Source organism: Polyodon spathula, chromosome 20 (genome assembly GCF_017654505.1).
Source record: "Polyodon spathula isolate WHYD16114869_AA chromosome 20, ASM1765450v1, whole genome shotgun sequence".
Lineage (NCBI taxonomy): Eukaryota > Metazoa > Chordata > Actinopteri > Acipenseriformes > Polyodontidae > Polyodon > Polyodon spathula.
In genome coordinates this window covers 30,956,223-31,100,401 of record NC_054553.1, presented here as the reverse complement: position 1 = coordinate 31,100,401, position 144,179 = coordinate 30,956,223, and the positions used below count along the sequence as shown (strand labels likewise).

At 42.7% G+C, this 144,179-nt stretch overlaps 4 protein-coding genes, 1 long non-coding RNA gene and 1 other non-coding gene across 6 annotated transcripts in view; 5 read left to right on the top strand and 1 right to left on the bottom strand.

Annotated features, from left to right (window-relative positions):
- LOC121295473 (trinucleotide repeat-containing gene 6C protein-like) overlaps positions 1-5,740 on the top strand; it is a 21,852-nt gene extending 16,112 nt beyond the window's left edge. Inside the window, exon 19 of the mRNA XM_041220108.1 lies at positions 1-5,740. This exon is cut by the window's left edge and continues 233 nt beyond it. Coding sequence (XP_041076042.1) covers positions 1-92 — 92 coding nt within the window. The 3' untranslated portion in view covers positions 93-5,740.
- A 3,680-nt stretch (positions 5,741-9,420) lies between these two features.
- On the bottom strand, positions 9,421-14,079 carry LOC121295792. Its single transcript, XM_041220841.1, has 4 exons — positions 13,925-14,079; positions 11,491-11,847; positions 10,262-10,398; positions 9,421-9,754 (listed from the first exon to the last, which is right to left on the bottom strand). Exons 1-4 carry the CDS (start codon positions 13,998-14,000, stop codon positions 9,578-9,580), a joined length of 747 nt encoding a protein of 248 aa, XP_041076775.1. The 5' UTR covers positions 14,001-14,079; the 3' UTR covers positions 9,421-9,577.
- Positions 14,080-39,092: 25,013 nt separating this feature from the next.
- Positions 39,093-86,355, top strand: LOC121295472 (alpha-1,6-mannosylglycoprotein 6-beta-N-acetylglucosaminyltransferase B-like). The gene is made up of 18 exons (XM_041220107.1): positions 39,093-39,590; positions 42,627-42,739; positions 49,682-49,826; positions 54,654-54,763; positions 55,502-55,575; positions 55,898-56,065; positions 56,762-56,926; positions 74,624-74,646; positions 75,108-75,239; positions 77,341-77,474; positions 77,948-78,078; positions 79,095-79,100; positions 80,942-81,097; positions 81,378-81,524; positions 81,732-81,848; positions 83,669-83,743; positions 84,800-85,065; positions 85,413-86,355. The coding sequence occupies exons 1-18, from the start codon at positions 39,466-39,468 to the stop codon at positions 85,609-85,611; spliced, it is 2,286 nt and encodes a 761-aa protein (XP_041076041.1). The 5' UTR covers positions 39,093-39,465; the 3' UTR covers positions 85,612-86,355.
- A 29,481-nt stretch (positions 86,356-115,836) lies between these two features.
- On the top strand, positions 115,837-117,620 carry LOC121295777. The gene is made up of 2 exons (XR_005946972.1): positions 115,837-115,985; positions 117,303-117,620. It is a non-coding gene; the product is annotated as an uncharacterized LOC121295777 (long non-coding RNA).
- Positions 117,065-117,235, top strand: LOC121295941. Its single transcript, XR_005946992.1, has one exon.
- Positions 117,621-119,483: 1,863 nt separating the features above from the next.
- Positions 119,484-140,892, top strand: LOC121295544 (SEC14-like protein 1). The gene is made up of 16 exons (XM_041220294.1): positions 119,484-119,920; positions 121,049-121,130; positions 132,346-132,495; positions 132,821-132,952; positions 133,470-133,598; positions 134,019-134,238; positions 134,642-134,751; positions 135,232-135,421; positions 136,122-136,210; positions 136,316-136,386; positions 136,786-136,957; positions 137,463-137,597; positions 138,002-138,136; positions 138,412-138,663; positions 138,763-138,941; positions 140,167-140,892. Exons 2-16 carry the CDS (start codon positions 121,068-121,070, stop codon positions 140,270-140,272), a joined length of 2,133 nt encoding a protein of 710 aa, XP_041076228.1. The 5' UTR covers positions 119,484-119,920; positions 121,049-121,067; the 3' UTR covers positions 140,273-140,892.
- Positions 140,893-144,179: the final 3,287 nt, after the last annotated feature.

Here is a 144,179-nt window from a genome sequence, read left to right as displayed (position 1 = left end):
CCCCTGGAGGGGAGGACTCCAGGGGGATCGGGAGCCCCACCCCCATCAACACACTGCTTCCGGGAGACTTGCTGAGTGGAGAGTCCATGTAGGGATGGAAAGCTAGCCAAGCAGATCACACGGAGATAATCAGTAAATGAGAAAGGAACCACTGCTCCGACTCGCCTATGGAAACAGAAACGGAATGTGGCGGGCTGGGGCAAAACTAATATGGAGGCTGCTGACTTTATTTTTTTATTTTATAAGTATTCAAAACTATTTTGAAGAAGAGTGGAAAAAACTACTTAAAAAAAGGAAAGAAAACATTTTAATGACTTATTTCTACTAGTTCTGACATTCAGTATGAATTGTGTTTTCAGGAGAACTGATAAAACAAGCTGCCATTTTGACCTTTCCCTCTAGCCCTGCCCGATCATGACCCCACCCCTTCAAGCCCCTCCCCTCAATACTACATCATTCCGAGCATGCCCAGTAGGAATGGTTCAAGTACTCTCTTCAGCACTAATATTAGCCTTAACTGCTGTCCAGCCCAGTTCCTTGTTTGTTTTTTAATTTTGAAGAAAATCGGGTTTACACCGCTGTTTAATACTTCATGACATCTATATATCTATCGCAAAATAAGCTGAAAGAAATGTAATCAAAAACAGTGTCTTATGTGTATGAATGTGATGTGTGTGGATCCATGTGAACTACTGTCTACCCATTTATGAGAAACACCTTTGAAAGCTCTGCATTGACGTGTCGGCCATGTTCTCTCAACGCTATCACGTGATCTACATCTTCAGGGGACATGCAGCAGCTTCATTTCCAGACTCTTCTGTCCGCAGATTTCCTGGGCAGTCGCTGCTTTCTGTGCTGCCACTCCAGTGGACTGCGAGGCAGGAGTTTAGGCCTGGTCACATGAGCAGCACCAGCTGCTCTTCCTCTCCACCTCACTGACTGCAGTCCTGGTGACATGAGCACCAGTTGCTCTTCTTCTATCCCTCCCTGTCCTTCTCTATGGAGTGGCTGCTCAGCAGCTTTGTGTACAGCGGATAGGGGAGGTGTGGGAACAGCAACCCATCATCCAACCAAATCGGGGGTGTTTTTTATAAAGGTGTAGTCAAGAGTGTGTATATATTGCTCATGTACAAATGTGTAAATTGAGACTTTTTTCAACCTTTTCGGTTGATTTATAGCACTTACAAGAGCAAGACACTCCTACTCTATGATGCCAATGAATTTGAAAACAAGCAGCGCTGTAAATCCTGAAGGAGAAGAACGACTCCAGCGGATCAAGCTGCTGAACAGAACGACTCCAGCGGATCAAGCTGCTGAACAGAACGACTCCAGCGGATCAAGCTGCTGGACAGAACGACTCCAGCGGATCAAGCTGCTGGACAGAACGACTCCAGCGGATCAAGCTGCTGGACAGAACGACTCCAGCGGATCAAGCTGCTGGTTCCACTGTGTTTTCTGTGCACTATTGGTTTGAAACTACTTGTAGACAATTACTGAAGAATATGTTTTTAAAATATCAAAGTAAATACCACTGTTACATCAAAGATTTGGACTCCTACGAGACGCTACACTTGTAATGTTACACAAAAGATCTGTGGCTCTGTACCTTGTACTATAACAACTGGTCATTGGGTGCCTGTCTGCTGTGAAGCCTCTCTGAAAATTCACTTTGATCAGCAGCACTCCCTCTCAAAGCACATGTGCATTTGGCTGCCATTCTGTGTAGTGAGGCTGGTCTGGGTTCAGCAAGGCTGACAGTCCCAGCTCAAGATCAGTATAGTTTCCATTGTTCACTTTAACGATCAGTTATAACAGGCTCCAGTGTTGTATAGATGAGTTCAGTGTATTCAATGTTAGTGTATTGGCTCCTCACAACAGTACTGTCTTTGAGTTTTCCTAATCAGGGTGTTTAGCAGTGTGCAATCTCATGGGACTATAGTGTTAAACATGACCTAGTGTTGGAGTGAGATCTTAGAGAAACTCCTGGTTCCAGTGATGCGGGGGATTCAGGAATCCCAGGGCTCTGATTGATGGGCCAAACTGCCTTACAGAACTACACCTCCAGTGAAGATTACTAGGCTCGATATCCAGACCAGCAAAGTCGTCTTCACTGGTTACCAGCACTGCAGCCTCCTGGACCGTGGGTGGCTAAAGCAGGGCCAGTCCTCCTTCAGAAAAGAAACAGAGGCTGACCTCTATATATCTAGCTGGTGCCTTTACAACCTTTTGAAAACATTAAGAGTTTGGCCCAAGACAGACTTTCTCAGTTAAACCGACACAAGCCTCTGTTTCTATGCATTGGAGCCAGTGTGATCCCCCTTGTGATCATGTGCCAGTACTAGCTGGTTGTTACTGCTGCTTTGAGGAGACACTGTTACTCGTGGGCGCTGGACAGTGTCCTGGCCAGGGTTTAACAATCCTCCCCAAAGCACTGCATATTCAGCTCTTATGTGAAAGAGGTAAAGCTGGGGTAGAAAATTAAAAAATAAGCTGCTGTTAACTAATGTGGTATTAGATAGGTGGGATCCACACCATCATTTACTAAAGAAAGAGATCCCAGGGGACGGGTTCAAAGTCCATTTCCAAGTGCTTGACAAGCAGTGGTAAATACAGCTTCCTGTTCTCAAGCTCCTCTAGTTAAAGGATCTTTGCATGAATACACGCTGCAGGCAAGTGGAGGCAGGAAGGGGCATCCATTCGATTCCAGTGCTGGGAGGCAGTGAGGCCCATTGATTAGAGTCAAGCAGGCAGGATGTTTCACTGCTTAATGACAAGGTCGTTAAAACAAAGCTAGGCTGATAGCTTGGAACTATTCATTGCAAGGGGAAGGAGTGAGAGTTGTGAAGATAGCTTTGATAACCTTCTCATTCTCTATAGTAAGAAGAATGCACTGTTGTTGGCAGGCTAGCCAAGTACATATTCTTTTATACCAAAAAGATTGTTGTCCTTTTGAAGTTTGGTGTTTGGGGTCTGCCTTTGCTGGAAGGGGGTCCTAAACCTCTCCTTCCCTAAGCAGTGCGCCCGCATGAGCCAACATGCAGAGTCTGAGATGCCCTTAGGAACTATATTAACTATATTAGTCTGTCCCTACTCAGTTTATTAGGGTAACGCAGTGTTCTGCAAGTTGCTTTTAGACATATCTGTTTTAAAGACGCTGTACTCCCTGCCCTGCCCAGGACTTCTCCAGACGTCAGGCTTTTGAAGCTTTCCTTGATGTAATGGCTGCACCAGCAATGATAATCTGTTACGGTCGCACATCCCATCCATTAAGGATTATAGTTCTGAAAGAACAGGTTTGTGGTAATGCAGCAGGAGTTATATATGTTGAGTGCATTACTCCCAGACTCAGTGGGGTTCTTCACCAGCAGGAGTTTTATATGTTGAGTGCATTACCCCCAGACGTTAAGAACCTCATTATTTTTAAGGGCCTGGGTTGAATATGCATGTGCTGATTATTATTGTTATCAGTAGTGGTAGTAGTATTGTCATCATACAACTCCCCCTTTCATTCCCTGAAAAAACAAAAAAATCATAAACATATCAAAACAAAACTAAAATACACATACTTGAATCAAGTGAAATGCCAATAATGTAATGTGAACACTGTTTTTGTAATGATTTTATCACTCATACACTTCCAAGTTTTTGACACCAGTTCAAAGTGAAAAAAAGGCAAAAAGATTAAACTGTTATAGTGAGAATTTGCACAGAAGCGTGTGTGAGCGAGCGAGCAAGAGAGAGAGCCTGTGGTAAGAAACCAGTGTAAGTGTGCCAGGGCGGGTGAATGTGTTTGTGTGTGTTTGCACAGAAGGGTGTGAGTGTGAAAGAGTGAGAGAGAGTCTGGGGTTAGAAACCAGGGTGGGTGAATGTGTTTGTGTTCTTATTCAGTATATGCTTTTATTTGCTTGTCAGTAAAGAAACGTAGTGATGGATATTGTTGTTCTTGTCATTAGCATGGAGTGTCTGCTGCCCCTCACTCAGCGATTGTTAAGTACAGAGGGGACTTGATGACACTTTGTGTGGAAATGTTTACTCAAGGACTTAACGAAAAAATAACATGTAACATGTTTATCTACCTTATAGTGGCTTTTATTGTGGATTAATCCAGAAATGGATTAGAATTTGAGTATTGCACCATTTTATTTCTTTTTTCTGATTATGAAAAAAGACAAAAAAAATTACAAAAAAGACAAAAAACAATGATTTTTGAAGAACTGAGGCCATAGCATGCCCTTAGAGAAGGAGGGAGGCTTGCTGTGTTGGACAGCAGAGTAAGATGGGAGGCAGGACTCAGGTTCCAGAATGAGACTCATTTCAGAGGTGCCTACTTTTTTTTTTTTTTTTTTTTTTTTTTTTTTTTTGTAAGGCCACCTACCGTTTACAAACATTAACTTTTTCTGAACTTCACGGAAAAGGAATTTATTACAGGAGCGTTTGGAAAACGAAAAGGACAAATACTCTTCCAATAAAATGAAAAAATAACTTGTTTTCAGAATGAAGATTCTGCTACTTTCATAACTCTGGGATTGAACGGTGTTGTTATGTTCTAGTTCACTTTGATTTGATCGTGTTTGTTGATGTTATTGATGTTATTGATTTACGGACTGTCAAGCCTGTGTTTTAATTGTTGTTATTTTCCTTTGTAATAGAAAACGTAACGCTCATTATCTTGCACACAAATAAAACGTGGACGATGTCTCAGGAAGGCTAGGGTTCCAGAGTTCCAACTCCACGCCATTTTAATGTACATTTTAATGAAAAAAAGAAGAACAATAATAATTAAAAACCCAACTCCAAGCACTGAAGGTTATGGATTTTAAAAGAAGAAAATACCTTTGTTTCTGAATCCGCAGCAGTTACATATTTACCAAATAATGGACTTGAAATGAACTTTAAAAAAAAAATAATAATAATTGAGGAGTGCTTTATATAAATCTATATATTAAAATAATTGCTTTACATTTTAAACAAAATTATCAATGCTGTTTGATTGTTTTAAAGGACAGTGAACTAGCATACCATTGCTGTATGTTTTAGACTGTTGTATTTTCTTACACAGAGGTCCCTTGCCTGCTTGATCAGGAACATTGTGCTTTACTTTCTGTTCTCTCTGTCTCGTAGTTTGCCAGGTAATAAAGAACACTTTATGAAAAGCTGTGTTTCTGCAACACGTTTGACAAAACTGGTTTTAAATGGATCCTAAACTATACACGAACTGGGGATGAATGCCTGCGCTGTTCCTTATGTATCTCTTTTCATTTAGGGTTGTGTTCTAGACTGTATTGTTTCTGCTTAGAAGCTGTTTCATTCTCTTCTCCCCTCCCCCTTTTCCTCTCTGCTTAGAAGCTGTTTCAGTCTCGTTTACCCTCCCCCTTTTCCTCTGCTCAGAAGCTGTTTCATTCTCGTTTACCCTCCCCCTTTTCCTCTCTGCCCAGAAGCTGTTACATTCTGTTCTCCCCTCCCCCTTTTCCTCTCTGCTCAGAAGGAGGGGGGGTTAAGGACAGCCAGCAGTTTGGAGGGGCTGTGTGTTATTTATCAGTTTGGGTGTGTTTTTTTTTTTTTGCCTTTTATTTTAAAATGTACAAATGTCTCCTTTGAGATTTTAAAAAAAAAGTTGGTGGCTTTTAATGTGTTTTTTTCTCTTCTAGAATGTGATTGTCAAAGATGCATACTGAAAACTTGTTTTCATGAACTATGAAGCTTATTTCAAAGTATTAATAAACTGCAGCTTTTTCTTGAATGTTGAAAAATAATGCAATCAGTTCTTTCAAGTTTTACAAGTAATTCAAATGGCATGCAGGCTGCTTGTTACTGTATTTTTAAGCATGTCACAAAATATGTGTTCTATATTTTGCTTGAAAGTTATTTTATCCATTTATATAAGTTTTACCATCTTAACCATCTTGTACTGTCTTCACTGACAGTATAGGATGGGCGCTGTTGCTTCTTGGCTGGAAATGAGTTTTACCAAGCGGTAAGTCGATGCTCACAGATACACAAACCCAGAAGAGACACTGCTGTTGGTTCTGTGAAAGATGGACAAAACCACAAGCAACTTATTTCCTGTGCTCCATCTGACCACAGGCAAAGCAAAAAAGACATTTCTGAAGACATTTCCAGAAACTTCTTGCAGCCTTTTTGTTAAAATTACGCAACTATTCATTTAGTGTTGTAAAAATGTACTGAGCATTGACTTGGAGGCACAGCAAACAAAACCAAGCATTCAGTTTGAGGATGCTTTAACATACAGCTCTACACGTTGAGGGGAAGATGTGCTAAGATGGGCCAGTCGCAGCGCAAGGAAAGTACAATTTGCAGTTCTGTTGCAACTATACACAAAGTATACATTTTGTTGTATATACCAAAAGAACAACATATCTTAATAAAGACAGCTGCAGTATACTATTTGAAATAATTATATATAAATATTCTAATTTTAAGGGAACAACAACAAATGCTGCATTATACCACTAATTTGCATTACCATGAGTTTTTTAGTTTTTTGTTTTTATTTAAGTTAGTCAGTGGTGCAGTGTTAAATTGTGCAAAATTATAAACCACCTGCACATCAATAGAGTAGGTGTGTTTCCTATTCCTATACAGATGTTCAGAATGAGCTTGATGGGTTAGCGGCAACATGTTGGTGAGTCTCGTTCATGTAAACTAGTAAATGTGGCTTTTAATGCAACTATTACTGCTCATTAACAAACCGTTAGTAGTTAGAAAACAGTCCAGATGACGCCTGCCAGATCAGTTTAATAATACCTTCAACTCCAGACCTGTTTATATGGGACTGTTCCACTATGCTCTGTAATGAACGTTACCTTTTGCGCTCCACTATACTCTAATGAATGCTACTGTTTGCACTCCACTATACTCCCAAACAAATATTCATAATATTCTGTTTGCTATACTTGCCAACCTTGCACTGAGCAAACTTGCACCAAAAACAGAAAGTTATAGACTAAAAACGTGTAACTGATTCAAATTATTATTATGATTTGGAAAGGAACTGAGGTTTCACCGAGACCACAAGCCACATGCACAGCACATCCTTTTCACCTCCTGTGCTGTCAGGACTACAGATGTTCGTTAGGGGCGTTCTCTAGATTTATTAGGGTTATATATATATTTTAAGAATAGGCTTGAAACTACCTACAAAATCAAAAAATATACCTGAATAACATCCTGAATCATATACATAAAGAGCTCAGTGCAGTGCATTGAATCATTGTAAACACTGAGATGTACCAGTTTTGTATGTCTGGAACCCTGGTAAATGTGCAGGCAGGCTGGTGCAGTGAAGCCCTATGAAAATGTTACCAAGAGGCTGGTGTCGGGAGAGGGAACAGTCGAGGCAGGAATAGGGCTGCAATCCCATTTTTATTGAAGCTGAAATTTGTAAAGCATAAACATGTATGTCCAGCACGTCAATGCTGAAGCAGGGTATTTCAAGTATTATTCCCCTAAGCAAAGGACATGTCTCCCCAAATCTGCTCTCCTCGAAATGGCTCTAAGAGCTCTATAAGAACACATCTGAACCTGGCTAACAACTTCTCCCCTGCAACAAACCTTCAAATAAGAACTATGTACATTCCCACTAAATATGTCCATCAATATTAAAACAAACAATTACTTTTCCCTTTTAAAAAACTATTATTGTACAGCTGTATGCTTCCATAGTAATGGTCACACACCGCACATTCACTTTCTCTTTTTTTGCAGGAATCATTCAGAGCGGTGAGACATTGCATTAAACAGACAAGCATTCATTTTCTCCATTTCTATTTGAAGCAATAATTAAAACGTAATGCTCAGTCTTGTTCAGTGAGTTATCCATCAGGGCAACTTAATCATAAGAAAGTTTACAAATGAGAGGAAGCCATTTGGCCCATCTTGCTTGTTTGGTTGTTAATAGTTTATTGATCCCAGGATCTCATCAAGCAGCTTCTTGAAGGATCCCAGGGGGTCGGCTTCAACAACATTACTGGGGAGCTGGTATACTCTGTGTAAAAAAGTGCCTCCTATTTTCTGTTCTGAATACCCCTTTATCTAATCTTCATTTGTGACCCCCAATCCTTGTTTCTTTTTTCAGGCTGAAAAAGTCCCCTGGGTCGACACTGTCAATACCTTTTAGGATTTTGAATGCTTGAATCAGGTCGCCGCGTAGTCTTCTTTGTTCAAGACTGAATAGATTCAATTATTTAAGCCTGTCCGCTTATGACATGCCTTTTAAACCCAGAATAATTCTGGTTGCTGCTCTTTGCACTTTTTCTAGAGCAGGACTATCCTTTTTGTAGCGAGGTGACCAGAACTGCACACAGTATTCTAAATGAGGTCTTATTAATGCACTGTAAAGTTTTAACATCACTTCCCTTGATTTACTTTCAACTCTTTTCACAATGTAGCCGAGCATCTTGTTGGCCTTTTTTTCAGAGCTTCCCCACATTGTCTAGATGAAGACATTTCTGAGTCAACATGAACTCCTAGGTCTTCGAAACATTCCTTCTTCAATTTCATGATTTCCCATATGACATTTATAATGCAAATTTTTATTCCCTGCATGCAGTACCTTACACTTTTCTCTATTCAATGTCAATTTGCCATGCGTCTGCCCAGTTCTGAATGGTGTTTAGATCATTTTGAATGACCTTTGCTGCTACAGCGGTATTTACCACTCCTCCTGTTTCTGTGTTGTCTGCAAATTTCACAAGTTTGCTTCCTATACCAGTCATTAATGTAGATTAGGAATAGCAGATGACCTAATACTGATCCCTGTGGTACTCCACTGGTTACCACACACCATTCTGAGGTTTCTCCTCTAATCAGTACTTTCTGTTTTCTACATGTTAACCACTCCCTAATCCATGTGCATGCATTTCCGTGAATCCCAACTGCGTTCAGTTTGAGAATTAATCTTTTATGCAGGTCTTTGTCAAAAGCTTTCTGGAAATCTAAATAAACCAAGTCATATGCTTTGCAATTATCCATTGTCGATGATACACAACCTCCCTTTCCTAAAACCATACTGACTGTCTCCCAGGACCCTGTTACCATATAGGTAATTTTCCATTTTGGATCTTATTATAGTTTCCATAAGTTTACATATAATAGAAGTCAGGCTTATTGGTCTGTAGTTACCTGGTTTGGTTTTGTTTCCCTTTTTGTGGATCAGTATTATGTTTGCAATTCTCCAGTCTGTCGGTACAACCCCTGTGTCAAGAGACTGTTGCGTGATCTTGGTTAGTGGTTTGTAAATAACTTCTTTAATTTCTTTGAGTACTTTTGGGAGGATCTCATCAGGCCCAGGGGATTTGTTTATTTTAAGAGCTCCTAGTCCCTTTAACACTTCTGGCTCTGTTATGCTAAAGTTATTTAAAACTGGATAGGAGCAGGTTGACATGTGAGGCATGTTGCCCGTATCGTCCTTTGTAAAAACTTGTGAAAAGTAATCATTTAATATATTTGCTATTTTTTTCTCTTCATCTATGATTTGCCATTGGTGTCTCTTAGACACAGGGAGAACAAGTCCAGCAGTCTTAATAAGCATTGGCGTGTTTCAGAACTGACTGAGTCATCAACGGGGGTTCACTTCGGAATAGAGGTTGAGGTCAGTGTGCTTTGTCACTGGGCTGGCATAGTGGGTGCTCTCAATTCCCTCGAAGTGATCCACAGTGCCCCTTTGGGGTAGCCCTGTCATTACCTCATATATCGGCATCGGGGCTGGAGGCTGGGGGCGACAGCACCGCTGAGTCTGAAATAAGAAAGAAAATCTTAGTGTTAACCAACAGGTTGCTTTGAAGCCAGCAAGCTTGTGATGCCCAATCAATACTCAGGACTGGTTATTATATTTATATTAAACACATTTCAGCTTTTTGTTCTTATGGTTTTTTCAGAACAGTCTTTTGTGTTTAAAAGATTGTGACGAGGCAGATCACAACACTTTGTGTTGCTTTGCTCGCTTGATGCAATCCTAATTCACATGTTGATAGACATCATCACCATGACAAGAGCTAGTGCAAATGAGAAGAAAAATGTGTGAGTGTGAGTGTGTGTGAGTATCAGTGTGAGTGAGCGTGGATGTGGATGAGTGTGTGGATGTTGTTGTGTGGGTGGTGTTGTGCGTGGGTGGTGTTGTAAGTGTGTGTAGGTGGTGTAGTGGGTGTCTAATTCAGACCTGGATGTATTTTCCATTACAAAGATCAGTAACATTTGTACATATTCCTTCCCTACTGTTTCTATCACAGGTGGTCATACTTACAAACTTCACACAAAGCAGGAGGGTGATGAGAATGAGGAACAGGACCACTGCTCCAGAGATGGCAAATAGCAGCGTGGAATAGTCTGAGCAGGACTGAGAGATCTCTCTACAGCGGCAATACTCTCGGGCGCCTTTATCTGCACAGGGATCACAGACACAGATAGTACATGAGGAACAGGGCCACTGCTCTGGAGATGGCAAATAGCAACGTGGGATAGACCTAGTAAGACTGAGAGATCTCTCTAGAGCTGCACAGGGATCATAGACACAGGCAGTACATGAGGAACTCGAAGCGTTGTTTTCATCTCATTTGTGTATTGCCGTTTTGTTTCTTTCAGATGCAAGAGATTGGGAGTCTTTATTTCTTTTTTAATATAATGAAAAGGTTACAGATTGACCTAACCTCTATAGTGTTACAGATTGATCTAACTTCTATAGTGTTACAGATTGATCTAACCTCTATAGTGTTACAGATTGATCTAACCTCTATAGTGTTATAGATTGATCTAACTTCTATAGTGTTATAGATTGATCTAACCTCTATAGTGTTATAAATTGATCTAACCTCTATAGTGTTATAGATTGATCTAACTTCTATAGTGTTATAGATTGATCTAACCTCTATAGTGTTATAGATTGATCTAACTTCTTTAGTGTTATAGATAGATCTAACCTCTATAGTGTTACAGATTGATCTAACTTCTCTATTGTTATAGATTGATCTAACTTCTATAGTGTTATAGATTGATCTAACCTCTATAGTGTTATAGATTGATTTAACTTCTATAGTGTTATAGATTGATCTAACCTCTATAGTGTTATAGATTGATCTAACTTCTATAGTGTTACAGATTGATCTAACCTCTATAGTGTTATATATTGATCTAACTTCTATAGTGTTATAGATTGATCTAACTTCTATAGTGTTATAGATTGATCTAACCTCTATAGTGTTATAGATTGATTTAACTTCTATAGTGTTATAGATTGATTTAACCTCTATAGTGTTATAGATTGATTTAACCTCTATAGTGTTATAGATTGATTTAACTTCTATAGTGTTATAGATTGATCTAACCTCTATAGTGTTATAGATTGATTTAACTTCTATAGTGTTACGGTATTAAATTGAGATGCAATCAACAATGCCTTGGGATCCCAGCCAGGAAATTATTAGGTAAAATAACCATCCCACCTGATTTAAAACAATGCTGGTCATTCAAACTTACCATCTACAAAGATGAAATATGCTTTTGTTTTGGTTATTTCGTATGACCCCATGTCATAGAGGAATTCACAGATGTACAAATCGGTGTCATTGTGCTGCAGGTTGAGGAGAGTTATATTTAGCCACTGTGTATTCAGGTCCCCTTGTATGTGAAATCGGTCCTTGTAGAGGCTGTTTGCTTTACTGCTGCCTTCGACGGAGTGGAAAAGGACCTCCATTGCAGCTCTCCACTTTCTTCTCAAGTAGAAGCCTTCGATGCGGTCCTCGGAGTGGTCAGTGACACAGGAGAGCACAACAGACTGGCCCTCATGTTTCTCCAGGTAGATAGGCTCTTGAGAGGCTGACACAGATCCTCTGTCTAAATAGAAAACAGAGTGCTGCTCATTGAACGGGTTGCACAGAGGAAGAGGTGATCAAATGAAACGAACCCTCTGTATATGTATCACCACTACAAACAGTATATTATTAAAATCAATATACTTTAATACTGATCTATTAGACACTATATTAGAAGCTGTTTAATAGTTAAAGTGTAAAACCACATGTTTTATTTATTCATATTTATGAGGAATTAGATATGTCCAAGTTAGTATTTTCTCTGACTCCAAATGTCTATGTATTTGTATCCTTTAAATAATGTGATTACATCTAAACATCTAGTCAAAATAATGTATACAGTTATACAAGTAGACTGTGATTCCAAACGTGCATGTATCATTCATAATTGCTTTGAAGTTTAGGTGGGTATAGCTGTCAGGAAAAAGGAAATGGTTAGTGAGACTATGCTGCTTGTTGTGCAAGATAAATGCTGTTGAAACCCTCGGGATCTTTGGGAGCCGTTGCATGTTGTTCAGTATGCTGTACTGGCTGTACTGAAAGCCAGTCTTCAGTTGTGCCTGGTCCGTGGATTGATATTGATGTTTGATCTTAATAATATATTAATCACCATCATAAAGAGGCAAAACATATGTAAATTAAAATGATGCTGTGTAACAAAATAGGGTGCTGTAAGGAACTTTGTTCTGTGTGCAGATAAAATAAAAAATAACAAAGGAACTGAAATTGTTTTATTGATGCTATTCAACTCAAACTTATTAGTAATTACTTTGAAAACCTCTTTTGTTGTGTTGTTTTACACGCAACATTCTGTTCAGTTAGACATTTTACACAAATGCATCACTCTGTTCAGACATTTTGCACAAATGCATCACTCTGTTCAGACATTTTGCACAAATGCATCAGTCTGTTCAGACATTTTGCACAAATGCATCACTCTGTTCAGACATTTTGCACAAATGCATCACTCTGTTCAGACATTTTGCACAAACGCATCAGTCTGTTCAGACATTTTGCACAAATGCATCACTCTGTTCAGACATTTTGCACAAATGCATCACTCTGTTCAGACATTTTGCACAAACGCATCAGTCTGTTCAGACATTTTGCACAAATGCATCACTCTGTTCAGACATTTTGCACAAACGCGTCAGTCTGTTCAGACATTTTGCACAAATGCATCACTCTGTTCAGACATTTTGCACAAATGCATCACTCTGTTCAGACATTTTGCACAAATGCATCACTCTGTTCAGACATTTTGCACAAATGCATCAGTCTGTTCAGACATTTTGCACAAATGCATCACTCTGTTCAGACATTTTGCACAAACGCGTCAGTCTGTTCAGACATTTTGCACAAATGCATCACTCTGTTCAGACATTTTGCACAAATGCATCACTCTGTTCAATTAGACATTTTAAGTATGATTTTCAAAAAGAAGAAATTCAGCAACAATTTGAAACTGTATCAAACTAGCTACATGGTGGTTTCTAAAATATTTACTAGAATAAATAATAATAATAATAATAATAATAATAATAATAATAATAATCATTTTATTCTTCAATCTCCGTTGGGTTCAATTTATACATGAAATATGAAAATAACTGTCTAAATACTATTAGTCATCATATGAGCCATCGTTCTTAAAAACGAACAAAATTAAATTTCAAAATGACAGCCCAATATCTTTCATGCAGTGGGACGGCAAACTACTTGCGCAAACTTGTAACAATTTGTAGGCTTAAAGTGGCTATTTAAAATCCTTATGGAAACTATTAAAATAGATTGCATACTGTACATGGTATTATTATTATTATTATTATTATTATTATTATTATTATTAGCTTAGTTTGTTTTGCCAATATCCCACAGCTTTACATATATATATACACACTAAAAGAACAAGTCATATTAGATGTTTCCCAGTGAATTTATTTTTATTGCACAGTAAAGCTAAATATTTAATGAAATATATGGAGCAAAACCCTTCTCCTACACATGATAATATAGTAATAAATATCAACATCATACATTTATTTCATGCATACAGTATACTGTAATTAAAGCCTAGAGAAACGCAATTCTGAACTTACCGAACATGGATTGAGAAGTCAGTATCAGAAAGACCCAGCAAGCTAAATGGAGAGTCTGCATGGAGAAGCTATCCATCACAAAGATTTTTGTCTTCTGGTAAAAACTGAACTAAAAACGTTTGATCTTTTTTTTAAAGATGGAACACAAGATAACAGTCTAGCGTCTTGACCACAGTTTTATCAGTGTGATAAAGAGCGAGCAAAAACAACAACATGAAACCACAATGACAAGCTGCTGCTGCATATTCAAGACACAGTGTTGTTATTGACATGGTCCTCCAAAGCCACAGACTGTCCATTCTGTAGGTTCAGAGGAGCTGCACGCTCAGGGTGTTTATACACAGGAAACGACAGTTAGACAACAAAAAAAACAGTCATTTACTGTTATGGAGGGAGGTTACCTCTTTGTGGTAAGACTTGTTATGGGGCAGGGAGGTTACCTGTGTGGTAGCTGTCAGTTAATCTAGAAGACAATCTGCAGTGCAAGTCATTTCAACAGAGAATGAATATATTATTTGAGTGGATAACGCTTTGTGTTTAATCCTTCCTCGTCTGTATCACATCATTAAACAGTTTCACCCCTTTTACTGAAAAGGGAAGGTTTCATTCGAGGGCAGTTAAACAAAACAAAAACATGTGTAAATAATCCAGATTCAGATTTCCAGTATGCGTTCATTCAAATGTACGTTGCTGTGGAATTAGGAATATGTCTCACATCGGCGAACCAGGTGCTGTTATATTTTAAAGTGTTAAAGAATATGTTCTCTCTGAATAAGAAACATTTAAAAAACAATATACAAAAATTCAAAAACTATCAAAATGAATAAATGAATGATACCTTTCTCGCAGGCTCTGATCTGATGGATAAATAGATGAATGGCTGGATAGACTTTGCTATCAACATAATTCTATCCCACTCCAAACACTGACATACAGCGTGGGGCAGAACTGAACATGAAAATTCAAACCCCAGTCGCTTCAGCACAGCTCTGGTGAGGAGTGTGGAGGACCAAACATAGAAAACACCACAACTGCACAATTAGAAACCTTAACCAGGAGCCAAGGACAAGGACTCCCTGACCTTCAGCAACATCAGACAGTGAATCCTTAAGACAGGGCCAGATCAGCTGATCAAAAAGCCTGGGAAACATTTTAATGAGAGGAACTGAGTGCAGACTGTGAATGAGATGCTAAAAAGAAATGTTATCCCAGAGCCCAACATCATGCATGTCTAGTGAGATGAAACCATCTAGATACTGGTCCACATACACATGTGAAGCCAGCTGTACAGCTTTTTATTCTTTGTTTGTGTTTGTTTGTTTCCTGGCTGAAATTGGGTAACCGTTCCAATCTGTTATCATAATAAGACAGCAGTGTTGTTATCAGTTCCAATCTAATTTTACTCTAACAATGCACGAATGCAGAGTCACCTTGAACCCGAGGATGATTCTGTCTGCAATCCACTCTGCAGCTGGTTCTGTCTGCAATCCACTCTGCAGCTGGTTCTGTCTGCAATCCACTCAACAGCTGGTTCTATCTGCAATCCACTCAACAGCTGGTTCTGTCTGCAATCCACTCAACAGCTGGTTCTGTCTGCAATCCACTCTGCAGCTGGTTCTGTCTGCAATCCATTCTGCAGCAGGATGCCACATGAAGGTCAAGGATCTTGTGTATGAACCGTGTCATTTCCATAGTAAGTAAGCTGACTCGTATATTTCTGTGATTATATGTGATGCTGATGGAAACACACGGAACTGGATTCAAGCATGGGCTGACTGACAAACACACAGACCTGGATTCAAGCATGGGCTGACTGATTAACACACAGAACTGTTCAAGCAAGGGCTGACTGACTAAATAACTTTCTACTTTTCGTTCTTATTTACTTGAATTACTTTCCAGTCTCTTCCTTTTCTCACTGCTTAGATTCCAGATTTGGGATTCCTCTGAGATTTTTAGTTTTATTTTTCTTATAAGAATTGCACAAGGTTAAAGAATCCCCCAAAACTTGAGTAATCCCGGCTGACTGAATCACTTTACATTTAAATGTCAACTCTGAAGTCGCTTCACAGCAAGTCCATGCAAGCACATGGAATTCACACTGGCATAGCAGACAGTATGCCTCTGTGCAAAACCATGCAAGCACATGGAATTCACACTGGAATCTGACACTGTACAGCCTCAGGGGAATTATTTTTTTATTTGTATAAACTTCACAGATAAAACAGACAGGTTCAATTCTTGTAGGTAGAATGTTAACTCATATTTTTTTTTGTATTATATTGTATTGTATTGTATAATGTTAGCATTACACCTTTGGCTTAAGAATAGAAGATCTATCCAGGAGCCACTAGAGGGCAGTAGAGTATAACAAATGTGAAAACTGTTGGGCATTTCCAAGCAAGACATTAAGCACAAGAGTACAATAGCAGTTTGCAGACAGCTGTTACTACAGCAGGGTGGTTGTGTGTTTTGATGTAGAATTCTAAATACAGTACTGTGCACCGGGTGGTACAAGATTAAGCAACACAGCAATTCCAAGTGGAATACAACCTCTAAAACTGACCGCTCCAGATCTTAAACTCGAGAAAGATGAAATGAATAATTCAATTCAGTTCTAAAACATAAAATGCATAGTCACACCGAGACCGTAAAGGGACAAGGAAAATATTTGTAATGAATGGATGTATTTAATTCCTGCTGATACAGTTCCCAGTGCGAGTATCAGTACAGCCCTGTTAATATTTATATACAGTATATGTGTGGGTTTGCAAAAACACCCTTTTACACGAATAACAACTGGGTAAGACATCTCTCTTTAGACTGGAAACACTATGGATTAGTACAGTCAATCTATAGGATGTCATTTATAATATAATTACTGCCATGCTGTTTGTGTTAATAAATTCAGCCCTAGTAATAATCAATTTGAAAACACTTTTATTGAGAAATGCAGAATATCATCATCACAAATATACATACTACAATTTATTTCAAGAACATACATATCAAAAGTTATTTACAGCACACAAAAGCATTCAAAGTCTAGTTCTGTGGTGTGTTTTGCCACACACAGGCCCTAAAGCTCAGCCCCTCACTTTGTGTTTATTTGTGAAGGCTGTGAAGATGAGAATCCCGCAGGGCAAGCCTCCAAATACAAGCAGGGCCGCTATTAACCCCTTCCTGGAGCACGCTCCATCGTACTCGCCTGAGTGCAGGAATTCCATCCCAGGATATAACAGAAAAAAAAAACATCTGCAGCTTCTAAGAGAGACGAGACTGCTCACAGACTGCTAGGGATCCTACATAGTTGTGTGGGCTGAAATATGGGTGTGTTGAAATTCAGGTATTGTGACCCGGGTAGGAGTGCCAGTGTTAGAGGCCTGGCAGTGCTCTGTGCTAGAGGCCTGGTATAGCTCTGTGCTAGAGGCCTGGTATAGCTCTGTGCTAGAGGCCTGGTATAGCTCTGTGTTAGAGGCCTGGTATAGCTCTGTGCTAGAGGCCTGGCAGTGCTCTGTGCTAGAGGCCTGGTATAGCTCTGTGCTAGAGGCCTGGCAGTGCTCTGTGTTAGAGGCCTGGCAGTGCTCTGTGCTAGAGGCCTGGTATAGCTCTGTGCTAGAGGCCTGGTATAGCTCTGTGCTAGAGGCCTGGTATAGCTCTGTGTTAGAGGCCTGGCAGTGCTCTGTGTTAGAGGCCTGGTATAGCTCTGTGCTAGAGGCCTGGTATAGCTCTGTGCTAGAGGCCTGGTATAGCTCTGTGCTAGAGGCCTGGTATAGCTCTGTGCTAGAGGCCTGGTATAGCTCTGTGCTAGAGGCCTGGTATAGCTCTGTGCTAGAGGCCTGGTATAGCTCTGTGTTAGAGGCCTGGCAGTGCTCTGTGCTAGAGGCCTGGTATAGCTCTGTGTTAGAGGCCTGGCAGTGCTCTGTGTTAGAGGCCTGGTATAGCTCTGTGTTAGAGGCCTGGTATAGCTCTGTGCTAGAGGCCTGGTATAGCTCTGTGTTAGAGGCCTGGTATAGCTCTGTGCTAGAGGCCTGGTATAGCTCTGTGCTAGAGGCCTGGTATAGCTCTGTGCTAGAGGCCTGGCAGTGCTCTGTGTTAGAGGCCTGGTATAGCTCTGTGCTAGAGGCCTGGTATAGCTCTGTGTTAGAGGCCTGGTATAGCTCTGTGCTAGAGGCCTGGCAGTGCTCTGTGTTAGAGGCCTGGTATAGCTCTGTGTTAGAGGCCTGGTATAGCTCTGTGCTAGAGGCCTGGCAGTGCTCTGTGTTAGAGGCCTGGTATAGCTCTGTGCTAGAGGCCTGGTATAGCTCTGTGCTAGAGGCCTGGTATAGCTCTGTGCTAGAGGCCTGGCAGTGCTCTGTGTTAGAGGCCTGGTATAGCTCTGTGCTAGAGGCCTGGTATAGCTCTGTGCTAGAGGCCTGGTATAGCTCTGTGTTAGAGGCCTGGTATAGCTCTGTGTTAGAGGCCTGGTATAGCTCTGTGTTAGAGGCCTGGTATAGCTCTGTGTTAGAGGCCTGGTATAGCTCTGTGCTAGAGGCCTGGTAGAGCTCTGTGTTAGAGGCCTGGTATAGCTCTGTGTTAGAGGCCTGGCATAGCTCTGTGTTAGAGGCCTGGTAGTGCTCTGTGCTAGAGGCCTGGTATAGCTCTGTGCTAGAGGCCTGTGTATAGCTCTGTGTTAGAGGCCTGGTATAGCTCTGTGCTAGAGGCCTGGTATAGCTCTGTGCTAGAGGCCTGGTATAGCTCTGTGTTAGAGGCCTGGTATAGCTCTGTGTTAGAGGCCTGGTATAGCTCTGTGCTAGAGGCCTGGCAGTGCTCTGTGCTAGAGGCCTGGCAGTGCTCTGTGTTAGAGGCCTGGTATAGCTCTGTGCTAGAGGCCTGGTATAGCTCTGTGTTAGAGGCCTGGTATAGCTCTGTGCTAGAGGCCTGGCAGTGCTCTGTGTTAGAGGCCTGGTATAGCTCTGTGTTACAGGCTTGGCATAGCTCTGTGTTAGAGGCCTGGTATAGCTCTGTGTTAGAGGCCTGGTATAGCTCTGTGTTAGAGGCCTGGTATAGCTCTGTGTTAGAGGCCTGGTATAGCTCTGTGTTAGAGGCCTGGTATAGCTCTGTGCTAGAGGCCTGGTATAGCTCTGTGTTAGAGGCCTGGTATAGCTCTGTGTTAGAGGCCTGGTATAGCTCTGTGTTAGAGGCCTGGTATAGCTCTGTGCTAGAGGCCTGGTATAGCTCTGTGTTAGAGGCCTGGTATAGCTCTGTGCTAGAGGCCTGGCATAGCTCTGTGTTAGAGGCCTGGTATAGCTCTGTGTTAGAGGCCTGGTATAGCTCTGTGCTAGAGGCCTGGTATAGCTCTGTGTTAGAGGCCTGGTATAGCTCTGTGTTAGAGGCCTGGTATAGCTCTGTGCTAGAGGCCTGGTATAGCTCTGTGCTAGAGGCCTGGTATAGCTCTGTGTTAGAGGCCTGGTATAGCTCTGTGCTAGAGGCCTGGCAGTGCTCTGTGTTAGAGGCCTGGTATAGCTCTGTGCTAGAGGCCTGGTATAGCTCTGTGTTAGAGGCCTGGTATAGCTCTGTGCTAGAGGCCTGGTATAGCTCTGTGCTAGAGGCCTGGCAGTGCTCTGTGTTAGAGGCCTGGTATAGCTCTGTGTTAGAGGCCTGGTATAGCTCTGTGCTAGAGGCCTGGCAGTGCTCTGTGTTGGAGGCTTGGCATAACTTTGTGTTACAGGCTTGGCATAGCTCTGTGTTAGAATATATTCCAACTATGTAGTCTCTGGCTGACTGACAGTTCTACTGGCCAATTAATTTACTGAAAGCTGAAACCTCTAGCCAATCAAAATGTCAAGTGACTAAGAAAGGGGACTGTTTAGCAGAAAAGAGAGACAAGATGGAGAATTGATTGAATGTTATTGGACGTGCGCTACTTAATAAATTACATGTTTGGTTTCTTTTTAACAAAGGAAAACCTGCTGCCGTTCCAGAGACTTCTTTAAAGTGTGCGCATTGCTATTGTTTTTGTATGCTTTGCTTTTAAGAAAAAGTTGATGAGAGTCACAAGGCCACATGGTGGGCTGACTGGAATAAAAGGACTGCAGATACTTTGAGTGAAGACGAGTTTCTCTAACCAGGACTGGGAAAGCTGAAGAGAAAGTGTAAGTCTTCCTTTCTGTCAATTTGCAGTCGAGAGCCCACAGAGGCTAATGAACTGCAACTACCCATCTGTGGCCAAAGTGACAGTCATGTTCTTCAACACCCATCGATCAATAGGGCAGCAAAGCCCCATAATCCTCCTTTAAACAAAGCCTTAGAAAGAAAACCATTCACCACAACAGTGGGTCTGAAAGGGCTCATTAAATGACTGCAGCAGGGAATACCAAATGAGAATAGAGCTGCTCAGACCACATGTACAAGGTATTCACTTCATCTTTATGAAAAGGATTGGAGACAACCCAAGCTGAGACTCACCCTCCAGCTCTGCGGTGACATTTTTAAATTTCATTCCATGCATCTCTGCATGTGTAGTTCCCTTCATCTGGTGGTTTCAGTTGGTTAATAGTAAGAGAGACCCCAAGCCCTTGCTTGACTACAGTCTTTTCTACAGTTATTCTGAGAAGTGCAATGATTCTTCCTGCCCCATGCTGAAGTTGTGCAAGGTTGTTTTCGGAGGCCATAACTACTGAAACCAGACCATGGTCATCTTTTGTCCTTTATAGAAATATTGCTTTTCAATTCATCATTTCAGTTAGTATTTGCAGTGATTCGATACACTCAATGCAGACTAGTCTACTTGAGAAAAAATTGAGTTCTAACCTTAGGTATGATGATAATGATTCCTCACAGGTATTAAACTGCTAGGAGGGTTGAGTTATTGTGGGTCAGGGTGAGAAGGTATTTTTAGACAATAAAGTACCAGGAGGGTTGTGTTATTGTGAATCACAGTGAGAAGGTATTTTAGATATTAAACTACCAGGATTGTTGAGTTCTTGTTGGTCAGGGTGAGAAGGTATTTTAATATCAAACTACCAAGAGGGTTGAGTTATTGCGGGTCAGAGTGAGAAGGTATTTTAGAGTTTGGGGATTTCATTTGCATATTATGTATTTTTTGTTGTGGTTGTTGCTTCTGATCTAACTTTCTAAAATACAAGATCATTTTGGTGAAGGTCAATATGACCAACGCATGCATAACTCTCTGGAAAGCACGCTCATGCAGGACTGTAGTTAACTGTGACTGGCTGAGAATGGAGGTTGAGGTGATTGCTCTCTCTCTGGAAAGCACGCTCATGCAGGACTGTAGTTAACTGTGACTGGCTGAGAATGGAGGTTGAGGTGATTGCTTTAGCTCAGGGTTGAGATGGGATTAGATTGATGGCTTGTATTTTAAACTCTGCACTAATCCCATCCAGAGGCAGCAGGGCTGAGGGAGCCAGGGAGAGAATGCTCAATATCAGCACAATCAGTGTCAGCCTTGATGAGCTACTGTGAGCAACCTTTGAGAAAATCTCCAATCAGCTGCCTATAAAGAGCAGAGCAACACCCTGACTGTGACTCTGCACCCAGGAGCACGCTACACCCTGACTGTGACTCTGCACCCAGGAGCACGCTACACCCTGACTGTGACTCTGCACCCAGGAGCACGCTACACCCTGACTGTGACTCTGCACCCAGGAGCACGCTACACCCTGACTGTGACTCTGCACCCAGGAGCACGCTCTGACTGTGACTCTGCACCCAGGAGCACGCTACACCCTGACTGTGACTCTGCACCCAGGAGCACGCTACACCCTGACTGTGACTCTGCACCCAGGAGCACGCTACACCCTGACTGTGACTCTGCACCCAGGAGCACGCTACACCCTGACTGTGACTCTGTACCCAGGAGCACGCTACACCCTGACTGTGACTCTGCACCCAGGAGCACGCTACACCCTGACTGTGACTCTGCACCCAGGAGCACGCTACACCATGACTGTGACTCTGCACCCAGGAGCATGCTACATCCTGACTGTGATGAGCTGGTCCCAGACAGCAGTGTATTGCCTATAGAGCACTATATGAGTGCGCTCACATTTCACACTTTAGAAGAATGAAAACAGATTGTTCTGTTATTCAGCCTAATTAAAAGTGACAGTGAATGCAAGGAGAGAAAGCACTCTGCCCCTGCTGCTCCTCTAATGACTCTTGAAGAGATCATGCATTCTGTTCCTGTTGACAGGGAATTTTAGCAGCATTAGCCTGTGATTTACTGTTTAGTGTCTGTGAACTTGGTCGCTCATAGGAGTAATGAATGGGGAGCAGATTACAGCCCTCACATGTAACTGCTTCCCAGGTCCGAGCTTGGGGGTGGGGCTGATGCTTCAGGCTTAGACAAGTCCATTCATTAACAGAGCTGCTCATTAATAGACTCTTATTGTCCTGGGCTCCCAGTGGTTCCCGTTGGTTTCATATACAGGGTACAGAATTTTTGTTCTAATACAAAGTAAGGTCCTGAGAGAAGTTTGAACCGTGAGAAGTGGTTGCCTGGGCATGTTCTTGATCTCTTGATTCAGAGATACCTGCAGTGCTGCCTGGGCATGTTCTTGCTCTGTTGATTCAGAGATACCTGCATTGATGCCTGGGTATGTTCTTGCTCTCTTGATTCAGAGATACCTGCAGTGCTGCCTGGGCATGTTCTTGATCTCTTGATTCAGAGATACCTGCAGTGATGCCTGGGCATGTTCTTGCTCTTTTGATTCAGAGATACCTGCAGTGGCACCTCGCTGTCCCTGCAAGGCAGAGGGTCTCATGCAGCTCCTGTATTCCAGCTTTACTGTGGCAATGCTCCATAACGTCAGACTCTGCCTGCGGGCTCGGAATAATAGGAAAACTTTGAAATGTCTTCTTAAATCTGTTTGAATTCTTCTGTCGAAAACTTCAAGTCATGAAAATTGATCACCAGTCTCCATTCATCACACCCCCAACTTAGCAATTCACTTCTAGACTGAAGCAGACACAGCAGCTAACTCTGCCCACAGTAGAGGAGGTGATGTGTCTATTATTATTATTATTATTATTACTGATTCACAGCCATTACTCTGCAGCCTCTGTCTGATTCCAGTAAAATTACACTTGAAACTGTTGAATTATTGGAGTCATTATTGACAACACAAAAATCCATAACATAATAAAACTAGGACTTTGTATCGATTTATATCCCTGATCTGTAATGGAGGTTTTACTTATTTAGCAACACCAGAATATAAGAAAGGTGTTCACCCCTTTGGAAGACACAAAATGAAAAAGTAGTTTCTGCCAACAACAACAAAACCAGTTAATAAAACACTATTGCCTTTTGACATCACAGGCTTAATAGAACAGATATTGACCAGAGTTTTCACATTATAGTAGAGCTATATGCAGTACTATAAAACATAGATAGAATCATGCCATTCTAAAGCTATGGAACTACATGGCTAGGTCTTACACCTATACATGTGTATCTGTGTGCCTGTGTTTAAACAAAGGCGTTTTAAACCTAGGCTTTTCTTTCTGAGCTTACCTAAGCTGGAGTGTTCATTAAGCATGTTCGCTTTCCAAGCTGCAGTAAAACAAGGATGTAAGCATTGTCTTCATAGCTGATAAAAAGTGAGGAGTTGCAGGGAGGCTGGGCTGCAGATTTATGGTCTCTGAAAAATCAACAGAGTTGGGGAGACATATCTCAATGGATTTAAAGTTACAGTATACAGATTTACGGTTCTGGGTCTTCGAATCAGAAGGAATGAATTAATAAATGTTAGAGTGCATCGTGAAGGCCTGTGAAGATCCCAAAGAATGGGTTTTCAACCTGAAAGAGCTGGCTGTTAGCCCTGCAGGAGGATCCTGAAAGATGACTGTTCAACATGAAAGAACTGGCTGTTACCCCTGCAAGAGGATCCTGAAAGATGACTGTTCAACCTGAAAGAGCTGGCTGTTAGCCCTGCAAGAGGATCCTGAAAGATGACTGTTCAACATGAAAGAGCTGGCTGTTAGCCCTGCAGGAGGATCCTGAAAGATGACTGTTCAACATGAAAGAGCTGGCTGTTACCCCTGCAAGAGGATCCTGAAAGATGACTGTTCAACATGAAAGAGCTGGCTGTTAGCCCTGCAGGAGGATCCTGAAAGATGACTGTTCAACATGAAAGAGCTGGCTGTTACCCCTGCAAGAGGATCCTGAAAGATGACTGTTCAACATGAAAGAGCTGGCTGTTACCCCTGCAAGAGAATCCTGAAAGATGACTGTTCAACATGAAAGAGCTGGCTGTTACCCCTGCAAGAGGATCCTGAAAGATGACTGTTCAACCTGAAAGAGCTGGCTGTTAGCCCTGCAGGAGGATCCTGAAAGATGACTGTTCAACATGAAAGAGCTGGCTGTTACCCCTGCAAGAGGATCCTGAAAGATGACTGTTCAACATGAAAGAGCTGGCTGTTACCCCTGCAAGAGGATCCTGAAAGATGACTGTTCAACATGAAAGAGCTGGCTGTTAGCCCTGCAGGAGGATCCTGAAAGATGACTGTTCAACATGAAAGAGCTGGCTGTTACCCCTGCAAGAGGATCCTGAAAGATGACTGTTCAACATGAAAGAGCTGGCTGTTACCCCTGCAAGAGGATCCTGAAAGATGACTGTTCAACTTGAAAGAGCTGGCTGTTACCCCTGCAGGATGTTGGTCACAAAGGAGCCGGCCCAGCACCATGTTTCCACATTCCATGAGTTTGGCTCATGTCAATTGTTCATGAAAAGCCAGGCTTGTGGTATAGACGTTCCTTTGTACTTTTACACTGTCCTTTCATGCAGACAATAGTAGCCCATGGCACCTCACCACTATTGATACTGTGGCCCCCAATCTACCACCTTTAATGATGTCCACCATAATTATTAAGAAACATTGCTTTGGAAAAGAGGTGAAGAAAATAAAGGTTGCATTTACCAAAACAATAGTCTAAATTGCTGTCATAGCAACTGTACCTGACATCATCCATCAGAGCTAGTTAGGAGAGCCTGGAAACTACAGTATCCCCTTTGAGACATTGCATGCAAACAGAGATCCCGTGGACACATTGCAATCCACAGTGTGAGCTGCTGTATTAGCCCGGTATCATAATTTTATCTCTGTGCTGTAAATTAAATGAAAACAACAGACCTGCATGATGCTCCTGCTCCTCCGACCCATTCTGATTCCACTCTGTTATCAGCCTAGCCTGGTGTGCTTTGAATGGACAGTGTGTTCAAATAGATAGCCGCTCCAAGGCTTCACACAGGCATGTCTCATTATCTTGCTGTGAAAATGTAACCCCAGTTTGACCCATGACTGTCCACCCACGTGGAGCATGCATGCATGTTGTTTTCTAACACTGAGGCTTGGTCCAGTTTGCATGTTAATATCGCTGTTGTTTCACAAATGCTTGCATGCTTGCTTTCACAGTACCATTTTATTATACCTTTTCCCAGGCTTCACCTGTGCTTACTGTGCATTAGCAGTGCTTTACTGTGGCTGTGTTCACAACCAGAGCATGTCATTGGAACATGGGTGATGTCCTTTTAGTTTTACTTTAAATGGTCAAGGATCTTTACTTTCAAATTGAGTTTGTTCTCAACATTATACAGCTCTGGCCAAAAGTTTTGCATCACCCTATAGAATTTTGCTTTATAAAATCAGATGAAATCTGCTGAATAATGTTACGTTAGCATATTGAATTATATGTCTCCAACTATAACCCTTCCACAGACAGGCAGCCAAGCCGGATTCATTTATTGATAGCGTTTCATTTCCAGCATGTTGGGAAGACTGCATTTCCTCTAATGCAGAAACAAACCCTTTGATGCATTGCCAGTGATAAACAGATCCTCTCCAGTCACTGTTCATTTTGGATGTTGGTACATTTCTGGCTGCTTCACCTGAGTCTTCATTCATTGAGAATGATTCCATTCTAGAAATGCTGGCTGAGTGAGTGCTTAGTTTGGAACCTGTTTAGAACCTGTGCGGAACATACCTCTAATATGATATTAACGTTTAATAAAGCCTTCTGTTGAAACCATTTGACCCCATATAGAAAATACCCCTCACTCAATGTAATTTAAAGGAGAACAGGCATCAGTGTTTTAAACCTGTTATCTGGTTGGGAAGAAGGCTTGAATTTAGTAGAGTTGCAGTATGAAGGGTTAAAACTGTCCCTGAAGGAGGAGGGCAAGAAAAATGAATTCATTTGTTTTTGTAAAGCCTTTGAAGGTGTATTTACTCAACTCAGTTTGCATTATGTCCCCCTTACCTTCCACACAGAATACATGTTCCGGTGCCTGAAGGACTCCTGGGCACCAAGCTGGCAATGAGAGGAAGTCTGTTAATTGTGCCCAATCCTCCCAATCCAACCCTGGCATCCACACTGAAGGTGTAATTAGCAGCTGCATGTTGATTGAATCTTCTGATGAAAAGCTCCTTTGTTGTTAAGCCTGAGTGCTGGTTTAAGCATTCTGGAACTTTTATAGTCAGTATTGATTTGAAAGTAAAGTTTAAAAAAAACACTAAAAAGTCACCTCCATCACCTCACAATATCACTTTTTTGAATTCTACAAAGAAAAGCTTTTTCTGTATACATCCTCTTGCTTTCATAACATGGGCATATAAAATAAAAATCTATATATTTTGAGTATGCCTTGCTACTGTAGTGCAGGTCATTATTGTTGAGGGAGATGTCAGAATCATGCACACACACACACACACACACACACACACTCATGTACCCACCCCCACACACACACCTGCACACGCACACACCCGCACACACACGCACACACACGCACACTCACGCACACTCACATGTACACACACACCCACACAAACACACACACACATCTCCGCTAAAAGATTTCAGAGATGCAAAGATTATGTTCAAGGTTCAGGGATTGAATCTTAATTATGCAGCTGCTATCCTTAAAGAGGCTTTAATAAGTATCAAGCAAACAATACAATATCATGTTCATTGGCTCTTTCTGCAGTTTCAGTGTCGTCTCCTCTTTGATGGTGATCCTGTTTGGGCTCCTTCTGCAGTTTCAGTGTCGTCTCCTCTTTGATGGTGATCCTGTTTGGGCTCTTTCTGCAGTTTCAGTGTCATCTCCTCTTTAATGATGATCCTGTTTGGGCTGTTTCTGCAGTTTCAGTGTCGTCTCCTCTTTAATGGTGATCCTGTTTGGGCTCTTTCTGCAGTTTCAGTGTCGTCTCCTCTTTGATGGTGATCCTGTTTGGGCTCTTTCTGCAGTTTCAGTGTCGTCTCCTCTTTGATGGTGATCCTGTTTGGGCTCTTTCTGCAGTTTCAGTGTCGTCTCCTCTTTAATGATGATCCTGTTTGGGCTCTTTCTGCAGTTTCAGTGTGTCTCGTCTTTAATGGTGATCCTGTTTGGGCTCTTTCTGCAGTTTCAGTGTCGTCTCCTCTTTGATGGTGATCCTGTTTGGGCTCTTTCTGCAGTTTCAGTGTGTCTCCTCTTTAATGATGATCCTGTTTGGGCTCTTTCTGCAGTTTCAGTGTCGTCTCGTCTTTGTGATCCTGTTTGGGCTCTTTCTGCAGTTTCAGTGTCGTCTCCTCTTTAATGGTGATCCTGTTTGGGCTCTTTCTGCAGTTTCAGTGTCGTCTCCTCTTTAATGATGATCCTGTTTGGGCTCTTTCTGCAGTTTCAGTGTCGTCTCCTCTTTAATGATGATCCTGTTTGGGCTCTTTCTGCAGTTTCAGTGTCGTCTCCTCTTCTCAGCAGTGATTCTGTTTGGGAGCTTCTTTAAATGGGCTCTATGGGCAGCGGAGGTACAATTGAAATCCCAGAATCAACAACCTTCAAAATTCATCATCAGCCCATCAGTTGTACTCAACCATTTCTGAACATGCTTTCCTTCCGTATTGTTAATTTAATGAAAGATTGATATCAGCTTAGCCGGTAATAACTAATTAATGAATCAGCACCTCAAATTAGACTAGTGACTGATTTATAATTTACTGCAGCACATTGTAGTTGTCAGACAAAGTCTTCAGGGATCCTCTGGGTTAATTGTGCTGTGAATCTGGCAGAGGCATCATGAAGCCTGTGGATTGCTACGCTGGGGCCCCTATTCAAACTAAAGATAGGGACTTCTCTGTCTTGCTCATCTAAAAAAGCATGGACACGAAGTAAGCGCATTGTAGAATGATTTGCTTTGTTTGGTGGCAGCCACACCTTCACTGATCCCCATGTGCCTCATTACCTCACATGTGATATCTAGGAGTGCTCGCTCATCCAGCTCATCAGTGAATATCTAGGAGTGCTCGCTCATCCAGCTCGTCAGTGAATATCTAGGAGTGCTCGCTCATCCAGCTCGTCAGTGAATATCTAGGAGTGCTCGCTCATCCAGCTCGTCAGTGAATATCTAGGAGTGCTCGCTCATCCAGCTCGTCAGTGAATATCTAGGAGTGCTCGCTCATCCAGCTCGTCAGTGAATATCTAGGAGTGCTCGCTCATCCAGCTCGTCAGTGAATATCTAGGAGTGCTTGTTCACATGCACAGCACTTTTCTGAGCTCCACCACTGCCTGGAGTTAGCGACGCATTGCAGAGAAAACAATCAGTTTGCTATAAATAGATGTGTTTTATGTAGTTCATTTGCACGTCTATAGGTGAGTGAGAACACAATCAAACTGAGGCGCTATTCCTTTTTGTCACCAGGTAACGTTTATATTATATATATATATATCATATATATATATATATATAATAGATATATATATATATAAAGCTTTTTATAACTTAACACTGGGGGAGGACTAGTTAGTAACCCTGGTAAATATTGAAAACGCAGTGTAGAATAGACAACACAAATAAAATAATACTGAAACAGGTAAGAAATGACAAAAGGCGCTGGCTCAGTCAGTGAGGTAAACAGCAGGAAACACATTTCTACATCAAGCCTCAGAGCATTCACCCAGAAGACTCTGCTCGAACTCACTTATAAAGGTAACTGTAAGGGAGAGGGATTGGCTGTCTGGTTGCCTTAGTAACAAGAATCAAGGTGTGAAGTACACAGCATGAGGCCTTATTGGAGTTCTGTGTTACTGTTTTCATGCATTGAAACCACAGATCATTCAGACACAGAGCTCTTGTAAAAGTGCAGTAGGAATTTCTACTTGTTTTCACATTTCATTATCTGCAATATGATTTATTAGCATCTTATTATATTGTGGATTACTTTATTACTTTAAAGAAAAAAATGGTCCGAAAAAATAAATAATAGAAACTGTGCAAACTACAAATACCTGTCAATTCTGAATATCTTAATGAATAATAATACAATAAACTATTATACCTCACTGGTTTTAGAAGCAGAATATACAGTATAATTCTTGAAACAGTTTTTTTACAATACGATTTAGAATTCAAATTAAAATCTGTCATTGTATTTACAAAAAAAAAAAGAAACATAGGCGTCTATTTTAATATCTGAACAGCAGCAAATCACAAAAGCAGCATCATAAAATTCAGAACGCCTAGTTATATAACAGTGTGATATCAAGTGATTCTGTGGAAGGATGTCCTGTGCAATGCTGTCATCACAGCCCCTTGGTAGAATCACTAATAGTTTGCTGATGTTCACGCTGGGATATATGGGTGCAAACACTGCAATCTATTTCAATTCATTTCTATATTCAGCACAAACATTTTTCTAAAGGATAGCAAACAGCGTGCTGGACTGCAGTATATTTGGAATACATAATGCATTCTTTCATTTACAAACAGGGTCACAAAATACATTGAAATTCATTTCAGTGTTTCCCCCAGTGTTAAACTTCGATTTAATTCTATACAGATCAGGAGCAGTAGTGCCTTTCCCCTCTGGAAGCCTTGCTCTGTGCAGGGGCAGGGCTGTGAGCAGAATCTGAAGGGTTGTAAATGGAGAAAAGTGGAGGCAATAACCTGGAAATGCCAGCTTCATTTAATTTCCATTTCAGGCTAACGAGGGGGTTGCTGTCAGCTGGGCTGGTCTCAGCTTTGGTTGATCGCTGAATAATAATTCTAATGATGTTACCAGCCCATTAGCCTATCAGCAAAGTCTACAGGCCTCTGAGAGAGAACAAGAGAGACATAGTCAAAGAGACAGAGACAGAGACTCCATAAATCTCCAGTGCAAACAGAACCTCTGCAGGACTAATTTAAAATATATTTTGTGTTCTCTTTGTCAGGTTTCGCAGTGCTGATCCTGAGGATCCACTGTGTCTCATGGTTTTCATTCCAACTGAGGTCTCAGTTACTTAATTCAGCCCTTAATTCAACTAATAATGTGCTTAATTAGCCCTTTTTAATTATTCTCAGCGTCTAAAAAGTTGCAGATTTCAAGTTACTTATAAAGTTGTAGATTTAACTTGAAATCTTCAACTAAGCTGAACACAATTAAAAGGGTCTAATTAAACTAATGAATAGTTAAATTAATGGTTCCATTATGTAACTGAGAACTTGGTTGGAGTGAAAACCAGAAGACACAATGGATCCCCAGGATCAGGATTGGGAAACCCTGGACTACAGTATGTGTTTCACTCTGCCAGTATGAGGGGTGCAATGGTTAGAACACACTGTCCAGGGAGGAGGGAGGGGGTAATTGAAACTGTACGCACTGTCCAGTGAGGAGGGAGGGGGTAATTGAAACTGTACGCACTGTCCAGGGAGGAGGGAGGGGGTAATTGAAACTGTACGCACTGTCCAGGGAGGAGGGAGGGGGTAATTGAAACTGTACGCACTGTCCAGGGAGGAGGGAGGGGGTAATTGAAACTGTATGCATGAGGCAGGAACACGTTCTGAGGAGAAGGGCAAGACGAAGAAGACCCTGCGTATTCAATCCCAGGGTCACTTTGTGGATCACTCCACAGGTCATCCTAGATCTAATAGCTGAATGGAGGGATGAACTAGACCCCAGTGACAGTCCTGTGTGCTATCCCTACACATGTGACAGTGCTGTGTTCTCTGCACTGTTTAGCCTCTGGTTTCTTTCAGACCATGGTTGGAATGTCTGGAGGGATAGCCCAATCCACCTTTGGGCACATTTTTAGATGTCATGCTGAAAAGGACAGACCAATACATATCATTTCCTAAGGATACTCGCATAACTGGTGTTGGCTGAGGCTTTTCCAAACAGCTCCATTTCATGCCGAGTGACCTCAGCTGTAACGACTCTCAGCTCCTTCTAAGAAAACTTTTCTTTTTTTTTCTGTGAGCCAAGAGGACTTTGCTGCCATTCCTCTCACATATTTTTTTGTTTGTTTTTTTATATATCCGTGCTCCACCAATGTCATACAGCGACCACTGCTCTCTGTACTCCTGATTCTGCAAGTGCAGCCACTAAATAAACCAATGCGCTCATTGAGACCCTCATTATCATAACTGCAGATCATTATTTGTGCATGTTGAGTAATCTGCATTGCTCTTAGGCTTACATAGGGCGCAGTCCAAAATAATTGCCTGGCCACAGTGCAATTATTTGCACTGCACCTACAATTACATCACCCCCATTGTGTAGTATCTGGGTTCTGCTGAGAAAATTGATTGTCTGTGCAGGTCTCCTGATGGAGCTCAGAAAGTGACACGTTCCTGTTCTGCTTGCACATCAATCTGCTCAGGCATTGATTTTATTTCTGCTGTTCATTTCAGTTTGTGAAAATGCATAGCTTGAGCCCCGGCAGACTAGATTGGATCCAACTGCAGCGCTGAGGTCTTGTTTCAGTATAGAGCATCTCCAGGGATATTTATTCTCATAGAGCTGTCTTGGCAGCCTGCTCTACCTGTGTTTTCAAGCAGTTTCCTGCCCCTGTGAATTGTTTTCACTGCACTCATTATCAGATGCCTCCATATGCAGGCCCCATACATCGCAATGCAATTCATAAACAGACAGGAGGCCTCCCAAACACGTCTGTCACTGATTTGATGTGTGTGTGTGTTTTTAAAGGCTGTGTTTGATAAGAGGAGAGCTGTCACTGATTTGATGTGTGTGTTTTTTGAAAGGCTGTGTTTGATAAGAGGAGAGCTGTCACTGATTTGATGTGTGTGTGTGTTTTGAAAGGCTGTGTTTGATAAGAGGAGAGCTGTCACTGATTTGATGTGTGTGTGTGTTTTGAAAGGCTGTGTTTGATAAGAGGAGAGCTGTCACTGATTTGATGTGTGTGTGTGTTTTGAAAGGCTGTGTTTGATAAGAGGAGAGCTGTCACTGATTTGATGTGTGTGTGTGTTTTGAAAGGCTGTGTTTGATAAGAGGAGAGCTGTCACTGATTTGATGTGTGTGTGTGTTTTGAAAGGCTGTGTTTGATAAGAGGAGAGCTGTCACTGATTTGATGTGTGTGTGTTTTGAAAGGCTGTGTTTGATAAGAGGAGAGCTGTGTTGTGTGAGGAATGATGGCTGTGTTTGATAAGAGGAGAGCTGTGTTGTGTGAGGAATGATGGCTGTGTTTGATAAGAGGAGAGCTGTGTTGTGTGAGGAATGATGGCTGTGGCATGATTATGGAAGTGAGGTGCTCTGCAGCTGCCCAGTCCCCAGGGTGGAAGCAGAAGCCTCTTCTGAAGTACTTTAAACATCTTGCAAGAGGAGAAATAGAGAAATACAAACCTCTGACATTGGTAAGTGATAACCCTCAAATCTTCCTCAGGACACCTAGAGAGTTTAGAGGAGGCTTTGTGATGCTTTATTCTTTTAATCATTTGTGTGAGGGGAGACTTGGGTTTTGACACACGGCCTTGCTGGGGACCAGTTCATGAGCTCCTGGGGGGGAAGGCTCAGTGTATTTCTACATTTTCACAGAGAAGAATTAGCAATGACAGGGAGTTTGAGTGTGTGTGGAATAATGGCATTGGCTTGTTTCACTTCAGAATCACTTCAAGGCTTTATTCAGCCTGTTAGAATGAAGCAGCATTCCTGTTTAACATGTCTATAAGTTTAACATGTTTTGATGTGGAACTGGGATGAGCAAATAAAAAGCTCATTTAAAAAAAAAAACAGCAAAAAAGACTAATTTCATTATGCATTGCACTGAGGTTACAAATAAAACAGAACCTAATCTGTAGCCATACTAATGTGCTCCTAATCTGTAGCCATACTAATGTGCTCCTAATCTGTAGCCATACTAATGTGCTCCTAATCTGTAGCCATACTAATGTAGAGGTCTAATCTGATAGATATAGGATAAGTATTAGTTTATATAGGGCATGGTGTATCATTGAACCTTCACACTTCGTAGAGTTTGTTCAGATAACTATACAGCATATACACCAGTGTCCCATATAGAGAAAAATGGCAAGGCTTTGTAAATGAAAGAAACACATGCTCCCTTTGCACTGGGGAACTGGTTTCCAGTTCTGAATCTTAGGTTGTCTGAGACCTTGTAAAATAGATAAAGCTGTTGCCACACAATAGCATCCAGTTATTCATTTCTGACATTCAGGTACACAGTGGAAGTGTCTTATTACATAAGCACTATTCTCTTTCATGAATATGTTTTATCTTGCCTTCTTTTACAAATGTCATAGCTACTGTAGTCCTTTAATTTCGGCCAACGTGGATATTTTCTTTTGCTTCAATATATTTGTCAGTTACTTGCAGCTAAGCCGCTGCTATTAGTTCTTCCTTTGAAGAACTTGCATGTTAATCAATGTTCCACAACAAAAAACGAAATAAGCAAACAGCATCCGAACACTGAGTGCTAGTAGAATTATGTTGTTGAAGCCAACCCCCTGAGATCCTTCAAGAAGCTGCTTGATGAGATTTTGGGAAAAGTAAGCTACTAACAACCAGTTCTCTGTTCTTCAGGTTGAGAACAGATCTTTTCTCAGATAGTAAAATATCTAGTCCTTGATGTGCAGATCTGGTGGAGTGTTAATTAAATGGCTTCATCTCGTATGCTGTGTGAAAGTGTTGGGAGCATTACCATTGCAATGTGGAATTCTGTACAGACACCTCTCAGCGCTCATTCCAGGAGCTGTATTGGGCTCCCATTAAAAGATTGTTCTTTTTGAAGAGTTTGTGAAGTGATCTGTCTCCCAGTTCATTACTACAGCCTGCACGCACACTTCATGTTATTCCATGCTTTCCCACTTTGCTTCACTTATTGGAATTGCCTAATCCATATACTATCCAGACAGCTTCTTTACTTAGGATAAGTGCTAATAATGTTCTGTTAGCTTTCTTCCTTTAAAAGGCTGGTTATAAAAGTGCCTGTCTGTGCTTTAAATCTTATTTACGTTAAATCCCAATGCTGTTCATCCATCAGAGCCCAGTTTAAAGCATACAGACGAGTTCTCCCTCAGGAGAACATTTCATTTGCATTCTGTCTAATATTTCTTTTTTATTAGCCACAGTTGTCATGCTTATTTTGCAATTCATGTAATGAAGTCTTGGTTGGTTATGTTATTTCTTCTTCAGTTCCAGTCATGTAAACAGATGTTCCTGTGCATCTTCTCGTCTCTGTTTATCACAGCAAATCTCATTCCGCAGTTCTTTCTTGTTTTTTTATTCCCTTGCCTCCAGATAAATTGTTAACAGCAGCCCCATTATTGCGAGAGAGGGATTATTAAACAGCACATATACTCTACAGCAGTGGTGCACAGCTCGATCCTGGAGGGCCAGTGTCCCTGCAGGTTTTTATTCCAACTGGACCCTAAAGTACTTTATTTGACCATATTAGAAGCTTAATTGGTCCAATTAACTAATTTAGGGTATGGTTAGAACAAAAACCAGGAGGGACACCGGCCCTCCATGGCCTGAGTTGTGCACCACTGCTCTACAGCCTAATGGTGAATAATCAACCTTTCCCTTTCTAATTACCTTTATGAATTAATTCATGCAGAGTTTTGAATTATTTCCATCTTTATTCTTACAAAACTAGAAACCAATTACATCGATGAAGGCACTGGTCAACCAATTTCCTTGAAATGCAAAGATGTTGCTGATCAAACTAAACTGGACTCTGGCCTGGCCCCTACCAGGCCCTCATTAAGACACATATGTTTTATACTGATCAAAGGAAATTGTGTTTTCTCTGTTTGAAACTCAGATCTCTGTTTAAACTAGTATGTCTGTCCGCCCCTCTCCACTGTCGCTAGGTTACTAAGGGGGTGTTTCCAAAGTGACTGCTGGTATGGGCTGTGATGAGGGGGGAGGAAGGGGTCCAGACACTGCTGGTATGGGCTGTGACAAGGGGAGATCCAGACACTGCTGGTATGGGCTGTGACAAGGGGAGATCCAGACACTGCTGGTATGGGCTGTGACAAGGGGAGATCCAGACACTGCTGGTATGGGCTGTGACGAGGGGAGAGTCCAGACACTGCTGGTATGGGCTGTGACAAGGGGAGATCCAGACACTGCTGGTATGGGCTGTGACAAGGGGAGATCCAGACACTGCTAGTATGGGCTGTGACGAGGGGAGATCCAGACACTGCTGGTATGGGCTGTGACAAGGGGAGATCCAGACACTGCTGGTATGGGCTGTGACGAGGGGAGATCCAGACACTGCTGGTATGGGCTGTGACGAGGGGAGATCCAGACACTGCTGGTATGGGCTGTGACGAGGGGAGATCCAGACACTGCTGGTATGGGCTGTGACGAGGGGAGATCCAGACACTGCTGGTATGGGCTGTGACGAGGGGAGATCCAGACACTGCTGGTATGGGCTGTGACGAGGGGAGATCCAGACACTGCTGGTATGGGCTGTGACGAGGGGAGATCCAGACACTGCTGGTATGGGCTGTGACGAGGGGAGATCCAGACACTGCTGGTATGGGCTGTGACGAGGGGAGATCCAGACACTGCTGGTATGGGCTGTGACGAGGGGAGATCCAGACACTGCTGGTATGGGCTGTGACGAGGGGAGATCCAGACACTGCTGGTATGGGCTGTGACGAGGGGAGATCCAGACACTGCTGGTATGGGCTGTGACGAGGGGAGATCCAGACACTGCTGGTATGGGCTGTGATGAGGGGGAAGGGAGGAGTTCAGACACTGCTGGTATGGGCTGTGACGAGGGGAGATCCAGACACTGCTGGTATGGGCTGTGACGAGGGGAGATCCAGACACTGCTGGTATGGGCTGTGACGAGGGGAGATCCAGACACTGCTATTTTCACATGCACTCATCTGCTTGGAAATATGAAAGTGTTTCATGGTAAATCTTGATCTATTTTGCAGTTTACCTTTCTTTGTCTTTCTCCATACTGCCTCACCACTCTGTAGCGGGGTTTACTATGACTTGTACCAGGCATGCTTGAGCTGCAGGCTTGACATTGTACAGGAATCTGGCTCCTTCATCAAACAGATTCCTTGGCCTATCAGACAGCTGTGTTGGCATGTTTGCAATGATGTGAAGTATATAGAGAGCAGACAGTGTGCTGCTGGTTTCAAAAGAGGCAGCAATGCTAGCGAGCGGCTGGGAATCTTTTTGTGGTGGATGCTAATAATAATGAAGTAAGTAACGATGGAAGTTTGAGTCTGCTTGGTATTTTCATTTCATAGGGGTAGATTTTGACCCCCTATACCCCTGGGACCCCATTGTAAACTTGATGAGCAATCATATCTATACAGAAGTACAAAAATAAAAGTTAGTAATATATTTAAGTCTTTATCTTAATATCATGAAATCACCAAATAGTTATTTTTTAAACATGTGTCTAAGTGTATTACTAACACTGAGAGACAAAGGAGCCATTTATTTCTAAAGAATTGACATACTGGAGTATGCTTACCAGTGCTGCATGCGCCTAGTGGATTGTGAGAGAACAGTGAACTCAAGCAGCATCCAGGCTGTGACTGGCAGGGCTCCGATAGCACAGGGCCTGTCTGGTGATGTGGATTCTCTCCAGAAAACAGGGACTCAGACAGACCTCAGGGTCTACTTTAACAGGATGTTTAGAGAAAAAAAAATAACAAGAATCGATTTGGATGCCATGCCTTAGAGATACATTAAAACTTCTTGTATAATATGCAGAAAGAAACTGGCTCAGCAGCTGCAGAAAAGTCCATCTTCAACAAACACAGATTACCCAGAGACACAGTGACAATGTTTATCACATCAGGCAAGAGATCAAACAGCTCATTTAAACGCTCAGCTTGTCTGGTATAGCACCTTCTTTTCTGAGTCCATAATCACTTTCCACAGAACAGAGGGATGAAATATGCTGTGGGATTTCAAAGCAATTTGCTTCCTTCTTTGTATTCTGGTTCAGCTGCACCTGTACCAAACAGAAAGCCATTGCTTTGGCTCTAAATCAAATCATAGCATTTGCTAAAAGAAAGGGACTCCCTGAATTAGTTCTAGTCTAGAAGAATCTGAACACAGGAGATAAATATGAATGTGTCTCTCCTCCATGTTGAGCCACACTGCTTCTTGAAAAGGAACAAAGTCAGCTTGATTGTGCAATTAACTCCACAATGAAGGGACAGCTGTTGACACACCTGTGTTTGTGTGTTTTATTGTCTATTTACTGCCTGGAGAATGATGGTAGAAAATGAGGAATGTGATATATAGCCACATGTATTCTATGAAAGCTTTAATAATTCAACAACAAAAAAATTAATAAAAGAAAAAAAAAACAGTGGCGCTACAGAGAGGATGCTAACACTATTCTCACTTCTATAATGATTTGTGCATGCTGCTCGTTACCATGGCTGCAGAGAGGATGCTAACACTATTCTCACTTCTATAATGATTTGTGCATGCTGCTCGTTACCATGGCTGCAGAGAGGATGCTAACACTGTTCTCACTTCTATAATGATTTGTGCATGCTGCTCATTACCATGGCTGCAGAGAGGATGCTAACACTGTTCTCACTTCTATAATGATTTGTGCATGCTGCTCGTTACCACGGCTGCTTGGCTCCTGTTCTATGACTGGGAAATCAAAGGATATCAGGTCAGTACATCCACCCTGAAGAGTTTCAAAGGAAGAATGAGCTTTAAAAATGAGGCCATAATATAACCCTACCTGTACTCTTAAACATCTCATAATATCACCCTGCCTGCACTCTTAAACATCTCATAATATCACCCTGCTTGTACTCTTAAACATCTCAATATATCACCTTGTTTGTACTCTTAAACATCTCATAATATCACCCTGCCTGTACTCTTAAACATCTCATAATATCACCCTGCCTGTACTCTTAAACATCTCATAATATCTGCTGTCTCTGAGTCCAGCCTAGGCTTGAAAGAAAGCATTAGGTACAGCTGTTCTGCATTCCTGGCTTCTGGAAGCCTTCATCTGCTGATTTTCACCAGGGTTTAATTAACAGTGATGTTGATTTATGTCAGGGTTTTAAATTACCCTGATGCTCTTACTGAATCTCGGGTGGGTAATTACAAAATGGTTGATTGTCTACTGGTAGCTTGCGTTTATAATGGATCTGTTTTACTGTTCTAGTTAACAAACGTTTTGATAGATTTTTCAGTTGATTCTGTGGATAGCAACGCGACAGTTCCTACAGATGGCCAGCGGGTGGCTCCTCCTACACTCGCACAGTTACGGCAGTCTTAGTAAGAGAGCTGTCCGTGGTGCTGAACCTGTGTTACGCGAGTCAGGTGACTTAACTCCGACTTCACCGAGAGGTACAGAAGCAACACAGTTCCAGATCTGTCACGAATATTTACTACACCAATTCTTTCTTTCTTTCTTTCTTTCTTTCTTTCTTTCTTTCTTTCTTTCTTTCTTTTTATCGTTTTTTCTTTATTTCTATTAATATTTTACACAATGTGTTGCTTTGCTATTTTTGTAGGACTTTGAAACACCCTGATTGCAGTGTTAATAACTGAATAGAGGAATAGCTTGAACAACCCGGGTAGATGGGGCTGTACCTATATTAAATATGAGCATCCACACTGAGAAGCAACTATACTATACTCTCTCTCTCTCTCTCTCTCTCTCTCTCTCTCTCTCTCTCTCTCTCTCTCTCTCTCTCTCACTTTCTCTCACTTATGCTTTCTCTCTCGCTTGCGCTCTCTCTCTCTCTCTCACGTACTGTCACTTTCTCTCTCTCACTTATGCTTTCTCTCTCGCTTGCGCTCTCTCTCTCTCTCTCTCTCTCTCTCTCTCTCTCTCTCTCTCTCTCTCTCTCTCTCTCTCTCTCTCTCTCTCGCTCTCTCTCTTTTATTCGCGTGCGCGGGAGAAGCATCGTTTATTGTGCAGTAAGAGGAGAACCAGCACGGGACCGGAGCTCCGGAAAAATAATTGTGTGCAGGGGGTACAACAGGAGGAGACGCGTGGATCGCTGTTGCAGTTGCTGTTGGGTTGAGTGGAGAGCAGAGAGCAGAGAGCAGCGAGTGTAGAGTACCTCACCTGTGGTGGATATTTTTCTTCTGCTTCTGCACTAGACTAGCGGGGTAGATTGGGTACTCCCCCCCCCCCCAACCGGTACGGGTAATATCAGAAGAAAAACAAGTAAAGTAAAAGTTGTGGCTAAACATTTAGCTCGTTTTTAAGGACCATATTATATTATCAAATCAAGAAACATTGAGTCCTGCAAATAATTGACACGAGAGCGCTGATCTGCCACGCAGACGGAAGGATTGAATGTGTATAATACCTGCATCCTACTGGTCTGTCCGTCTGTCTTTATCTCGGAAAATGGTTACAGTCCCACACATAGACGGTAAAATAATGTTCCGAAGGTGCCTGGTCACGTTCAAACCTTTTAGGTAAGCACGCTCTTTCATTTTTTTCACTTTGTTATGTGTAAATGTGAGGATTGCGAGACATGCATATTCGCGGGACTGTTGCCTGTTAATAATACATACTGTACCTTTCCGTAAGGTAAAACGTTGATGAATAACAAAACCCATCAAGAGAACAATGTTACAGAAACAACCATTTACTGGGGGTAATGAATCACTGTCTAAATGTAATTACTTGAATTGACATTGCATGCACAGAGCCAAATAGAATATATATTTGAATATATCAAATATAAATGATATAAACACAATGTCCTTGCCCTTAGAAACACATTGTACATTGTTAACCCTTTCAGCATGGTTACATTGTTCTGTGTGGTGACAGGTAACAATTGGAATTTGCTATTTCCCTTGCTTGGGGTTTGAAAGCAATAATGCCTGCTGTGTTGCAGCAGGCTTGTTTGGGAGCTGTGCTGGTCTAAACTGGAGTGGAGCACAATATACACTTTATGAGACCTGAGAGATCAAATTGCTTTGATTATAATGGGGGAGGGGGGACCTGAGGTTAGAAACATTAAAAAAAACAAAATCTGCACCACTCAGTGCAGCTCATTAACTATTTGTGCATTTGTCAAACAGAATAGAGGATGTGTAGTACCTGTGCCTAATAACTTATATTGAACCTGTATTATTCCCCAGGCTGAAATCAATAGTAAAGACTATTATATTAACATGAGGGGTGGCACTTAGTAGGCTTAGAGATACAGGCACAGAACATCACAATTAGACTCATCATTGTGTAGGGCATGTGCCCAATCGCCAGAGAAAACTCAATCACGTCCACAACAGCGTGCTGCACTATTCTACATTTTTGTTATATGCTTTTCTGGATGATGTAATGTTACTGCTACTATTGAATAACTAAATGCTTTGTGCACAGAGTGGATGTATGTCCCAATGTGTTTGGTATTTTGCAGAGAGCACCAGTTAAATGTTACATTTCTTTTAACCGTGGCCCTGCATGTTAAAGATGTCATCAGTTTCTCTGCTCATTCCCTTTCAGGAGTCTCACTTAATGAGCGCTCAGTTTTTTTTTCACCCACACAGAACAAAGCAAGTTCATGAGAGAAGTCTTCCCAGCCTGAGTGATGATACCTCGCTGCTTCCAAAGCTCTGAGATCAGTTGTGTCTATCAGCACTTTAGGAAGCCAATTAAACAGCCATTAAATGAAACAGCTATAGGGTACATAGTTATAAACCAGCGTGAGCTTTCAAATAACCCATCTTAAACTATTACTGTACTGTGGGTTTCTGAAGACACCCTGGTCCTCACCATCACTGTTGTTTCCATTGCAGTCAGCTCGTCTCTTTGCCCTGCTCACTCAATAATATTTCACACAGCTCACTGACAGCCAGGTTATTTCAGTGTCTAATGAGAGGTTCTGCTGAATTAGCAGTAATGGGGCCTCACTCAAGTGTTTGGGATATAAAGCGTTTAACTCTGCGGTAACACCTTTTTTCTAAACTGAAGCCAAATGGATAGATGTTAGAGACAGACTGCAGTTCAAAAAAAATAACTATTTTATTATAAATAAACAAAAATAAAGTGCACAAGGGCAAAATAGATATTAAACACAAATAAAGCAAAAATAAAACTCACAAAAATAAAGTTTCCAGGCTGGGCAATGCCTTCACTGGATTTAGAAAATTCAAAAATATAACAAACACCAATCAGCTCCCTCCTCCCAAATGAGAAGCTGAGGCCTCCTTTTATATATGGCTGGGCGCTGATTGATCGTTAATACCTAATCAACTAATCAACCCCAGCCACCTGAACATAAGCAAATTAACGGTTTTGCTATCTATATCTGACTGCTATCTATCTAGAGTAAGTTTAAAACACAGGTTTTCAAAATCGTATTTCCTTCCTTTGAAACTGCAATGACTGCAGTGAGGAAGTTCTGCACCATTATTTTCTCTACAAGCAATCTCTCTGCACAGCAATGGGCTGCCTGTTTGTTTCATTTATTTATTTTCATTGAAATTTTCAACTATAGTAATACCTAATACATTGTGGTTTTTATTGTAGTTTTTAAGTAATTACATAAGACTTGAGCAGGAATGCAACATTCATGGGTTTTTCCTTTAATCGTTTAATTGTGATGGATAATCTCAGCATTGCTGGTTCCTGAGCAGCTGTTTCAAGATGTTTTTTTTGTTGAGTTAAATAGGAGTTGTATTCCCAACGCTCAATCCAGGCCTTCTAATGAATAATATACAGCACTCCCAACAGTATGATACTTAGGTATTGAAATGTAATGAGGCTCCCTGGTAAGAGTGTGACATGCCTCTCGGGTAGAGGAGTGAGGATGGAGTGGGCACTGTGAATCTCATTGAATCCAACATTACTGTGTATGTCACTCTCTTTAGGAAAGAATTGAAGAGTGTATTTTTCATAGAATGACATCGTAGCAATCTTTGACAGGAGCGCATATGCAGAACAAAGCACTGCTGGGACTAACAAACGATCAGCATGAGATGCAGAAAAAAAGCAATAGTTTATATCTAGACACACTTGCCCTTGACACATGGGGCACATTGCATATATTAGTTGATGGCAAGCAGTGAATAAAGAGAGGACTGTTTTGTCTGAGGTAGAAATAAATAACCCTGCAGATGTCAGCCTTCACAGGACAAATGTGTACAAATGCCACTGTCATTTAGGAAACGAGATTTTGAAGCAACAAAAAATAGAAACTATAATATAAACATACATCTTGAACTCAGCAGAATAATCACATTAAACATGAAAATACAGAAATAACTGTGTGATTACACAATGCAGTCAAGCGTTTAGTAAAAGAAAAAGAACTAAAGATAAACAATAACACTCTAAAAGTCTGTGATTTTGTGTAAAACGTGGAGTCCCAGATTATAAAGAAGGATATGAGCCATTGATTTCCTGGTATGAGAATTGCAGATGTTGCTCTCACTGTTCCAGTTTTAGATTTCAAAGAGCTTTGCCTTCAACAGATTGTTTCACGCCTTCTTTTTTTTCAGGATCTTTGTGGTGGGGATCGGATTCTTCAGCCTGTGCTTCTTAATGACGTCTCTGGGGGGGCAGTTCTCAGCCAAGCGACTGGGGGACTCTCCCTTTACCATCCGAGCAGAAGGTAGCTGACTACTAGTTCTGTTTCAGATACATTGTGAGCTTCATTATCACTTTGTTCCCTCACAGCTCGGAGCTCACTGTATGTTTGTATAGTACAATGCTTCTGTTCTCTGTTTGACTGCAAACGATTGTCTGGACCAGATATGAAAGGGAAGGGGGAGGTGAGCTCTACACATGGGGGATTTATTTATTTACACCTTTATTTTGAAATCTTTTTTATTTTACTTTACATTGGGGGACTGACATTTAAAATATTACAGACTGGGTCAAAAGTAAAAGTAAGGGACTTACATGTAGAGGTTTATAGCATCTTGTACATGAGTAACATCACCGTCGCTGATTAATCACTGAGAGGAGGTTGCCCCTGTGCATCAATAGTGCCAGTTTTGGAACCCAGAAGCGGTGTGCTTTAGCCAGGACAGAGCATGCCACCCCTGCTCCACAGAGGGAGCCAGCAGGACCTCGCTTAAACATCTCATCTCAATTGCGCAATTGGAAAACCAACAACAAGCGAATTGGCACATTATCCAAAGGGAATGGCAGGATTGTGTGGCTTTAGTGTGGAGAAAGTGTAAAGTGTAAAGCATTCAGAGGAGGCTGCGGATCATGGCTGAAACATGGATCTCATAACGTTTTAAAAAGGGATCATGGGTTATGCATCCAGTGCGTATTGTTTGAAGACTTGGCTTTGTAGAAATAACCATTGATGTTAAATCACTGAGCTCTACCACAGATTCGAGGAGCCTTGAGAAATAGCTAATTGTTGCATTCTGGGTGTTATTATGTGCCAATTTACATGCATTGCCACCAACTGTATTACAACTGTACTAGTTTCAACACAGATGCCTTGTAGTGTTAATGCAGGTTTCTTTGCTATAACAAACCCATTATAGTTATTTTTAGTACACTCTGAACTCAGTAGATGTTTGCACCACAGCAAGCCTGACACACTAACTTTGTATTTTATCCATAAATAACACATCATCTCTTTGTAATATATGCTGCTGCTGCTGCGGCTGCCAGTCACGGAGCCAGCAATGCCTGATTAATGAACTAAACCACTGATCCAGCAATGCCTGATTAATGAACTAAACCACTGATCCAGCAACACCTGATCAATAAACTAATCAACCACTGCAGTAAGGGTAAACACCTGGACTGGGCTCACCAGTCACAGGACAGGACTGGACCTGGGAGACTGGTACACAAGCTGTATGTGATAAACACAATGGATATTCACAGTATTGGCATCAGGATGCACCAAGAATTATAGTGGCCATAACACAAATATGTCTGGTGGCATAGGGTTATCCTAGTCAGAGATCTGCTAACGCAAGCTGTCCTAGCCAGAGATCCGCTAACGCACGCTGTCCTAGCCAGAGATCCGCTAACGCACGCTGTCCTAGCCAGAGATCCGCTAACGCACGCTGTCCTAGCCAGAGATCCGCTAACGCACGCTGTCCTAGCCAGAGATCTGCTAACGCACGCTGTCCTAGCCAGAGATCTGCTAACGCACGCTGTCCTAGCCAGAGATCTGCTAACGCACGCTGTCCTAGCCAGAGATCTGCTAATGCACGCTGTCCTAGTCAGAGATCTGCTAATGCACTCTGTCCTAGCCAGAGATCTGCTAATGCACGCTGTCCTAGTCAGAGATCTGCTAATGCATGCTGTCCTAGCCAGAGATCTGCTAATGCACGCTGTCTTGTGTCCCAGCGACGATGTGAGGCTCCAGCTCCTCTGGATGGTTAGTTTCTGAGGAAAAGGTTGTTCTTGCTCAGAGGCAGTCATTGGATTACCTCCCTCCGGGCTTGCTTTTTAAATGAACAGCTTTTTTTTAAAGGCATCATGACAAATTGATGTATGAATCTGTGTGTGTTATTGGTCACAGGGAAATATTGTCTGCTGTTGTCTATAAATTTGTGGAGTTTTGATTTTCTGACTAGCGGAAGTTAATGAAACGGAATCCATTTTTTCCATGGTCACTCTGAGCTAAATTTAATTCTGTGTACACATTGAATTAACTGTTTGTGTTCGGATATCTTTGGCTAACAACTCAGCTGAAGTGTTGACTTGTTGCCTCCTCAACTGAACTTCAAATAGACGCTATTCTAATAGTCCCCACCCCTGGGGAACAAAGAACCAATGAAGTGAAAGTTCATTCAGTCATACAACCAATAGCAAGACACTGATATACCACTGGATCACTGCAGACTGCGGAAGGATGCAGCATAGTCCTGATTCACAAACTGAAAAAATAATGAAAATGAAAGCTGAAAATATCAAATTTCTTTTTACTCGTTAACCTGACCTCTTCAATCTCACCCGTGGCTTCACTCTACCACTTGTGAAGGTGAAGAGGCCAAGCCTAACTTATATCCAACAGGGATCTGGGTAGTATTGGACCTCCATGGTTATACTACTATCAAACAGCTTTTATAATGGGCTCTAATTTACATCACATGCTTTTACCATTCATATAGTCTTCTTTAGTTTCAATGCAGAACACCTACACAGACAATGGGCAGCTACAGTCCATTAACCTAGAGATCTGGTGTGTGTGTGTGTTCCTGCCCCACTGTATCTATTTGCTCACTTGATCTGATGCTGCCCAGTCTCTGGGAGCACGGCACTTTTTAAATTTATTTTTTAAATATTGTGAATTGCCGACCTTTGATTCCCTCAGAGTTATTCTTATTTAGAAGGGAGATGAAGAGTGCTCCCTGAGGATCAATGTTTCTGAAATGGAGGTTAGGGCTCTAGTGTGTTCTTTACTGTGATGATCTCTAACACACATTTCCAACTGAGTCTCAGGCTGTGTGTGTAACTGTGTGTGTGTGTGAGTGTGTGTGTGAGTGAGTGTGTGTGTGTATGCGAGTGAGTGTGTGTGAGTGTGAGTGTGTGTGTGTGTCAGTGTGTGTGTGTCAATGTGTCAGTGTGTGTGTGTGTATGCAAGTGTGTGTCAGTGTGGTTCAGAGAGTGGGTTATTTAGTACCATGTTTCAGAGCTGCTATGCATCATACAGGTAGATAATAATTAGTAAGGCTATATCACTATAAAAAGCATTCAATAAATCCTGTCAGTATCCCTGCAGGTATAAATGTCAAACTGAATTAAAAGAAGTTACTATTAATTTTGTCTGGGGTTGGCAAAAGCAGGCAGGTTATGAAGGAACTGGTTCGATCTTGACGCTGATTGTGTTAAGTGGTGCAATACCTTGACTTGCTGGGCAAAAACTGCAAATATACCCGAAAGCCCAGTCTAAGGGCAACTGACCATCCAGTATAACGAAGTTTAATACTGTAAGCTGGGTTTCTATTCACCGGCTTGGGGCAAGGAGAATGTTGGAGGCATACAGTGTACTGACTGTGGTGCAATAGTTCAAATATACCTCATGAAATATATAGTTTAAATATTATTGTCTGTGTGCTCCCAGTATATCATCTTTCATTGTTTTTATTCTAATAATTGCATGACTGTGACAGTCAGTTCTGTGAAAAAGGTGTATCTTTAAGGCATTCAAGTTTGCAGCTTGCAGCTAGATTGTGAGTGCCTCAGACCCTCAGTGCAAAAGGGCAGCCAGCTCCTAGAAATGTGCTTAGGAAACACATCCCATGAAGCAAATGTTAGGAAGCCTGCATGTTACTATGTGAGCATGTCCACTGCTTATGTGTGATGCAAACCAGCGCATGCTGGATTTACAATACATGGTAACAAACATTTTTATCCTAACTTGTAGTATCATATGTTATTTATCATGCTGTATCTAAATGTGGTTACAGTTGGCTCTTTGATTCCTAGTCTAATGTAAGACTGTGTTGGTTTCAAACCATTCTTTCAACTCAGACCTCACTCCAGGTACTGCATTGGATACCCTGGGATTTAGAAATCTACCGACAGCCTTCAAGGGGAATAGCAATATTGCAAGAAGAGCTACAGATAACCAAATGGCTGCTGTTCTTTCAACATTAACAGGCAGGTGCTTCTTACATAGAATTGGAAGACGAAATGTTAGTCAGTTGGCATCCAGTATGCGCAGTGTATGATGATCACATATATGGTACTTGGGTTCTTTTTGTAAACACCATGTTGTGCTGATGATAGGCACAGGAACATTGTGTTTGGCTTGCTTTAGCTGCCGCACTCCGATTCCTGTTATTTCAGCCCCCTCTCCATGGTAAATAAAGCCTACAGATGCAGGGTATTCAATGTCTTCGTCACAGGCTGTTTAAATGCATCCCCAGTTCCTCACAGTGCAGCTCTCTGCTGCCGTTTGGTGCCCTGCACATTAGGGGCCGCTTTGCAGAGCGAGCATCTTTAAAACATAACAGAAATATATTAAAAATAAATAAATAAGGCAAGGCAATGATGTGTGTTATTTGGCATAATTGAGGAGCATTGCCAAGGCTTTTACAGAGCCTGTGTCTGACAGATGCTAATATATTGCTGAAGGGTGAATTACGATGGTAAACGCGGGTGGAAGCAAAGGACTGATTAAAAGATGCAAGCGTGACAGAGGAAGGAACAGCAAAAGAGAGATGCTGGAGTGATGGATAACCCCACTGAATATCTTTCAAAGAAACAAGACCACTCACTATCTGACAGCCACACCATGTTAGTGTCTGCCCAAGCTTCAGTGGGGGGAAGGAAAAGTTGCGCCCCCATATTCTTTCATGAAAAGGGGCACCCCTCCCCCCCAATTATTTCAGTGAGGTGTTGCACCTGGCCCCACTCCACTGCGATCCAGATTGATGAAGTTACAAGATGATGAATACTGCCACGTGATAAACGAAGGTATTGGACATGCATTTAACCCCTTCCAGATACCTGGGACCACTCAACCCAGCAACATGTATAATAAATAACCAAACATTCATAACCGTGTATGTGCCTGAATCAAGATCTATATTACAAGAAGCCTTTTGTTTCATAAAGGGTTAAGCGTTGTTTAACTTGGTAATAAATGACATGTGAGTGAATGTAAATGTTTCTTTCCTTTCCTGCCAAGTGTAAAAAGTTTGTTTTACTCACTGTTGACTCTGAGACTCTGAATAGCTATTAAATCTACTTAAGTAAGAGCAAGCGGTGTAGACTGGGTGGTCCTCTTGGGAATGTGTATTTGATAACACTGCTGAAATGATTCAAGCAGCAGGAGACATCATTGGCTTAAGAGTTCCATGCATTCATCTCTAACACAGAGCATGGCCAGGGGAACGAAGCCCTGAGAATGAAGCAGAGCTGCTGAGAGATCAATTGCATGTTTTCTTATGTGCTGTCATCTGCTTTGAGAAGAAATTATACACAAAGGATACATGACAGAAGCTGTCAGCCCTAATAAACCAGGTTCTTAAATGTTCCCCTGCTTTTGTAGAGAATAAAGAAACTCAATTAATTATCCATCTAATTAATATTTTGAGATGAAAACAAATTAGCAGCATGCATTAGGAGGGGAATGGGTACACTGACAGAGTGTCTGATGGGCTGGGTTGACAGAGTGTCTGAGGGGCTGGGTTGACAGAGTGTCTGATGGGCTGGGTTGACAGAGTGTCTGAGGGGCTGGGTTGACAGAGTGTCTGATGGGCTGGGTTGACAGAGTGTCTGAGGGGCTGGGTTGACAGAGTGTCTGAGGGGCTGGGTTGACAGAGTGTCTGATGGGCTGGGTTGACAGAGTGTCTGATGGGCTGGGTTGACAGAGTGTCTGAGGGGCTGGGTTGACAGAGTGTCTGAGGGGCTGGGTTGACAGAGTGTCTGAGGGGCTGGGTTGACAGAGTGTCTGATGGGCTGGGTTGACAGAGTGTCTGAGGGGCTGGGTTGACAGAGTGTCTGAGGGGCTGGGTTGACAGAGTGTCTGAGGGGCTGGGTTGACAGAGTGTCTGAGGGGCTGGGTTGAAAGAGTGTTTGAGGGGCTGGGTTGGTTGGTTGGTTGGTTGTGTTGACAGAGTGTTTGAGCGGCTGGGTTGGTTGGTTGGTTGGTTGTGTTGACAGAGTGTTTGAGCGGCTGGGTTGGGTGGTTGGTTGTGTTGACAGAGTGTTTGAGGGGCTGGGTTGACAGAGTGTCTGAGGGGCTGGGTTGACAGAGTGTCTGAGGGGCTGGGTTGACAGAGTGTCTGAGGGGCTGGGTTGAAAGAGTGTTTGAGGGGCTGGGTTGGTTGGTTGGTTGGTTGTGTTGACAGAGTGTTTGAGCGGCTGGGTTGGTTGGTTGGTTGGTTGTGTTGACAGAGTGTTTGAGCGGCTGGGTTGGGTGGTTGGTTGTGTTGACAGAGTGTTTGAGGGGCTGGGTTGGTTGGTAGGTTGGTTGTGTTGACAGAGTGTTTGAGGGGCTGGGTTGGTTGGTTGGTTGTGTTGACAGTGTTTAGGGGCTGGGTTGGCAGCCTTGTGAGGCATGAAGTTAACTGCAAGCTGTCACTGTGGAAATGAATAGACATTTCCGTGTTATCATCAGTCAGGTCACTTGAGCTCCTTGTAGATGTGGCCAGGGAGGTGCCTTACAGAAGTGCAGATCTAGTGTTGTTTTTCTTTAAAGAAATACAACTTGTTTAATGTGCATCCATTAATCTGTGCTTGAAACATTTTTCATTATTTGTATTGCAATTGTCATCATTTTCTGAAACCTAGGTCTTTACTAGGTGTTCTAGACAAGGTTAATTACATAAGCCATCCTTCATGAGAACCCGACTGTATGCCAGAGGCTCATATTTACTCTATTAAAGTTGATATTCTTTGATGCACTTCTTGGTCTAATACATCATTATGTCCTTTAAAACTCCTGACACAGACGTATTTCTGTGCTTTGATACAGAAGTAGCTGTTGAGACACTTGATCCAATAAATTACAAAATCATAATGTGTGAGAATCATCCAACAGTCCCCCAGTGTGGTTTGAAAAACACATTATACTGTAAATACATTCTTATTCACATGACCCAGTTTCCTTGTTTCCTTCTAGTACTCGGGGGCCTGGAGTCCAGAGGGGTGCTGAGGAAGATCAGCGACATGCTTGAAGTGATAATGAAGCGGATCGACACCCTCTCGAAGCGTGACAACATGAGTGACACTCGCATACTGGACGAGCTGAGCTCCTCCATAGACAGGTACAGGCATGGATGTTTGAGCAGCGTCCTTAAAACATGATACACAGGTACAGGCGAGGGGGTTTGAGCAGCTTCTCTTAATCACATGATACACAGGTACAGGCAAGGGGGTTTGAGCAGCTTCTCTTAATCACATGATACACAGGTACAGGCGAGGGGGTTTGAGCAGCTTCTCTTAATCACATGATACACAGGTACAGGCGAGGGGGTTTGAGCAGCTTCTCTTAATCACATGATACACAGGTACAGGCGAGGGGGTTTGAGCAGCTTCTCTTAATCACATGATACACAGGTACAGGCGAGGGGGTTTGAGCAGCTTCTCTTAATCACATGATACACAGGTACAGGCGAGGGGGTTTGAGCAGCTTCTCTTAATCACATGATACACAGGTACAGGCGAGGGGGTTTGAGCAGCTTCTCTTAATCACATGATACACAGGTACAGGCGAGGGGGTTTGAGCAGCTTCTCTTAATCACATGATACACAGGTACAGGCAAGGGGGTTTGAGCAGCTTCTCTTAATCACATGATACACAGGTACAGGCGAGGGGGTTTGAGCAGCTTCTCTTAATCACATGATACACAGGTACAGGCGAGGGGGTTTGAGCAGCTTCTCTTAATCACATGATACACAGGTACAGGCGAGGGGGTTTGAGCAGCTTCTCTTAATCACATGATACACAGGTACAGGCGAGGGGGTTTGAGCAGCTTCTCTTAATCACATGATACACAGGTACAGGCGAGGGGGTTTGATCAGCTTCTCTTAATCATATGATACACAGGTACAGGCGAGGGGGTTTGATCAGCTTCTCTTAATCACATGATACACAGGTACAGGCAAGGGGGTTTGAGCATCTTCTCTAAATCACATGATACACAGGTACAGGTTAGGGGGTTTGAGCAGCTTCTCTTGATCGCTCTGGAGCTGTGAACTGAAGCCATGAGTTCAAGAACATGTTATTTCAAGTCTTGAGATCACTCTGCATGAACGAGAGCCTCTGGTGTGAAGATATCAAACCATTCTGAGCTGCATTCAGGTATCTAGTCAGGGCAAGCGCAGTCCATCTGAAATGCTCAGAAGTGTTAATCTTGGCTTCTGAAAAGTGGGACTGTGGTATCAAGTACTTGAACTGGTGGTTTTACAGGGATTTTTTATTTGAAAAATATGAACAATTCAAATTGTGCCATAATGGAAATGAAACACAACAGAACTCCACTGAATGACTATGAAGCAGATGAGATATCAGCTTCATTCCCATTCAAAGGGTCACCTCCCCTGTGTGCCAACGCCTGTGGTGGGTGGTTATTTATTTTACCCAGAGATGAAAGTGCTAAATACAGTGCCACCAGCATCCACTGGCTTGCAGGGTATGAGCTGCTACATAAGAGCTGGTCATTATCATGAACCTTTGGCTTGTAGCTTGGGCAGATATCTCCCCCCCTCCCAGTAAACCTTTTCAACAATCCATCACAACCAGAAACCAGAAAGCATGGGAATGCAAAACTAGCGTGTTGCCCTGAAGCAGCAGACATGGCTCCACCAGGCAAGGTCAAAGAGCAGATTGCACCCCATCTATGTGCTGTACTGGCTGGGCATGGCTTGTTAATAAACAGCTTGGTTCAGCTGTATTTGTGCTCTGCACAGAGCTCTTTATTCAGACTAATCCCACAGTCCTTTGTTTTGAAATTAAATCTCCTTGCTGACTGATTTATCTTTATTTAGAAAGAAAATAGATAAAGTCTTGAAAGGGTTGCACTGGTCATGCTCCAGTTTTTTTTCCTCCTCTATAAGTCTTGACATTTTGACAGTCCTTTTAAAATACCATCAAAGTGCAATTTACTGCCTGGCCCCATTCCTACCTGTCTAGCGGGGAATCGATCGAGATGCAGACAGACAGTTAAAGGCAACTTTATGAAGACAGAAGAAGAGAAAGGGACATGGGGAGAGAGGAAATGTTTGTGTTGGATTATTTCAAGTTCAATTTCTTTAAAAGCATCCAGGTGTCTGTGTTTGAAGCTGTCTCTGGCTGTGTCTTTGAAGTCGAGATTCCACGTCCTATGCTGTGATTCCTCCCCCTCTCTGACAGTTGAAGCAGTTACACTGTATCTTTCTCTGCGGAGATGATCAGGCTGCACTGATAGGCTGGGTGTGTTTACCACTATATCTGATAGAACTTGAAGAAAGGAGAAACAAAAAAGTATGTCATGCATGAAGACTCACCTCCACTCTACTGTCTGCTGCTTTCTCCAGCCCCTCCAGAGTGTCTGTGACTCGGCTCCACTTTCCTTTACTGTCTGCTGCTTTCTCCAGCCCCTCCAGAGTGTCTGTGACTCAGCTCCACTCTCCTTTACTGTCTGCTGCTTTCTCCAGCCCCATCCAGTGTCTGTGACTCAGCTCCACTCTCCTTTACTGTCTGCTGCTTTCTCCAGACCCTCCAGAGTGGCTAATTGCTCCTGTAAAGTTCGCTTCTATACTGCACATCGCAGGCAGTTCTGAAACAATGTGCAGAATGGGCTGCTCATGCTGTATGCTCTACCTCTTTTTCACTAGGTTATGAGTGACCTCGGATTCCTGCCCAGGAGCTCTGAACCTGGGCAGCGCTGCTACACTGATTGGCTCTGACAGCACCTGGTCCCCACGCAGTTACAAATGAACCATCTCTGTTAGGGACTCTCATTGACGCTGACATGTTTGCTTGTAAGGCGGAATTGGATGTGAGGTTGGAAGTCTGTGGCTGTAAGTTACCTGCAGGTTTGCTGCCTGCATTAGGAGGAAGTGAGGTGCAGAGTGAGTCGCATGAACTGCTGGTGCTTCCTGGAAGTTCTAGGGATGGTCTGCAGCTGGTGTCCAGAGACAGCAGAGCTTTTATTGAATAAGTGATCAGATGAAGAGAGAAGATTATGTCTGCCCACACAGGACTAGCTTCCCCTGCTCTGAAAATATCAATGTTACAAAAGAGATGCCTGATTCAGGGCCCCAGTGGTTCCCATGACTGGCATGGCAGTCGAGGAACTATCATTGTTTGCATTTTTATATGCTTTACATACAGTAAGCCATGTGTGTTTGTTTGTGTGAGAGAGAGAGAGAGAGAGAGAGAGAGAGAGAGAGAGAGAGAGAGAGAGAGAGAGAGAGAGAGAGAGAGAGAGATTACTTTTCTTTGAAGACTGCATCATTTCCCAAACAGACATGAAATTGGAGTTGGAAGTAAATGGGTAAGTAAGCCCCAGGAAAGGTAGTGAAAGGTAAATTGAATCAAGCAGAGAGGCTGCAGGATGCTTCACTGTGCACGCCAACTGACAGTCTGCATTACGGGAGGTCACCACTGTGGTTCACAGGGAATATCTAAAAACATCGTAATGCCGGCTGTTTAACTGTTAAGCTGTTAATCGGGGAAAAAAGGAGAATCATTAAAGGTGAAATTATTTTGAGGCGCCCACTGCTGTGACTGACACTCAGTTTGAAAAAGAAGGCCTTGGCTCTTCCATTAGATAGTACTGAGCACTGCAGCCAAACAGGTTACACCTACAGTAAGCACAACACAAACAGTCTGAGAATATCATGAACATTTAGGAGGTCAAAATGACAAACAAGCTCTTTAAACCTGCAGAGCCGCTCACCCCTATGCCCTGTTATAATGCTGCGTTTCATGTGTCAATAAAGCATGATGCCACACTCACGGACCCCGCAGTGCAGCGGGTGCTGGAGCACTGTGTTCAAGTACTCACGGACCTCGCAGTGCAGCGGGTGCTGGAGCACTGTGTTCAAGTACTCACGGACCCCGCAGTGCAGAGGGTGCTGGAGCACTGTGTTCAAGTACTCACGGACCCCACAGTGCAGCGGGTGCTGGAGCACTGTGTTCAAGTACTCACGGACCCCGCAGTGCAGCGGGTGCTGGAGCACTGTGTTCAAGTACTCACGGACCCCGCAGTGCAGAGGGTGCTGGAGCACTGTGTTCAAGTACTCACGGACCCCGCAGTGCAGAGGGTGCTGGAGCACTGTGTTCAAGTACTCACGGACCCCACAGTGCACCGGGTGCAGAAGCACTGTGTTCAAATGGGGAGATACAAATTCTTAACCAACGACTAAGAGCAGTAGGGTTCACATAAAACAGCTAAGCATCTGTAATGAAATTGACCACGTTTTAGTTTAAGGGTCTATTTTACAATATTTTCTGAAAATATTGTGACAAAACGGCATGGATTCGTTGTCCATTGCAAGTGACAGTGATACAGCAGCAACACTGAAAAACAAAGTGGATCTTGCTGTGAGTCTCACATGCTGTCAGCTTGGTAGTGTTAGATGCTACATCAAGGCATTGCAGCGGTAATTGAAGGGCATACTGCAGCTCTGTCACTGCAAGCCTGACCAGGAGAGGCAGGCTGGGGGGCGGGGGGCTGACAGCACTGGAACCACTGCAGAGGTAATTGCTGATCCAGTTACAATGCACATCCTGGCCAAGCTGGAATAGGGCTGCCATCAGGAAGAGCAGCCACTAAACAGCCAGTCCTAAACTCAGAGCTTCCTCTGCTCTCTGTCTCTCAATCTCTTAATCCTCGATAGCTGCTGTAGCTGTGTCTAGTATCGGGGTGCTAGCTGCTGTAGCTGTCTCTAGTATCGGGGTGCTAGCTGCTGTAGCTGTCTCTAGTATCGGGGTGCTAGCTGCTGTAGCTGTCTCTAGTATCGGGGTGCTAGCTGCTGTAACTGTCTCTAGTATCGGGGTGCTAGCTGCTGTAACTGTCTCTAGTATCGGGATGCTAGCTGATGCCTTCACTGTCGCTGCTGCTGTCCAAGCTCCTGACCCCCCACCCCCTCGCTCTGTGTTTCAGGTTCCAGCCGGCCGGTCTGATCGAGCGAATCCAGGCGATTGCGCAGAACGTATCTAACATGGCAGTGAAGGTGGAGCAGATCCTCCAGAACAGCCTGGCTGCAGGCAGAGGTACTGTCCATGGCATTCACAAACCCTCCAGAGCCCCAGACTTATTCAATTCTATTCAAAGCTAATCGCACTTCAAATCTATGTTGATGGCGTGATCTGCACATTCACAACAAGGCAGCCAGACAGGCACATTTCAAACAGCACAGCTGCTGCAACTTTGTAACAAAGGTGTTGATGATTCTCTGGCTCAGTAGACAGACAGTCAGAAGCACATGAAAGAACATTTTAACACTCATTCCTATGTAATTTTTTTTTTTTTCTTTTGGGGGTTGCAATGTGCTGTACAACAAAATGCTGTTTCAAAAACTCTCCTTATTGCCACATAAGATGTTAAAATTGTTATCCAGTACTGATAAATAATTGAAAAGCTTGGGTTAGTCAAACTCTCATGTGTTCAATTAAGATCTACTTGTTGCACAAATAGGCTTTTCTCCACTGGGCCGGCTCACTGCTGTCCCATCACAGCTTTTGCCCCTTTAACAACTCTAGCGAGTGGTACATCCGTGCACGCAGCCACAAAACATACAAATATTACTTTGTGAACCCCATTAATATAATTCCTGGGGTACTTAAAACTGATTCACACACTTTATAGAATTGAGGCGGTATATAAAAAAATACATGCTACTGTACATTATTCCATTTACTGCTGGACTTTACAGTGGTCAGATTGTTCTTGTAAACTCTTTGAGATTCCCTTCCTTCTTCTCAGTCCCCTCACTTCTGTTTGCGTTCCAGTTAGAGATGGAATAGCCAATCGCTGTGAGGCTCCTCAAGATCCCAAATACCCCGAATGCAGCAGCAAACTGGATGTGAGTATCAAGCCTGTGTGTCTCAATATCTGTGCATGCATCTTTCTGCACACCTGACACAGGACAGATTGCCAAAGCAAGGGCTCTCTGTGTCAGGCTTTAACAATACACTGTGCTATTTTACACCTTTGCTTTGCACTATCAGGTAATTACATGGTATGACACAGTAACAACAGTGGAGCACAAATCCCTGAATTAGCAGATCAGTCTTCATTGAGTGTGTTTCAGTGAGTGTGGTTATTACAGAGATCCGCTGGGTTCTGAGTGTGTTTCAGTGAGTGTGGTTATTAAAGAGGTCCCTTGGGTTCTGTGTGTGTTTCAGTGGATGAGAGCCCGCTGGACCTCAGACCCGTGCTATGCTTTTTATGGGGTGGATGGCAGCGAGTGCTCCTTCCTGATCTACCTCAGCGAGGTGGAGTGGTTCTGCCCGCCCCTGCCCTGGAGAAACCACACCACATCGACCACCCCCAAACCCAGGGGCAAGCGGCAGGTGAGGCTGCCTGCGAAGAGAAGCTGGGCCACAGGGACACAAAGACAACAAACTCATTAGAGACTGAAGCTGATATTCCCTTCTAAAGTCATTGAAAAGCATTTAATACTTATACTTAGTTATAATACTTATAATTAGTTTATATTGCCAGGGGGTGTACTCCTGAAGGAGATCATGCATTTCATGGTCACACCACCAGTACAGAGCAGATTTGCCAACCCTTTACTGACTATCATGTACACCGATACCATGCTGGTCTATCAGTCAGCGTTTATCAAACTCCACACTGTAACACCAGAGGACATAGTAGGAAATTAGGTGGTGATAGACTTTACAGAGGTTAAAAGACACTTCATACAGAGAGTGGTGAGGGTATGGAATGGGTTATCTAGCCATGTTGCTCCTTTAAGACCCAGCTTGACAAAGTTTTAAGATCAGCTAACTACTAGGAACCGGACTGGCACAGATGGAATGAATGTCTTGAGATCAGCTAGCTACTAGGAACCGGACTGGCACAGATGGAATGAATGTCTTGAGATCAGCTAGCTACTAGGAACCATATTGGCCCAGATGGAATGAATGTCTTGAGATCAGCTAGCTACTAGCAACCAGACTGGCACAGATGGAATGAATGGCCTCCTCTGTGGTTTGTATGTTTTCTTCTGTGTGTATAAATCCTGTGTGCTTCCTGTGCAGGCTGCTTTCCGCACGGATATCGAGGCCCTGCTGGAGCAGGTGGGCACTGGGAAGGAGTCTCTGATCTTCATGAAGAGGCGGATCAGGAGGCTGGCAGGGCAGTGGGGTCAGGCTGCAAACAGACTGGGGGAGAAACTGAAGAGGAGCTGGAGGGAGAGGAAGAAGGTGAGAGCTTTTATCTGAACTCCTGAACTCTCCTTCTGCCTTTCAGTCAGGGATCTAGGAAGCAGCTGGGAGGTTTTTCCATTCTAGACAGTTCAAGAAACTGTGAGGGTCTCACTGTGTCTTTCTCAATCTGATTGGAGGAGGGCATTAAAAACTACCCTTATTTACTGCGGTTTGCAACACGCATGTTTTAAAAGTCATAATAAGTTTAATCACATTTAAAATGAAAATATTTTTTCCGTATTGAATCAGTATAATAATCTACCCAGTATTATTTAAGAGGTCGATTCTTTTATATGTGCCTCTTACACCATTTGTAATTGAATGGAAATGCATTAAAATGAGTGAGGGCTGTACTGTACGTTGCACTGTGCTTACACCTAGAGCAGCCTGCATGTGCATTGTGCTTACACCTAGAGCAGCCTGTACGTGCACTGTGCTTACACCTAGAGCAGCCTGTATGTGCACTGTGCTTACACCTAGAGCAGCCTGTATGTGCACTGTTCTTACACCTAGAGCGGGCTGTATGTGCACTGTTCTTACACCTAGAGCAGCCTGTACGTGCACTGTGCTTACACCTAGAGCAGCCTGTATGTGCACTGTTCTTACACCTAGAGCAGCCTGTATGTGCACTGTTCTTACACCTAGAGCGGGCTGTATGTGCACTGTTCTTACACCTAGAGCGGGCTGTATGTGTACTGTTCTTACACCTAGAGCGGGCTGTATGTGTACTGTTCTTACACCTAGAGTGGGCTGTATGTGGTTGTGTTTATTAATTGCTCTCGTAAGCATGTAGAGCCCACGGGGCCACTAGCTGGGCAACTCTGATATAATCAACAGCAGCAGTGCACAGCTGTGGGAGAGATTTCAGAGCTTGGGCATAGATGTCAGAAAATAACAGATGGCAGTGCCCAAGCAATGCCCCAATAGCTCAGCTCTTTCATGTATGTGCGTGTTGAAGAGTATTCATTTTTCTATATCATCGAGTTTCACCATCCTGTTTGTGATAAAACTGCAGAGTGTAGATCAGATCAGTACCTTTTTAATAACTTCATCATTTGATAAATTCCATCTGCCAATATATCACAAAAGACTTGGCTTAAAGTTGTAGCTTTCCACCTGAAGCAATCAGATCCCCGTGGCTGTATATAATAACTGGCTGTATCAATGTAGATGGGATAAAATATATACATTCATTTCACTTGAATTCATTTGATTTATTTAAGCAGTCGATTTACCCATTGAGACCGAGGCCTCGTTTATAAGGGGTTCAGTTTTACCCTCCAGCTGTATCTCTCATTCTCTTATTACATCACCTAATGATAATAATGCATTCCAAAGCACTTCATGAAACATCTGCTGTCAAAACAAACATCTGTTCCTCTGTAAAACTGGAACTGAAATGCAACTTAAACAGAGCCCGATTGATATGACAAAAGAAAACAACCGCAAATGTTGTTCTTGACAACCAAATAAATGTTAGCATATTGTACAAAAGAAGTAACAATTCCATTCCATGCATGGGTCCTAAACAACTAAGCAGCTGTGACTTTTAGAATGTCAGCCGACCCCCTTGATTCTGAGACAAGCCTGACGTTCTCAAAGTCAGCATCGTAAGTTCCTGGTTTCTGCTCTCTGGAACCGTATCCCAGTGCTCTAATCCTCCTGATTATTATTAGAAACCAATGAGAAAGCTATTGCACCACACAAGCAAAACACAAATCAATCTGGAATTGAAATATGTCTATAAGGTTTAAAATAGCAATACAGGCACAGTTTACTGGTTTCCAATTGCAATAAAACCTTGATTGCCAGGCATTACGCTGATAGCTGAACTTGCAGCAGTCCAACACCAGACAGTATTGACCCAATCAATTCCACTGAACCCGCTATAGAGACCTCTAATATGTGAAGGGACACTCCTAAGCAACAATATGGTTTAAAGAAGTCTGTTTATTAAATTAGCACAGTATTCATTCTAGTGCTGATCACAATAACCTCACCTGCAGGCTTGTAAACAGTAGTAGAAACTGCTTCCTACACAGCCTGGATTAGGAATAGCTGCAGTGAGTCAGAAATGCAGGCTCTGGGATTAGAATTGAAAATGCTCTAAATCAGTATGGCAGACAGGGAAGGCTCTCAGCTAACAGCCCTACTGTCGCACAGCCACAAAGGCAGCTTTGGAGGAAACTCCTGTGCAAAACGATACATAAAAACGTGTTTTTTTGTTTTTTTTTACCGCGCTTGAACACTGTATCCTTGAGACACTACAAGCTCTGTTATGTTTTCGCGATGTTTTGCGTATCGTTTTGGTTTTGCTTCTGTAATGCAGCCCCTACAGTTTTCCTTACAGTACCCTCTTACATCGTGACACAAAGACAGTCAGACAGTGTATGTGAATAAAGAAGTTACTGTCTGCTCGTTATTCACATTGATGCATGACTTGGGTTCCTCAAGTGAGAAATACCATTCTAACTCAGGGGATTTCAAATGGACGTTCCACAGGAGAAAAAGTCTTGTCTCCTAGCAACGGGCGCAGTATGCTATTGTAGTAAGCTCATTAACTCCTAGTCTCCTGGTCTCCCGTGTACCTTTCAGAGTGCATTGGGGTATAGTCTGATACTGTGGACCCTCTGCTATGCACGCAATGGTTTATATTGAATTTTAATTCATGCATGTTGATTGAGCATCATAAAGGTTTTCGAAGAAACGTGTTTATAAAATCTGACAAACAAACAAAAATATATATATATATATATGCATTGTTAATGGTGTTTATCGCACCTGTTATAACTTATGTCTAGATGCATCATTAATGGTTTCCCTTTTGCTTGGCCTCTCTCTCGTGGAGGATTGTGGGCAGAGAGGTGGAACGCCGGTGCGGTAGGACCGGGAAATTTAAAATTTATTTATCTATATTATTTATTTATTTATTTATTTATTTATTTGTTTGTTTGTTTGTTTGATAGTTACTTAGTTGTTCTTTTTGTGTGTTTGTTTGTTCGTAGGTTAGTGGTGTGTGTGTGTGTTTGTTTGTTTGTTTGTTTGGAGGGTGTTTGGAGATCCCGTTATGGGGTCTCGTTCAGGAGGGCTGGGGGCTCTCACCCGCCGACACGGGGTCCGTTGCCTGCCTGACCCCGGGGTTTCGGTGGAGGAGTGCCTGCTGGCAGTAGGAGAGGTGGTGGGGTTTGAAAATATTATGTCGGCGTCAAGAATGAATAAAGCGCTGGTAATATTTTTAGTGGAGGTGTCTCTGGTACACAAGCTGGTAGAGGAAGGATTTACAGTGAAAGGTGAATTTGTTCAGGTTTCCCCTCTAGTAACCCCGGTTACGAAAGTTATTATTTCTAATGTGCCTCCGTTTTTAAAAAATGAGCAATTAGAAAAGAATTTAGCTCGTTTTGGTAAACTGGTGTCCCCGATTAAGGGAATCCCGCTGGGGTGCAAAAATAACAGTGTTAGGCACGTCATGTCGTTTAGAAGGCAGGCGTTTGTCTTACTAAATGATCCTAACCAAGTCATTAATGTTGCCTGGAATTTTAACGTGGAAGGGATGAATTGTGTAGTTTTCCGAAACGATGAGATGTTTTTACTGTGGAGAACAGGGACACCAGAGAAAAGCCTGCCCGAGAAAGGAGGCTAGAGCGGAGACAGGGCAGGATCAGGGCGATGCTGGCGGGGAGGAAGTCGGGGGTGTTGGGGGTGAGCGGGAGGAAGAGTCGGCTCCCCCAGCGCAGCCGCAGAGCGAGCCCGTGCTGACCGAGGAGGGGGCGATCCAGAAGGAAACCGGAGCAGAACCACCAACACCACGGCCTCGCACAAAGAGACCCAGCCGCAGCCTGTCACTGACGGGTTCGGAGGATAATACCGCTACTACTGAGAATGGTGAAGAATCATTCAAGGTAGTAGCGAAAAAGACACGAATTCAGCGGAAGGCTGCAGAGCTGCCGGATGGCAGAGCGCAGCCAGTGCAGAACTCCGAACCCGTGCAGACAGGGAGACTGCGGGCTCCAGGCGGGGCGTCAGTCCCTCCCAACGCGGAGGAAGAGAGCACAGCGCAGGGTGAGCCGGGCGCGGTGCAAGACTCTCCGCTAGCTGAATCTCAGCCGCCTGAAATAGTGACGGCTGTGGCAGAGACCGGTGTCGAGGAGTCGGAGGGAGCTGCGGAGGAGCGGATTCTCGGGGGCGAGCGAGAGGACAGCGCGGATGAGATGGAGGGGGAGCTCTCTGACTCCTCGCTTATCTCAGACATCCCTGATAGCCAACCCGTCAGTAAGAAAAAGTTATACACGCTTGAGCAGGTAAATGATTTTATGATAGAAACAAAAGGGAAAAGGGGAGTAGAAATAGAGAGTTTTTTCCCTGATCTAAGGTTATTTCTCCACTCCGCTCACGTTATAACAAGGAAAGCCACAATAGAAGAATTTGATCAGCCAAAACGTTATAGATTAAAAAAAATTGTTCAGAAAATTAAAAAGGATCTTAAAAGTGGTTCAAAATCTCTTGTTTAAAAATGGCTGTGTTTTATGAAACTTCTTTTATTACTTGTTTTAGTGTGTTAGTTTTTTTAGCTATGATGGAAAGGTGCGTTTTTATTTCTTTTAATCTAAACGGCTGCAGACAGTCTTTTAAGAGGGCGCAGCTAGTCGGGTTTTTAGAGCAGAAGCAGGCGGGGGTGGTGTTTCTGCAGGAAACGCACTCGGATCAGGAGAATGAGGAGGCGTGGCGAGCGGAGTGGAAGGGGCTGTGCGTGATGAGTCACGGCGCTAGTACTAGTGCAGGAGTAGCCGTGCTTTTTAAACCCAGCCTGGGGGCAGTTTTACTAGATATGGATGAAATCGAGAAAGGGAGGATTTTAAAAGTAAGAGCTAGGCTGGGCAGTACAGTGTATGTTTTTATTAATATTTATGCCCCCAATAGAGGGGGGGAACGAATTTTATTTTTTAAGAAATTAAAGCAAGCTCTTTTTAATATTAATAATAATGATGTGGTGGTAGTAGGAGGAGATTTTAATTGTACTGTTAATTTTAATATTGATAGAAATAATGATGAACCACACCCTCAGTCCTCCAGAGAGTTGGCTGCATTGTTAGAGTCCAGTGACCTGGTTGACATATGGAGATGCCTGCACCCCAGTTCAAGACAATACACCTGGTCTCAGTATCACACAGACTGTGTATATAGAGCAAGACTAGACCGGTTTTATACTTCTAAAAACGATTTAAATAAATTTATCAAAGCAAGAATCATCCCCAGTAGTCTCTCTGACCACCACTGTCTATTAATTACAGTATTAATTCAATCAGAACCCCACAGAGCATCTTACTGGCATTTCAATGTAAAATTATTACAAGATGTAAAATTTAAGCAACAATTCAAACTTTTTTGGATAATTTGGAAAAAAGAAAAAGCACAATATAAAGATTTAAGACAGTGGTGGGACATTGGCAAAATACAAATTAAATGTTTTTGTCAACAATATACTATAAATGCAACCAGGTCACTGAACACAGCCGTGAGAGAACTGGAGTCCAAAATCCTCCTCCTAGAGGAAAGTTTAAATTCAGAATTTAAAGAACAGACCCTGGAGAACCTAAAGGAGCAGAAAATCGCGCTGGGGAGCTTGCTGAAGGAAAGAGTGAAGGGGGCGATTGTGCGTTCCAGATTCATGGAGTTGAGAGACATGGATGCCCCCACTAGTTTCTTCTTCAACCTGGAGAGGAAGAGAGCGGACAGTAGACAGCTGTGTTGTATCAGGACTCCTGGTGGGAAAGAACTGCACACCCGGGAGGAAATCAGCAGAGAGGCGGTGCGTTTTTACAAGGAACTTTATAATAAAGAACTGTGCAACATAGAGGACACTGAGCGGCTGCTCCAGGGGTTACCCAGCCTCAGTGAGAAGGAGCAGATTCAGCTGGACGCACCGCTGACCCACCAGGAGATGACCGCCGCTGTCAAGCAGCTCTCCAGCGGAAAGGTTCCCGGGATCGATGGACTGCCAGCAGAATTTTATAATAATTTCTGGGATATAATGGGGGAGGATTTGCTCCAGGTTCTGAGAGAGAGCCTCAGCCACAAGGAACTGCCTCTTAGCTGCCGTAGGGCAGTGGTTACACTGCTGCCCAAGAAGGGAGACCTATGCCAGCTTAAAAATTGGAGACCTGTGTCAATTTTATGTTCTGATTTAAAGATTTTATCCAAAACAATCGCTAATAGATTAAAAAGTGTTATTGGAACTGTAATACATATGGATCAAACATATTGTATACCGGGTCGCTCTATTTTTGATAACTTGTTTTTTATTCGAGATTTTTTAACTGTAAGTGATATTTGTGATTTTAATGTAGGAATGGTCTCCCTGGATCAAGAGAAGGCTTTCGACAGAGTCGACCACACCTACCTCTTTCATACACTGGAAGCCTTCGGGTTCGGTCCTGGTTTTATTTCTTATATTCGGCTTTTATATTCCAACATTTTTAGTATTTTAAAGATCAACAATGGGCTGAGTCAGCCCTTCCCAGTGTGCAGGGGTATAAGGCAGGGCTGTGCCCTGTCTGGTATGCTGTATTCACTGGTTATAGAGCCCCTGCTGCACCTGCTGAGGGTCAGGCTAGCTGGATGGACAGTGCCCTCCTCGCCCTCCACACCCTCCTCTGCCACAGTGAAGGTGTCTGCCTACGCAGACGATGTGACTGTGTTTGTGAGGGGGGATGCAGATGTCCAAGCGCTGCAGCAGACTCTAAATGAGTTCCAGAGAGCATCTTCTGCCAGAGTAAACTGGGCAAAATGTGACACCTTCCTGTCAGGCAGCTGGGATGAGGGCACCCCTCCTTTCCTGCCTGAGGGGCTGAAATGGAACAGAACAGGTATTAAAGTGTTGGGGGTGCACCTCGGAACAGAAAACTACATGAAAAAGAACTGGGAGGGTTTGTTGGATAGGGTGAGGGGGCGGCTGCAGAGGTGGAAGGGACTGCTGGCTCAACTGTCCTTCAAGGGCCGGGTGCTTGTTATTAATAATCTGGTGGCCTCTAGCTTGTGGCACAAGCTGGTATGCCTGGACCCACCCCAGGGCCTGGTGAAGGAGATCCAGAGAGTGTTGCTGGAGTTCTTTTGGAGCGGGAGACACAGTTTGAGGCCGGCAGTCCTCTACCTCCCTAGTGATGAGGGGGGGCAGGGGCTAGTCAGCATTGCCAGCAGGGTGGCAGCCTTCAGACTGCAGGCGGTTCAGAGACTCCTGTACACTGAGGAGGAGGCTCATTGGAAGAGGCTGGCCTGTTTCCTTCTCAATAGATTTGGGGGGCTGGGGTTAGGAAAACACCTGTTTTTAATTGAGAACACCAGTTTTAGTAAAGCAGGACTTCCTCCTTTTTATCAAAGTATTTTAAAAGCCTGGCAGCTGGTGAGGGTGGAAAGGGATGTGGAGTCCTTGACAGGGCAGGACCTGTTTGAGGAGCCCCTATTTTTTAATCCACTCTTTCCAGTTAAGTTCCTCCAGTCGATGACGCTCTGTGCCAGTTTTTTAAAAGCAGGTGTAACCAGGATGGTCCACCTGTTAAACCTTGAGCTCTCCTGCTGGCTAACTGCCTCCCAGCTAACTGCACAGCTAGGCTGGCACTCAGAGAGGCTTGCAGAAAGACTGATGGGTGAGTTGAGGGGCTGCCTCTCCCCGCGGCTCAAGGCAGTCCTGAGGGAGGAGTTGTCCAGAGGCACAGAGCAGAGACAGCTTTCCTTATTTCCAGGGATGATCGTGTCACCAGCAGTAGGTGAGGAAGGTGAGGGCGGTGGAGAGAATGGAGGGACTTTGCTTAAATTGCAGAATGTGGAGGAAATTATCTTTCACACAATGAATGGAAAACATATATACAAATTGTGTGTTAAAGCCACAGAGTATAGTAGGCTAAGGGGTCTGGTAGACTCTAAGTGGCGAGCTTACTTGGCTGTAGAGGAGGGGCACAGGCCGGTGTGGAGGGTGCTGTACAAGCCGCCTCTCGCCAAGAGAGTGGGGGACCTGCAGTGGAAGATTCTACACTGCATTGTGTCCACAGGCAGGTTTCTCCATAGAGTGGACCCCAGCATCAGTGAGCAGTGCGCTTTTTGCTCAGCAGAGGAAACTCTCTTTCATGCCTACAGTGAGTGTGAGAGGCTGCGGCCACTTTTTAATTTACTGCAGGGAATCCTGAATAATTTAGGGGTCGTTTTTAGTAAGGAGCTTTTTATTTTTGGGGTTCTATACAGTTTTAAAATGAAAAACAGGTGTGTTCTTATTAATTTTTTAATTGGACAGGCAAAATTGGCTATTTTAAAGACAAGGAAAAATCAACTCTCTGGTTCTGGACTGACCAGTTTAGTGGTTCAGTTCAGGGTGCTCGTGGTCAGCCAGATCAGAGTAGAGTTTGAGTATTTTAAACTGGTCAGTAACCTGGAGGACTTTCAGGAGAGGTGGTGTGTGGGAGACGCCTTGTGTGCTGTGAGTGAGGAGGGGGAGCTCCAGTTTTTGTTCTAATTTTATTTAATTTTTGTTTTACAGTGTTTTATTTTGGCTTTTATCTGTTTTCAACAAAGAAAAAAAAAAAAACACTGTTTAATATTGATTTTTTAATGATCCTTTTATTTTGTTTAAAATCTGTTTTTAAGGAGAACACGATATATTTTAGGATTTTTTAAATTTTGCTCAGGCAGTAGGAATCTTAACTTTTGTTGTGTTTTACCTTTATTTGAATTTTAATGGATTTTATTTGGAATATTTAAATAAAGGATCTTAAAAGTCAAAAGTCTCTCTCTCTCTCTCTCTCTCTCTCTCTCTCTCTCTCTCTCCTCTCTCTCTCTCTCTCTCTCTCTCTCTCTCTCTTCTCTCTCTCTCTCTCTCTCTCTCTCTCTCTCTCTCTCTCCCTCTCTCTCTCTCTCTCTCTCTCTCTCTCTCTCTCTCCTCTCTCTCTCTCTCTCTCTCTCTCTCTCTCTCTCTCTCTCTCTCTCTCTCTCTCTCTCTATATATATATATATATATATATATATCATATTAGATGTATAAATGGTATATGCACATATTGCACCCATCTGAACATAAAGTTAATGGCTTGCAAATAGAAGGTTTATGGTGCTTCATTATGAGGCAATAATCAGTAGGTGTGAAACAGAAAGATAGCTAAAGGGAAGGTCAATGAAAATGATCATGTTTAACTTTAAACACTCAGTCCCAAGGTACACAGTGTGGTAATAAACTTGGCTGTAGAATCAGGAATGCTTAAACGAGAGGTAATTACATTCTGCATGTTCCGTGCTGCAACACAAACCAATGTGTATCTCATTTCAATGTTCTTCTACCGCTGTGCAGAGGAATGTGTACATATTAGCAAAGGATCCAGCAAATTCACCACAGGGACCGGTTCAAACGTAGATTGAAAAAAAAACAGCATTATGAAAATGAGCTTTCAGAGATATAAGGAGTGGAATAGAAAAGAAAATGACAATATGTCCTTTATATTTACAGCCCTGCCTGCCTAATAGACAGGAAACAGAATAATACATGCTGCCCATAAACTCCCCTGCCAACCCAGTAATGAGCAGAATCAAATTGTTTCTCCAAACAGTTCTGTTCAATTCGTTCTTAACTGACACGTCGTTATGTAGCCTGACTTGGTGCAAAGTGGCCAAGGGGAATATCTATTTCAATTTCATTTCCTAGAATTATTCTGAGGTGGAATAAAGCTTGAAAAACATACCATGACCATTTCCAGAAAAGTGACATTAAAGATAATAGCCCAGAATAATAATTATACTGCACAAAACAGAGGCTGATGATGAGTGTGGAAAAGCACATTTAACTGTTTCCTACAGTATATTGTGGACTTGCTGTGTTGAACCTGGTTTATCAATGCTTTCTTTTTCTTTGTCTTTACCTGATTAATGTAAACAACTGTAACTGAAGATTGAGAGAAAGCTCTTTAACAAGAGCTCAACAGTGAACAACTGCAAAGTCTTTCAGAAGAGTGCACGTATCACTCAAGCTACTGCCCAGTATCTGTTCTCTTTAACTTTAGGACCATTACCTTTGAGGCTTGGTATGGACCTCATAACAGTGTCTGAGTGCTCTCTGGATATTTCTCCGATATCTTGATAATATCCTGGATGTGTAAGTCAGCAGCAGAAAGAATGTGATCCATCAACACCCAAATTAAAATGCAGACCAACCCACTTTCTTGTCTGATGGATCTCTCCTGTCGTGCAGAAGCACATTTATTCAAGGGGCAAGGGGCTCATTGAGAATGAGGTTCGTTAAAGTTGATTTTAATGTGTCTGACATTTTATATACTGCTAACAAAAATGGCTTGAAGCAATTCAGTCACGCGGCACTGATAGCTGCTATTTGAAACCGAGGGAATCTTACATTGTCTGGAGACGTGAAATAATTAGAGGGGGTAATTGACAGGTGAGTATTCAGCATTTATAGAGACAAGCAGAATTCCTCACACTTTATCATTTTTACTGCATTCTTTTCTTTTCTATTTTTTTTTCTCAAACACAAAGTGTTGCATTAGCTTCAAGCGCTGGCACAATATCCCCTGATATGTTCTCTAACATTCTCACCCGGCTACAAACTGCTGTGGTTTCACACTGTACTGCGGGTGGTTTCCAGTGTAGTAATGTGTTTGAAACTAAATGAAATACAGAGAGGTATTAATTGGCTTAAGGTAACAGAGCCAGCAGTTGATTTGCATAAAGTATAAACACACTTTAATGAGAATTTCAATTAACAAGGGAATGAAGGATTTGCTGCTAATGTGTACACTCCCCAGAAGACAGTGGCAGAGTAGATAATGTTGTGTAATGGGTCTGACTTGGTGTTTTTCCATGCAGGTACAGGTTTGTGCATCAGAAATGGGATATGCATGGATATATGTTCTGTATGCCTGGATATATGTGAGGTATGCATGGATATACGTGGGGTATGCATGGATATATGTGGGTATGCATGGATATATGTGAGGTATGCATTGATATATCTGGGATATGCATGGATATATGTGGAGTATGCATTGATATATGTGGGGTATGCATTGATATATGTGGCTTATGCCTGGATATATGTGGGGTATGCATGAATATATGTGGGGTATGCATTACAAAAGTAATGGTCAAACAAAAAGAAAATTAAACATTGGAGGAAATACACACAATGATTTACTTGCCATGAAGCAATGAGCAAACGTTGATTGCGATTCCCATCATGCGAGATACTCAGTGTCTCGCTAGAGAAGATTTCACAGATCATATTCAGCGGGACTCTGTTTCTCTTTGCCCTTGAAAATAAATTCACACAGAAGGCTCTGAGCTAAATGCTGCTTCACTTCGGGAGCTGGAGCACTCAGGCACTAAATGGAACTTGGGCAGGAAATGGTACTTGCAGCAGGACATATATCAAAAGCAATGCACAGACTTGCATGAGCAACTGAAAACACCAACGATTCCCCAGTGCAGAAATGCTTGAAAGAAAACAAAACAAGTGGAGCAAGGGGATTCTTAATGTGCTTCTGGTGGATCAATTTGCCAGTTGTACAGGCTCATGGCAATTGCTGCCTTGTTGTTTATTTCTTGTATTAGTTAGGGCCAGTTCTTTGTCATCACAATGATCTTCATATGTAGTTTAGGAAGGATTCATATAACAGGTGGTAAATCACAACTAAAGCTGGATTGGTTTCACTGGATAGTCTCTATATCTCTACAGAGCAGGGACAGCATTATTACCTGAGAAGCACCCCTCAAGCTCCACTGATCTTTTGCCTGGGGAGCAGATTCACACCCTGTCCAGTGAATGTACAGATTCTAACCCAGGACTCCAAAGGTGAAAGGCTAGCTGTAGCAGCAAGCCCCTTGCCATTATAGTTTCACTGGATAGTATAATGGAAACGTTACATCTTTGTAAGCCTGCGCCTCTCAGCAAATGTTATTATCAGTTCAGCACCAATTTCCATTGCTCTGTATAAAAAAAACAGCCCCATTGTAGCTCAGCCAGCCTTGAAATGAAGCTGAGCAGGAGATGTGTTGATTCCAGTTATTAATGGGTCTGGCACTTTCACATGCTCTGGCTGCAAACTGTATCTGTTATTAAATTATATATGTCAGCTCCAAACACATAAAAATACCCATGTACCCGTAAAGGAAAGCGAAACAGTGAAACAGCAAACAGCAAGCCCAGCACTGCAGCATTGTTCAAAACCTCCCAGGCTCATGATTGCAATGTGCAAAGCATTGATCATGTCAGTAAACCGATACAAAAACAAAGGTTCCCTCGAACAAGTCAAGCAAGCGTCACACCTCGAGCAACAGCAATAACAAAAGGATATACAGTAGCACTTTTTCAATCCAGCAACCCAAGGCAGGGTGCTGTACATAAGTGCCTCTATAAACACTGTAATCACAATGTAATAACACAGTAATTACATATATGCATATGTAGTTACTATGCAATTACAGAGTTGTTGCACTACCGTTAAAGACATCTAATGCATACTTATACCAACTGTTATGCTAACAATGAGATAACCCTAAATACATGCAAATACAAATACAGGGTTTGCATAAGATTATAGAATTTAAAAAATGGTCAGTTAGAGTAGACTAAGCAGTCTGTAAAAAGTGGAACCAAATAGAGAGCTTTGATATTTAATAGGCAACCAGTGTGCTGTACCTCTCAGAGCCATGAAATCTAATGCATTTACCCACATTACAAATAATTTCTTATATACCCTATGGCAATAAGGATTTGTTGAATAAAAACATAAATAAACACTGAACACAAATGCAAGTCAATTGGATAGTTTACCCACCAAGATGTTTGAACGTTGGACCTGGTTGTTGAGTGTGTTACATTATGTTCTTTTCACATATTTTTATCAAGCTGGATGTTATTCTAGCGGTACTTCCCTCCCCCAGGAGCCCAGCGTCCCAGCAGAGAAGGGGTGAGGCTGCTCTCTAAATAACTGGAGGTTATTCAAGGCTTACACAAACAGAGCTGTTGTTTGTTCTTCTTGTAATATGTTATTAACTTTGTGCTGGAAGAAGATTCTTGAGATGCTTTTTATTTTATTTGTATTCTGCTGGTGTGCGTGGCGGAGAGGGACATGGTATCTTATGCGACGAGTGCAATGAGGCGTTTGCAGTTGCTGCTGTCCAGGGAGCTGTTTCCTATTGGAAAGCCGTGTTTGTGTTCCCGGAGAACACGTCGTGTTGACTCTTCATTGCCAGCCTGCTGCAGAGTGGCTCCTTTATACTATAAAGAACATTGAATAATATCTGTTTGAAGAGACACTCGCGTCAGCTGCCCCACATGGACTCATATCCATGAAATAGGAGCCTTGCAGTCATTGTAGATAGATGACCTTCAATACTGGTTCAAAATGAAGGAAAAAAGTCACTTTTTTGTGGGTAGATAACAATACATTCAATAAAATAGTATAATTTATCAGCACACCTAATTTAGTCCAAAGTAAATAAATGTAACTTGATACAGGGAACTTTGAAAGAACAAATTGAATAAAGGGAAATTAATTCTGTTGTCTAAGACCTAGCAAAAATGAATTGTTTGATATTTAATTTTACAAATTGCTTTTCAGCAATAATGAGCAAGCATAAAACAGTTTAGTCATATTTCCAAAGCTCAGTAGAGATCTTTTTTTGGAATGCTATTGGGAGTGAATTAGTCTGACAGTCTTTACTGCATTGATTCGAGTTATTAAAATAAAGTCAATGTTGTGTTACCAGGAACAATAAAGCTAACGTTTACACCAGTTTCAATGCTGGTTTGTACAGTCAGGGATCCTGTGTGATGTATTATTAAAAGGAAGTCAATGTTGTGTTACCAGGAACAATAAAGCTAACGTTTGCACCGGTTTCAATGCTGGTTCGTACATTCAGATGTATTTTGTTCCAGGACTGTGTGCTGGTTTGTTGAGTTGCACTGCTGCTGGGTAATGCTTTGGTTTAAAGAACCGTTAAACATCATTAATAATATAATCTATAAATATGCTATAAAGATGTTAGATGTGATATTAGGATGTTAACATTATTAATAATAGAGGACCTCATTACAGCTTTATAATCTATGTAATTAAGGTATTGTAAGAATCATTGTACTTTATAACATGATGTGAATGCAACTTTCCCTTTGTAAAATGTATAGATTTAATAATCTTCAACACTTTAGTGAGCATGTGTAGAGATGCTTGATAATAAATGTTTAAACTAAAGTGTGAGGGACTATTTCAATCAAGTCTTTTCTTGGTGATATTTTGGATGTATTCTGCAGGGATTATACTGAAATGCATTGCAATTATGTGCTGTAGGATTATACTGAAATGCATTGTAATTATGTGCGGTAGGATTATACTGAAATGCATTGTAATTATGTGCGGTAGGATTATACTGAAATGCATTGTAATTATGTGCAGTAGGATTATACTGAAATGCATTGTAATTATGTGCAGTAGGATTATACTGAAATGCATTGTAATTATGTGCAGTAGGATTATACTGAAATGCATTGCAATTATGTGTAGTAGGATTATACTGAAATGCATTGCAATTACATGCAGCAGGATTATACTGAAATGCATTGTAATTATGTGTGGTAGGATTATACTGAAATGCATTGTAATTATGTGCAGTAGGATTATACTGAAATGCATTGTAATTATGTGCAGTAGGATTATACTGAAATGCATTGTAATTATGTGCAGTAGGATTATACTGAAATGCATTGCAATTATGTGTAGTAGGATTATACTGAAATGCATTGCAATTATGTGCAGTAGGATTATACTGAAATGCATTGTAATGTGTAATTATGTGCAGTAGGATTATACTTATGTGTAGTAGGATTATACTGAAATGCATTGCAATTACATGCAGCAGGATTATACTGAAATGCATTGTAATTATGTGTGGTAGGATTATACTGAAATGCATTGTAATTATGTGCAGTAGGATTATACTGAAATGCATTGTAATTATGTGTGGTAGGATTATACTGAAATGCATTGTAATTATGTGCAGTAGGATTATACTGAAATGCATTGTAATTATGTGCAGTAGGATTATACTGAAATGCATTGTAATTATGTGCAGTAGGATTATACTGAAATGCATTGTAATTATGTGCAGTAGGCTTACTGTTGGTGATTTCAGTGGTGCTGTTTAACAGAGACCTTAGCTTTGATGTTAGTAGAATCAATACAATGATTTCACTATTGAGGTCTTTAGAGCTGTACTGGTGTATTCAATACAGTGAACTCAGAATCTCAGTGTTTGTAAATTTAGCACAGGGAACTAAATACTGCAGTCTTAGCAAATGCAATACTGTGTTGAGAACACAGTTGTCAGTAAATTGCAAGCACCCAATTCAATGGGGGGAAATTCTGCAGAGGGATTTTAAAGGCAGCAAATCCAATGAGTGACAGAAGTACACAGTGCTGGGATCTTGGTGGGTGAAAGTTAATAGAGAGAACATACTGTAGAGCTGGGATTTTAGAGCATGGTAATTCAATAGAAGCAATACTGTACTGAGGGTTGAAGCCAAGAAATGTAACATTGAAAATGCCATAATAAGTTCTTAGAGACAGAAAATTCAATAGTGGCAGTGGAGTGCTGAGATCACAGGGCTAGTAAATGTAATACCGATAACTCAGTCCAGGGTCTTAGAGTCAGTAAATTCAACACTGAGAACTGTCCATGGGTCTTAAGGTCAATAAATATAACATTGAGACCTCAGTTCAGGTCTTAGAGTCAGCCAATTCAACACTGAGAATTGTCCAGGGTCTTAGGGTCAGCCAAATCAACACTGGACTGTCCAAGGTCTTAGAGTCAACAAATTCAATACTGAGAACTCAGTCCGGGGGTCTTGGAGTTATATTGTTCAATTTTCTCTTAAATAAAAATCATTTCCATATTGCTTATTCAACACAGATGAAGGGGCATTTTCAACACAACTTAATAAAGGAGGGTGTAAAGTCGAGGCCAGTGTTCTGTGTGACGGCTCTTGAGAATCGGTATGTTCTCATTGATTCAGGCCAGTGTTCTGTGTGATGAATCTTGAGAATCGGTATGTTCTCATTAATCTAGTGTTCAGTGTGATGGCTCTTGAGAATCGGTATGTTCTCATTGATTCAGGCCAGTGTTCTGTGTGATGAATCTTGAGAATCGGTATGTTCTCATTAATCTAGTGTTCAGTGTGATGGCTCTTGAGAATCGGTATGTTCTCATTGATTCAGGCCAGTGTTCTGTGTGATGAATCTTGAGAATCGGTATGTTCTCATTAATCTAGTGTTCAGTGTGATGGCTCTTGAGAATCGGTATGTTCTCATTGATTCAGGCCAGTGTTCTGTGTGATGAATCTTGAGAATCGGTATGTTCTCATTGATCTAGTGTTCAGTGTTATGGCTCTTGAGAATCGGTATGTTCTCATTAATCTAGTGTTCAGTGTGATGGCTCTTGAGAATCGGTATGTTCTCATTGATTCAGGCCAGTGTTCTGTGTGATGAATCTTGAGAATCGGTATGTTCTCATTAATCTAGTGTTCAGTGTGATGGCTCTTGAGAATCGGTATGTTCTCATTAATCTAGTGTTCAGTGTGATGGCTCTTGAGAATCGGTATGTTCTCATTGATTCAGGCCAGTGTTCTGTGTGATGAATCTTGAGAATCGGTATGTTCTCATTGATCTAGTGTTCAGTGTGATGGCTCTTGAGAATCGGTATGTTCTCATTGATCCAGGCCAGTGTTCAGTGTTATGGCTCTTGAGAATCGGTATGTTCTCATTAATCTAGTGTTCAGTGTGATGGCTCTTGAGAATCGGTATGTTCTCATTGATCCAGGCCAGTGTTCAGTGTGATGGCTCTTGAGAATGGGTATGTTCTCATTGCTTGAAGTGTAGCCAGGTGGCGCTGTGGAGAGCAAATTCTTCTTTTGGTGTTGAGTCACTGGATGAAATCTTTGGAGTCACTAGGACATTTCCCGTGGGGATGTTAATTAAGGGTGTCCAAATACTTTGGGGGGTTGTGTATTCTGTATTCATGTATTTATTATTTAAGAGATCTCTATATAGAATCATTCTAAAGATGAAACTCCTTTATGTATAAATGTATCAACGTTAACATGACAAAACTTTTGAAAGCAGGTGTTCAGTGGGGCTCTGCAGGGAAGAGAAATCTCTGCATGTTAAAATCAATGAAAGATTAAAACACCTGCTTTGAAGTTAAACACATCAAAGGAAATAGAAACACCAAAAAAAGACAATGGGTCAATCACTGACCATCGTTCTAATGTAAGAAATATTCTGAAGTCAATGTGATGAATCAGGAATGAATCAACATAAGCAATCAACATGCAAGAACTGAGTTAAAGCATGCTGTAGACTATTGATAAATTACAACTCTGAGTTAAAGCATGATGTAGACTATTGATAAATTGTAATGATAAAATATTAAAATACCAGATAGATAAAAACACTTGAACAAAATGTGCAGGAGTAATTTGAATTATGCATGTTCAGCAAACAATGAACTGCATAGTGGAATCCAAATTAAATTAGGATTGCGATGCACTGATCTAGGGTTTTCAAATTCCTCTAGAACAGTTTAATCTCCTCGTCTGTCTGTATGCATGAATAAGAACACCCAGCATTAATTATCACTTCTCTTTTGCTGTAGCAAGTGCCTTTAAGTGTGGTATTGTAAGTTTCTTACTTGGAGCCAAGGAAGCCAATTAGTTAATGAATTGACTGAATAATTTAATTGTTCAAGTTGTTGAATTTACTGATGAAAGATTTCTGAAAGTTTAGCTAGGCTTGTTCATTGCAATGATGGTCAATTGGCTGGTCAATACAAGTGAACCCTTGACTGCTGTATGCCTTATGAGACAGAGAATAAAGCCCTGAGCTGGAGTCATCAGGGTGTGAGCTCACAGTCCTGGTTACCCATGTATCTTTGAGCTCACAGTCCTGGTTACCCATGTGTCTTTGAGTTGGCAGTGCTGGTTACCCATGTGTCTTTGAGTTGGCAGTGCTGGTTACCCATGTGTCTTTGAATTGGCAGTGCTGGTTACCCATGTGTCTTTGAATTGGCAGTGCTGGTTACCCATGTGTCTTTGAGTTGGCAGTGCTGGTTACCCATGTGTCTTTGTTTTGTTTTGCAGTTTTCTGGGTGTGCCACCAGGACGAGGAAGCTGCCCCCTGACTGGACCGTTGCCCTTTGATCTCATCTACACTGATTACCACGGGCTGCAGCAAATGAAACAGCACATGGGCCTGTCCTTGAAGAAGCACAAGTGAGTAGACAGGAGGGTGGATTGAACCCAGCAGCTTGGGAAGGAACTCTCAGTGAACATGTGCCAACACTGGTGCAAGAACACGTCGTCTCCAAGAGCAAATGTCTTTAACTGTAGGATCCGAACTCAAGTGCCGTGTGTCAAAGTGTTAAACTCCTCTGAGCAATATTCATTGCACCTACCCTTAGTTTACCATCATATGCCATGTTTTTAAAATGCTTTACCACACCTCTTCTCAAGCACTAGCATGCCATTCTTATCAAGCACTAGGACTGATGTCTTTAAAATAAATGAGAAATGTGCACAGAACCTCAATATCAGTGTTTAGTGATTCCTCCCTGTCACAGCCATGTGGCAGTTAGAGCAAGTCAGGTGTTCACTTAAGATTATTTTAGTGCTAAGGGCTGGTTTAACTAGTCCAATTGCAGACAGCCTACATATTTTTTTTAACCTGCTGTAATCGTGTTCCACATTTACAGACTGGTACAGACATCATTAAATATTTGGTACTGGAGTAAAAATTTCTGATCATTTTATGTGCTCCTGAAATAGAGCTGTGAAACACTTGAGGAATCATGAATCAGACTCTGTCTGGGGCTGAAGGGCTCAAGTTTAGATTATTCTTGTTAACACTTGTGTTCCCTGAGAACCTCTTTTATAGTTTGAAAGATAAATGAAAATTGCTCCGCAGACTATCTTGTAATTGCCTGCAGCGTCATGTAAAATCTAGTAATGCGTTACAAAGGATCCACACAGTTCTGCCTCGGTGCCATTCATTTATATGTATTTTGTTAATGGCCTCTGAGCTAAAGTGCTTAAATATTGTCTTAATAAAACCCAATATCACAGATTTCAATTCCAGTGTATCCTCTTTAAAAAAGCCAGAGTTGTGAGTGTATAGGAGCTTCAACACTGTTAATTACCTGTATTTATGTTCACATCCACCGAGGTCCATTCATTGTGCTTTCAGAGTTGTATATATTCCATACTTTGATTTCAGCATGAAATGCGCAAGCTGTTTAAAGATGCTGAGTGTAATATAAGGCAGCCCTAAATCAAAACTAACTGACAACAGCTTCAGCTTATTGATCAGCCAGCAATGAATGTAGTTCACTGATAAAGAGGGCAGCAGTGCTGGCTGTGTTATTTGTCAGCTCACATGTCTTCTTTAACCCCTGCACTGCTCAGAGTGCTCTCAGTCCCATATAACTGTCAGCTTTATTCCATCTAAAAAAAATGAGGCCCTGAAGAAGAGATGAGAGAATGGCTCTCGAGAGACAGAATGAATTTAGCAAAGAAGCCATTGTATCTGTAATATTGATTATGTATTGTGTAGCTCTACAGCCCCAGCCAGAAGCTTCCTTCTAATAGAACATACCCTGCTTAAATGTTTCCAGTGATTTGTATTAAAGCACCCATTCCTTTATCAGAAGCAGGTGTAGAGAAAGCACTGATATTGTTAATTATGTAGGAAATGCAATGATATGCTTGAGAGCTGAAAGGGAGTGAAATTGCAAAATAATCAACCAGAATGTTTCAGTCTTATCGTAGTGCAAACATGCATGGAATGAGTTTTCATCAGTTTTCATAGCTCTGTGAATGCTGACTTTGAAAAGACTGAAGCCTTCATTAAGTTCAGGAGGTCTTTTCTGCACAGGCTGTTTTGAGTCGCATGGCAATGTGTTTTACTCCCACGGATGGAAGTGCTGTTGAAATCAAATTGGTTTTTAATATGTTTTTTTGTGTTAAAGTTTTGGTTGAGTTATTGAGTTGTAAACAGGACAAGCAGTTTTTGTGTATTATTATTATTACAACTTTCTGCCTTTAGAAAGTGCCTTTATTGTGGATTTAAATTTCTAAAATTATAACAAATAAAATTGCAGTTCTAACTCTTATATATGGGTTCAATCCTCATTTTGTTTAACAGCACCATGTCGCCCCTTTATTTAACGATACTGAAGTTGAAAACCCAAGCTTTGCCGCTCATTTAAGCAGTCCTTTTAATATCAGATGCTAACCCAAATCAACTGGCTACCTCAGTGCTGCTAGAAAATGTGACTGATTTTGTGATTACATTGCCTCCCTTTATTCTTCCATGGAGGTGCCACATACGAGTCATTGACACGTTTGGAACAGAGCCTGCATACAACCACGAGGAATACGCCATGCTCCACGGATACCGCACCAACTGGGGTTACTGGAACCTCCACTGCAAGCAGTACATGACCATGTTCCGTGAGTACAGCCTGCAAACAAAAATACAAACCAGTGCTTTTATAAATAACAGTGTCGTGGGCAGTCTGGTGACTCTCAGCTTCTGTTAAAAATAACCTGAGCATAAGGACGAGAGCTGCAGGATCTGCCACTCCTGTACTTTGTGCTGAAGAGAGATTGATGCATGCCAGCCGTACAAAGCCAATGAGACTTCACATATTTAAAGTGTGCTAAGCCCATATGTTGCTCAGTGATACATTTTGAGACTCTGGCCCAAAGGTGCAGGAGACTGAGCTTGTGAGGAATGAATTGCGCTCCGAGACGCATTCATGTGTGGACAGTGGAATAGTCTGGGATCTCCAATGCTCTGGCATTGGCAACCTGGAGAATAGAGAGTGCTCAGTGTTACTCAGAGAGCAGGGCTGTGGCTGTGTGTTCATCTCGCTTCTAAGAATAAACAGAAGCACGTTCATGTGTTCTTTCCTCTCCAACAGCTCACACTCCAGATAACTCCTTCATGGGGTTTGTGTCGGAGGAGCTGAACGGGACACAGAAGGAATACATTCAGAGGAACAAAGTGAACAACGTGGCTGTAGTGTATGGGAAGGAGGCCAGCATGTGGAAGGTATGCAGAGAGATGGGTGGGAAGACGTACAGAACTCTGAATGGCAGCAGCTAATTCCACTTGTCTCTGCTGTTGCTTTACCTGCTGCTCTACACTGTTTCAGACACATTTACACTACCCAGAATTACTTTGAGGTAGATTCATAATTAGCTTTGTATTATTTCTGTGCTTTATGCCAATATATCAAACCTCAAGAAACAGACCCAGGAGATCCCTGGCAAAACCGCAAGGTAAAATTCAATGTCATTATTTAAACACAGGTATAATATAATGTATGCATTGCTAAACTGAACTGGCAATGTAGCATAAAATTCCTGCATTAAAAACAAAACAAAAAACGCAATAAACATTAAGGATAATTGCCTTCAATTATTATTAATAAGAGAACTTGTTTAAATGCACAGTGCCTAATGTAACAGAAAGCATGAAGGGCTCTATGTTGGTCAAGGCATGCAGAACACAATGTCTAATACAGTTTCAAAACATGTTAATGTTTCAAATTCATTTTATTACATCACCCACACAAAGTGGGTAACAGTGTAATGTAACAGAGATAATATGAAGTTCCCGTCCTCCTATTTAGGAAGTGCAGATTCTGCACCAAGGGGCTCTCCTTTATTGCACATGAAGCTTTCAGAGCCGTCCTGTAGAGACATTAGCCACTTTGAGTCAAGAGGGTTCAGAAGGGATCATTATGGTTATACCCAGAAGGGAAGGAGAAGGGAAGGGTTATTTCAAGGCTCCACCCTGACCCAGATAAAAGGACCTTCAAAAGAATTACTATTTGATACACACAAAGGTGTGCTATATATATTCCTCCAGATATCCCTCACAGAATTCCTCCGGGCTCTTACAAACCCAGAGCCTTCAGTGAATTATTTTCTGCATTGTGCTGTTGACTGCTATGGAAGTGTAGAAACCTTTTGTCACTTAATTACTTATTTATTTCTGTGTTTATTTATTCATTGTTTTCTTCCTTTGTCTCATCTTCGTTCTTCTCAACCGTCGACACTCAGCTTCAGGTAAGGACATTTTAAACTTCTTATGCTTCTTGCTAACTAGTCTTTGTGTAGCGGTTTTTTTTTTTAAGATGCTACACTAGAATTAACAGTTACAGGTGTGGAGATAACACTGTGCATTATTTAGGCTACAGTTTGTGAGTTAATGATGCACTAACAGAAAAAAATAATAATGAAAACCCCTTCCAAGGCTGGCATACAGAGGTGACTGAAGAAGGAAGGAAATAACAACCTAGTTTTCATTCCCGACCATTCCCTTCCATGTCCTTCTCTGATTTCTAAAATTACTTTGTGTGACAAACCCTTCAGAGCGGCTGAACCCTGCATACCCTCTGATTCGGTATGGTTCCGGTTTTGGCTTTGTGTTAATTGTCAATTATTAGATGAAAATAAGAAGGCACAGATGCAGCTTCTTAAATCGCTCCCTGACTGTGATCCTCACTCCCAGCATTGAAGAAGGATTTTCAACTAGGTAACACGATCTGTGCATTCGTAATGAACCTTCAGGTGTGCTTCAGAAAGATCTGTTTCAGCGGTTTCACATAGTGATGAAATGGCAAACGATTGGGTGCCTGCAGAAGACAGAAGGCAGAGCGCTGTGAAATTACATTAGAATGGATCTCACTCTCTTTGGGGCATCTGCTGTTTTTTACTGGCATATACTGGAGTGTCATTTTGCTTCTTTGTGAGGTTTGATCTTAAAAAGATTTTCAGATAAACACAGTGAGCTGATGAAACACCCGAGGCTTTAGAGTGCATCAGCAGATATCTCTTAGTAATGCACATGGGCAATTTAAACCGTGTGACTGGCAGGAGCTTGATGAACATGATTAAGAGAAATGGCTTGACCTGGACCGCTAGCTTTAACTGCACCGTTCTGGCAGGGGATGTGCCTCAGCATCCAGTCTGTCACTGCGAGAACATGGCATAGCGACTGAAGCCTCATTTTATACAAGATGTTTACTGTTTTATTAAGCTTCGTTTGGACTTGGTGGGGAAACAAAACACAAGGTAGTGGGGGGGGTACCAATACAAATAATGTATTACGGTGTTACCTCTTCATAACAATGTAGTCGGGATCCACAGATATGACACTGTACAGTACAAGAATAATAAGTGCTTTTGCGTTGGCAGTAAGGGGCAAATATATACCCTGTTCCACAGTAGGGGGTTTTCACATCCTTCTCTATATGTAATCTATAACCCTTGGGGTATCCCCTCCAGACTCCCTCGCTGGGGATTGGCTCTGACACAGACACTCAAATCTCCAATCTGTGCCCAAAGGCTCTCTCCAGGAATATGCTTTCCATTAGTTCAAAGAAAATGAAGGGGCCTGCTTGTTAGACATTTCATTATACCTTTAATTAGAGAAAAGGGCTGCCCTTCTTGTGAAGCAGTGCCTATGGCTTGTTATCCCAGCAAAAACATGTATTTTATTTGAATTAATTCTGCCTGGAAGACTTAGTGGAGGAGATAATCTCCTAATTGGCTCTGCAAACCCTCACAGCGGAGTCTATTGATCCTGCTGCCTCCCATTACAACCACAGGCCGTACAACAGAGTGAAACTAGGCTTCTCATAAGCTAAGAGGAAGTCACAGTTAGAGGAAGGCATTCCCAGCCAAAACAGAGAAAGCCCACCCACTATCTGTTTAGCTCATTATATATTGTTTTATATTTTTTGTCAGCATTTTTTGTGTATCGGCATATAGTTGAGGATCCTTGTCATAGATGCAGTATTTGGTATTAGAAAACGAGCGATGGGGACCAGAGCAGTAACTGCAATGAATCGATCATGTTTAAAAGCTGCTGTTTCTAAGCTGGTCTATTCTTGGGTGCTGAGCAGGGGAAGGAGAGGTTTCTGCAGATCCTGCATCGCTTCATGGAGATCCACGGCACGGTGTACTATGAGACTCAGCGCCCCCCGGAGGTCCCGGCCTTTGTGAAGAACCACGGACTGCTGCCCCAGAATGAGCTACAGCAGCTCCTCCGCAGAGCCAAGGTGAGCTTTCGAGACAGGCTGCTGCCCTGGGGAACCCACAGCCAAATTCCCTTCAACACGACACACAACACAGGAAATGCTTTCAGTGAATTGCATGCTCTGTTTGTTTAATTATTATTATTCATTATAGAACTACTAAATTAAATATTTCAGTGACTTAGGTTGTCATTGTCTTCAATATCCTATGTTTGCTCTGTTTTTGTGTTTCTTCACATCATGCTATTAGCTCTGTGCTGACTTTGTAAGAGCAGGAAGTGACCTCTTTCTCTGTCTCCCCCAGCTCTTTATCGGGTTTGGGTTTCCCTACGAAGGCCCCGCCCCTTTGGAAGCCATAGCCAATGGATGCATATTTCTGCAGCCCAAGTTTCGCCCATCCCACAACTCCCTAAACCACGAGTTCTTCAGAGGAAAGCCCACTTCGAGAGAGGCAAGTCGGTTCTTGGTTGAATATGTGTGTGTGTGTAGAGAGGAGGGCGTCTCCTTCTCGACAGCACTCTCTCACAGTACTCCATTATTTCTACTGTAAATGTTCTTTATAGTAGTTACTCAAGGTGATTGAGCAGATTAAATCCTGATGATTACTTTTCTCAGCTGTGTTGCCAGACCAGCTCAGTATGTGGTCATTTCTCCCCAGGTCTCATCCCAGCACCCCTATGCAGAGCAGTATATTGGGAGGCCCCATGTTCTCACTGTGGACTACAACAACTCCGAGGAGTTTGAGTCTGCCATCCGAGAGATCATGACAACCAAGGTACCAGCCGGTACTGGTTTATTGTGTACACACCGGATTTTTGTCCTTGCTAAATATAAAGATACAGTGACTCTGGAGAAACATCCATTTTGATTTGGTTAGCAGCAGTGCAATGACAATATTCATTTGATAACAATGTGAATTATATCGAGCCCAATGTCTCATACATCTCACCTAAGAAAAAGCATTAATGATCAGTGGATCGAGTAAACTCGTAGCTATTCCTGCTCCCTCCAGCAGGTGTCGTTAGCAGCAATTTTGTTTCAGGATTGATGGTGGATGTGATGCTATGCATTTTAGATATGAAGGACAACAATACAGTGTAGTTCATAGTACAAATAGCAGACATGTCATTTCTTCTAGAAATTGACTAATTAGCTACAACTATACGCAAATAAGGAGTTGCTATTGGAAATGAAAATTGGTCATAAACTGTTCATATTCAAGTCCTTAGAAGTGCTATTAAATTGAAATATGAAATGCAATCAGAGATGATAAGACTGCACAGGAATAGGAGACACTTGAGAAGAAATGAACCGTATCATTTTTCTTAATGGGAAATGGCAGTCGCTGTGCTTTGAACAGAAAGAAAGTGTAATATTAATGAGAGAAGGACCTGAGAAGCAGAGGTCAGGGGAGAGATTAAATGCTTAGCGCTGCCTCTGTTCATTTTCGATTATCCTGTACATATTCTCTGTGGTTGATTTAATGGAGCTGGTATTGTGCGGTTCTGGTGAGTGATGAGAGTACATGTTGTTAGTGGCGAATGAACCACAGCCTAATGGAGAATCAGACATTCACAGCCATGCTTCCCAAATTAGCTTCAGCGGAGCGCCTGCCACAATGTCATACACTGAGGGCTGTTTGTTTTGGGGACTGCTCTGTATGCTAGTGCTGTGTGTTTATTATATTAAATGTACACTGGTAGCTTCATGGATACGCTTCTGCTCAGCTTTAACCAGTAACATCCACTGCCTACCTGTGGCGCTAACCAGTTAGACACAAGCCTCCCAGCCCGTGGCACTTCAGTTTGTGTCCCAAGCCATTGGTAATGCTGACCACACTAGACCTACTAGATTCCCAGACATCAGCTGTAAAAATCCAGCTCAAATCATTAAGCCACTTTACAGTATCTGTAAGCCTTGTCCTGTATCCTGTAGCGGCCACACTGACTCTCACTTCATGACTCCCTTCTAGGAAACACCTTGTCCTTAATCATGAAGACTATAGACATGCTCTTCCAAGGTGTTTCACACACTGCAGTCTTGCCTTCTCGTGTTTCATTTCAGTCTCTAACCTTGTCCTGCCCTGCCTGAAACCCGTATCTTAGTGTGTCTAGATTAGCTATTGAAATGCCACTCTGAGAGGGAATGAATTCATGCTTCAGTAAGTGTGTGTGCAGCAGGAGGCATCTCTTATTTGAAGTTCTGTGATTGTGTCTCTGGCTCCCCACCCTTTAGAGGATTAGTTCACATGCTAATAATGTGCCCCTTCCTTTAACCCTGGAGCTCGGGTTCAAACCTCTCTTCACTCACAAAGGAAGGGAGTTTCTTTGGTGTGGGGTCAGAACCGATGCTACGTGTAGAAAAGTCTTCATGGTGCTTTTCCATTCAGCAGTTCAGGTGCAGAAATTCAGATACCCACTTAACCCTAACACTTAAACCTTTGCTAAATATACTGGAATCACTGATAGACAGGCGCCCGCTGGTTCACATTTACTCTGAAATGGAAGACCCTTTTATTAGGAATGTTGCGCAGTTTCAGCCGTTGGCCTCCTGCAGTGAATCCCTGCGAATGCTCGGTGTGTTTGTGCCCCTCAGGTGGAGCCCTACCTGCCCTATGAGTACACATGTGAGGGGATGCTGGAGCGAGTACACGCCTACATCCAGCACCAGGTCAGTATGGGTCCCCTGTGCGAATGATCTGCATTGTTAATGAGGAGCCACAATGCTACGAGTCACTGGTAGAATGGCACCACCGTGGTGAAACATGCTTATATAAAGAATACTGTCCAGATAGTAGAAACCATTATGCAATAGTTGTTCCAAAATCATTGTCGTGCCACTGCTGGTATTGCTGCTATGCCCTCATGATTTAAATAGGGCTACAGGTTGAATGTGTTGGTAGTAAGGGCCATCGCTGTGCCTTGAATATTGGATACAAAAATGCAGTCTTAATTCCAACAGTGTCTGAGCAAAATGCCATGGCCCAGTTTTGTGTTGCTAGTGCAGGCTCTGATCCCAGCAGGGCCACTGTGAAGCCAGCTGTGCCACTGTGATTGCCTGACTTGCTTGATTAGCCTCAAGAATCCTGGAATTGAATCACAAACTCCAAAGCCTGTACTCACCAGGAGCTAGCTGTTTGCTCATCAGCCTCATTCTAAACAAGAAAAGCACTGTGTTCCACCATAGCCTCCAAGTATACTGAAAAGGAAAAGAAGTAAAGTTTCTGCGTGACTGCAGTGCTTGCCCAGCTGTGTAGTGGGAATGCAACAGCTTCTAAGCAGCTCCTTGAGATCATTTCGATCTTGATTTTCCTTCTTGCTTTTAATAAAAGATTACCAGTTCAATTCATAAACTGCCTCTTATCTCACTTTAACGTCTTTTGCAGGATAAAGATTTTCACTTTTTTATCAATAGGACTGGAAGTTAAGTAGAAATTTCAGTAAATAACTTCATAATGTGGGAGTAGAGAGCCTTTTAATCTATTTTTGTGAGACTCCTCCTTTAACAGCTAGTTAACAACACCACATGGGGAAGAAAAGCTGCCCCAACAAATACAACATAGAAAACACTCAGTGTCTAAGGAGCTGTAACACTACTGCTGTACATATTGCTCTGTTATAAACCCATCTGGATAACACCATGAGGTTTCATTATTCCACTGTGGCAAACCATGCTTGAGAACATATCATGTGCAGAAGTAATTTATTTGTTCAATCTCCCTCATAGGATTTCTGCAACCCAGGTGTTTCCATCGGGAACGATTCTAAAGTCTTGCCTGGGAACAGCTCCAGTCACTTTGTCCGTTTGCCGAACTCCAGCGGCCTGACCTGGTCTGGGAGCGTGGCTGGCCCATCCACCTGGCCCCCACTGAGTGCCATGAGGCTGCTGCTGTCGGAGGAAGGGCAGTCCTGCATTGAGCAGTGCCAGGACCACAGCCTGGTCTGTGAACCCACCTTCTTCCACTTCATCAACAGCAAGGAGGCTTTCACCCAGTGAGTTCCTTATCTTCTATCTTTCAGTGAGGCACGACCTTCAAGGGGTTGCACTGCAGACACACCTTCTGCTGGTTGCAGAGGCCATGATTAGCAATGATCTTGGACCGCCTCAGCTACCATCCGATTGTGTGATATGAGAGATATCTGCTTGTAATTTACATAGCCTGTAAAGCAGAAGCACATGATCATCCTTTTACAAAACCGGATAATAATACCAGAGATGATAATAATAATAATCTTCAGAAAAAGCCATATATACAACATCTTACACTAGTGCTGTGGACTGAGAGACATTATAATGAGGTGGGCTGCAAGCTACTCAGATTTATCTCCTTTTCTTTCAGGCTCCAGATCCAATGCGATGCTCTCGAGTCTGAAATGAATCACATCTACCCAGCGTTCTCCTTTAGCAGGCGGGACTGCTGCCTCCAGAAGGAGCCTTTGCTGTTCAGCTGCGCCGGGTTCCACAGCAAATTCCGGAGACTGTGCCCCTGCAGAGACTTCCGCAAGGGCCAGGTGGCGCTCTGCAGGGACTGCTTATGATGGAACCTCTGAGAGCAGGGCAGCCCTGCGACACGGGGCTCCTGGACAGCTCTGAACCCCTGAGAGCAGGGCAGCCCTGCGACAAGGGGCTCCTGGACAGCTCTGAACCCCTGAGAGCAGGGCAGCCCTGTGATACAGGGCTCCAGGACAGCTCTGAACCCCTGAGAGCAGGGCAGCCCTGTGATAAGGGGATCCTGGACAGCTCAACTCCTGAGAGCAAGGCAGCCCTGTGACACAGGGCTCTTGGACAGCTCTGAACCCGTGAGAGCAGGAGGGTCTGCAGCTTTATGAGACCTTCACACAACTTGACAAGCCAACCTGAAGGAAACAACAAACCTATGATGTCATCACACAGCTGGTTCCTCCACCGTTTCAGTCCCAGCCCTGAGTTCCAGCAATATAACTATTAAACACTATTGAAGATGGATACGACTTGGGCATGATCAGAGCTGCACTGATGCACACTGTCCCTGCCCACAAAGGCTATCTGACCCTCAGGGACCCAGGCAGCTGCAGGAACCCCTCCTGGAAGCATTACATAGGAAACATCACTTTTTCATTATCAAAGAAGGAGCACTTTGTTACTGTAAGGAAAGGGGTTGTGGTACAATTTAACCCTTACAGGCTGAGAGAAGATATTTTTTGAAACTGCATGCTGTCTCTGAATTGAACTGAAGGAGTTGGAATCTCGGGTTGTGCAGAACAAAAGGGAACAAATATTATTATATAATTTAATTTACTTAAGTGCTTCCAGTAAGTGCAATAATAATAATAATAATAATAATAATAATAAATAATAATAATAATAATAATAATAATAATAATAATAATAATAATAATAATAAATAAAGTATTTTTTTTTTAATTATAATTTTTTTTTTTTTTTTTTTTTTGGTTTTAAAAGAAACTGTTGGTCTTTGTCCTTCATTGAATGCTTGAAGATTCTGGTGTCCCTCAAGCACTGCATGCAAGTTTTAAAATTGGCCAATGCTTTTCAGTAGATTCCTGGTGTCTTTAAACCCCAAACCTCCAAAGATGTCAGGATTGGGTTTACCTCCAATCAAATGATCTTCCATGTCTACTCAGTGGCACTGGCAATGGCAGCACAAAAGCAGGAGCAACGACATGAGCCATGGGTTCAAGGATACAGCGGTGTTATCATGGTTATATTTCTGTGGTAATGCAGGGTTTGCTAATGTTTCTGCGAGGGATTCTTCAGCACAACACATTGGTGTTATAGTGGTATTCCAACCTCATTTTGCTTTGGTGGTAAATCTTCAAGCTGTGTTAAGAGTGAGGCAGCAAGCCAGTGAGAAGATGAAGATTAAGAATTCTCCAGTCAGTCTGAAATAATGGATAAGGAAAAAGATTCAGAAGTTCAAATTCATAGTCTATGTTGCTTTTATATTTTTTATACAACAGCTGGGCCCTGAACTTGTTTCAGTATGATACAAGACGTGCTTTGTCTTTGTGCACACATCTACAAGGGTTATTCATCTAAAGCATTCAATTGCTCTCCTTGGGGAGAATGCAGTCAGGGCATCAGAACTCGTCCTGATCCTCAACAGAAACTAGGGGATGTTTGTCAGCCACTGAGCAGACCAGACCAAGCAAACAGGAGAGATCTGTCCTGGAAAGTGGTTCATTTACACACACCGCCACACAAAAGCAAATCTTAGCACAAAGCGTAGAATAAACCCATCAAACCTGGCACTGAACCAGCCTCATTGTGTGTGACCCACGAGTAACTCCTCTCGTTAAACAAGGGAAGCAAGTGGAAATCAGGGTTGATCTTTCTATAATCTGTACACTCAACAGTCCTGAGCAAGTCTTTTTGTTTTCATTAATAATGCCTACAAGTCCCATGGCAATTCCTGGCTGTGAGCCTGCATGTGTATGAAATGGGATTGAGTCTACTGGTTTCTTACTGTCAGTCCTAGGGAGTATTGCTCCAGTGCATCATGAGACAATAAGTGCTAATCCCAGCTCAGCTGTTCAGTAAAGCTCTTTAAAGAACATTCTCTATTCCCCTTCCATACATCTGTATTACTGCATTCCGAAAGAAGGAGGGGGTCCTAATCCACACCAAGTTCAAGGGTGAGGACCTGTTGTTATCAAATAAGACGACAAACAATACAGGCATACAGTACAGATAATACAGACAGACAATACAAACAGATAATACAGACAATTCAAACAGATAATACAGACAATACAGTCAGACAATACAAACATATAATACAGACAACACAGACAGATAATACAGACAATACAGACAAACAATACAGGCATACAGTACAGACAGATAATACAGACACCACAGACAAACAATACAGACAAATACAGACAGACAATATAGACATTTATTTTCACAACACTTGCTCTAGCTAATAGGAAGACCATTTCCAAGTGGAGGACTGGAAAAAGATTTGTCTGAAGATAATGCGAACCCAACGATTGGTGTCTGTAAACACATGTCTTGCAAAGAAGAGGTTTGTTCCTTTGCTAATCAGTTATTACCAGGAGAACCGGATACCTAGTTTTTCTACAACAATGTGTGACACTGCTGTCAGCAGTAAAGGCTGTGTTGTATCTCAGCAGGGTTAGGGCTTCTATTATAATCACTATCACTGTTTTGGTGTCATGGCAAACACTTCCCTGACTATGTGCTTTGTAGATTGGGAGCAGCTTTAAAATGCTATAGCTATTTCTGTCTGAATTCTGACCAACTCATTGGAAATACAGGAGACACGAGGAATGCTCTTACGAGAATGAAATGATATTTTTTGTATTACTCTGCTTTGGATAAAGCATGATGGGTATGCTTGACACATTTTGAAATACAATAAAAGAACCTGTTCAACTTAATCACAAAACTGAAAAGGTAGCGATGCAGTCAGATAAGGGGCTGAAGAAAATGTGTGATGCAGACAGAGAGCTACAAACAGATGTATGAACTTGACAGATAATCATGCACCATCACTAATGAGAACAGTAGGGAAAAGAAACAAGTTTAAGTTATTTTGAAAAAACTGCATCAAACAGTAATCAACGTGTACTGTTTATTTGTCAAGGGTTCTACAGACACTTCAGCACTGTAGCGAAGTACATGCTAACTCATCACTGTAGGGGAACAGTGGCAGTGACTGCTGATTTCAAATAGTGTACACAGCAGGTTACAAAATGCCGCACAACTAAAAAGAGAAACTCATGCTTTAAAAAGTGTGCAATACACCTGCAAAAACTGTTCCTCCCATAACTGAAATCTATCCAAATACAGTGCATTTCGAGCAATAGTGTGAATGGCTCCATGTGCCTGCAAGAAGCAAGCCTTGCTTTTCAAGGCAGGTGAAAGCAGGTTTGTTGTGCAGGGAGCAGTCGTGTCATTTTCCACAGCACCTGCTGCTCTTAGCAATTGCTCAACAGTTACCTCCAGCTTTGTGTGCTGCTAAGGGCAGTTCCTGTCTGCAGTTTGGCATGTAGGGCATATCCATACAGAATAGAGTTAGAGATTAAATGGGAACAAGATGCTGATAAACACGTATACTGCATGAACAAATATAAGAGAGTCCTGATTAGCTGATATTAACCTTGGGCCTCTGAGAATCCTTCCCATCTCAGCTCCACAGGACTGTGATGAGCAAAAGACAGACAATGATTAAATATAAACTAGCAGAAAAATAACAGGCTAATGCAGAAATAATGACAATTCCCCAGGGCATTGTCCCTCCAAACGGCCTGGAAAGCATCCAGTTCATATTGCAGCCATGCTCCAATCCGCTCCTGCAGCTGGCAGTGCAGTCCAGTAATGCACGTTATTAAAAACAACATTGTAGCTATTTTAAGTGAAAGCCTCAGGGGACTTTGTGCAATAGTGCCACAATAATTTAGTTTTTCATTTTCTGCTTTTTTATGCAAAAAAAATAGGACAGCAGGGACCTAAGAGTTCTGCGCCTGAATTTCCAATAGTATAGAAGAGAATTCCTATGAAAACTGGTTGTGTGGCTGGTAGCAAGTGGTGTTCATTCAAGATTAACAAGCAATACAAGACTTTCAATATCATGATTTCCCCATAGAACATCACCAATAATTAAATATGATCTATTGTTGATTAATAAAGGAAAGACCAGGAGTTCCTCAGGGATCTTAAACCAATGGCATGTGTTTCCCACCTCCTAAATCTGCCCCAGTTCTAAAATACGTAACCTTGTTGTGGGAATATGCACAAGGTTTCTCAGAATGTCTTTTCACTACTAAAGGAGTTACAGTATTGTAATCTGTATTCAAATGATGCAGTGACTGTGTTCACATTTTATATGGGTAAGTGGACAGTTTTTAAATGAGTGTTTAAAAGTCCATTGCTAATCTGATCGCTGCAGCAGTGTGTTTTACGTGCTACCAGGTCTGCGCAAGCTGTTTTCTTTTCCCTTGTTCCACTGTTTGTTTGCACGGCTTTGGTCTAAGTCCTTTGCTTGTTTTCTAAGCAATGTTTTTTTGACCTAGTTGTGCTATGAGTGAAATTCTGTGATTGCTAAGAAGATGACTGCAGCCTGCCTCAGGGAGAGGGGCGTGCAGCGAAATCTCATTCCGTGTCACTGTATGTTCATTTCATTTATATGTATTGGTTTAGCTCATCTGCAGAAGCAGAAAGTTCATACAGATTTGTGCACAAAATTAGTACTCAGTTTCTGAAAACATTATTCTCAATATAATAATAATAATAATAATAATAATAATAATAATAATAATAATAATAATAATAATAATAATCATTGGATTAACTGCACAATGCAACACAATAGGTTGCCTCTGCTTGAGAATGATCCAGAACAAAGCTCTTTCTTCCAATGAATTCTGTTGACCTCACCTCATAAGCTTGCTTTGTTTTGAGTGTCAGTTCCATTTTGCTCCCCTGACAGCATTGCAGAAATGATCGCGATGTCACCTATATCTCCAGCAGCCACTGCTCTTGATGAGTAATGGGCACTGTCGAGTCCAGACGAGATCCATCCTGCCTGCAAGCTGCAGAACCAGCTACCGTGCACATTAATAAATAGGGATTCTGCTTCTTCCTGCACACAGCCAATTGATGTGTCAAGCCTACTTCTCACTGGAAGACTGTTTGTAATTACACAACAAGCAACAGCAATGCAAAAACAATCCCAGGAGTTGCCATGTCATTCCGGGGCCAAAAACAAAGCAACAAGTAAAACAGTAAGCTTCTGTCTCTCCTAAATGAAACCTCCGTGTTCTGTTATGGGTTTGAAAGAGAAAACAACATTAACACGATGATGTTTTTTATACGACTAACTTTCCATACGTTGCTTAATTGAACTGGTTTGTGACATCACACCTGTAAAGAGGTGGCACTTGTCTGCCTCTGATTGGCGGTGCAGAGCTCCATTCCGCTGGTAATTATTTTAAAGGACCCTCGCTCTAACAAGGCCTGTAGAGCCTAATGTTCCTATTGTCATTCCGAGGCAGTCCAGTAACGCACAGGCCAGACACAAAGTGATTTGTACTGTAAATGCTTTGACAACACTGAGCCGTGTTTATCCCAACCACAATCAATAGCCAGGACTGGATTCCGCCAGGCTGTAATACATTGTAACCAATGCATTTTACCCAGTCCTGTCCACTGTCAAACCTATGGAACAGCCGCAGTATATATTTACGTACTGATAGAAATAGCAGGGTGCTTTCAGGGCACAGTCTTGTAAGAGAGAAACATATTTTTCTTCTTTGAATATTGGGAATCTGAAAGATTGAGAGTAAGAAGGTTGCGTCCTAGCTCCTGTCACATGGTTTGAAATAATACAGAGAAAGGGGTCACATGTCACTTCTTTCTTTCTTTGTATTTGTTAAGAATTAACAGGATACCCAAGATTCCAAGGATTGCATTTGGTGATTCTGATTTAATAATTGCACAAGGTGTGCAAGCTGGCTTTCTCATGCTTGGATGCACCCTGACCACAAGGATGCTGACCAATTACTAGACCCCAAGAACCCTCAGAACAGCAGACCAGGGACGTGGCACATTGCAACCACATTCTTAGAATATTCATAGAATGTTTCAAATTAGCAATTTAAAAATACAGTGCATTGAAATAAGAATAATAGGGTGTATACTTAATGCTAAGAAAAGCTTTGAAAATCCAGACTTTCTGCTTCTGCACAGTCCTGCAGTGAGGAGATCAGTGTGTAACAGTAGATCTGTGTCAGGATCCCTTCCTTCCCCTTGTGCTTGTGTGTCTCGCCGGTGAGTGAGGTCAGCGCAGTGCCCAGGGGGGAGTCTCTGTGAATCCAGGAAGACTGCCAGAGGGCACTGCCCAGTGGGGTAGTAATAATTCAGCCAGCGGCTCGCCAGAGTCAGAAGCCAGGTTTCTGTTGCTCTCGCCTACCCCCCTGGATTACTAAATGAAATGTTCCTGTTGAGCAGAAAGAGAGAAAGATCTGCTAGTGGAGCGAGGCAGGCCAAGTTAATAGCGACAATCTCTAGAACATTTTTATATTGATCTATCTTATTTTGATATCAGATTGAGCAGTCTTATCACGATGAATTTCTCAGGCATCTCTTGCTGATGGGAGAGTGAGGCTGGCTCCAGTTCTCTAGAGGGTCTGGAGTTCATTAGTTTCTTAATACTGTAGCAGTGTCCCCTATGAACTGTTTCCTCAGCAATTAGAAACCTTTAATAAAAGCAAACACCCTTGTTTTCCGGAGCATGAACACTTGAAACCCTGTTTTCTCCAGCGAGCTCCCCTGGGGAGCAGCTACCGTTCCTGTTTTCCTGCTTTCCTGCAGTTGTTTTGTACTGGAATGTGTTTGCTTAAAAGCCTCAGTCACTGCATTCCAGCAGATTTGGTCTTGGTGATGCAGAGACACCTCCATCCTCCCAGGGAGGATTGGCCAATCACTTCTAATTGGCATTCTTAAACCCAGAGACTTTGAGCTGATGTCAGATCTGCTGTGCTGAATACGGTAGGGTACGCATAACTCTCTGTAACCAGTAACCTATAAATAAAATTGTAGAGTAACTTTAGAGATTTGCAGTGTCTGTCAGCTTTCCGCTGTGGTTTAGAGAGAATGGGTAGAGGTGTGGATCTGTGTTCCATGCTGGCTGGTTTTAGATGCTGTGAGGTGTGGATCTGTGTTCCATGCTGGCTGGTTTTAGATGCTGTGAGGTGTGGATCTGTGTTCCATGCTGGCTGGTTTTAGATGCTGTGAGGTGTGGATTTGTGTTGCATGCTGGCTGGTTTTAGATGCTGTGAGGTGTGGATCTGTGTTCCATGCTGGCTGGTTTTAGATGCTGTGAGGTGTGGATCTGTGTTCCATGCTGGCTGGTTTTAGATGCTGTGAGGTGTGGATCTGTGTTCCATGCTGGCTGGTTTTAGATGCTGTGAGGTGTGGATCTGTGTTCCATGCTGGCTGGTTTTAGATGCTGTGAGGTGTGGATCTGTGTTCCATGCTGGCTGGTTTTAGATGCTGTGAGGTATGGATCTGTGTTAAATGCTGGCTGGTTTTAGATGCTGTGAGGTGTGGATCTGTGTTCCATGCTGGCTGGTTTTAGATGCTGTGAGGTGTGGATCTGTGTTAAATGCTGGCTGGTTTTAGATGCTGTGAGGTGTGGATCTGTGTTCCATGCTGGCTGGTTTTAGATGCTGTGAGGTGTGGATCTGTGTTCCATGCTGGCTGGTTTTAGATGCTGTGAGGTGTGGATCTGTGTTCCATACTGGCTGGTTTTAGATGCTGTGAGGTGTGGATCTGTGTTCCATGCTGGCTGGTTTTAGATGCTGTGAGGTGTGGATCTGTGTTCCATGCTGGCTGGTTTTAGATGCTGTGAGGTGTGGATCTGTGTTCCATGCTGGCTGGTTTTAGATGCTGTGAGGTGTGGATCTGTGTTCCATGCTGGCTGGTTTTAGATGCTGTGAGGTGTGGATCTGTGTTCCATGCTGGCTGGTTTTAGATGCTGTGAGGTGTGGATCTGTGTTCCATGCTGGCTGGTTTTAGATGCTGTGAGGTGTGGATCTGTGTTCCATGCTGGCTGGTTTTAGATGCTGTGAGGTGTGGATCTGTGTTCCATGCTGGCTGGTTTTAGATGCTGTGAGGTGTGGATCTGTGTTGCATGCTGGCTGGTTTTAGATGCTGTGAGGTGTGGATCTGTGTTCCATGCTGGCTGGTTTTAGATGCTGTGAGGTGTGGATCTGTGTTGCATGCTGGCTGGTTTTAGATGCTGTGAGGTGTGGATCTGTGTTCCATGCTGGCTGGTTTTAGATGCTGTGAGGTATGGATCTGTGTTAAATGCTGGCTGGTTTTAGATGCTGTGAGGTGTGGATCTGTGTTCCATGCTGGCTGGTTTTAGATGCTGTGAGGTGTGGATCTGTGTTAAATGCTGGCTGGTTTTAGATGCTGTGAGGTGTGGATCTGTGTTCCATGCTGGCTTGTTTTAGATGCTGTGAGGTGTGGATCTGTGTTCCATGCTGGCTGGTTTTAGATGCTGCTAATACTCTGTGTTCTATGGTGTCTGGCACCTTAGTTTATGGATCCTTGAACTGCCATATGGACGAGCCGACACACTGCATGCACAAGCTTATGGTTGCACACCTGGTGCCAAGAAAACACAGAAGACAATTTATAAACCCAGCACTGTTTTGTTACAGAGAGAGTGCAGGTTAATAATGATTACAGTAACTGTATACAAAAAAAGAATTGGCCTTTAAAATGTTTTATTCCCCATAAAAACATCTACCAATAAAATATAAAAATGTAATATTTTCCTTGTATGAGATTCTAATAATAGTACAATGTGAAGCAATTAACACAGCATGTAAAATGCTGCAATTCATTCGCCATGCTCCATGCTGTTCTTTTGACAGTGTCGTAAGTCTGCCTGTCTTGTCCACTGGCTCCGTGGAGACGTGCCTGTCTGTCCTCTGAGGGTGTTCTGCCACTCAAGTTGTCCCTCACGCATAGGCTTTTAAACTCTCTGAGGACAGGCCCTGTCAGAACAGAATCCAGACTGCAGCACATTGCTGGCCAGTTTCAATGTGATTAGGTATGTAGCGCATTGCTGGCCAGTTTCAATGTGATTAGGTATGTGGTGCATTGCTGGCCAGTTTCAATGTGATTAGGTATGAAGCGCATTGGTGGCCAGTTTCAATGTGATTAGGTATGTAGCACATTGCTGGCCAGTTTCAATGTGATTAGGTATGAAGCGCATTGCTGGCCAGTTTCAATGTGATTAGGTATGTAGCACATTGCTGGCCAGTTTCAATGTGATTAGGTATGAAGCGCATTGCTGGCCAGTTTCAATGTGATTAGGTATGAAGCGCATTGGTGGCCAGTTTCAATGTGATTAGGTATGAAGCGCATTGGTGGCCAGTTTCAATGTGATTAGGTATGAAGCGCATTGCTGGCCAGTTTCAATGTGATTAGGTATGAAGCGCATTGGTGGCCAGTTTCAATGTGATTAGGTATGAAGCGCATTGCTGGCCAGTTTCAATGTGATTAGGTATGAAGCGCATTGGTGGCCAGTTTCAATGTGATTAGGTATGAAGCGCATTGGTGGCCAGTTTCAATGTGATTAGGTATGAAGCGCATTGCTGGCCAGTTTCAATGTGATTAGGTATGAAGCGCATTGCTGGCCAGTTTCAATGTGATTAGGTATGAAGCGCATTGCTGGCCAGTTTCAATGTGATTAGGTATGAAGCGCATTGCTGGCCAGTTTCAATGTGATTAGGTATGAAGCGCATTGCTGGCCAGTTTCAATGTGATTAGGTATGAAGCGCATTGCTGGCCAGTTTCAATGTGATTAGGTATGAAGCGCATTGCTGGCCAGTTTCAATGTGATTAGGTATGTAGCACATTGCTGGCCAGTTTCAATGTGATTAGGTATGTAGCGCATTGCTGGCCAGTTTCAATGTGATTAGGTATGTAGCGCATTGCTGGCCAGTTTCAATGTGATTAGGTATGAAGCGCATTGCTGGCCAGTTTCAATGTGATTAGGTATGTAGCGCATTGCTGGCCAGTTTCAATGTGATTAGGTATGAAGCGCATTGCTGGCCAGTTTCAATGTGATTAGGTATGAAGCGCATTGCTGGCCAGTTTCAATGTGATTAGGTATGTAGCACATTGCTGGCCAGTTTCAATGTGATTAGGTATGTAGCGCATTGCTGGCCAGTTTCAATGTGATTAGGTATGTAGCGCATTGCTGGCCAGTTTCAATGTGATTAGGTATGTAGCGCATTGCTGGCCAGTTTCAATGTGATTAGGTATGAAGCGCATTGCTGGCCAGTTTCAATGTGATTAGGTATGTAGCACATTGCTGGCCAGTTTCAATGTGATTAGGTATGTAGCGCATTGCTGGCCAGTTTCAATGTGATTAGGTATGAAGCGCATTGCTGGCCAGTTTCAATGTGATTAGGTATGCAGCACAAACGCTGGCACAAAGCTGTCATATTTCTGAAGTCAATTTACAAGATTAGATTTTACTGCTGGGAAATTAAATTGGAAGGAGGATTTTTTTTCATTGGTGACTATTGTGCATTTTAGCCATGTTGCTTAGTTCTTTCTGAGCTGCATTTAAGTCGTGTTTTTACTCATTAAGCCAGTAATAAATTAATTAGGGGCCAACGTATGTAATCTGTTGGAGAGGGTTTGGTTTGAAACCAGAGCGTGGTATTAACTCTGATGTGGTTCAAGTCTCAGGCTGTGGTTCAAGTCTCAGAGGTTTGGAGGGCACTGTCTTGCTCGTTAGGAAGGGAACCCCCTCATTCTGCAGAGTAGATGGGTACCACTGACAGCTGTAGAAACAACATGCGGTCTGAGGCGTCACAAAGGAAATCTATAATATGAGAACGAAAAGCGCAGTGGCCGCTGTGACGGGGGGAAGAGCCAGGCAATGTTCTGGAACTTAGGGGGGTAAAAAGTCATATATACAAACGCCATTTGCCTTCATAAGCATGCAAATACGTGAGTGTGACAGTCAGAGACAGGCAGTTTGTTGAATAATTGGACTAGGTGGCGAGCCTGGAGTGCTGTTTAAGTGTAGTGCCATGGCAGGCTGTCTGTGTAGATTGCTAATCAGAGTAGTTTTCTGAATTGCTATCTGTCCCGCCTTGTCAGTAACATCCATCTTACTGACGCACACACTTCACTGTATGTGTGTGTATGTCTATATATATATATATATATATATATATATATATATATATATATATATATATATATATATATACACACACACTATATTTTATTTTTTCTTCACATTGTGGTGAAAGATTGCTTCTCTTTTTCTCTTTCATATGGACCGTTGCCAGGGGATACCTGTGGTTTTCTTTTGGAACATTCTATAATCTCAGAGCTGTGTACCTAATTTAGGGTAAAAATTGCTTATCAAGCCAAAAAGTAATATAGATTTTCCATTATGACTTGGAAAATAAGCTTTCAAAGTTGAGTGATGAGAATCCCATTATCACACTATTGAGTAACATGCCATTATACCATGGTGTCTTTCAAGCAGTAAACCTAATTTTAAAATTAAAAGGGGCACATAATTCAGACAAAAATCCATTGCAAAAAGTAAGTGTTAACTTTACAGTGCAGTACAGTACAGGTACACGGAACAAAGCTCTCTGTCTCAGGTTCTGTTAAATAAAATTGATATTAATTAACTTTTTGAATTAAAGATAATTGTTCCATTATCTTTAATGGAACGTGCAATAAATCAATATGAGTCAAATAATATGGGGTTATTATCAGAAATGAATGTACAGCTATGATCCGGTGGCATATTTAAATGAGGGACACACATTGAAACACATTGATCTCTCCAGTTCAAATAAATACAGTGCAGCTATATAACAGATCTAATAAACGGAGTACAGCTATATAACAGATCTAATAAATAGAGTACAGCTATATAAGAGATCTAATAAATAGAGTTCAGCTATATTATAGATCTAATAAATACAGTTCAGCTATATAACAGATCTAATAAATAGAGTACAGCTATATAACAAATCTAATAAATAGAGTTCAGCTATATAAGAGATCTAATAAATACAATACAGCTATATAACAGATCTAATAAATAGAGTTCAGCTATATTATAGATCTAATAAATAGAGTTCAGCTATATAACAGATCTAATAAATACAGTACAGCTATATAAGAGATCTAATAAATACAATACAGCTATATAACAGATCTAATAAATAGAGTTCAGCTATATAAGAGATCTAATAAATACAATACAGCTATATAAGAGATCTAATAAATACAATACAGCTATATTATAGATCTAATAAATAGAGTTCAGCTATATAACAGATCTAATAAATACAGTACAGCTGTATAAGAGATCTAATAAATACAATACAGCTATATAACAGATCTAATAAATAGAGTACAGCTATATAACAGATCTAATAAATACAGTACAGCTATATAACAGATCTAATAAATAGAGTACAGCTATATAAGAGATCTAATAAATACAGTGCAGCTATATAACAGATCTAATAAACAGAGTACAGCTATATAACAGATCTAATAAATAGAGTTCAGCTATATAAGAGATCTAATAAATACAATACAGCTATATAACAGATCTAATAAATAGAGTTCAGCTATATAAGAGATCTAATAAATACAATACAGCTATATAACAGATCTAATAAATAGAGTTCAGCTATATAAGAGATCTAATAAATACAATACAGCTATATAACAGATCTAATAAATAGAGTTCAGCTATATAAGAGATCTAATAAATACAATACAGCTATATAACAGATCTAATAAATAGAGTTCAGCTATATAAGAGATCTAATAAATACAATACAGCTATATAACAGATCTAATAAATACAGTACAGCTGTATAACAGATTTAATAAATAGAGTACAGCTATATAAGAGATCTAATAAATACAATACAGCTATATAACAGATCTAATAAATAGAGTACAGCTATATAACATGATTTTGAAAGTAGTAAACTTATAATTATTGTGCTCCACTGTGAGATCAGACTTAAAGTAATTAATATTGAGCAGTATGCCAAGGGAATGGAAACAAAAGGAGGTGGTGAGACTGTGAGCTCCATTGCTGAAATAGCTTTGCTGCAGTCCATTGCTGAAATAGCTTTGCTGCAGTCCATTGCTGAAATAGCTTTGCTCAAGTCCATTGCTGAAATAGCTTTGCTGCAGGAGCTGTTAGAATCTGAGCGCACCACCCTGCACTCTACCCAGGAACACCTCCTTCACTTTTGAAAAGAAGACACTGCAACTCAGCATGTCTGATCCTTTAACATATCCTGAAATAATTACATGAATACTGGTGTTTTAATGAAACGCTGCAGTTATCCCTCGTTACATTTTTACCTGATTAGGTACATATATTTCCAACATTAGCATTGTTCCTTTTTGCCACAGACTACAGTGCCCCTTAGTGGTGAAGCAGTGTAATTGTGGCAGAAAGTCCCCACAAAAACAGAGATTGTGCGTCTCAAGCTATCCTGTTTGAGTGGACCTATTCCAAACACCAAAGTTTTATACAGAGGCACACACAAACAGTTTTATGCAATCTCTCTCTCTCACACACACACACACACACACACACACACATCAAGAAGAATTCTATGTGAATTGATTTTTTTTGTCTCATTTTAAGTTTCTCAGAAGCACAGTACCCTGTTTTCAGCCCCACAGTTAATGGAGTTCTATTGTTCGGGGCTCGTTTATATCTCATAGGATTAAACCATTTCTTTGACAGGCAGCCCAAAATAAAAACCAATCTCGAGCCCATACAGTGGCATTTATCAGCACAAAAGAAACTTAATGGACTGAAAAACAGTGGAAAAGAAAAGAAAAAGCAGTGGGAGCCCTCGGCTCTCCCCAGACCTGAACTCTTCTATCTGGCAAAAGAGATTGACGTATGTTTGGGGCCGCCTTATGAGAAGCCTTTGAAAGTGCTGATCAATGATCAATACCAGCACAGCGACGATCAGATCCAGGAGACGGAAGTGCCAGTGTATGGGCTGATTGACAGGAGACATGCTGGCTGATTTGAGTGGATCTAGAGACAGAATGGCAGGTAGAATCTCTTATGAGTTGGATATTATTTTATTTGTATTTTATAAATGTTCTGATTGGTTTACAGAACAGTGCATTAACACTACGCACAGGCACACACACACAGAACAGTGCATTAACACTACACACAGACACACACACACAGAACAGTGCATTAACACTATGCACAGACACACACACACACACAGAACAGTGTATTAACACTACGCACAGGCACACACACACAGAACAGTGCATTAACACTACACACAGACACACACACACAAAACAGTGCATTAACACTATGCACAGACACACACACAGAACAGTGCATTAACACTATGCACAGACACACACACAGAACAGTGCATTAACACTACACACAGACACACACACACAGAACAGTGCATTAACACTACACACAGGCACACACACACAGAACAGTGCATTAACACTACACACAGACACACACACACAGAACAGTGCATTAACACTATGCACAGACACACACACAGAACAGTGCATTAACACTATGCACAGACACACACACAGAACAGTGCATTAACACTATGCACAGACACACACACAGAACAGTGCAATAACACTACACACAGGCACACACACACAGAACAGTGCATTAACACTACACACAGACACACACACACAAAACAGTGCATTAACACTATGCACAGACACACACACAGAACAGTGCATTAACACTATGCACAGACACACACACACAGAACAGTGCAATAACACTACGCACAGGCACACACACACACAGAACAGTGCATTAACACTACACACAGACACACACACACAGAACAGTGCATTGACACTACGCACAGGCACACACACACACAGAACAGTGCATTGACAGCACGCACAGGCACACACACCCACAGAACAGTGCATTGACAGCACGCACAGTCACACACACAGAACAGTGTATTAACACTATGCTCAGACACACACACTCAGAACAGTGCATTGACAACACATACAGTCCTATGTGACCTTGGAGGTATCCTGCTTAATAGTGTCTCCAGAAACCCAGGTGACCGTGGAGGTATCCTGCACAGAGAAACATACAAACAAGAACAGAGGCTATTTGATTGAAGGAAGTTTCACTACATTGGCTTGTTTATTTCCCATGAACTTTAAAGCTTTGAAAATCTTTCTCAATGTTTTTCTCTTGAGTAATGAACTAACCTAATTTCCTTTGAAAAAAACAAACACAAAAAAACTGTTTAGCAAAGCAAGTGTTTCCCTCTGGAGATTCACAGGCACATTCAACTTGGATGTAAAATAATATTGGGAAATGGGGTGTTGCGGGTTCTATAGACAGATTTCAAGGCTATTAGCAGAGGGGAGGAAAGGAGATAATGGGCTGCTGGTGAATCTTTTGTTCTGTGGTTTATGTGTTTTGGTGCTCTGGGTTTTCATGGCTGTATTGTATTTTTGTAGTTTATTAGAGTGTATTATTGTATGTATGCAGTTTATTAGAGGGCATTATGACCAGGTATTTGACTACATTGTTTTGGGTATGACCTTCCTGGACAGATTTATTACCTCACTCTCAGCAGCATGTTGGACCCAAATGACCTCCAGATGAGAAGGATTGAAACAAGCTCAGGCTATGCCTAGAATTACACATGGGTCACAGCTAAGAATAAAATATTAATACACCTGGAGAAATAGTTTTACCTACCAAGATTTTCAGATGAGCTTGCTGAGTTCAGTGTTTTATTTTTTAAAGAAACAAAGCTTCTTAGTTCCCTCCATCGCAAATCTGAGCAAGAGGTGCATTCTGTACAGCCACGTATGAATCTCTCCTTTCTAGTCCCAGCTCCTCTTTGATAGCCTCTAACGGAAACCCCTTCTGAGAAGTGTCGAGCTGATTATTTCAAAGTAACATAAGAGAGGAAGCATTACAACCAGGGCAGGGTGAATAAGACTTGCCATGTGTTTCATGGTCATAGCTAACAGACTGTTCTTTCCTCTGATTACATACAAACCCCATTATAGGCTGCACAGGGACCTGTAAGGTAAGAGGGCTGTTTATTGGCACAGCACTGAGAGGAGATGTCTTTTGCCACTAGAAGCCGCTAGTTTTGTCTCATTTTCAGGTTTTTTCAGCACTTGAAGTTGTTTTAATTGGCTCCCTGCTGTTCAAGCTGAGCCCCAGATATCAGCATTGAACCCTGGGGTATAGAGAGGTTGAGAAGAAACACATTGGCTGCATTAACAGGAAGGCTAGACGATGCACAAATAGATTAATCTGTTTGCAGTACTTGTATTGTGTAGAAGAAAACTCTCCACATGTCAATTACTGTACTTTAAATTCCTTTATGCAAGTAAAATTAACCTTGTGTCGCATTCAAATTTCTGGTGGCTGGAGATGTGAATTGAATATGTGATTAAATAATGAAATAATGAATTGAGACTCCAGCCACAGGTGTGTAAACAGGGTGATCATCACAGGTGCTGGATTGAATGGTTAGAGTTGATGTTGGGGAGAGGTCTGTCTTTTTTTTGTAGACTTGTTGTTTTGGCCCTTGTGCATTTTTATTTTGTTAATGTGTTTTGTTCTGTGTTCTGTTTAGTGTTTGTTTATTCTGTGTATTTTGTTATTAAATGTGCGCCTTGTGCTTTAAAACCTGCAACTTCTGTGCCTGAGTCTCCCTCCCTGGTGGAAACAGCTTGCTAGTGACATTGTCTTGCCACAGACCTCAACAGCAAATAATTCAAATTAACCCTATCACACGCTCCCTGAGAAAGGCATGTTAACTACACCAACACACCTGTTATCTGTATACTGTGGGATTCGTGTTCTATAATAATAATAATAATAATAATAATAATACAAACACTGTAAAAACAAATCTAATAAGAATGCCATTATTTATAACTATAAGGCTTTCAGCACCACCCCGCATGGACAGCTCCATGTAAAAACCACACGCAAGTGATCATGACCACTTTGTTATCAATGGTTAGTGAACTCTACCGTAGCTTTACTAATGGGCTTAACACAGACTTGGGGGATACCTGTATGTGTATTGTCTTCTCAAACTTACTCTCTGTCTCAGTACTCAGGGCTCTTCTTTCCATAAGAGAAGCAGAGATATTAAAGTATTCAGTTGAGCTGATAGGACAATACCCAAAACACCGAGCCACAGGTCACACAATGAGTGCTGAAGTTTTTTCTTTTCATGCAGCACCAAAGCACAGATCTATGAAGCTGGCAGAGAGTAACCTGATGAGGAATGCCAGGCAGGGCTTGTGAGACACACTGTGATTACTCACACATAAGATTCTGCTCGGGCAGGCATGAAGACAGTGATAAATACATTGCGCTAGGATGCTTCGGAGAAGGTCAAGACCAATTTGTCACTTTCTTATAATTCAGATCCCAGCGGACAAATGACCAAATTATTACAACTAAGTTTGTTGTGGTGTTGATGCTTTAGGAGGGAGCACTTAATACGACCAATCAACTGAAATAAAGAGTTCAATACAGTTTACTTTCATTTGCTGTTTAGTTTAATAGCTAGAAAATAATCCAGTGTCTGGCCCGTGCTGCTACACTAGCATTACCCTTCTAACTTTGGATTCTATGGTCATCTCTTTTAAAAATAAATCTGCTTTCCTTTCACTGTATTAATCATTTCAGACTTTACCCCAGGAGGAATCAACACCAGCATCTCATTGGATGACCTCCTGTAACAAAGTGCCCGCCCCTGTGTATATTATCTGTTATGTGTTGCGTGTGGTGTGTTTAAATGTTGGTGTATAGACATTGGTACACGGGATATAAACGCGTCTGTGTAACACGAGTGTTTAAAAATGTATATGTGTATTTAGGCACGAGGATTGCACAGCACTTCACGTGCAAGTAAAATGTAGTAATATGTGAGCACGGGGAATTGCACTTTATTAATTCACGTGCTGGGATTCAAGTGAATAATTAATTGGTAATTGAATCCCAGCACAATAGTATATATAGATGCACGTTGTCACATACTGGGGGTTGGGTGTTCGGTGAGCGGAGAACGGGATTGGAGACGGAGGAAATAAGCAGTAGTAGTATAATAAGAGGAGAAAGTATCCGCTCACCGTGTTTGTCAGTGTCTGTCCGTGCACCGTTTTGTTAAGTTTAGTCTGTTTTTGTTTGTCTATTTATTTTGGCGTAGAGTGCCGTGTCCTGTGTTTTCGTGTTTGTTTAAACCTTTTATTTTGTATTAAACCGGCGCCAACAGGCGTCTTCATCATTTCACATCATCGTCTTTGTATATTTCATTCCTTCCTGGTTCTGACGCCGCCCACTTGGCCGTCTTTGTGACACCTCCCTAATCCAATCAAGGGCATGAGTGGAAGCTGCAGAGAATGAGGTTCATTAACCCCTCTACGATACATGATGGTGAGTGGATTCCCAAATATTCACCCCATTCAAGGAGCTGGATGGTCATTTTATCATGTAGTAATAGTGGAATTGAAGGCTGTAGACTGTGATAGAGAGCAGACATGTCACAGGTGTGCTGTTCTCAGAAGATACTGAGATAGCCTGGAAGACTGGTTAGCACAGACGATCTCCCTTACAATTCTGACATCCTTTTCTCTTTTTACAGGATCTGGGCTCCAGTCATGTCCAAGCTGTACAGCTTGTCACTTGGGATCTAACACAGCATTGTGTTATTTCTTATGATCAATTTCTACTCACCTCTTTCCTGGATGACGCTGCAGAGAAGGTCATAATGGCTTCATTATGGACAGTGGGCAGCAGGTACAGGAGAAGCTGTAATAATAAAGTGAAGTCTGGGTTGTCTTGACTATAAAGTAAGACACTCATACTTTCTGTAAAAGGATTTCTACTTTCATAATGTTCGTTTCTATTAGAAGCGTGAAATTCTCATTAAAATGAAGATTGGAAAAAAATGATAAAGTCTAATCTTCTTATTAATCCATAAAATAATTAGACAGGAATTAATTGGTGTTGGGGGGGGTCCACTTTCTGTAAACTACTGATGAATTACAATAGCTTGTGGTTACGCACTGAACACAAGACTGCAAGTCTTGTCCCTCTCCAAAGAATGTGAATGACACACTGCATCCCTACCTTGAATACCTGCAGCATAAAATATCTAATCTCTGCCTTTATCCAGCCTAATTCTCCTCATTTGAGTCTATTAGAAAGCGTTGACTCGGTGCCCAGTGCTGCTGTAGATTCGTCCGTCCCTCAAATTCCACACTCGGATTCTGCATTGTGTTTCATTTACCTGGCTGATTTACATTTCTCTAGTCCTGTTGGTGGTTTATTCCTAATCACTGACCCCCCATTAAAAATCTATTGTCTTTAGGGATCTTCAAATATGGCCCAATGGGAACACATAGTAGCCCTTGGTGGCTTTGCCATTGGCATCAAAGACCTCATGCCCCATCTCTCATCTCTTTATTTAGAGTGAGATGAGCTCCCTAAGTAGCCAGTGTCTTTGTGGCTGCAAAGGAGCTGGATTTCAGATAACTATCCCTTCAGGAGTTCTGCTTTGTTTATGTAAAGGATGAAATGCACGTCACATGAATGAATCATCTGAAACCCTTCATCTGATATAAAGAGACTGCTTTTATGGCAGTGTAACCACAGCAAAATGAGAACAGGACAAATGAAGCTGAAAGAAAGAGGAAAGGAGAGGAGGGGGCATAGAGAAAAGAGAGGCGGAATCTACAAAAAAAGAGGGCACAAAATCAGAAAGAGGAGTTGAGAATATAGGTGCAACCTCACCCAGCAGGGTGAACTCTGACAATGCAGCTCTCCCTAGGACCACACAGTATTTAAAAGCAGGGCCACTAGCACTGGAAAAGCAACACTGTTAAAACTGCTCATACAGAAACTCAACCTCAAGCAATGACAACATTGTGCTCAGTACAGTAGCAATACTATAAGAACACTGGCTTCACATTAGCAATCCCATGCAAAAGAATAATGATCAATGATTTTGCTTTACAGAGGCAGTCATGTAAAATCAAAAAGACAACAGTGTTTTCTTCTATTTTGTAAATGGTACAAGAGACTTTGTCAGAGAAGCAGTGTGGTATTTACAGTACCTGATAATTAAGACAAAATGTGATGCTCAAATGCAGTTCGTTAAAAACAGAGCTTTACAAGGTCAAGCTAGCAAACAATCTCTCCTGTTCATTGAGCCGTGGAGGTCCTTCTTTCAAACCTATTAATTCCTTATTAATTCGTATTTCTCTTGTGTCAACATGCCCGTGGCTCAGTCCTCGGCCCCTCCTGGGTCAACTTATTATTCTTAGTGGCTTTACTGATATCACATTGCTCCAGAAAGATTTGCTCAATATATTTCTAGTAAATTATTCAAAGCCTTTAATCAGCTTTTATACAAGCACAAAACTACACAATGTAATACTTCTCTTAATATTGCACTAATTGGCTTTGTTTTGGTCTAACAAGCATTACAGAAGCTTTGTCTCTTTGTCTCACTTTGACAGTGGATAAATTTCGGTACATGTGTGTTTGGGTCAGCACTTGCAGAACAGGGCACAGAGGTGCACAGCACACTCCCTCACTTCTCTGAATTCCTCAGTGACTTCAGCTTTTCTAGGGTGAGCAGTCAAGGACTAACAGAATTAGTTCAGCATCATTCACTGTGACACTGATAGATCAGGCAGCTGAAGACTGGTCTCAGAAGTGAGATTAACATGAGAATCGCACATGCAGGGATGCCTGGAGCGGGCGCTATAGACAGGTAATCCTTCCATACAGATTGGATTGCAGTCAGATATAACCTGTACAGAAATAAATACCAGAGCAGTCTAATAAAGGACCTGCATGACTATAATTGAGACTTGTATCTGACTGGAGTCTCGGGAGGTAGAACCACTAAGGCTGGTTATCTGTTCTGAGATACAACGGGCGGAGATACTATAATGAAGGTATTATTGCAGGCCATGGCACAGAGCCACTCATTCTCAGGTGTGTCCTCTCACTGTACAGGGGGGTTGATGAAATAGTACTCAGACACACATTGGACCTGTAAGAGGATTTATCAGTGATATTAGATGACATGCAGTTAGTCCAGTGCTTGTAATAGGATTTATCAGTGATATTAGATGACATGCAGTTAGTGCAGTGCTTGTAATAGGATTTATCAGTGATATTAGATGACATGCAGTTAGTGCAGTGCTTGTAATAGGATTTATCAGTGATATTAGATGACATGCAGTTAGTGCAGTGCACTCAGTGGTCCTGGTTCCAGTGCTGTAGTTCAGGAAGGTCGTTGCTTTATTACTTTCAGAATCATTGCACCTTTTGCATGACTCTGATTCCATTTAATAGTGCATGGCAGAGAGATGTTTGCATCTTGGGTGAGCGGGTGGTGTCTGGCTAAGGGAATTGCTACTCACTCAAGATCAGATGATGTATTTGAAGAACAGTTCTGGGACCCCAGAGTGCCTGCCCCTACTCTACTCAGCAGCTCCTGCAATGAGATGTGCTGTTACAGTCAGCCTGGCCCAGGGAAACACATCTCCCTGACCAGAGCTCTGCTTCATACTCCATCCAGCCTAGAATCCTTCCTTTGTGCTCCCAGGACTCACAGTGCTGAATCATAACTGCACTCTCCCCAATGTTCATTAGCAACGCTCTCCTTTTACTGTAGTCATAATCCTCCTCAGTTACCAGCTGTGAAGGGCTTTTGAAGGAATTGACAGAGTAATTATTTGCCAATTAGCTCCCAGTCACGCTCACTTCATTACTAGCAGAGTTATTGTTCATGCAGTGACCCCTGCGCATGCATTGTCAGTGGAAGCAATAATGTTTCAAGCTCAAAATAAACAGCAAAATAACTAATCTCTCATATGGTTGTTTGCAGTGTATCCACTGCATAGTCCTCATTGAGCAGAGCTCTTGGTTTTTGGCTTGCATGGAGACCCTGCAGCAGGCATGCAGAAGGGCTGCTCTATTGTAACGCTCGGTGGAAGTGGCTGACAGCTTTGAGATCTGCACTCGTTTGAACAGGGTCAAGCTGTAAGAATGCCAAGCGCAGCAACAGCAGCAGCCTTGGGAAACAAGCTCATTATAATACAACTGTTAATTACAAGATGCTATACAAATCAGCCCAGAAGCTGTGCTGTGTTATATTAGCGAGTGACCTGCTTCAGCACTTCCCAGCCAGCTGATACAGTAGTAGGATTTCTCTTGGCAATAAAATGTGTTCATATTTGTGTACAGCCAGTTTTAGGCAGTGGAAAGTGGACTCTTTTATTATGTTAGGACAGGCGCTGCATGCCATTAAGCCAATAAGCACAATTATATAACAATACCACTGAACAATGGGCTTGATTTTCAAAGCGTTTGCTCCAGTCTGTCATTCTCTCCTGGGTTTTAATCATTTTATAAAACAAGAACCAAACAATTAAGTAACATGAATCAAGGCTCTTAAGAACTCAGCTGCTCTTTAATATAGTGCAGGAATTCCAGAGGAGGGAGTCTTACACACAGGGGAGGAGTGCAGGGATTCCAGATGGAGTCTTACACACAGTGGAGGAGTGCAGGGATTCCAGAGGGAGTCTTACACACAGTGGAGGAGTGCAGGGATTCCAGAGGGAGTCTTACACACAGTGGAGGAGTGCAGAGATTCCAGAGGGAGTCTTACACACAGTGGAGGAGTGCACAGATTCCAGAGGGAGTCTTATACACCAGGGGAGGAGTGCAGGGATTCCAGAGGGAGTCTTACACACCAGGGGGCAGTACAGGGATTCCAGATGGAGTCTTACACACAGGGGAGGAGTGCAGGGATTCCAGAGGGAGTCTTACACACCAGGGGGCAGTACAGGGATTCCAGAGGGAGTCTTACACACAGTGGAGGAGCGCAGGGATTCCAGAGGGATTCTTACACACCAGGGGGCGGTGCAGGGATTCCAGAGGGAGTCTTACACACAGTGGAGGAGTGCAGGGATTCCAGAGGGAGTCTTACACACAGGGGAGGAGTGCAGGGATTCCAGAGGGAGTCTTACACACAGGGGAGGAGTGCAGGGATTCCAGAGGGAGTCTTACACACAGTGGAGGAGTGCAGGGATTCCAGAGGGAGTCTTACACACCAGGGGGGAGTGCAGGGATTCCAGAGGGAGTCTTACACACAGGGGGGAGTGCAGGGATTCCAGAGGGAGTCTTACACACAGGGAGGAGTGCAGGGATTCCAGAGGGAGTCTTACACAACAGGGGGAGTGCAGGGATTCCAGAGGGAGTCTTACAGTGGAGGAGTGCAGGGATTCCAGAGGGAGTCTTACACACCAGGGGGCGGTGCAGGGATTCCAGAGGGAGTCTTACACACAGTGGAGGAGTGCAGAGATTCCAGAGGGAGTCTTATACACCAGGGGAGGAGTGCAGGGATTCCAGAGGGAGTCTTACACACCAGGGGGGAGTGCAGGGATTCCAGAGGGAGTCTTACACACAGGGGAGGAGTGCAGGGATTCCAGAGGGAGTCTTACACAACAGGGGGCGGTGCAGGGATTCCAGAGGGATTCTTATACACCAGGGGGCAGTGCAGGGATTCCAGAGGGAGTCTTACACAACAGGGGGCGGTGCAGGGATTCCAGAGGGAGTCTTACACACAGGGGGGAGTGCAGGGATTCCAGAGGGAGTCTTATACACCAGGGGAGGAGTGCAGGGATTCCAGAGGGAGTCTTACACACCAGGGGGCAGTACAGGGATTCCAGATGGAGTCTTACACAACAGGGGGGAGTGCAGGGATTCCAGAGGGAGTCTTACACAACAGGGGGCGGTGCAGGGATTCCAGAGGGATTCTTATACACAGGGGGCAGTGCAGGGATTCCAGAGGGAGTCTTACACACAGGGGAGGAGTGCAGGGATTCCAGAGGGAGTCTTATACACCAGGGGAGGAGTGCAGGGATTCCAGAGGGAGTCTTACACACAGGGGAGGAGTGCAGGGATTCCAGAGGGAGTCTTACACACAGGGGAGGAGTGCAGGGATTCCAGAGGGAGTCTTACACACAGGGAGGAGTGCAGGGATTCCAGAGGGAGTCTTACACACCAGGGGGCAGTGCAGGGATTCCATATACTCCCAGATGTTTGAGTGATGCAGTCGCAATGAGAACCACTCTGAATAACTGCAAACATCAAAAGCAGTGAAAAAAAGTTCAATATATATAGATGTATTTCTATTAATTATATATAGAGGGATGTATTACTATTAAATATATAGAGAGAGATGTATTACTAATAAATACTATATGTATATATGTGTGTGTGTGTGAGAGAGAGAGTGCATGTTTGTGTGTGTGTGCCTGCAAGTGTGTGTGCATGCGTGCATATATGTGTGGGTGTGCGTGCCTGCGTGTGCATGTGTATACGTGTGTATGTGTGTGTGTGCGTGCGTGTGTGTGTGTGTGTGTGTGTGTGTGTGTGTGTGTGTGTGTGTCAGTGTGTGTGTGTGTCAGTGTGTGTTACTGTCCTCCTTGTGTACTCTTTTCTAGTTAAGCTGTCTACACAGTGCAAGCCAGTGTGCAATAACAACACCCTAGACATCAATCAAGTGGAGGCTCAGCAGAGCACAAGACAGCTGATTGCCTCAGCTAAGGAAACCCATCAGCTCTCATTGTACTTCACTGTACTTGTCAAAACTGACTCCGAAGTATAATTATCTGCAACCAGAGAGCTTTTCAAAATGGATTTTAATGATGCTCTGTAGGAACATTCACTGTTACCTGGGAAGCTTTTTCGGATAAATGCTGGAGAGTAATCAGAGCAAAGTGCAATGCAAAAGGGATCTGTTGAGACGAGCAGTGAGGCATCGCCATCTCCCTTACAGGCATATCCAGCTGCCCACCCAGGATCTATAATCTGATGACTGACTCCCCTGTGGTGCTGCTACTGCTTGAGGGGTATAGGGATTTGAATCAGTCATCTGCACTGCCATGGCATTTAACATTAAATACACACAGGACTGGAATGTCTTCCTATTAGAACAGAACAGAAGCTGACCCAGTGATCACCTGAGCTTCTCACTGAAGAAAGACCTGAGCTTTAGAGGTTACTTTCCCTCAAAAGTTCATGGTTACCAAGGAGATAATAAATTAAGAATGTTACCAAATGATGGGAATGTCATGTTGCCAGGTGGATGGGGATTAAAGGAAGTCATTTGGATCTGAGAGCAGCTGCACTGTACAGGGAAATGATCTGAGAGCAGCTGCACTGTACAGGGAAATGATCTGAGAGCAGCTGCACTGTACAGGGAAATGATCTGAGAGCAGCTGCACTGTACAGGGAAATGATCTGAGAGCAGCTGCAGTTTGCAGTAAAAGTAAGTAGAAGTTACACCACTTGCAGACAAGTTGTAGGTTTTCTCTCCCCTTCATGTGATAAAGTGTGAAGCATGCAGCATACCCCTTTACAATTATATCCTGCAGGTACTGCAGTGCAATCCTGTCTCTGTGATTAAGCAGGACTTCATACAAACCTACCAAATGTCATGAACAAAAGCAACAACAGGGATTTTCTTTAGTTTAAAAGTGTGTTGCTAATACAAGCCGAAACCTCGACTCGTACAACCATTGCTGGGAATGAATGTCTTTAAAGGGGAGGTGAGGGTTAGAGTTACAGTTAGAGTGAGCGTGAGGGTGAGGGCAAGGGCAAGAGTTAGGGTTAGTGTGAGGGTGAGGGTTAGGGTGAGGGTGAGGGTTAGGGTTAGGGTGAGGGTGAGGGTTAAGGTTAGGGTGAGGGTGATGTTTAGAGTTAGGGTTAGGGTGAGGAGGTTAGGGTGAGGGTGAGGGTTAGGGTTAGGGTGAGGGTGAGGGTTAGGGTTAGGGTGAGGGTGAGGGTGAGGGTGAGGGCGAGGTTTACTGTTAGGGTTAGGGTGAGGGCGAGGGTTAAGGTTAGGGTGAGGGTGAAGGTGAAGGTGAGGGCGAGGGCGAGGTTTACTGTTAGGGTTAGAGTGAGGAAGGTGTTAGGGTGCAGGGTTAAGTTAGGTGAGGGAGGTGTGGGCAAGGCCCACTGTCCAGGTTAAGGTTAGGTGAGGGTTAAGGTTAGGGTTAGGGTGAAGGTGAAGGTGAGGGCGAGGGCGAGGTTTACTGTTAGGGTTAGAGTGAGGGTGAGGGCGAGGGTTAGGGTTAGGGTGAAGGTGAAGGTGAGGGCGAGGGCGAGGTTACTGTTAGGGTTAGGGTGAGGGCGAAGGTTAAGGTTAAGGTTAAGGTTAGGGTGAGGGTGAAGGTGAGGGCGAGGTTTACTGTTAGGGGTAGAGTCTGGTGAGGGCGAGGGTTAGGGTCCAGGGTGAAGGTGAAGGTGCCAGTGCGAAGGTAAGGTTAGGGTTAGGGTTAGGGTGAGGGCGAGGGTTAAGGTTAGGGTGAGGGTGAAGGTGAGGGCGAGGGCGAGGTTTACGGTTAGGGTGAGGGTGAGGGTGAGGTTGAGGGTGAGGGTGAGGGCGAGGGTTAAGGTTAGGGTGAGGGTGAAGGTGAAGGTGAGGGTGAGGTTTAGGGTTAGGGTGAGGGTGAGGGTGAGGGCGAGGGTTAAGATTAGGGTGAGGGTGAGGTTGAGGATGAGGATGAGCGTGAGGGTTAGGGTTTATTAATAATTAACTGAAGTGTGTCGCTAATGCAAGCAGAAAGGTAAAGAATTGCTTCAAATGATTAAGCACTGCGATGTTGTGTAGTCAGTATCACTGCATAGAAATTTAATGAGCTTTTCCTTAAAAACAGATCACAGTGACTCCCTGTTCTGTGCTCTGTATCTATGCTGTATTTATTAGTTACCATTTTCTAATGTGTATACCATGCAGATCTGTGATTGTTAGTGTTCAAGGATATGTACATTAACAAGAGGTATTTACATGAATGAGTCTTCCAGTCATAGCATGATGTGTCAGGGCATATTTAAAATAATGAACAGCTACAAACATCAGTGTAACGTATGAACGCCAACCCCAACCCCCATGCTGCTCATGCACAGCTTCTTGATGGAAATGTGGTAGATCTGAGAGGCTTTCCCTTTAAAAGAATCGGAAAAGCAAGCCTGATTGCCCACGCTGTGCAAATATCCATTCACTGTACAGATCTGAGAGAAATCTGTTTCAGCAACAATGCATCTTCATTTTGAAGCATGATACTTGGAACTACACGAGAGTTGAGAAATCTATGATTTCACTCCTTGCTTCTCATAGTCTTGCACTTTCAGATGCCCCACCTTTTCATAGCCTCCTTCACTGTCAGCAGCCAACCAGCTGATCCCCCTGAAGACTGGAATGCTGCTGCTGTCAGTAAGAGTCTTTCCTTGAAGTACAGACAAGAAATCTGATAACATGCTTGTCCCTGGTGTAGTACTAGATGTCATGTTTGAATTGAAAATGCTTGTAAATTTCAGACCTGTATAGTCTACGGAATTGCATGAAAGCTAGGAATTATACAATGATTAAGAAATTATTCTTCTTTCAATACCTTTCTCCTACACACACCCCCCTTTCTTTCTCTCTCTCGCTGTCTCACACACACACACTCTCACACACACAGTCTCTCTCTCTCTTTCTCACACACACACTCACTCTTTCTCTCTTTCTCTCTCTCCCACACACACACACAGATCAGACTCAGTAAACTGTTGACAGTAGAACCCAAAAGGGCATCACAGCTATTTCCATTTCAAATTGAAATGGAGCCAGGCTAAAGATCTGAGTCAGTCACAGCGATGCATGGCTGTAAGAACACCTCCTGTTACTGAACAGTAATAAGATCTGATAAAAATACAGATTTTAGACTGTGACTCAGTTTGAGGTCCCCACAAGCTCTGAAGAGCTGGTGTGAGGGTGAAGCAGGAATCTGAAGAAAGGGTTCATTGTTAACGTAGGCAAGCTATTATTGTCAGGTGATTGCAATCTGAATGCATTCACAGTTCTTCCACACTTTGTATTCAATCTGTTCAGGCTTGCAGGTGGACTCGATGTGACACTCTCTGAATCATCAAACTACATCAGCGATATTCTTCAACAGCGATATTCTTCAACAGCGATATTCTTCAGCAGCGATATTCTTCGACAGCGATATTATTCGACAGCGATATTCTTCGACAGCGATATTCTTCAACAGTGATATTCTTCAACAGTGATATTCTTCAGCAGTGATATTCTTCAGCAGTGATATTCTTCGACAGTGATATTCTTCAGCAGTGATATTCTTTGACAGTGATATTCTTCAGCAGTGATATTCTTCAGCAGTGATATTCTTCAACAGTGATATTCTTCAGCAGTGATATTCTTCGACAGTGATATTCTTCAACAGTGATATTCTTCAGCAGTGATATTCTTCAACAGTGATATTCTTTGACAGTGATATTCTTCAACAGTGATATTCTTTGACAGTGATATTCTTTGACAGTGATATTCTTCAGCAGTGATATTCTTCAGCAGTGATATTCTTTGACAGTGATATTCTTCAGCAGTGATATTCTTTGACAGTGATATTCTTCAGCAGTGATATTCTTCAGCAGTGATATTCTTCAGCAGTGATATTCTTCAACAGTGATATTCTTCAGCAGTGATATTCTTCAGCAGTGATATTCTTCAGCAGTGATATTCTTTGACAGTGATATTCTTCAACAGTGATATTCTTTGACAGTGATATTCTTCAGCAGTGATATTCTTCAGCAGTGATATTCTTTGACAGTGATATTCTTCAGCAGTGATATTCTTCAACAGTGATATTCTTCAGCAGTGATATTCTTCAGCAGTGATATTCTTCAGCAGTGATATTCTTTGACAGTGATATTCTTCAGCAGTGATATTCTTCAGCAGTGATATTCTTCAGCAGTGATATTCTTTGACAGTGATATTCTTCAGTGATATTCTTCAGCAGTGATATTCTTCAGCAGTGATATTCTTCAGCAGTGATATTCTTTGACAGTGATATTCTTCAACAGTGATATTCTTTGACATTGATATTCTTCAGCAGTGATATTCTTTGACAGTGATATTCTTCAGCAGTGATATTCTTCAACAGTGATATTCTTTGACAGTGATATTCTTCAGCAGTGATATTCTTTGACAGTGATATTCTTTGACAGTGATATTCTTTGACAGTGATATTCTTCAGCAGTGATATTCTTCAACTGTGATATTCTTCAGCAGTGATATTCTTCAACAGTGATATTCTTCAGCAGTGATATTCTTCAACAGTGATATTCTTCAGCAGTGATATTCTTCTTCAGTGATATTCTTTGACAGTGATATTCTTCAACAGTGATATTCTTCAGCACTGATATTCTTCAGCAGTGATATTATCTGATTACGTATTGAGCAAATTTTCCCAATATCATTATTGCACAGTCCTTAAACCTGGTCACTTCTTTTCATTCACAGAGTTTCACTCTTAACCATACACGTCAGGTTTTTAATGAGAATGAGCCTTTATATTTGAGCCTCTTGTCCCTTTGTTGCTAGATGTATGTGGGATGCATGTGACTGTGATGAGCTCAAGGAAGGAAGGGGTATGTTGTGTGTCTGCGAGACTCAAGGACACTGCATTGTCAATCTAATGGTCCTGTGTTAAGGGGCAATGGTAACACAAGTCAGACCAGCTTCAGTGTTCATAAAACACATGTCAACACATAATCCTGCTTTCTGAAAGAGTTTTATCTTGCTCTGAAAACACACTTTTATCAGTTTTAGACTTGAAACCGTGAGAGGCAGAGCCCAAAACAATAGAATCTTCTGGAACAAATCACTCTTCAATGCATAGCAGAACTGTCAGATAAGCATGGAACAAAATGTAGCATGACAGTGCAAATGTACAGTGATAAACTAGTATCCAGTGAAGCAGTGTTTACAACGCTGGCATTTAAGCTCCTGGGTTTGATTTCGACCTGTGAAATGAAGTGCTGTCCCTTATCATTTGCCAACCATAGAAAAACTCGTCCCTTTGCAGTTTGTAGGTATGCGCCCTGTGCACTGCACGGTGAAGGCAATGATACTACTGCCATCTGCTGGGAGTATGCTGTAACTGCTGTAGGGTTTGCGTTTTTAAGGGGAGGCCACATGTGATGCCTGCCTTTCTTTTATTGGATGTGTCTGTAGCCAATAAGGATGACACCGCCACCGCCCAGCCAATAAATACCCGGAACTTTGGTTTTAATTCTGTGCCTAGAGGGAAGAAGCGTTTGGGTCACAGTGCTGGAGTGAGAGTTAACGCGAAGGCGGGCTTTTAGACCTGAAAGAAGACTTTTTTTTTTCTGTTTATTGCCGTTAAAAGGCGAGTGGAGTCCAGACCGCGCTTTGTAACTCAGGTAAGCAGCACAGTTTGAATTAATAACATGTTCTTGAATCTATGACGTAGTGTTTGTTATAAGAACTCTTTCCTGTAGACCCGCAACCCGGGCACAGACCATGACCATGCGTGTTTGGTTGTGATTTTTAAATGCGGGATAGGCTGGCAGCATTGTTAATAATGGCGCTTTTACTAAAATAAATCTTATTGCTTAGTAACAGAATTTCCGAATCTTGTCGAACCACGCCCCTTGTCGTGCCTTAGTCGGTGATTGCTACTATAGATTTTAATTAAGCGTTTGGCAGACGCAGCTGTGTTTGATTAAGGCCCCAAGTGTGCTTAATTGCAAGACGATGCGTTGCTGTGCTCCAGTTCGGCAAAAAACGGATTGAATGGCGTGTGAACAATGAATGGGTTTAGGAAACGGACTGTGACCAGTTCTGGGGTTACAATGTGCTGGCCGCTGGTATCTGCATAGTTAGGTGCTGCTATTCTCTACAAGCTAAAATCGGTTTCAACGATTCAAAATGTAAAGCCGCTCTGCGTAGCAATTTAAATGGTAGTTAGACGAGATGCATTAAGAGGTAGGTGTTGACTGTTTTACAAACCTGTGGGGTTGTTGACTAATTACAGCGGTTATACCACTAGGCGGTGTCCAGAAGCACGCTATATAATCGGTAGAAAGCCAGATGGTTTATCATTGCGAACCGCAGCATTAAACAAGATTGCACTTTAACTGCTTCTGTGCACAATCCCTCAATCCATTTACTGGTTTGTAATGTGCTCTGGCTGTCTCATACCCTTGCTTTAAAGGAATTTGCATTTTCCCACCTAATCTTAATGGGACACTGGGTATAGACAGACTCCATATACAAGTTTCGGGGATGATTGATTCAAGGTGAGGCATCTGCCCTGCTGTCCTAAGGGAATGGTTTTGGGTATTTAATGGTCTGCCACACCTGATTTGAGAAGCAGTGGTCGTAACTTTTTTTTTTAAGCCAGGTCGACTGAAACACTCTAAACATGTAGAAGAAAGGATTCTGGGTGTTCTCCAGTCTGACTCTTCTGCAGAGCGGTTGAGTGGCAGGGATATGTGGGTTGGTCTGGGAGTTGGCTGCTGTGTTGCTGACCTCTTGGTTGGCTGTGTATGCAGCAGCTTGACCCTGACCTAGACTATAACGGGGTGAGCATGGAGACGCAGCCCCTGGCAGTAACAGGTGTGCGCATCACCCAGCTGTCTGATGCTCATGTATAATGCTGCGCACAAACCCTTGACTCCAGTTGAAGGCTTGGCATTGTTTTGGGTGTGACTAATCTTCTCTTGCTCTCTTTGTAGGGAGGTGGATTGAAGATGGATCTCTTTCCAGTGATCTGAAGGAGGGGGTTATGCTGTCATGTGCTGCAATTTGATTTAAGGACAATGGGTCTTCCATGAAGCTGCACTGGCTGAATTCTCCTGCTTTGTTAGTTGCACTTTGACTTTGCTTTTTATGCAACATAAGCAGAATGTTCAACTTTTGCTCATTTTCATTTACTATGAGCCAATGTATGTGAAACTCCACCATCTTTACATGAAGCAATAGCTTGTGTTTGCAGTAAATGGCTGGTATTTAAGCTTTGTATTCCATTTGTTTAATAAAAAGGTCTTTCCAGATCTTGTGTTGCTGAGTAATTCTCTGGGTTTATAATGTTGGTTCTGTTTTTAGCAGGCATGCTGATGAATCTTGATTCACAGCAGTCCTATTTGAGGTGACAGTGGCAAGCTGCAGCCTAATCCACTAGTAGGCCAGTTCATAATCTTAAAACAATTTGCATATTAGTGGGGTTGTGCTACACCCTCCCAAGACACAGCTCTTGTGGGTAAGACCTGCTGCAGAGGAGTTTGGTTAGAGTCCTTTTTAGACTTGTGACTTGCTCACAGTTCAGTGTGATGTGACCTAATCATGAAGACAGATTGGTTACTTGTCTAATTTGCATGAAATTTCAGTTTTAGACACGCATTATGCTGTTGCTTCCATAAACTGAATAGCACTGTAGCATAAAATGGCAATGCAAATAGGCTTTAATCTGCCTAACATTAATGCAGATACTTTGTTTCCCTCATTTCTTAGACGGGAAATGACTTGCAAAATACAATATGCAATGTTGCATGAGTTTAACACTTGATCAAGAACCACAGCGTCTATCACACTGTAACTGCGTTCTTTAATATATTTCAGGCTTGTAGATTCCACTGTGTACATGTGGGAGGCCTGTAAACATAGAATCTGCTTTTTTTTATTTATTTTTTGTTAAAACTTAACCTACAGAATTTCAAGACCAGTGTGTGGTGTTTAAATTTAAACCAAAGCAGTTGCTTGAGCTGTCACTATTTGAAAGTATTTCCAGAAAGCACATCAAACCCTTGAAGCTCCTGTAACTAGCTGTTGTACAGCTCCAGATTTAAAGACCACTGGAGCAAGACCACCTCTGCTGGTTTCCAGTTTTGCGTCTCAACAGGTGCTTCTGCAAGTGTTGTACACACAGATGTTTGTTTTGTGGGGTAATGCTGCTGCCTTCTCTAGTGCTGGTGCAGCTCTTCATTCTCCCTCTTCAGTCTGGCTGGGAATCCTGAAAAGCTGCTTCCCTTTACCTCACAAGCATTGTCTGCTGCCTTTTTCTACTTGTTAAATAAATTAAGTTATTTTACAGCTGGGTTCACAGACCCCATCACCACCAATCCTGATCCCTAGATTAATTGCCCAGTATATATCAGACTTTAATGCTGCTAATGTCCGATACAGAAATGACATGAGCAGCTGTAGTCAGCTTTCGCCTGTAGGGCTGTTTTTTTAGCATAATGACACTGGAATGCACACGTGTCTCGCAAAAACACAAACCAAACCAGCTTTCATCAGCAGGATCAGGAGCACATTCCCTGCACGCTGGAGGTGGTGAACTCTAGGAAACGCAAGAATAAACAGCGCCACATTAAATCACAATTTAATAAGACTTTTCTAGGTGTAAGCAAACATGCGTGTGTGACGTGCAGATAGAAACCTCCAGAGTTTGCTAACCTATACTAAATAATGTTAACAGCAAGTAATGTGACAAATTGCATGAGCTGATCACACATTTACACAAATGTAAGCCTGACTTGCAGACAACTACTCGTGGTATTATGGACACGTACGCTGTGTAACAGATCAGCAGAGCTCATAAACACGCTAAACTATAAAACAAAGCCTGTGCAGTAAAATTAGACAAACTAATATTAATTCATTGTTTAAGAAAACGTGACAGTCGGACACTGCAGCTTTAACCAACATGAACGCGCCTGCGCCGTCCTCGCACTCTGCGAGAGCGTGTGCACTTTAGTGGTGTGACGTCGAGCCGTTGCCAAGTCCGCTTATAATAAGCGGGATTAGGTGAGTCGCGTTTGGAATTTGCATAAACGCCCATACTCTAACATGGGTTGCGCTTTGGGCTTGTTTGGGCTTCTTTTGAAGAACGGGGTCGCTGTTTTTCTGTCAGAAATCTGGCATCCCTGGACTCGGCTTGTTTGGAGAGCGGAAGCGGCTTTTTTGTAGCCAAAAAGAGGAGGAGCGTAGTCCTGTGAGGATTGTTTAGAAATGGTTTTTATTTTGTAACCACGATTGCAATAATAATAAAAAAAACACACAGTACAAGGCAAAGCAGAACCGGGGAGAGCTATTTATCAACATGACACTGTGTTTTCTTTCCGGTGAAGAAGTTGAGTTGATGGTGGCGAGGGGATGAGCCGATTAGAGCTGGTGTCAGCCGGGTCAGGAGACACAAGCAAATCCGAAGAGAAATACTGTGTGTCTAAATATTTACTGTGCAGGACTTAACGCGCTGACCAGTGTGGGAAGTGTACACCGCGCCGCAGAAGAAGAAGTTTTCAGAACCTCCTCACGACTAGGAGGGCGAGCGACGCCAAGTTCAAGGCGAGAGGTTCGTTTGTGGATTTTACTGCACTGTGAATTTTAATTCAAAAGCAACAAAAACCCTGCCAGTGTCTCGGTCTGTAAACGCCTATTTAATAACACTGCTACTGATCTATTTAGTTTGTTTTACTACATTTTAAAAATGACATTGCTAGCGTTAGAAATTGAACGTGCTGATAGAAATATTTAACGACTTGGTTTTACAGTCGATGGTCTCTTAAGTGGGGTAATATGATTAGACGTCTTTGCCTTTAGATTAAACGGCGTTATATATATAATATATATATATATATATATATATATATATATATATATAATATATATATCATATATATATATATATATATATATTAATCAAGCGAAAAGTTATCTCAAACACGATAGGGTTTGCCTTAACTTACATTTTAAAAAAGGAATGGTGTGCATTATAATGTAAGTATGTAAAACGCACTATCCGTGATAATTTAAATGTTAAATTATGTGTCGGAAATGTATGTTATTTTATTGCTAGAGATTTGGAAAACGTAGGGGTTCAGTACACAGATCCTGTTGCATGTTGGCTGTGTTGGGAATGTGAACAATACTTTGTACCGGAGTGCTGGATGGGTTCAGTACAGACTGTCATCTCCTTCCTTGGTTAAAACTAATATAGCAGACATGATTCCTTGTTTACACCAGATTAAATGAACGCTTATTAACCTGCGGTTCAACAGCTCATGACGGTTGTGTTTCAGCCTAGTTGCCTATTCACGTAACTCGAATGTCTATATACACTCAGCCAGAGATCAAACCCGGAGCCGTTCTGTGTTGATCAGTAACCAGTTTTTCAACAATGGCACAGCAAATTCCAGGAAAGCAGTGTCACAGTTTGTGAATGTCAGTCAAATTATTTAAACTCTTAAGACACTTCCTGATGAGGGAAAAGAGAGGTGCCATTGAGTGTCTGTCTGTATGTCTGTGTGTGTAGGTAGACCTGGTTTCTGATCCATACACAAATGCAATGTTATGAAGATGTTGTCGTAACCCCCTCCCTTTTGGAGGTTGCATGCTGTCCTTTATGTAAGCATTCACTTGTTTCAGCATTGTATTCCGGTTTCTCCTGGCGATCCTGATTGGTTGTGTGCTTGTGTTTCAGGACCCAGCCGGCCCTGATCATGGTGCAGAAGTACCAGTCTCCCGTTCGGGTGTATAAGCACCCTTTCGAGTTGGTCATGGTGGTGAGTTGTTTGGTTTGTTTTTTTTTTCTCTCTGTTAATGGCCAGTCAGTCCTTCCTGGATCCACACTGCCACATTTCCTACAATAGTCTGTGTTTTAGAGTTCGTTGACGGTCTTGAACGATTCACTGAAAAGGACTGTGTAAGCTGACCAGTGCAATGTAAAAACAATGCTTGCCAAAGGGTAGCATGGTCTGTGTTAAACTTGTCTGTGGCACAGATAATGTGGGTTGGACAGCCTGCTTCCATCTCTTCGTTTAAACAGTGCTGTGGAATGATCTATACAAAACCCACCATAATTATTACTGTAAAGTGCTGTTTACCTCCTACAGGCTACATTGCAAATAAACCCTTGGCCAGCATGTAACCTGTGACCTGGCTTTGTGCTCATAGCTTCAAGGCAGGGGGAGGATCTGTTATATCATATATACATTATGGGTCACTGATTACCAAGGGCCCTGGGCAAAATGCCCAATCGCCCAATAAAAGAGCACAGGCTGGGCATCGGTTTACAAAGGATGTGTTTTACACCTATGTGCTGTTTGTTAATGTAGGTATCCCGTTTCCTATTTAGGTGTTGCTTCCCATTAAAGTTCTGCTTTGTTACTGTTACTGTCTGACTTTAGATGTCAGATTGTGAAATAATGTTGGCTGTACCATGATGTTTTGCCACACTGGTGACTATTGAATGATGAACCTCTTTCTTTAACTGCAACCTGTCTGCTGTCAGCGTGGCAGTCTGAAAATGCTTCTTAAAATAGGTCAAACACTTCTACCAATAAATAAGTGCTTGTCTCTTTCACAGCTGCCTCCGCACCAGGGGGCTGTTTTCAGAGCGGTCCGCACGCCCAGCTCTGATTAGGGCTGAGAGCAATACATCCCTGGGTCTTATCATGCTGTCTTCAGAACTAGGGCCTGGATTCATCCGAGTATAAAACAGTCGCTGATTCTGATTCTGATCAGCCACTTCTAACGGTCTTCTATTCCAGCACACGTTGTGTTGCGAAGCTGCAAGGTTGGGGAATATTTCTCGAGCAGCGAGTGCAGTGTGATTTATTCCCTCATTGTTTCTGTAAGGCAAGTCTGCTGAATACCCTCTTTATTCATGTTGACTGTGAATGCCAGGTACCTCGCGTGACTCTCCAGGGCTCAGGTGTGTTCTGTTATTGTACAGGACACTCCTTTATGTGCTGTATCAAGCTTTCAGGTGTGAGAAGGGTGTCAACTCAAAGCAGCTTTTAAAGCTAAATAACAAACACTGAATAAAGTTTTAGTTCCAACAATATTCCCAATGCAGCAATGGATCTCTGCAACACTGCAGCCTTTGTTAAAACTCACTCCCCTGTGTTGCTACCTCTTGTTTTGCTTTCCAACTCCTTTAAAAGAAGCAGGTTCACTCTCTGCTGCACAATGCAACGTCCCTGATTGTATTTCCAGTGTGAGGTGGTCATTGGGCACAGGCACTGGTTCAGCCTTGCCAGCCTGGGTCTGGTGCACAGCTGTCACTGAACGATCCCCCAGTGCATTGCTGAGGTGCGGTGCTGCGTCTGCTGTGTGCAGTGGAGCTCTGAAACATGCTGCATCATTAGTTTAGGTTAGCCCAGCAAGTGCTTGAATTAAGATCATGCTGTATCTCAGGGGCAGCACTGAACTGGACCTGCCCTCAGTATGAGGGCACAGTGAAATATAGTGGTGTGCTTTCTGCCCCCTGCCAGTAGTGAACACTGGGCAGCCCGTGACAACCCCCTGCAGGAATGTCTTTGAAGCACAGACACCAACCTGTCTGCTGATTTCAAAAGTGTTTGTGACAGTGTGGGAGAAGGTTTGCCCAAGATTACAGGCTAAAACGTGCACTGCCATGTAGCGTTTGGTCATTGAGCCCCTCAGTGCCACGAGAGAAGAAAAAGAAATGAGGCTGAGAGTGGAAGAGCGCAGTACAAGTGGAAGCTGCTGAAAAGAGAAGGTGTTTTAAATAGAATGCAACGAGCAGAGCATGAGGGAAGCAGAACTTCCTTCAGAACAAACCTCTGGGTCCCGTCTGCCACAGGTAATTCTCACCCATCTGATTGCTGTCCACTGCTACACCTAACCTATATCCGTGAGAATCTGGCCCCTTTCCCATAGCACTGCACTGAACAGATCTCAGGACACTCCCTTGTTGTGTTCCTATTTTCCATCTGGCTGAAGTAATAACAGGAAAGTCCTTTGATAATGTGATCATATTTTTGGCACTGTGTGAGTGGAAAATAGCAATTACAAATTACATTGAATATTATCTTTAAAAAAAAAAAAAAAAAGTAAAATATATTTAGATGGGATGTTTTACAAATCTGCAGCTGCTAGAAATGTCCACACAATGATTTATTTGACACTTACTTTAAAATAAATGCTTGCAATTGAGCAATTCCAACTGCAGTGCCAAAGCAGGAATCAGAGGTAAATAAGAACTAATTAAACGCAGAGTGCTGCTGCCACAGTATCTGTTTCAGCTTTGTTTTATGCACTCTGGCAGCAGAATCAACTAGGTACTCTGCACAAGTTTGCAAAGGGGAAGCTGACATTTCACACAGACCCCCTCTGGCTGAGAGACTGAGCTGCTCATTCTGTATTGGGTGTTCATTACTGGAGACTGTGAATCTTGTAAAACTGTAGAAATGGGAACTCACTTTTGGCTTTGTGCAGATTTGGGTAGGTTTATCAAAGGCTGGATTAATTGCTGCATAGACTCAATTGTAACCTACCTACAGTGTCAGTGATTATATTTTACTGAAAAATGAATACTGGTAGTCCATTATCCTCAGTAATTATGTTTTTGAAGAAGACACTGGTCTAAAAGTTTGTTTACTTGACTTGCCTGCTGCATAATTTATTTGGGGAAGCTGGAAATGTCTCCCCTCTGTTGCAGTGAACAGTGGCATGACTTGATGGGTATATATTTTGCTAAAGAGTTATTGAGAACAATGTGTTGAATGAAAGTACATAGGGGGGAAAAGCCTGTAACATGGTATCCATTTCAAAACTAGTGAACAAACTCAAATATCCAGGTTACAAAATCTGCAGAAAGATTCAGTGTTTTAACTGGGCTTGTACAATTACCAGGCTGATAACAGGCTGATTTCAGAAGAATAACCTCGAAATGAGGCTTGGTGTGCATTCTTTGCTTTCTCAAGACATGCCCCTTTTCCTGATTTATCTCCTCATTTCACGCTGTCACATGCTTCAGTTGTGACCTTACTCTCCACCACACAGCTTTTCATTGAGTCGATGTTTGTAATCTGCATTTGGGCAAGGCAAGTTAGCCAGGGCGCATGATTTTTGGGATGAGAGGGGCTCTGGAATGCATTAATACAAGAACGTTTGGAACCTGTATTTCAGGTGATGCCTTAACTCAGATCACTGGCCACTTTGCACTGCTGCCTTGTCACAAGCTGGGGAGTGCCTGTGTAAATGCAGCATTCTGCATGCAATCCTGAATGACTTTATAATCGCCCTACAGTAGAGGCCAGAGATCTGTTTATTCAGGTATTTGGAATGTCTTGTAGAAAGAAATTGGTTCAGAGATGCATACTGTTGTTGATCTCTGTTTGCTGTCAAGTCTGCACCTGCCTTGTTTCTAAGGAATTTGATACAGTCCCGGTGGCTTGCTGTGTATTTTTTGCCGTGTTCTGACTCTGTGTTTGTTATACAGCAAGTCTCTTTACATTATTGCCCACGGATTCTGCAACTAAACACATTTGCTTCAACACATCAACTCCTCATTAAAGTTGCAGTGCTAATGTATATCCCTGGTAGGCTCTGGCCATGTTTTCTGGGCATTGAGATAGATGTGCTAGAGTAAGGGCTACACTTTATTTGATCTACAGTGACACAAAGGCAGGCTCTCAGCAGTATCCTGAGTTTTTAATGACACGTACAGCTGTGTCCTGAAAAACTTTTAAGAAAATTATCATGAGCATTCTGAATCAAATTGTGACCTGCCTTTGCAGCAGCTACAGCACAATACCATTGCGCTTTTATTGAGATGCTTTACAGGGAGTTGATCTTCGTTAGTCGAAGCGGAGCGAGGTTTAGTTGTAATTGAGGATGGGGGGTTTTTCTGTGTTTTTCACACCTGCTGCTAAAGCCCTGGGGTTAAAATGGAAGGTGTTTGTACAGCAACAAGGCTGCTGTTAAAAACACATGGAACCACTAGGCAATAGACAGCTGCTTCTTGAGATGAAGGGTGGCTGTGTGGAGCAGCTTAGCTAACCAAACAGTCCTCAGCCACAGCAGCAGTTTTCCAAAATGCAACGGCACACTTTATTGCCTTAGTGATGCCTTTCCAGCTCTGACTGATGCGTTGCAGACCTGCAGTTACTCTAAAATCATTACTACACTCTGCAAATGCCTCCTGCTTTAATTTTAAACCTTGCTCGTATACATTACTGTCACCGAACCTCTTTTAGCGTCACTATAACTCACAGTTTAGCATTTTTGAGGATTAAGATTTTGCTCAATGTAGTTGCGTGCGTAGACTTTGAATCATCTCCACTCGCTGCGCTTCTAAACAGCCATTTAAGTGATGTTTTGGAGCAGAGTCAGTTAAAATGGAGCCTGAATTCTATAGCACTTTTTATCCACGCCAGATCTCATAGCACTTTGCAGAGGTGCAACGCTGCAGTGCCAGCGCACCACTTTTAAAAGACAGCAATGCCCACCATATTGCTGGTAATTGGCGTTTGTGTGCATGCAGTAGATTGTTTGAGTTGTTTTATTCAGATAGGGTGACATTCACATCAGTGTCTGTGTATATAGACACTGGGCCACACTTCTTATGGTTGAGACATGCTTTTAATAGGGAATATAAAATGTGTTTTTACAAGTTTAAGCTTAAGAATCACCTAAAAAAAAAAAAAAAAAAACTTCTTTCAACCACTTCTTCTTTTATGCAATGTCAGAGCAACACTGGGTAATTTTCTTTTGGTTTCGCGTTTCCTGTTTTTGTCAAAGTGTCTGAGAGTTCTGACTGCTGACACGCACGCTTCCCCCAGCTTGTCTAGAAGGCTTGTGCGCTTCTCAGCTGGAATGCTGACTTGATCTCGGCAAAGGGCCAGCTTCCCCAGGCTCCGTCAGACCCCGAGAAGCAGTGGTGGCTCTGCACAGTTAAAAGTTGAGGATTGCTGTGTACAGTGATGGTGCTCAGCGGGTTGCTGGACTGGTTCATATAGTGGATATCTGCTCAGAGCTGGGTTGGCGCAAGCAATGAGCCTCTAAGCCACCCAACCTATCTCAATCCTGCCTGGGGAGATTACTTTGTTTTGTCTCCTGTAAACCTGCCCATTGGTGAAAAGTTTCTTGGGTATGGCTGGTCTGGAAGATGCTTAGGAACTTCTCTAGATTACGAAAAACTCACTCCATCTAGGCATCCAACAGCATTCTCCTTTTTTAATGTACATTTAATTTTGTATTATTTAAAATAGATGTATACTTCATTGTATAGCCTAGTCAGATTGTGAACAAGGCCACTGGATGCCTGCATGTAAATTTAGGGGTGTGCTTCATGGTAATCCAAAGCCCTTGAAACCTCTTCCTCAGAGTGGGTCCTGTTTGCACACAATTTGCACTTGGGGTTTGCATGTTCTTTGCCTAATTTGTTGGTCGGATCATTTCCCTGCCTGCAGGGAAGACCCTTCTCTCAGCTGAGCACTTGATGGCTTCTTTCCCAGCTAATGATGAGAACATGTCAGCTTATTCGCACTTTTATCTGGTATTCTCAGACTTAGACAATCATTATAGCAGCTTCTATTTGAAATACAAGAGCTGACCTTAGTAGAGCTGTTTTGGTTCTGTAGCCTTAGATACTGTAAAGTTTTTGTAAGAGTATCCATGACTACATAACTTGGCTTCTCTCCATTTTTGAGAAGGTAGGACATATTTCAACAGTGATCTGGCTGCTCCCAAGCCTACAAGAAAAACAAACCTGTTATAAACGCATACAAATTTGGTCTTATTAAAATGAATTGAACTAATAAAATGTTTGAAGCCCTGTTTTAAGAAAGACACAGTATATGGCATCACAGTGGGGCTGTCCTATAAATCAATTTGCTGTGGGACCCTACAGGACCTTGTTCCCAGGACTGCGTGACTTAGTTAAATGAGTATCCTTTCCTGTTGTGCTTCATTCCAGCCACTGTGCTGCTGCTCCAGCAGTACCGGTGCCCCAGTGATAACCCCTCCTGTGTTTGAATATCCCAAGTGTTGTTTGGACAGCAGCGAGGAGGGCTTGTTATTGTGCTGTAACTTTCCAATCTGTTGGGTCCAGAGTGCCCTTTCAGCGCTGCGTTTCCTGAAGTTGGCACGTTTCACACCGTAGTGCTTCACTGTGCATGCCGTGCAGAAACATCGAGCTGGAAAGTAAGCACTCCCCTGCAGGCTTGTTTTCAGAGCCCCAGTCGATACGTTCTTGGTAAAGCAATAGCGACACCAATGAAGATAAACATGCAAATCGCTTTGCATTAACCCAAAGTGTTTATCCTGTTCATAGAATATTAATGCAGCACTATGGTAGTGTTTGTTTCAGGAGTGATAGAAGACCTGTGGAAGTACAATAAGAACTCCACTATATGGTGTTTTAAGCCACTGCCAAATTAATTAGCATGGAAGGGCTAATGACCTCCGTTTAACCGTCTGTTATCTAAATTGAAATGCTGCTGTAATTGTGTTTGTTTCTCTCTCTCTGAGCTCATTTTGGATACTTTTAAAGTAGCAGACTGCAGCAGTTTTTAGTGAGGGACTAATCCTGTACCCTGTGTCTTATTTAATGAGGAAGTGAGGTCCTAACATTTGGCGTTCTTAATGCTGGTGTCTGCTGCTTCTTTTTATTTGTTTTTTTGCAAATGGACATTTTTAACAGCTGTGCTGGCCAGGTCTGTGTGGGGGTTGCTAGGTACCGTGCACTCAGAAGATTAAGAAAACATTTAGGATTTCAACAGGCACAGCTGTATTCTCCACAGCCTCTCCCACCTCACTGTTTTAAAGCATGTTTCAGTAGAACAGTGCCGTATTCCAGTTATTTCTTGCATAGCGAATAGCCAATTCTGACCTGGATTTCATCATACAATCTGGTTCTCATCAGTTCGGGTGTTTTATGTTTAATCCCTGTTGTACTGAGCATGTGGATATGGCAGAGTCCCTGCTTGCATTGTTACACTCTGGTTAACTGTTTTCTCAAAGAATAGTCAAACTTCTTTCCCCCCAGAACTTGTGAAATCGGATTTTCAAAAGCATCCAGGGCTTGCAGTAAGACCAGCTGAGACTGAATCAGTGCAGGTATTTATTTGTTTCTTTGCTTTTCTACCCAGGCACACTGCGTAAGGGGCCCTAGTGCCAAGACAAGGGCAGGAAACTGCAGCAGGTGAAAGCAGTTCTTTGAGAAGCCATGTAGATAGATCAAAATTTCTACTGTTTTATTTTTATTTGTATATTAAATAGATGCTCCCCTAGTCGTCCTTTTATTTTTTAAATAAAAACCTCTAAACAACTTTGCTGTAGACTCTACACGTGATTGCAGTTACTGTTCTAAGGGCCCAAATGCAAAATTTAAATGCAAGTGCAGTAGCTGGTAACAGTCAGATTCGCCACTGACCCAGATACAGTGTGCAGTCAGTCCTCTGTGCTTTCACAAGGTTTGTGAATAATCCTGGAGATTTGCACTTCCAAAATAGCTGGGGTTCTGATGTGGATTTGAAGTGTGCAGTGCAATGCACATGCGTATGTCCTGATCTGGATGCTCATCACTTGGTACCTCGGTGCTTGTATTCTCCGCTAAAGCAGTCCTCACAACCACCCACTAAGCCATGCCACTTATTCAGCAAAACACAACGTTTTGTTTTACAATGTTTTTTTTCAATATAAAACCATGTTTTCAGTTTTATATTGTATTTCAGTTGAATTAAAAACTTAGACATTGCTGGTGGCAGCCTGCACACTAAGTCAGGCCACTGCGTGGCTGAAGTGCGTGACAGCAACACTGACGTATCAGTAACACAGTGTCCTGACGCCATGAAACCCAATGCCTTTGTTCTCAGCTAAAATATCCATATTGAAATGGGTGCCGGTAACAGGAAGCTTATCTGAGATTTCTTGTGATTGTCGTGTAGGAACTTTGTAGCTCTTGATCAAAAGATTAGGCCGTAGCTGAGTTGGCTGAAGTTGGAAAGGCAATGATTAAAAGCATTTCTTCTGGGAACCTTCCCTCAGGCTCCTGGAACTGGTTTTGTATCAACAGAGCAGATATGTATTGGATTCCTAGGTTAAAGAAACCGCTGTGCTTTGTGCATTCCTAATATTTTAAAATGAGCAATGCAAGTCCTGATTGCATTGCATTCCATTCAAAGTGACCTTGTTGTTCTGACGTGGAATGCCTTTAGAAATATAGCTGCACTCTTATTGGGCAGCCTGTTGGGGTGCTGTCCTTTTACCTGCAACGGTCTTTTTGAAACGGTGTAGGAGCGAGCGGATCTCATTTCTAGATCACTAATGCAAAGGGTACGTTGTGGGGCAGATTTATTTGACATCATGCAATTTGTATTGAGCAAAACTGAGGATAGGTTACGTGACTGTCTCTTAACATCTGGTGCAGACTCTGCCACACACACACCGAGACAGACACATAAACTGACACACACACAGAGAGCGAGAGAGAGAGAGAGAGACATACACACACAGATGTGCCCAAGCAGAAATGTAACATTGAGGCTTGCAGTCAGGGAAGAAACTCATTCCCGCAGTTACAGTTCCCATTGGAGGAGAGGCTTTTTATGTGAATGGGCTGACCCTCACGTGACTGATATTAAAGGATGATGACACTCAGAATCTCCGACGTGTCCTGTAATATATAAAAGCTGCATCTCCTTGCTGGAAGTGAATGGAAGTCATGGTTGGCAAACAGGTCCTTCAGTATCCAAGACTGTGACCATTACTGGTGTTTCAATGAACCGCTTCAAAAGTAATGCCTGGGCTAATCTGGAGAACATGGCAGCAGTGCCCTGTGTTCACAAGAATTGCTGTCTGACGATCCGTCTGTGTTGGGTTGGGATATTGGAAAGCATTTGTGTGTCTCCTAGAGCAGTGGTTTTCAACCCCAGTCCTCAGGGAACCCTGTGTCATCTGATTTTCATTCCAACTGAGCTCTCAATTGCTTAACCAAGCCTTTAATTGAAACGCGCATTATCTTAAATTAGCTTTGGTTCAGCGCTAAATCAAGTGATGTGTGTTAAACCTATTAGCAGAATTATTTCATTACAGCGAGGACTTCCTGAGGTTATTGATCTGGGCAGGGACTAAAGGAACTGTGTGTGTTGTTAGAGTACCTGCTGACCTGCTTTGTCCCTGCCCGTAAACTGAGGTCCTCCGACTCTGGCCTGCTTGTTATCCCCAAGCAAAAGTGCACCACACTTGGAGAACGCTCATTGAGCTACGTGGCTCTGTCCCGACTTTGGTGTGTGATGCTCCCACCATCGCTCGCTTTAAATCAACTCGCAAGACTTGCTTGTTTTCTCTTGCTTTCCATGCTCTTTAAGCCTGATAGCTGCTGTGTCGTTGGTGTTTTATTTATTTTTTTCTCGCGTCTACAATGTTTTTGAATTCTTTTTACATCCTAGCCTTGTATTTCATGTATTATGCATTGTTTTTCACTGTGTTTCATGTATTATGTCTTTTCTGTTACTGTATCTTGTAGCAGCAAATTGAAACCCACTCTTTGTTGGGCAGGGACTTCATAAAAGGGATCTTAAATGTATGAAGAGAAGCCTTTAACTGTCTTAGAACAGAGATTTGTGTGCAAGCGGAATCGTCCATTATCAGATGACCTGTCTGTTCATTTCACGCCCGGCTATGCCTGTCTACATTGATTTTAATATTTCACAATGCTGTACTGTGCTGTCAGTTTTCATAGCTGAACGGCTGTCGCTGGTTTTGAATATTGGGTACAATGAATGCAATTGTGGTTAGCCTTTGGCAATTCAATGCTCAGTCTTTAGTGATGAAGTCTGATCCCTTTAGCGCAGGACTGTGTGCATCACTGGAACCTGGCTGCGCTCCCACCTGCGTCATGTGGAGGGGAGGCTGGGCTATGCTGGGTCACCTGGGCTTCCTTACCCTGGAGGGTTGTGTTTGCTGGTTGGTGGCTGTTAAAGCTGCCCCTTTTTCGGGATTGGATGTGATTATTAACCCACTCCTTCAAAAAGCAGTGGAGCACAACCAGGTTGGAAATACTGTAAGATATTTTTTTTTACCTGGGATTTGTAGAGGGGTTCTCAAAAGACCAATCCCCTCTTTGCCAGCTATTAAGTGGATGATGTAGCCTAGTCTCTTGTGTTTGATGCTTCCCAGCTGTAGTGTATTTAAAAGGGAGCTGTCCCCAGAGGGAATGGAGAAGTTCACTGTAGACACAGCGAGTAGTCTGCTTGCATCTGACAACAGTAAAAGTCCAGTGAGTTGCACAAACGGATGATGAACAAATGAGTTTAGTGTTTTAAATGTGCCATTCAAAGAAATGTGTTTATTTCAGTGCTGTCCTAATTGTCCTCTGCTGCCCGTTGGAAGATATGTGATCCCAGGATCCATCATGTAATTCCTCAGTGATCTATTACTGATCACAGAACACCTCCATCTTTAGGTGTGGATAGCAACGCATCCCATTTAATGAGGAGTTCTCTGCAGGGAGAAATGTGTGTGTGTGTCTTCTCTCTGGCGAGAGGCCAAACTCGCTCACTCACAGGAAAGTGGTTTACCATGCACTGCAAAGCAGGATTTTTTTCACTTTTTCAAAAGCTTTCCCAAGATAAACCCTCTGTGACAAAGATCTTGTTTCCAGTGGTGATCTTCAGGAGGGAAAAACAAAAACATAATTCAAGTAAAAACTAAGCTGTAAACAATTACAGCCTTCATATCATATAACAAATGCTAGGTAGAAGCCTAGTTCATGAGTAACTTTGTGGAAGTGTTGTTGAACAGCTTGCCAGCGGTGAGGGAATGTTAGGGGGCATTGGAATCCCAAGCTGGGGGAAGGTGGTCAGGGCTTTGAATCCCAAGCTGGGGGAAGGTGGTCAGGGCTTTGAATCTTGACTGTGCACAGGAGTTGTTGAGTTGCCCCACTGTGTGCAAAAACATACTCCTTTCGTGAAAGCGCTTGACTTTAAAATGACCCCAGACTGACAGCCTCTCTCCCTGTTACAGGCATACGAAAGAAGATTCCCCACCTGCCCTCTGATCCCCATGTTCATAGACAGCGACACTGTGAGCGAGTTCAAGAGCGAGGACGGGGCCGTGCACGTGATAGAGAGGCGGTGCAAGCTGGACGTGGACGCGCCCAGGCTGCTAAAGAGGGTACCACCACCTTCCCTTTCCAAACCAATCCCTACACAACAGGACTGCACTTCCAGGCCAAAGACCAGGCTGTGTAACATTTTATAAGATGAGATCGATTGGTTTGCACAGATGTTGTTCTTGACCTGTAACAATACACTGGCCATGCGTATATTAACCTAAGCTAAGTTAAATCTCTGGAGTAAGAAAAAGGTTATACAGCTTGTTACTTTAACAGTCAGTCCAGCATGGTTGAGTTTCTGATTTACTTTTGGGGTTTTCTTAAAGAGGTCTGTCTGGTGGATGCAGGGAGCAAGTTTCATGTGTGTTTTTTTTTTTTCCCCAGATTGCTGGGGTGGACTATGTGTACTTTATCCAGAAGAACTCCTTGAACAGAAGGGACCGGACCCTGCAGATAGAGGCCCGCAATGAAACCTTCTCCAGCAGAGTCATCATCAACGAATTCTGCTGTTACACTGTGAGCTGAAACTCCTCCAGCCATTTTACTGCAATACTGGCTTGGATAGTCAGCCTGTCCTTCCATATCCAAGCACCTTGTTCACTTCAGACTGAACTGCTAGCAAACCCCTAATATAGGACTCAGCGTCACACTTTAGAAAGATGCTTTTGTCCCACACCCAGCTTAAAGGAGACTGTGAATGATTTATTAGCACTCCCTGCAAACTTTGCTTGCAGGAGGAATGTGTTCAGTGTTTGTTAGTCTGAAATCAAGGTATTTACACATTTATACTTTTTTTCTCCATTTTATGCAAAGGACAATCATCGTTTTAGTCGTTGCCTACTGGGCAGTTGGAGAAATGAATTCCTGCATGCTAGAAGTCTTTCTAATGGCAGGTGCCCTGCTGTTTGATTTCCTCTCTCTGCTATCTAGATTCATATAGATGTGTGCAGTGGTGTGCTGAATTGTATAGAAAGGTATTTTGTGTGGGTCTCTCTGAATGCGAGTACAGTATGTGTTGTGATGATATTGGCAGGTTCACCCGGAGAATGAAGACTGGACTTGTTTTGAGCAGTCTGCAAGTCTGGATATCAAATCTTTCTTTGGCTTCGAAAGCACTGTTGAAAAGATTGCGATGAAGCAATACGCTGGCAGTATTAAAAAGGTACATTCTGGGGGGCGAGAAGGGAGGAGGGATATTTTCATGTCATAGCGTGTTAGTTGATGGGAGTCTAAAGTTTAGCAAGAACATTCAAATCCCTTAATAGCTTTTCAGCTATTAGTTTGATTAGGCTTTTGTTTACTCACCCAGATTCCTAATTTAAGAGCTCCTTTATAATCCTAGTTTTGTAACTTATTGAACAGGCTGCAGGGTTTGCAACCAAATGCAACACATATGGTTATAAGACTCCCATTGCACAGCACTTTGATCCATTCCTGGTTTTTATGAGACTATAAGACGCACCTGAGCTTGTTACCTGTACACTGGGGCTATTCAAGCACATATTAAAACCTGGAATGGGTGAAACTGCTGTGCAATATGAGTCTTATCTCCACCTCTCTTCCATTGCCTCTTTTATTCTAGGGCAAAGAGATCATTGAGTATTACCTGAAGGAGCTGGAAGATGATGGCGTTGCCTTCATACCCCGCTGGAGTCCTGCTGTAGCTCCCCCTGCCCAGCCAGAGCGTCCAGTCTCTGCAGCCATCTCCATCCCCGCTGCCTGCGCGAAGGAGAGCCACGGCAGCAAGGAGGCCCTCGGGGCCCCTGGGAGCCCGGCAGAGTCCCTCGCTGGCACTCCTGATGGTACTGATCCCTCCTCACATCTACTCGCAATCTTCCAGCAAATAAAACACCACAGGACACATTTATCAAGAGACCCTGGGGACAGAAAACTTGCATTCAGTCATTAATCAATCCCAATAAAAACCAGAACAATTACAGCAAATGAACTACTCTGAGATTGCATGAAATATTGCTGCACAGAAAGCAGCCATGTAGCCTTGATTATTGTGTTTCAATTAGTGCAAGTTCATTATCTTAGTCAGCTGCTGTCCCAAGCCCTGCAGTATGTGTTTTATCTGTAAATGTATTAGGGGAACGCTGTCTTAGATTTCCATGACTGAGCAAAACTGGTTCCTGCACTTCACGTGCTGCAAATGCGACGGCTGTGTGTGTTTATTTTTTTTTTTCATTCTTTCTTTCCCAGACAAACTGGATGCAGATTACATCAAGCGCTATCTAGGAGATCTGACGCCTCTGCAGGAAAGCTGCCTGATCCGACTGCGGCAGTGGCTGCAGGAGACACACAAGGGCAAGGTGACCCAGACCGAGACCCCTACTTGGCCCCGCCTCCCCGCACAGCCCCCTCAGCCCCGCCTGGTGTTGGAGGCTGCATGCATTGCGTTACTGGATTTACACACCTCCTGTATTGATCTGTTGGGGCTGTAGGTCGTGGGTCCATCTGGTATTCTGATGATTATCTGCTTCATGCATTGGTATTAGATAAGTCTGTGCACAATAGTTAATTGCTGAAAAAAAAAAAAGTTCCATAATACTTTTAATGCATCGGATGAAAAAAGGACCCCTTGCAGAATACATTTCCTGGCTAACAATTACAGCAAGCTATTGGGTATACTACTAATACCTATCCCTAGCATCCACATGCAACAAAAAAACAAACAAATTTATGCACACAGCCTCATATGAGGACATACCTTTTTGTCTCTTGCTGAAATTCTGAATGATTCTTGTATCTGAACAGATGAGTCTCATTGTTTCCTTCCTGTTCGTTTCCAGATTCCAAAGGACGAGCACATCCTGCGCTTCCTGCGCGCCCGAGACTTCAACATGGACAAGGCGAGGGAGAGCCTGTGCCAGTCCCTGACCTGGAGGAAGCAGCACCAGGTGGACTACCTGCTGGAGACATGGAGCTCCCCGCAGGTGCTGCAAGACTATTACACTGGGGGCTGGCACCATCACGACAAGGGTAAGGGCTCCTTGAGACGCAGCTGCCACCCCTGGGGTTTAGTAAACAGGTGTCCCACCTGAGCAGTATCAGGAATCTCTGCTTTCTGGAAGTGGCTGCAGCTGATCTTGTCGGGGCAGAGCAGTGTTATAGTGCAGGGATGGAATTAAGACTCCTGTTTCGTAGCAGTTTCACCCATTCCAAGTTTTAATACAAGCTTGATTAGCCGCAGTGTATATAGGTAAGCAGGGCATGCTAGTTACATGCAAAGCATGAGAATGCCGCTACATCCTGGACAAAAGCATGTGTAATCCCTGAGGGGTGACGCGTTGCCACAGCATGAACTGGCTAACTGGTGCGTTGTCTCAGACCTCTAGTGCTTGAGATTGTGCTTCAGTTTGGTTAGATTCACATTCACCTGCAGCTAACTTAGTCATTACTGACTAGATCACAGTAAAACCCAACATGAGTTCTCAGGATTACAGATTACAAATCCCATCCAGTCTGGGCTGCAATCGCTGGTAATTTTCCCAATGTTGCCTCTTGCTGACTAAGCAATCTTCTAACTGAAGTTATTGCATGTCATAATCAAGCTACTGTGTGGAGCATTCTCTGACTCTGTCACATTCGCTTGAGTCCTCTGTGTTGCTGAAAGCCATTGTGTGCTGCTCTTGTTGTTGTATGAGAAGGTAATCCCGAGTTCTCCCTGTGTTTCTCTCAGATGGTCGCCCTCTCTATGTGCTTCGTCTGGGACAGATGGATACCAAGGGACTAGTCCGGGCACTTGGGGAGGAGTCTCTGCTTCGACATGTGAGTGGAACAGAGCAGCTGCTTGCTTTACCTGCTTTGAGTTTACTTTACTCCTGCACACTGAACTATGGAGAGGTGGGAATGCTCAATCTCTCTTTAATGCAGGTCTTGTCAATCAATGAAGAAGGGCTGAGACGATGCGAGGAAAATACAAAAGTCTTCGGACGACCAATAAGGTGTGTAGAAGATCTTTGCTAACGCCTGCCTTTGTTTGGGGCACTAATAGGAGAAGGAATGAACTTTCTGTTTTGTAATTGATAGTGAAGTGTAATCTCTGAGTTGAATTCGAAGTAGGATATTTGCTCCTCCCTTTATCCCATTTTTTTTTAATGTACAATGAATCTGAACTGATCAATTCATCCCTTTGTGTTTGTGTGAACTCTATGGAGTCATAACTTTGAAAAAAACTTGTGTGCATTTTAAAATATAAAATATATATATATAAAATAGTAACCTTAACATGGTACAGTTGTGCGCACAGTGACTGAACAGCCTATAAATGAGATGAATCTTGTTGCACCAAACTGTTGGCTCGTGCAGGGATTTGAACCTGGGCCCTGTGTCTGTTTCCTCAGCTCCTGGACCTGCCTTGTGGACCTGGAAGGCCTCAATATGAGGCACCTGTGGCGGCCAGGAGTGAAGGCACTGCTGCGGATCATCGAGGTGGTGGAAGCAAACTACCCCGAGACCCTGGGGCTCCTCCTCATTCTCCGAGCACCGAGGGTCTTCCCTGTCCTCTGGACGCTGGTGAGTCTGCGGAAGTCCTTTACTGTCCCCAAAGTGCAACAGCAGCTTTCCTTGCTTCTCTTCATACTTGAATCAGAGTAGCTGTGCATTCAAAACACTAATCCTGCTAGTAACTGTTATTAATATTAGAGATGCGATCAGGAGCTGTGTGTCCTTGTATGAGCCAGATAAGGGCAGCATTTGTTTAGTTTGCTAATTGCTACCATCGTTCTACAGGGATACAAATACAACTCCTGTTGTGTAGCAGTTTCCCTCATTCCAGGTTTTAATACGAGCTTCATTTGCTACAGTGTCTTGTTAAACCAGGAGTGGATCAAACTGCTATGCAGTGGGAGTCTTGGGTCCCTGTAGGAGTTTTAGAAACTTCTTCCCTGTGTGGTGGTTTGACCACCAGATGAAACTGACTTCTTTTTGGGAGGTTGTTAACTGGATCATTCATATTAGTTTCCTGAGGGAGAGATCTGCTGGTCTCTGCTAAAAGCTTACCGGGTCTGTCACGTTACAGGTCAGTCCGTTCATCGATGAAAACACTCGCAAGAAGTTCCTCATCTACGCAGGAAATGACTACCAGGGTCCGGGAGGGCTGGTCGATTACATTGACAAAGAGGTCATTCCTGACTTCCTGGGAGGAGAATGTGTGGTAAGCCAGTCAGTGTCTTGTGAAATTAAAAGGTAGACCAGAAATAGTATTGTTATATTCTGGTGCCATCTGCTGTCTTATATCAGCACTGCAGACACACTTGGAACCTAAACATGATCAGGCAGAAGGGGAGTTGACTCCATATTGAGGAATCAGTGCTGGGCAGTGCACTAGAAATGACCTTGAAAATGTGACCGGGGGCTAACGGATTATCCAAAATACAGTTTAGCACAAAGGATTTCCTAACGTCTGCAGGACTAATGCTGAGCTGCTGGGTTTGCCTACTGCAGATGGGTTCAGATTTGCAGTAATGCAGGTAGGTACGTGAGCACAGAGATTAAGCCGGGATATGTACAGGCAGGTTGGCGCACATGTTTCAGTGTCAGCTGTGTGAATCGTTCCAGTGTGAAGTTCCAGAAGGGGGCGTGGTTCCCAAGGCTCTGTACCGGACAGCTGAGGAGCTGGAGACAGAAGATATCCGCCTCTGGACCGACACCATCTACCACTCCGGCAGTGTCTTCAAGGGGTCTCCACATGAGGTATGTGAGCAGAACTTAGGCAGGAGGTCGAATTATTGCTGTCCTTGGTGCTCCAGTGCAGTGTGTTTTAAAACCTTGTTACCTGATCTAGATTTCATTGGTTAAGGCGGTGATCTTCCTTCCAGACCATCCTAATCATGATTTACTACTGAAGGGGACAGAATCGGACGCAGGGGTTTGGTGATCCGCAGAATTGGGTGGGGGGGTTCCATTAGGGAATGTTCAATCTTGTTTTTTGCTAGAGTAGCAAGTCTGATCCATGCATTTATTTGCAGCTGCTGATAGAAATCATTGACGCCTCCTCTGTGATCACCTGGGATTTCGATGTGTGCAAAGGAGACATCGTGTTTAACATCTTCCACTCAAAGAGGGCCCCCCAGCCCCCCAAGAAGGACACACTGGGTGCCCACAGCATCACCTCCCCAGGGGGCAACAATGTGCAGCTCATAGACAAGTCCTGGCAGCTGGGGCTCGACTACAGCATGGTGGAGTCGCCTCTGATCTGTAAGGAGGGGGAGAGCGTGCAGGTAAGGGACTGCGTTTCGAGTTTCTCTGAGGAACGCTGCAGTAAAAAGTTTATGGGAGTGGATGGGTGACTAACTGAGAATCGGTCTTCCACCCTGCAGGGCTCCCACGTGACCAGGTGGCCTGGCTTCTACATCCTGCAGTGGAAGTTTCACAACATGCCTGCCTGCGCCACCACCAGCCTGCCCCGTGTGGACGACGTGCTGGCCACGCTGCAGGTCTCATCGCACAAGTGCAAAGTCATGTACTACACAGAGGTGCTGGGCTCTGAAGACTTCCGGTGAGTCCTGCTTGGATCTATAGTTCATATTGGAAGAAACGGATGCAACTTTTTTGCATAGGGTATGCTGATGAAGCTTAAATGTTATAGTTGTAATCGTAAGACTTTAAAGGAGGCAGAGCTCTTTGTTCTGCATTCCATAGCTATGTGATGAATAGAAGTAAGTTTATGCAACACATTAGTGTAAAAAAGAGAACTGTTAAGACTGTTCAATATGCCCATCAGCTAACTGCTGCTTTCAGCAACAACTTTCAAATCAATATATCTTCTTTTTTTTTCCTCCTGTAAAGAAATGCTTGCTACAATGTTGAGAATTTGTAAGTGTTTTTGTTTAATTGGTTTGGTTCAGACTAGTTGTTCTAGACTTGGGGTGGAAGGCTTGTTTACTGCTGCTGTAGATTCAGTTTCCCTGCAAGTTCTTTGCCTTTCTACTCCTGGAGCAGACAAAATAATCTCTCACCGTTCAGGCTGGCCCAAACCAAATCCATAGACATGTACAGATTGGCACTGACCATTTTACTTGTTAAAGTGCCTCGTGAAGAGTTTTCTTGTTTGTCTGGCCTGTTGAGTCCTTTGCCTGGAGAGAACGCTGCTCTGTTTTCAGTGCTTAGTTTCCTGTGCTTCACTAGAATAGATATTCTGTTTCGCTGCTCAGCCTTGCTGTGTTTGGACTGTTTCATGCTTTGGGTCTGTAGAATGGGGTTTGTATTCCCCACAATTGGGGGTCCTCCAGGTTTCTTGACCTTGCATGACTAACGGGAGATTGTACAGATACTGGGGCTGATTCTACTGCACACAGGCTCCAACACAAACCGGGCTGCACACAGGCTCCAACACAAACCGGGCTGCACACAGGCTCCAACACAAACCAGGCTGCAACACAAACTGGGCTGCACACGACCTGCCGCGCTGGTTTCTGCTTTACTGGTATTCGTCAGAACAGTTGTATAGAACAACCTCTACAGATTTTAGAAGCATTAAGCATATTCTAAGCTAGAGAGAAGTCACTGGGCTGATAACAGGTTTCCAAGAAGTTGGCCTGATATCCCTGCACACGAATCCTGAAAAAAACAAATAGCAGTAAATAAAAACAAACGTTTTTGTCTGTCTGGGATGTGTCTAAAATGATTTGTGCAGATGCTGTTGAGAGTTGGGGTTCAGAAACCTGCCAGCTCCAGGATCTCCCACCTCCTGGAGATAAGAGGTCTCTTGTTTTTTCTTTCAGGGGCTCCATGACCAGTCTGGAGTCGAGCCACAGTGGCTTCTCCCAGCTCAGTGCTGCCACCACCTCCTCCAGCCAGTCCTACTGCAGCTCCATGATTTCCAGGTAGCTCAGCCTCCACTACCTCCTCCAACCTGGCCAACTTCAGCTCCATGATTTCCAGGTAGTGCAGCCTCCACCACCTCCTCCAGCCTTTCCTACTGCAGCTCCATGATTTCCAGGTAGTGCAGCCTCCACCACCTCCTCCAGCCTTTCCTACTGCAGCTCCATGATTTCCAGGTAGTGCAGCCACCACCACCTCCTCCAGCCAGTCCCACTGCAGCTCCATGATTTCCAGGTAGTGCAGCCTCCACTACCTCCTCCAGCCTTTCCTACTGCAGCTCCATGATTTCCAGGTAGTGCAGCCACCACCACCTCCTCCAGCCAGTCCTACTGCAGCTCCATGATTTCCAGGTAGTGCAGCCTCCACTACCTCCTCCAGCCTTTCCTACTGCAGCTCCATGATTTCCAGGTAGTGCAGCCACCACCACCTCCTCCAGCCAGTCCCACTGCAGCTCCATGATTTCCAGGTAGTGCTGTCACCTCCTCATCCACCAGCCTGTGCAATGCCACAGAGGAGGACCCTTTGAAACAGATGAGAGCTGGTACATTGAAAGCCGATTGTTGGACAGCTGGCTGCCTCAGTAACGAGTCGATGACGTCACGTCAACAAGGGAGTCTAGGTCAAGTGGGAGGGTGGGGGGTGGGGGGGGGGGGGGGGGGGCAAATTAAAGAACCACATTTCTGTCTGGAGCAATAAGTCACTTCTAGGTGTGCGTTATAAAAGAACAAGGAGGATGTTTACTTCCTCTACATTGTGGGTGCTATTTAAAATAATTTAAACAGAGGTTTTTAGGAATTAAATGAGAAGTTTTAGGAAAGTCATTGTTAGAACACCTTTTTTATGACTAATCTACTCTCTTGTCTGGCTAAATTCAGTAGATCTGCTTGGGGACTTTACTTACCAGCAACAGCTTGGAACGGCGTAGTATAAAATATCTCATTGATTTCTCTCGTTTCTATTAGTTTCATGTTCTAACCCTAGTGCAGTTAGTCTTTAGTAGCAGATTTAATGTGATGGGTCCCTTTCCTCTTATGTTACAGAGCTTACTGCCAGAAGAGCAGGCAGGGGCTCCGTTTAATAAAATGTAATGAGCTGAATCCATTCTCATTCAGTAGAAGGTGTTGCAGTGTGGGGTGAATAAGGACTTGCTGTTGGTTACGGGACAATGAAATGGGCAAGATTTGTATTACCCAACAGAGGCACTGCGCACCCAAATACAGAGCGAATACATATATGCTCCGTTTTCAGCATTCTACAGTTGCTTTTTCAGACACTGTGAAACCTTTTCGATTTTGCTCTTGTCCTGTGAAGAGATGATTGAGCTCATTTTAAACGGGACCAGAGCACAGCCCTGCTTTGAGAAGGGTGAGGACTGGATTCCTAGCTGGCTGGCCAGAGGGTTAGACGTTACAACGACGGGATTCCTTTTCTAACCGTGCTTTTTTAACAATGTAAATGAGTCTAGTTTGAAGTGGATATTTTGTAATTTTATAGACCATTTGCAATAATTCAATTTTTCTGTAAAGTGTAACTCCACACTTCAGGAGAAGCACCATTGCAGTGCTTTGTGTTCTGTGGAACTCTGTTCATTAAATAAGCATTGTGCAGATTATCAGAGAAACCTCTAACAATGGGTACTCCCTTCTCCTGCTCTCTCTTCTGGTTTTGCTGTTAGTAAATCTGGCAGGTAATTGTGAACTGGTGTATCACTCATACATGAAGCACATAAACCACACTAGAAGACTAGCCTGGTGCTCACTCAGTTCAGACAGGGCTTGGGAAATGATATGTTTTCTAATAATGACTTCATGAATGTTTGTTTTGTTTTCCCCACTCCTTTATTTGGTGACTTGTTGTGCTTGTTTAGTCTGTATCTGTGTCTGTGCCCTAAAGGGGGGTGCATTGAGGAGCTGTGCAAGGGAGGCTTATTTAGTGCCGTCATTCAGAATACAGCGCACAGCTGCAACTCCACGCCTCGTGAGTGTGTGTATCTTGATGCAGTGCACAGCTGCAACTCCACGCCTCGTGAGTGTGTGTATCTTGATGCAGTGCACAGCTGCAACTCCACGCCTCGTGAGTGTGTGTATCTTGATGCAGTGCACAGCTGCAACTCCACGCCTCAGTGAGTGTGTGTATCTTGATGCAGTGCACAGCTGCAACTCCACGCCTCGTGAGTGTGTGTATCTTGATGCAGTGCACAGCTGCAACTCCACGCCTCAGTGAGTGTGTGTATCTTGATGCAGTGCACAGCTGCCACTCCACGCCTCGTGAGTGTGTGTATCTTGATGCAGTGCACAGCTGCCACTCCACGCCTCGGTGAGTGTGTGTATCTTGATGCAGTGCACAGCTGCCACTCCACGCCTCGGTGAGTGTGTGTATCTTGATGCAGTGCACAGCTGTCACTCCACGCCTCGTGAGTGTGTGTATCTTGATGCAGTGCACAGCTGTCACTCCACGCCTCGTGAGTGTGTGTATCTTGATGCAGTGCACAGCTGCAACTCCACGCCTCGTGAGTGTGTGTATCTTGATGCAGTGCACAGCTGCAACTCCACGCCTCGTGAGTGTGTGTATCTTGATGCAGTGCACAGCTGCAACTCCACGCCTCGTGAGTGTGTGTATCTTGATGCAGTGCACAGCTGCAACTCCACGCCTCAGTGAGTGTGTGTATCTTGATGCAGTGCACAGCTGCAACTCCACGCCTCAGTGAGTGTGTGTATCTTGATGCAGTGCACAGCTGTCCACGCCTCAGTGAGTGTGTGTATCTTGATGCAGTGCACAGCTGTCACTCCACGCCTCGTGAGTGTGTGTATCTTGATGCAGTGCACAGCTGCCACTCCACGCGTCATGATGATGCCACTTTCTCCCAGCACTCCGGGATGCATTCTCCCCAGATCCTATTCAACCTGAGGGCTGCTCTGTGTGTCTGTTTCAGAACTGTCTTTATTAATATATTCATACTTGGTTTGAATTAATATACACAAATAGCCTTTAAATATTTGTTTAAACTATTAAACTTGAATTCTAAAAATGAATGTGTGTGTGTGTTGGTTTATTTATTTTTATTTTTTTCATATATAAACTTGCTCAACATCCAAAATTTAAAAATCCTTCTGACTAGTCAAATGACTGCGATCCTGTGGAATGGATTTCTGTGCCCTGTAGAGGGTACTATTTTTCTGAAGACACATTAAATATCACTTCTGGTTGTAATGTTATTTTAAGCCCAGAAGGTGGCAGTCTTGTATCAGTGGGTAACTGAAATGCAGTAACTACAGGTATAATAGAAAGTGGTGCATTATCAATTGTGGTATTGATACTAGCGGTGATTTGAGGGCTTCATCAGCAACCTGGGCTATAAAAATACTGTAGGAATACAAACCAAAGGCATGATCTGTGATGGGATAATTCAGCGAAGGTGACGTTTCACAAGTGATTTACATCGTATCAGTTTCTCTTTGAAATTCCATTTTATTTTGACAGCACTAGCCCCTGATTATACCAAGTGTAGAATATTTACACTGCTGACTAACTATACACAGGTTTTTGATGTCGTGCAGATGTATTGTATGCCTGTACTTTTACTTCCCAGTCGATCATTGCATTGCCTTGACACTGACCTGCTAGAAACGTTTCCTGATGTCCTTTAATGAAACAAGCAGCCCTCAGGTTAATGCTGATCTTGTTGTCCAGCTGGCATGTTTACTTGGTGTAAATCCTCCAGGCTGATTAATGTGAGTAATAAGAGCTAACTGTGGCATCTCGCTGTGCTGGATTCCCTGCAAGGTGTTTCTGAGGATGGATTTAATCTTCACATTGCAACTTGTTTCTGATGCTTGGCAGATCACTCCAAGGATACTCTGGACTGCTGGTCAACCTGCATCTAAATGAACTCAACCCAGAGTCTGTTCCATCC

What these genes read in the sequence shown, in the direction of transcription:
- LOC121295792 (XM_041220841.1), bottom strand. Translation starts at nt 14,000, where the DNA reads ATGGATAGCTTCTCCATGCAGACTCTCCATTTAGCTTGCTGGGTCTTT. An exon ending in ATATTTCATCTTTGTAGATG is followed by an intron (nt 10,399 to 11,490) that starts GTAAGTTTGAAT and finishes ATCCCTGTGCAG; the next exon opens with ATAAAGGCGCCCGAGAGTAT. An exon ending in TCCTGCTTTGTGTGAAGTTT is followed by an intron (nt 9,755 to 10,261) that starts GTAAGTATGACC and finishes TTCTTATTTCAG; the next exon opens with ACTCAGCGGTGCTGTCGCCC.
- LOC121295472 (XM_041220107.1), top strand. Translation starts at nt 39,466, where the DNA reads ATGTGTATAATACCTGCATCCTACTGGTCTGTCCGTCTGTCTTTATCT. An exon ending in AACCCAGGGGCAAGCGGCAG is followed by an intron (nt 56,066 to 56,761) that starts GTGAGGCTGCCT and finishes CTTCCTGTGCAG; the next exon opens with GCTGCTTTCCGCACGGATAT. An exon ending in GCAGTACATGACCATGTTCC is followed by an intron (nt 77,475 to 77,947) that starts GTGAGTACAGCC and finishes CCTCTCCAACAG; the next exon opens with CTCACACTCCAGATAACTCC.
- LOC121295544 (XM_041220294.1), top strand. Translation starts at nt 121,068, where the DNA reads ATGGTGCAGAAGTACCAGTCTCCCGTTCGGGTGTATAAGCACCCTTTC. An exon ending in AGGAGTCTCTGCTTCGACAT is followed by an intron (nt 136,211 to 136,315) that starts GTGAGTGGAACA and finishes TCTTTAATGCAG; the next exon opens with GTCTTGTCAATCAATGAAGA. An exon ending in GTCTTCGGACGACCAATAAG is followed by an intron (nt 136,387 to 136,785) that starts GTGTGTAGAAGA and finishes CTGTTTCCTCAG; the next exon opens with CTCCTGGACCTGCCTTGTGG.